Source organism: Carassius auratus, chromosome 19, assembly GCF_003368295.1.
Source record: "Carassius auratus strain Wakin chromosome 19, ASM336829v1, whole genome shotgun sequence".
Lineage (NCBI taxonomy): Eukaryota > Metazoa > Chordata > Actinopteri > Cypriniformes > Cyprinidae > Carassius > Carassius auratus.
In genome coordinates, this window is record NC_039261.1 from 16,310,836 (window position 1) to 16,455,014 (window position 144,179).

The following is a 144,179-nucleotide window of genomic DNA, read 5'->3' on the forward strand; positions in this document are numbered from 1 at the left end:
ACGGCGATGATTACGAATGCGGTGACTTTAGATTTTGAAAGAAAAACTTTGTGGTCCATTTACGCCACCTGCTGGTGATATATGTAATTAAAGACTAACATATTCTGATATTTGTACTGTACATTTGTCTGCACACCAATCATTTTTTTGTGCAGTGTGAATCATGACTGAGTGATCAGGGCGAAGCTATGACATGGGGGACTTATTATAATTTTTAAATCATAAATTGTATTTACGTTTTTGTAGGTTGTACACTGCATTGCAGCATAACGTGTACATTGTGCAGAGCACTGTGTCACACTTCTTAAATATTTCTGAATATTTCTCAGGGTGGTTTTAGTTTTTGAAAGTCTGTTTCTTCACGCACATACATAAAAAGTTAGAGATATTTTGAAGAATGTTGGTGGTCCCACAGTTGATGGTAGCCACTGACTTCCATATACTGTCAACTGTTTGATTATGAACATTTTACAAAATATCTTCTTTTGTGTTTAAAACTACAGATTTGGAACAAGTAGAGGGTCAGTAAATTATGTCTGAATTAAAATGTTTAGTTTCCAGTAGTGACTGAGTGGTATTTATGTTCGGTATTTCAGCAATGATTAGTATTATTTACAGTAGCCCACCAAATCCAGAAGTGACTTTGCATGAACAGTAGGAGTGATTCTTTTCGAAGAAATTACGACAGTACGTTTGGCAGAAGAGTAATACAGGTTTTATAAGCACGTGGGAGAAGATATTTGGTGTAATAATAATAATAATAATGATAATTACATTTAGTCGCTTAGCAGACGCCTATCCAAAGTGACTTACAAATGAAGACAATGGAAGCAATCAGAATCAACAAAAGAGCAATAAGCAACGGCTATGACAAGTCTCAGTTAGCCTAACGCAGTACACGTAGCAATGTTTTAACATAAAATAAGGTGTTTTCATCATATTAAAATGAGAACTGTTTTGCTAATGACCACAAGATGGCAGCTAAATCTCATCGAAAACAAATCCTGGTCAGTGGGCTGACTGAATCATTTCTGTTCTGCTGTAGCCTAGTGTTGTGTTTTTAGGCGACTGGGTGAGACTTGACTTCATCCATCAGGAATTGCTTGTATGGATGTTTCACAAGTAAAACAACCCAGATTAGTCTAAATTTACTAAAACAGTGGTTTAATAGGTATCTGCCTTATGCTGGTTTTCAACCATCCAATGGAACCATCCTCTTTGGAATGCCATGCACTGATGAATGTTTACAATAAGGTTTACACAGAAACAGATACAAGCTATAACCTAGAGATATTGCTTTCACACAGTCAGTAGTAATATATGACTGCTGGATGTACTGGTTACGCGAGGAAGAATCCAGCGTGGCGCATGTACTGTACAGTCATCAGAAGGAAATTAAATGTAACATACAGTGTAACTTCCTTAGCATGATGGTGGTGCTTGACTAAGAGAGAGTTACATCACGGAAGGTTTTGGTAAGGCTGCTGGGAAGTAGAATGAATCCAGAGAGGATGTTAGGACACAGTATGTAGCTATATCAGATTGATTATTCATTCTGCATTTGCTTCCACTTTTTAAAGGAACAATTTACTAAATAGCAAATGACCAGTGGAACGAAACTCACCCCTAATGATGCTAAAATATTCTTTTATATTTCTCACTGGTCCAAGTAACTCAGAATCAATATCACAAGGTGTATTGTATTGTTGTGCACTTTTCCTTTCCCCTCAATGGTTTGTTAATGGTGGACCCAAGTTTGAAAATAACAACAAAGTTTCATGCAAGTCAGCGTTTGGTGTTGTACCTGACACCTTTAAATACTCTCAGGGTCAGGATGGAAAATTCATGACGGAGGCAAAGAGCTGCTATGAATGTCAATGGCATGTCTGAATACGCAGAGTGAAAATAGACAGGAAGCTGTCAGTTGGACATTGAGTAATGCTCACACGGTGTGTGAAGAATCCTAATAGGGGTGTGGTGAAGCTGCTCCTAAAACAGAGAGAATGACTTACCATATGACCCCACATGATATACTGTATATGCAATTGTGACATACTATTGTTCTGGAAGGAGTCATTTTACATAATTCATCCTCACACTGAGCTTTCTGGCATCATCACTCATAATGAAAGGGGGGAAGCTATCTTTTTGTACTGCGTTATGTATATATAAATACATATTCGTTTATTAGTAATAAATGTTATTAGTTTAACCAGTCTATCACATTCACTTTGCTGCATAGAACTGATGTATAGCTTCAAGTAACAGATATTCAAGTTGCATTTCTTGATGCAGCAGCAGACTGTGGTAAATGATAGTGGTTTTCTGAATGAATGACTGAATAATAAATAAATATTTATGCAATTATGCATTTAAATATTAATTTATTTATATATTTCATCATTTATTTAATGATTTAGTTTTGAGTAATCTAGCCTACCTTTCTGATATTCAATATGCATTAGTTATTTAGTTGTGTTAATATATATATATATATATATATATATATATACACACATATATATATATATATATATATATATATATATATATATATATATATATACACACATATATATATACACACACATATATATATATATATATATATACAGACATATATATATATATATACAGACATATATATATATATATACAGACATATATATATATATATATATATATATATATATATATATATATATATATATATATATATATATATATATACATTTTCTTTTATTTATAGTATATATAGCCTGTTTCCCAGATTTGTTTTTTTGGGACCTGATGTGGTATTTTTTGATGTTGTATATATATATATATATATATATATATATATATATATATATATATATATATATATATTTAGGTCTTGATATCACATTTCAAGTGCAAGGCTTTTAATACTATACAAGTGGTGTAGGAGCACACCAGTGGGTTAAAAAAGTGAGCGCCTTAAAAAGCAACCTTTAAGTCTTATCCTAATAAGGGGAATAAACTGAGTATGGTATATTAAACTTTAGCTGAGTTTAAATAAAGGAGTTAACATGCTTTAAAATGATTATTTAGATCATTAGCAATACAAAAAAATAGGCTACAGTATAACTTTAGTTGAATTGCATGCATTATTTGGTGTCCTGCCATCATATAAATTGCTCAATCGCTTGTTCCGACCTACTCTCCAGTTTAATATGAAGTTTTTATCTTAACAAATACAGATGGGAGTGCAGTGCACCATTCCACATGGAAAAGGTCTCTAATCGTGACGTGTTCCTCACCAGTGGCCAGAGTTTATTACAGTTCATGTCCATTTCAGACTGTCTGAGGTCATGCTATTACGCAGATTAAACAGAACCAGCATGGCCCAACATTTTGTATTTCTGCCCCACAGCCACATAGACAGTTTTATTGGACTTTGAGACTATCAGCAGAGACTCTTTAACAGTATGTGTACGTGGACTGTTTTAGTGGGTGTGTTTTTTTTTTTAATAATGTTTGCTGTTGGCACAGTCAAGGAAAACAGTCTGGGAGGTGGATTGTATGTCTTATTAGATGCTTTACTTCCAGTCATTTTCCAATAAAGCTAATAAAAAAATTAATACACATAAGCACATATACACATACGTAAAATATAGACACAATTTATATTTGTCTACAAAACAAATTTCACCCAAAAATGTAAATATCCCCATGATTTACTGACCCTTAAGCCATTCTAGCTGTTTATGACTTTCAGTTACACTTTATTTTAAGGTGTCCTTGTTACATTGTACATTTATACTGAGTAATATTAATTAACTACATAAAAGTGAAACAGTTATAAAAGGCCTTCTAAAAGCTAATAAATGCATTTTCGTCATACACATGTTCATGAGAGAGTGGCATTCCAGAAGATGACATATAGAATGTACTGTAAACGATTATGGTGATGAACACAGAAGTGACGAATGTGGAAACATTCGAGAGAGCAAATCAAAACACTGGTCACCAAATAGATGTACAAAATGAGGATTTGTAGAGAAAACTGGCAGAGGACTGCACCTCACCAGAGCCATGTGAAGTATTTTTTATATTAGATTTATGCACTTTATTGGACTTTAAAAACTTAAACCCCATTTACTGCCATTATAAAGCTTAAAAGAGCCACAAAATTTTTTTCATATAACTCCAATTATATCTGAAATAAGAAAGGCATGTGCACCTTGGATGACTTGAGGGTCAGTAAATTTTCATTTTATGGGTGAACTGTCCCTTTAAGCATTTTCCTCCAGTCAATATCAAAATCCAATAAGTAAACACATACATACATAAATGCAGAATGTATATTTGTCTGCAAAACGTCTTTTGAAGTGGTTGTAAGTCTTCAGCTGTGTCCAGAAGTTTGACTGGTATATTACATCCTGTTTTAATTAAAAACACATTCATACACCGTGCACCAGATAAGCAGAACTGACAAGGGTACAGAACCTGTGCTTCAAACCTGTTGCTATAATGGTAACAGTTCTCACATACTGTACACACGCATACACAGATAAATCCCACCCGCTTGCTCGTGACTTTCCATAACACCTGTGGCTATGTATAGTGCAGAACAAACAACAGCGGTCAGGTTTTCAGCGCCATCATACACACGCGTCTTGTGTGTTTGACAACACACTCATGTGAGCTGATGAAAGCTTCATGAATGACCCCTCCCAACATAAAACCAGTGGAATTATGATCACAGCAAGCTCACTGCTCCTCCGGTTCCTTGAAACTTTGTCATGATTATAACAGTAGGCTACAAAAGGCCATTGTTGCTTGAGGCTGTAACGGAAAGTGAATGCAGAAGGACTGAGTCATGGTCAGAGACTCTGGTCACACCACCCTGAAGACATTGTGAAAGAAATATGAGGTACAGGAAAGCAGTAAAACTTCAAGGCTCCATATGTGAAATACCATTCAGTTTCATGTTGCCATTTGTTCCATGGTTGTGCAAACAAGAGCGAAATGATCTCTGGACAAACTGAAAATTTGTCATTGTGTACTAGACAGGTAAATAAGAATCAAGACTGTGTCTTTTAACCAGTGGCAAACAAAAACTCAACAGACATACAATGACAACTAAAGCCTCCCTCACATTTGAAGGAAATATTAACAAATCAACTCCAGATTTCTTAAGATTATGGATTCTAATTTTGTTGGAAAACATTATAACACTTTACAACTCCATGTGTTGACATTAGTTAAAGGTTGGGTTGGTTTTTTCTTTTTTCTTTTTTTTATGCTGGTTGAAAGTCATTTTAATACAGAGCCCCGCATGCAAGAAAAAAATAGTAGGCTAAAGCATGTGCACAATTTAGCATCAGAATTTCCCCCTCACATTAGCACTCTTATGTAATTGAGATCTAACGCTAATTTTCCCTGTTTAGTAAATCTGGCCCCAATGCATTTAGACCACTTAAATTAGTGATTGCTACCAGGATGTAAAGTAGGAGCCCCACACATGACATGCAGGAAAAAATAAATAAATTATGTGCACGATTTGCAAAAATGACAAGTACACACTAATAATAAGATAACTGGGAAAAATTCAGGTGAACAGAATGACAAATTCTGTTTTGACAACGAGAACAGGAACAAGACCATATAAGGGAAAAACAGGAACAGAAAAGTGCTGCGGGCAAAATAGGTGCATGATTCTGACAGTAATATTTAACTACTGTAACAAGCATTTGTTATTCTTAGTTAATGTTAATTGAAACATTTACTAATACATTATTAAAATATTTGTATCTTAAAAGTTGTATCTTTGATTAATTAAAAGGACTAGAGCAAACATTAAACATCAAACATGCATCTATACTGTATACAGGCTTTTTTCATTTTCTCATTTACAACTTGCACACATTTTTTGAAATGCTGAGTATGAATGTAAAATTACATTAATTATAAATAAATAAATGTTGTAACCAATAAATATACACACAAATTATATTTATATATACAAAACTCATTTTTAAGCAGTAGAATGCCTTTAGATCAAAAGCTCCAGCCCGATCTCACAGCAATCTGTACATATTTTATGAGGTGGCTAATTCGTACAACCTCAGTAATACAAATCCATACGATTTTTGCTAAAATGTATTTTACAAGTTGCACAATTCGTATGAATTTGTATGAATTATATACACCCCAAACCCCACACCTAAACCCACCTATCACTGGGGTCTAGACAAAATGAGATCATGCCTCAGACATCACGCCCACAGACCGTTGGCAAAAGGCTGATGCATATGGGACACAAAAGTGACAAAGTCGATCTGAACAGCAATGCATTGCCCTCTGCTCTCAAGATAAAATGCTAATTGAATGCTAAGTGACACTGAACGACTCAAGCCAACAGACTGTTATCTAATCTTCTGTTGACACACATTGATTAGTGCGTGAACCTGAACCCTGTAAACACTATGGTGTGTGTATATGGGCGTCCAGTTGTTTTGGTGGACGCCCCCCAATATGTGTGTGTGTAAACAGTACATTTACAGTTTACAGTACCCTGCATGACAATTCTTTCTCTGAGTGTATTGCAGAATGGAAAACCCACCCAAATTATGACTTTCTTTTGTCAGAAAAGAGAGCATAATTATATCATACATTAAACATAATGATTCAGAAATCTATTTGAGTTTCATTGCATTTCATTTCAAAGTGATTTTCATTAGAATCAGTGCATCTGGTCATGCGTCTGCGTGTTGACGTCATGTTTGTACCCGCCTCTTGACGTCGGGTGAAAATCATACGAGAGAGAATTAGAATGAAAGGGGCGGAGCAAGACTTGAATTACTACTACTGTCGGCTGATACAGAGACCGGCAGAAACACAGGTTGATTCCGAAGGAAACGGTTGCGGATACAGTGTTGTTGTTTAATCGAACCGGTTAATTGTTTTCCTTTTTATTTCATATAATTCAATTACTGGATTCATAGGAAACGTGTAAACGACTTTAAACGCAAATCTTCAAGAACGAGATGGCTAGAGGCGAGGGCGCCGAGCAGTACTCCAATACCAGTCTCCTTCAAAAACCCAGCCCAGATGGAATCAAACCGGCAGCAAAGGTAAGAAACTGAATATAATTGATGCTTTCATTCAGTGATGAGTTTATCAGCAGTGTAGGTGTTTCCCATTCGCATGATTTCCCTGTTGAACAGCCACGTAGGAGCGGCTGATGATCGACGTGTCATTTTGTCAAGTTAAATTAAGCGCGCACGCCCTTTCTGCGCTGCTCGCGACGCGTGGAGATTATATATGATATAAACGAATATTAGACCCATTGCACATGAATTCTGACGCCAGAGTTATAATTATATCACGTTTCATCGCTCATTTAGTTGAGCTCAAATATGGAAAGCTCTCTGTTCAATAAATGCATAAACTGCTTAAACGTGCCAGTGAATTATTAGAAAAATTCATATTTTCTCTCTCCACTTTACTACTTAAGAGTTTGCATTTAGATGTCATAATGTCATGGTCTGCTAACAATGAATCCTTACTTGAATTTTATTTCTGGAAATTATTCTACTAATGACCCAGCAATTTTAGATGCTTACAATGTGTGTGTGTAACACGAAGCACTAATTAATTGATCCCCCATTTGTCAAGTTTAGATTCTACATGCACACACATGGCACATCATCAGAATGGATAATCCAGTCATATTCCTTTGATTTATGAGGCTGATATTATGTGATATGGCTTTATTGCTGCAAAACGTGATGTGCACTTATTGCTGATGCAGAGTTGATTCTGCATACCAAAGGTTTCAGCTCTAGATGATAGATGGAAATGGCTAAAGCACCATTATTTAAACTGATGTACTGATGCTCATCAAAGAAGAACACTGCCTGTTTCCTCTGATTGTGTTCAGTGGGATTTCTTGCTTGAGGGCTCCCTGACCCAAATATCAGAAGCTACCCAGCTGTATGGGAAATGAGGTTATGTTTGGATTTGAACCAAACAGCAAATCAAGCAGAAATGCATTGTGTTAATATATTTAAATCCAGTACTTAAGCTAAATTACAAGTGTGTCTGGCCACAATGTGCTACAATTATGTGAATTTTTGAATCCCAACTGAGACACTGTGAACTCATTTGACCTTATATAGCCTCTGTACTGTATTCTTAATTATTTGGAGTGTCTTTATATGAACGTCTCAAACCGTGTACTGTTTCTCCCATAAAAATAGCGTGAATCAAGGGGCCAGTTGTCTGTATGCAACAAGTTGTGTTATGCCATTGGAGGAGCACCATATCAGATAACAGGATGTGCAATCGGCTTCTTCCTTCAGATCTACCTGCTGGACGTTGCATTGGTGAGTGAACTGTTTTTACCAATAACATCTTAATCATTTGGATCAGTCAACTGATTCATCGTAGTGGATGAATTTTGATGAATTCGTGGAAAGTGCCTGATAACAGAAGATCATAATGACTTGTAGAATGTAGAATCTGTTTGCGATCCTCGGGGCAAGCTGGTTTCTTTACTCCCATTCACATAGTCACAGTCAACAAGTACAGTCACAAAGGGGAATTGTACTGGAAAATGAATAGTTTTGCCAAGGTCTTTTATGCCATTAACTTTTGGGGGAGCTACTGTAGTCTTGGCAGGCTGATTGGCCAGATTAAAGGGATTGTTCTGATAGCCTTCAGTGTTTATCATGTAACCACTGACTACAGGAGACAGGTTCCCAGTGTGAGGTCTGCTAATGTGTTTAATCCCATAGTTAACAGTTACAATACACAATGCCAGCATGACGCACTCAGCACTCAGTTCTGCAGCAGTTTTACAAGTGTGTTGTACTGGAAGTACAACCGTTTCAACTGAATAACTCCATTTGCCTGTAATGTGGTTTATGATCTCATATATCTCAAGGTCTTTGGGCAGGCTTTATGTGCTCCTCTTTAAGAAGTTGTTGTAGTTTACATGCTGCCTAGCCCTCGAAACAGTTAAAATATTTGTAGATTTATCATGAAAATTCATATCTTCAACTGATATGCAATGGTAGATACCTGTTCTTTATCCCCAGTGTAAATATGTCATATTTAACAGAACTTTTTCATGTTGGTATTTCATCTTTTATTTTCAGTTATTTAGTCCATTCTGATGCTGAATAAAAGCTTTTGGAAAACTCTCAACCTGTAATGTGTTTCTTGACAGTTGGACCCATTTTATGCCTCCATCATCTTGTTTGTGGGTCGAGCATGGGATGCCATCACAGACCCTACGGTGGGCTTTCTAGTCAGCCGGAGTCCCTGGACCAGATTTGGACGAATGATGCCCTGGTAAGTCTTTCTTCAGCTCAGTTTCAATGGATGGGTTTACTGTCCAGGTCTTTGTGCATTCATACCTGTATGTCCAGAGCAATCTTTCACATTAAACAAGACTCAGAATTGTCTTGTTTAAGGAGCCTGTTGCCTGTAGTAACTGTCTGCCCTAGTTAATTCGATCTTCCACTAACTCAGAGGCCTCCTCTGTTGCATTTAAAATACGTCTCAAATGAATCTCTATGCTTCACCACTTGCTTTGTCTTCTGACCCATTTCTCTGTTGTTGTGAAATGTCAGGAGGTAGTCTTTAAGTGAGAGAGCCAAGTGTATCTGGTGATGTTTCTAAGTCAGAGGAAGCTTGTGGGACTAAATGAAGTCCCCTGAGCTCTCATGGGGGGTCGCTGGGTCGAGGGGTGTGATGGGCGGGGGTTTTGGATACACCACAGTAGCTTTGCCTTCGACCAATTTGCATTTTCAGCTGGCCAATATGAATTTATTCTCTGTCACATGCATGACTAAACCACTTTATAACAACAAGACATGCTTGCCACTGAGCAACAAAGTATAATCAAGTTAAATGGTTCCTTTTCTTAACTTGTATTGCAGAATATATGGAGGCAATTATGCTTAAGAAACCAACATTTGGTCCAAAACTAGCTACCAAATCACAGCATAATTTAGGTTAAAATGTAGCTTCTTACTCATTTTGGTGATGTTAAATATTACTTCTAGCAAAAACAAATTCACTGTATTTATTTAGACCATATGCCCTGAATGTTGGTAATTTGGTTGTGAGATGTGCAAACCTTGTGTAAAAAAATTTGAAAACAAAATTGCTAATACTACTTTTAATTTTACCCCACGAGATTGGCGACCAATATTTTTCAGCACATTTTTGGATAATGAATGGCTCTTTCCCACAACACAAAACTGAAATAATAGAAATTTTGCAACTAGTGACCATTAACCCTGCGCTTGCACAAGCCTTATCTGTAGTGACAGGGATGCCTAACAGGTTTTCTACACAATTAAGGCTTTTGGGTTTGGGTTACACTGTGAGAAATCTGGGTTTACAGCATAGTCTAACATCAAAAGCACTTTGCAAGATTCCACTTTCTCTGTCTTATTTTCCAAATGATGTTCGGTTTGAGGAGTGCTCAAGTCATCAGAAGTAGGAGGTCACTCATTGTATGAATAAGTAGAAAACCACTCCGAGGAAGTGATGGGAATGGGGGGCGGGGTGAGGAATGTGCGTCTGCTTTTTAACTGGACTCCGGGAATGTAAAGGAATCTGATAGGAAGCTGGTGAGAAAGGTCTTCCCTAATGAGCTCATTTCCGTGAAGCTGGATCGGATGAAGACGGTTGTATCCTCTCAGGGTGGTGTGATTACAAGATCCCTAGTGATGCTAGATTTGTGCTGTGATGTCACTTGGGAGTACATGAGACAGGCTTGTTGGTGTATTTATGGGTATATGTGGGTAAGAGGGGACTTTTTCCTCCCCTAACTATTCCCGTGGAGTGTCATATGGACCACAAGCCTGTATAATTTCATTTTCTCTGTTTCATCACATGCATTATTAATAGTCACAAGCATGTGAGTTAAGCTATCATAATCCTGAAAGGGAATTCATTGCAAAGGTTAGTTACACTTTTGCAATGATATATTGAATGACATGAGCTGGGGAACTGAAAAAAAAAAAAGAAAAGTCAATATTTGACCATGTGATAGCATCTCATAAAGCGCAAATGATTTTCAAGGCACCATAAACCTAAAAAAAAAAAAAAACGTTTAGAACGGTCTGAACGGCTAAGAGTGTCTCTGTCATATGTGACGCACGTTTTGTAGGTCGATTCATCTGAGGTGTAATTCTTCACATGGCGTGAATACCAAGACATTTGTATTGTGCTGTCAGGCTCAGAAGAAATGCTGCATGGGGGGGTTGGGAGCTGTATGCTAAATGTGCCTCTTGAATGGTCCAACCCACACCACACCACCTCTGTTAACCAATCAGAGAGCGAGAGAAGCCTAACAGCACGGCTTCAAATCTGAAGGCAACATACAAGGGTTACTTTAGTTCAAATAGCAGCCTGACTGGTTGGTTGAGATGGCTATTATCTTGAACTGTTAACTAGTTGCTTCTTTTTGCTACATGTGTGCACTTGAACATTTGTTTAGTTAAGGCTTTTACTTGCTTTCTGATTATATATTTTAATTAAAACTACAGATTTAAGAAACTTGAGAAATCGAATGTGTAATTTATTTTCATAACAAATGTTTTAATAGATACATTTCTTCCTACCAGTCCTACCTTTTATGTCCTATTAAGTTTGTGTAAACATATTACTTTGTTCAGTGCAATCTTAGTCCAATATCTAATCTAAATATTGTCAGGCTGAACTTTTTTTTTATTTTGCTGTTATAATATTCAGTTTGTTTATTGTAATTTATCATTGAACTATATTTTGTTATTTTATTTTTATAGAGAGCCTATCGTTTTGTTTTTGCACAAAAGATATAAGGATAATGGTATCCTAAAGCTCAGTGAAAACATCTAACCTAATTTGAAATGAATTTTTTTTTTGGCATTACATTCTCTTGAATAACATCACCCCTTTACCGTTTTAAACTAGAAATGTAACAGACCGGTTCATGTGAAAACCGCAAATGCTTTCTGGGCATGCTTTCTGAGTACTGCAGTCTTATTAGTAGCTGAAAACATCATGAAATCAGCCAAAATATTTAATAAGCAAACAGAAAGGGGGTGGAGAGGGGCGTTGGATGTACTGACTGAAGAAAAACATCCACATTCAGTGGAATTCTGTGGGATCCCATTCCGTTAATAGAAAAACCGCCTAATGTGGCTCCACTGTTTCCACAAACCCTTTTTTCTTTTTGGAAATGAAGCTGGGTTTTACTACTCGGCATGTTGTGAAACTTTACCAGGGAAACAAAATATGGTACCATTCAGTTCCATGATGTGTAATGCAGCTGAAATGTTATTTCCCTGCACAGATGTGACCGATTAAGAGCAGATCATGTTTTTCCACTTCAGCATCCTGTTGGCCACATGAGTCATAGTACAAAGACAGGAAGTTATCCAATCAGTTTTCATCTCTCATAGTCATGGGAGGGACAAAAATAACCAGGTGCTTGACAAGATTCAGTGACACCTAGTAAACTTCATCTACATGTACCTGATCCCAAACCTGTTCATCATCATGGAGTAGCTAGTTAAACGGTTTTTTTTTTTTACCTTTTGTGCATGTCTTCTAATCTTCTACATCTTTTCCTTGCAGGATTGTACTGTCTACCCCATTTGCCGTCCTGTGCTATTTCCTCATTTGGTACGTGCCGTCTGTTGACCAAGGCAAGGTTGTTTGGTACCTGATCTTCTACTGCTCCTTCCAGACATTACAGACAGTGAGTAACCATCTTTAAATTACCATAAATTGTAGCCTGCAAAGTTCCTCATCATTTCCTTCTTGACCTTTTGGCATTGTCTTTTTCCTCAAAAAACAGTGTTTCCACGTGCCATATTCCGCACTTACTATGTTCATCAGCACAGAGCAGAAGGAGAGGGATTCAGCCACCGCCTACCGTGAGTTTTAAAACATCTACAGCTGGATACATCCATCCATCGTTTTCTGATTCACAGCTAACCGCCACTCTCTTATCTCAGGGATGACCGTTGAGGTTTTGGGCACGCTCATTGGGACTGCTGTTCAAGGTCAGATTGTGGGAATGGCTAGCGCTCCTTGCATCAGCGCTGGCGAGGACCTGAACTCTACAGATCTGCAGGGGGCTCCCGAGGTCAACATCACTGAGCCTCATGTTTCACTGGAGCATCTGGTGAGGATTTTTTTCTTTTAAGGTTGACTTAATTTAAATTCTTGCTGTATTGGTATTAAATGCCTGATATCATGTGGTTCCCACAGAGAAATGCTTACATGATCGCATCTGGAGTCATCTGCTCGATTTATGTCGTCTGTGCCGTGGTCTTGTTCCTTGGTGTGAAAGAACAAAAAGGTAAGTGCTACAACTACTGCAAAAACACATAATTAAGAATGAAACTTTATGCAATTAAACATGCACTACTGTTAAAAAATATGGGGTCGGTGTAAGATTATGTTTTTAATGTTTTTAAAAGTCATCTGTTATCCTCTTGCTGCATTTATTTTGCCCAAAATAAAGTAAAAATTTAAAAAATAACTGTATTTGAATATATTTTACATTGTAATTTATCCTAATGATGCAAAGCTGAATTTTCAGCATCATTACTCCAGTCTTCAGCGTCACATGATCTTTCAGAAATCATTCTAACATGCTCATTTGGCGTAGTTGTGCTGCCTAATATTTTGTATATACAGTAGTACCTCTTTTCAACATTTTAAGAACAGTCTTTATTTGAAATAGAAATCTTTTGTAACATTGTAAATGTCTTTTCTTGACTTGATCAATTTAATGCATCCTGGCAGAATAAAAGTGTTGATACTGGCTCCAAACTTTTGAATGGCAGTATAGCTTCTTACTTTAAGACTTCATGATATCATAATTTAAGACTTAATTGTATGCTTTTAAGCTATGAGGTCTTGTAGAAATGTTTAAATGTGTATGTCTAAGGTTAATCTTCTAAAATGCTGGTATAAAGTATGAGCTCTGGAAATGTACCAAAACTTTGATGATTCATGCCGCACAGCAAAGATTTTTGTCCATTCCTCTCTAAAATGCCCCTACTGCTGAAACAGACTTGTAAACAGCAAATCATAGATTTTAACGGTGATATTAAAGCCAATTGGCTGTCTTAAAACAGAACAGAAATTATCTATCTAGTATGTCTCACCAATACTTTCTGTTTCAGTGAGAAATGTGTGTAAACAATCAATCCCATGAAGTTGCTTGCAGATGGACCCGGGTTTTTCCACACAGCTCGGGTTTCTTTAAATCAGTAAAGGCTGATCTGGCCCACGAGCAGAGCTCAGCTGCTTGCAGGGAAATGCCAGTGAATAAGCATAGCAGGGTGATTAACTTTCACAGCACAAATAGGGCTGTCTAAATGAGGCGCATGGTAAAGGAAGGTTACTATAGGTGTTCTCTAGAGTTATTTATTTTTAAGGTAAAATATCAAGTCTTAACATGCAGACCTCAGTAGACTTCTAAAGAAAATCAAGCACAGACTTGGCTCATCACCACACCTTATTTGAGGATTTCTCATGCTCAACATTTAGAAATGAAAGCATATGAGCAATTAAACAACATGTTTTGTGGTGGATTCCTTGTCATGTGATGCAATGACTCATGACTAAAATCCTAGTCTCTTCCTCACTGCCCTGTTATTTATTGGATTTATTGTTGCACCATTAATTGCCGTTTATTTTCATCATCTCATCTTGCCTCTCTTTTTTTTGACAGAAACCTGCAGGATTAGGACTGAGCCCATGCCGTTCTTCCAGGGCATTCGCATGGTGATGGGTCACGGTCCTTATGCCAAGCTGGTCATGGGCTTCCTCTTCACCTCTCTGGCTTTTATGGTGAGTCCTTGTGCAAATGATCCATTCATTTCAGGTTGAGCCGTGGTCACCACCAGCTGTTTGAGTTGTTTGAGCTGTGACTGCCATGGACGAGCACTGTTGCCTTTGGCGATCGCTGTATTTGTTAGGTTTTGCTAATGTGTCTTTACTGTGCAGCTTATTATTTCTATAAACATTTCTTGCAGTTTCTGGAGGGAAACTTTGCTCTGTTCTGTAGCTACACCCTTGGCTTCAGAAACGACTTCCAGAACGTCCTTCTCGTCATTATGGTGAGCAAATTAAATTTGTGGGCTTTTTGAATGCTAAAGACTCTGTATGGTCTGTAAAGATACGTGAGGTGTCATTATGGAGTGACTGACAGTGACATTTTGACAGACAAATGTACAAAAGGAGAGCACTTAATGGGTCCATTTGCATAATACACGTTAAATTCTTGATGGAATAGTCTGAATAGACTAGTGTTTCCAGTAATGTAATACGCCTTAACCAACCCTCTACTCAAGGCTTTACTCATAAAGAGCTCCATTATCACAGAAAAGTTGTCAGCATCTGGAGGATTGACAACTAGATTATTGTCCAAGGAAGAAAAAAGTTGTTCATCCAGTTTCAAAGAACAAGATTGTTTTGTTCATTTGTTTTTGTCCTTGAAATCAGCTTGTTCAAAACCCATATTCCTTTTAAGAATTCATGTTCAATAAGAGAATATCATTGTAGTCATGTAAAACCCAGTCTGCTGACTTTTTTCAGACTACAGTAACCCTCGTTCAGGCAGATGAATGCATGAATAGAACGTTTTCAGGCATTGTCCAACATGCGACACAAAACCTTCCAATATTGTTGTCAGACAGGTGTGTTCGGAAGCATTCTTACTGATGGGAACCTGTTTGAACACCTAGAGGGATAAACTCATTGCCATAAAACCTAATATTAGCTAATGCCCAGCCTTGCTTAGCCAGAACTTCAAGCTGATGGCCTGGAATTCATGTCAGCTTTCATTGGCCAAGGCCCGCCCATGAGGCCGTTTGACAGACATGTCCAACAACCAATCACAGTTCGTTTCATTCACTGTCAAGTTTCAGAGCGTGGAAATGTCACTACAATAACTGGCCGTTGTGTAAAACTCTCGTACGTATTTTAAAGATTCTGTGCCGTGAACTTTAAATATTTCACATACTTTTGAAAATCCAGTGTTTAGTTGATCCTGATAATCGCTTGTCGTCACAGTCGTAAACACTACTGTTTTCTTTTTTCGTGAAGGGGTTTAGTGCCAAAGTATCTTTGTTTCAAGGCAGAACGTTAAAGAACGTGAAATCCTCGCAGAAGTCCTGTATAATTCAACCAATCCGATAATTAATTTTGACATTCCTGAAGTTTCCACTTCTGTGTCCCCTATACATCAGACGTTTTGCCCCCGGTCCCTGGGCCTGACGTCTGAGGCTGAGACTAGCTAATGCCTTGCTCACGAAAACTTTCAGTGCATTGCTTTTACTGTATTACAAACTGATATCTTTGTCAGCATAGATGATCAAAATGTTTAATATTTGATCATGTGGTGTGACCAGCATATGCACAAAAACGCGATTTTTTTTTTTCATCCTGCACACTTTTACAGTAGTTGTCTTTGAGCTAATTGTATTTTAATTTACTCTCTTTCAGCTCTCCGCCACACTTGCCATCCCATTTTGGCAATGGTTCCTCACTAAATTTGGCAAGAAGACCGCTGTGTTTATTGGGACTACAGTAAGTACTGGCAGCAGCACATAAACATTCATTTAATTACACTGAGTGACCAGCAGCAGCTGCTCCTGGTCTGTCATTTACTGTAATTGATGCTTTTGTTTCCTGTCACTGATGGTTTATATTCTCTTTGCAGTCTGTGGTGCCTTTCCTGATCTCCGTCGTCTTAGTGCCCAGCAATCTTATTGTGACGTACATCGTGTCCTTCGCCGCTGGAGTCAGTGTTGCAGCAGCCTTCCTCCTGCCATGGTAAGTACCTGAGAATTGTAGAAATGTGTGTGCACTTACAGATTTGGTGCACTTTATTAATGGAGCATGCTTTGCTGTATTCTCAGGTCCATGCTTCCCGACGTGGTGGATGATTTTAAAGTGCAAAATCCTGATTCTCAGGGCCACGAAGCCATCTTCTACTCCTTCTATGTGTTCTTCACCAAGTTTGCATCTGGAGTTTCCTTGGGGGTCTCCACTCTTAGTCTTGAGTAAGTTTCACAGCCTTGCACACGAAATACTGGCTTTCAAAGTGGATAATAGTGTTCATGATCCACTAAGCCTGGATTTCTGTTTTACTGTGTGAGAATCAGTCTGGCCTCCTGACATTCAGATATAATGCGATTAGCGTCGGCTTTATGGGCCTTTTGAGTTTGGAGACATGACCATATAGGATCGTGTTTTACTGTGAGATTCAGTGATCAGTCATGAGGTTGGGTTTATCTTGATGAACATGAATAAGATCTTAATCTCTCATTTCTTCTCTTGTAAATAGTTTTGCCGGCTATGTGACGAGAGGTTGCACGCAACCCGCCGAAGTCGATTTAACATTGAAGATCCTGGTGTCTGCTGCGCCGATATTCTTCATCATCATCGGGCTGCTAATATTCATCTCATATCCAATCAATGAGGAAAAGCGACAAGGCAACAACAAAATACTTAAAGAACAACGGTAAAGCCACCTATTGATTTCAACAGTCTTCCAGTCACATGTTTTGCTTAAAGATGTTAATCCTGCTCAACATTCTCGAAATCTATGAGTTAACTTGCTACTTTTAAACCTCTGAAGCTGATTAAATGGCATTCTTTACATTATTTAGTCTAACCTTGTCCTGTGTATACTGTTTTGCTTTTTTTCAGAGAAAATGAGATGGACACAGACTCCACTGAGCTCAATGTGGTTTAATAGCACACTGGACTGAGCATCGTGCCAATTGCATCGGACCCACAAAGCCAAAACAAACTGAGGGGATGCTTTGAACCAACCATGCTGCCTTGTGGCTGAAAGCTTCCATCTATTTCACCCCTACACGACCCCAAAACATCTTGAAACGTAACCATTGCCAGCTCAAGTTCAAAGTGCCTTGCATGTCCAGTTGCAAGTGCTTATGGACGCTAGAAACGTTTCCCTGAGTTGCACAAGGCTTCTGTGTGTCGCCAGTATTTGAGCTGCTCGCTGGTATAGGATCTCAAAGCAGTGTCCAAAAAAAAAAAAAACCTGCTTTCGAGAAGCACACATCTAAACTGCACTAAAAAATGATCTGAGGTGGGACATGTCTACCATGACAACAAACTTGGAACATTAAAAAAAAAAAGGTTTTTAGTTGCTAAATATATATATATATATATGATCGAAAGGTACATTTTGGGAGGAATATCTGTGAAACTGTACACAACTAAGTAACATTTTAATGTTATTTAGAAATGCTTTTGTGCATCCAACTGGATAAGCAAACTTGACACATAAAGACCGGAGTAGGGTTTGATTACATTGAAATACAGTATTGTGCACAAAAGGTTATTGTTTATTTCTTGTATTACTTTCCTTCACATACCCCTTCTACTGTGTTGCTTTTCTTCTGTTTCTGTTCTCTTGGGGCAAACGGAGCTCTTTTAGAGTGATGCGCTGAGGGATAAACTTACAAATTTGGTCCCTCAACACCTTCAGATGATACGCTTCAGATCAGAGGATCTTATTCAGTTAAGTTCTGGATGGGTTCAATAAAGTGTGGATGAAAGTGCTGCTGACTATTGAGGATTTGATCCATGACTATGTGGGGAAAAAATGTACGATCCACTGCTTATTTTGTGAGGTGAACAAGGTTAAGTATTTATTACTTTTGTTTTAGAGTATATGTTGAGTTGTTTATGTCTGTTTCGCCCATCTTCCTTAATTTATCTTGTTTAAGAGCCTCAGTTGCATGAAATAAGGGCAATTAGAGTGGTCACTGCTGAATTATGTCTAAAATGCCATTAATTCTCATGCAAAAGCCAATCGGTGTGTTTACAGGTGACACGGCTGTTCGTTTAGGTGCTAAGTTAATCTGAATTCTGGTCTGTTTGTTTCCCTGTCAGTGTCTGTACAGTCAGTAGTTGTCTCAAGTGCTTTTATTATTGTATAGTTTTCTGCCTGTAACTTCTGTGTCAAAGATGCCAAGTGTTTCTTTAACATCTGTGAGTGCTGTGATATATGTACATAGACCATGTGAAAATTTTAAGTTGTATGTTTTGTTTTATATTTGGGGAAAATGGAATGCCTTGTAAATATTTTGTGTAAATGTATTATTTTATACATATGTACATACGATGTGCCATTGAAATCTGTGCATGTTTGGAGTCAATACAATTTTCTAATGTCAATTTTGTGTTAATGCATTTGAAAATGTTTGTTAATAAACGCCAATTAATATTCAAGGATCACAATTTGCTTCCCCCCCCCCCCTTCTACACACTTGGCCTCATATAATAAAACAAAAACATTTTAATATCTATCTATATCTAAATTCTGACAAAAATCTAAATTTCATTTCATTGTGTTTTTTCTTCAGTGTCATTATTTCGTTATGAACATTTATCAATATCGGTTTAAAACGCGGTTTTCGAAGTGTTAGTCCATATGACCCAATTACTCTAAATTACAGAGTTTTTTTTTTTTTTTAAGAAAAAGGTAAGGACAGAAAAATCTCATCAGTGAAGGAGCGCCTCCTGGAGGAGACGGACGCATCTTCACGCACTCGATTGCTCTTCCTGGTGTTGAACAGCTGGACAATCGATTGTTCAGAGCTGATGCAACACTATCATTACAAAGCAAAATAAATATATATAAAAATAGCTTAATAATTTAGTCATATACGTCTAAAATATTTCACCAATATATACAAATATTTCTGTAAACTCATAATTTATGTACATAAATTGATCAAACTAACTTTAATTAATACATATTATATATCCGAGGGACTTTTATTATGAAATACGTGATGAAATCTTTCAACCGGAAAAGCCTGTCACCGGCACCCACGTTTCTCAGAGACCACTGGTGAGATTTAATGTGAATTTTTATTAAATATCTGAGCTTTTGTCATCTATTATCACTGGCGTTTTATAAGGATAGTGTTACATTTTATACCGACCTATTTCCTGCTCTGTAGTGTTTCTATCAGTGTGTGAAATGGATAAATAAGACCGCCCATCCTCAGAGGTTCATTCATAGCAGACGTCGTTTTAACTCAGGGCTGAATAACTGATCGTAAAAATAAAAGTTTTGACATATTGCTTCTAGCAGAAGCACAAATTGAGTTTATCTTCGTTATTTGTCATATAAGCCTATGATTACCTCCTTCTCCCAGAAGCAGTAGACATCATGGGAGAGCAGCTGAGTCCTGATGAGAAGTTCAAGCTCATCACCAGAAACCTTCAGGTTAGAAACATATCAAGAGATTCCCACATTACTTGGTACAGCTCAAAAACATAGTGAACATTTTAAGCATGTCTGGTCGTGTTGTTTTGAACATATTCATTATTTAGTTTTTTTTTTTTTTTTTTTTTTTTTTTACATGCACTGTTAATGAGGTGTCTGTTCTGTCAATTTCAAAAGACTGGTTCTGCCCCGGTTATGTTCTCAGGAGGTTCTTGGTGAGGAGAGGTTGAAGGAGATCCTAAAAGAGAGGGAACTGAAGGTGTACTGGGGGACAGCAACCACAGGCAAACCCCATGTGGCCTACTTTGTGCCCATGTCAAAGATTGCTGACTTCCTGAAGGCGGGCTGTGAGGTTTGTCTCTGTGGTTTAATCTGAATGACTTGCATGGACAATTAGTCAGGGCTTTGATGTATATAACTATTAATGCTTCTGTTCTGTAGGTGACCATCCTCTTTGCTGATCTCCATGCCTATCTGGACAACATGAAGGCCCCCTGGGAGCTGCTGGAGCTCAGGGTGCAGTATTATGAGCAGGTCATTAAGGCCATGTTGGAGAGCATTGGAGTTCCCCTTGACAAACTCAAATTTGTTAAAGGCACAGACTATCAGCTCAGCAGGTAACCATTGCTTTTATTTAAATACCGTAGCTATAATTTCAAGCAATTAAATAGGATGATAATTGAGCAAATGGTTTTTAGATATGTTTTGTTGTGTTTTCAAACATGTTTTTCTTACCATAAAATTAAAGATGATGTTTGTGGATGTTATTTCTTTAAGAAGGCGGCAACTGTTTGTGTGGTTGATCTATTGTAGAGAGTACACTCTGGATGTTTACCGACTGTCGTCCATGGTCACTGAACACGACGCCAAGAAAGCAGGTGCTGAGGTGGTCAAACAGGTTGAGCATCCTCTTCTGAGTGGCCTTCTGTATCCTGGACTACAGGTATGCAGACCATCTTCTTCTGACATTATCCTCATCTTTGTGGTCCTCTACAGCAGAAGGGTCAGATTTGTTTTCAATAATAATGTGAACATGGAGTCAGTTTTCAAAACCTGCTTATTTTTTCATATTGGTGCAAATGCAAATATACAACCCATTAAAATTATGCTGCTTGTTTTGTATTTCTACACTACTGTTCACAAGTTTTATTTTTTTTATTTATTTTTTTTAGTAATAAATACTTTAATTCAGCAAGGGTCAGTTGAATTGATCAAACGTAACAGGAAAGATAATTATATCATTTGAAAAAAAAAAAAATATTTTTTGTTCTTTTAAATTTAATATTCTTCCACAAAATATGAAGCAGCACAACTTTTTTTGAAGAAATGTTCAATCGGCATATTCCCGAACAATCATTTTAAAATTGAAAAGTTATTTTAAATTGTAGTAAAAAAAAAAAAAAAAAAAAAAGGCCTACTGACTCGAGTAGTGTATGGTTACTGTATGCTTAGCAGTAATTCTAAGTAATTTATTCATTTATTTAAACATTAATTTCTGGATTGGATGATTTTCTGTTCTAGATTCTAATTTACTGCTTATTTCCAGACACTGTGACATTTTTTTTCATTTCTGACAGGCATTGGACGAGGAATACTTAAAAGTAGATGCTCAGTTCGGTGGTGTGGACCAAAGGAAGATCTTCACATTAGCAGAGAAGGTACATTTTTACGTATTTCTTATTCCATAATATGTTTTAGACTTAATGCTCACCTAAACAGTACTGTGTAAAAGTCTTCGGCAAAAGTTTTTGACTTTTTTCTCCCTTTGCATTTTTTACTTTAGCTTGCCAGTAAGAAATACTAAAAATGGAATCTGGATTACTGGATATATTTAGTTTTTTTTAGAGTGGTTGTTTTCTCTTGTTTGCAGTATCTGCCCTCTCTTGGGTACACCAAACGTATCCACATGATGAACCCAATGGTGCCTGGACTGACGGGGGGCAAGATGAGCTCCTCTGAGGAGGTACGTTACCATCTACACCTTCAAAGATTTCAAGAATGCTGTAAGATAAAGATTTACAATCTTTGATTCTGCAAGACGGGATAATGGCGTACGCTGTTGTATTCCAGGTGTTGGGTTGATAGGTTAAGATTCATCATTCTCAAACTTTCATATCTGCTACAGGAATCCAAGATTGACCTGCTGGATAAGAACCAAGAGGTGAAGAAGAAGTTGAAGAAAGCCTTCTGTGAGCCTGGAAATGTGGAGAATAATGGAGTTCTGTCCTTTGTCAAGCATGTTCTTTTCCCTCTGCACTCAGGTGAGTTCAGCCAAAAAAATAATCATTTCGGAAATGTAAAGATCTAGTGCTTAATGACGTGTCCTATTTTTTTTTTTTTAGAGTTTGCTATTAAAAGAGATCCTAAGTGGGGAGGTGACAAAGTCTACACAGACTATGAGGAAGTGGAGAAGGAGTTTGCTGCAGAGGTATCTAAACAATACTAATATTTATGTGACGGGATAGTTCACCCATTACTCAACCCCATGTCGTTTCAAACCCATAAGACCTTTGTTGCAAATGCAAATTCTTTCTGATTTTCTGAGCCTGCATAAGACAGCAGCACAACTGACAAGTTCAAGCTCGAGACCCAGAAATGTAGTAAAGAGATCGTTAAAATAATCCATGTGTCATCACTGGTTGAACCATAATATTATGCTCCATAAAATTAGGGTTGAACTACTAATGGCACATGGATTATTTTAAAGATGTCCTCACTACCTTTCTGGGTCTTGAATGTGGTAGTTCCCTTGCTGTCTATGCAGGGTCAGAAAGCTCTGGGATTTCATAAGAAAAATCTTAATTTGTGTTCTCAAGATGAGCGAAGGTTTTATGGCTTTGGAACGACGTGAGGGCGGGTAATTAATGACAGAATATTCGTTTTTGGGTGAACTATCCCTTTAATGTTCAAAAAACATATGTTTACATAAAGTTAAGCATTATATGTTGAGCTCCTGCATTGCTTACCCTGCAGCAAATCCATCCTGGTGACCTGAAGGCTTCAGTAGAGTTGGCTCTTAACAAACTGTTGGACCCAATCAGGAAGAAGTTTGAGACCCCAGAGTTGAAGAAACTGACAGCATCAGCTTACCCAGAGCCCTCCAAAAACAGTGAGTGTAAATACACGATATCTGAAAACATAAATCTCTGACACTTGTGGACTAGGGCTGGGATAAACTATTATTTTTTAAACGATTAATCTAGCGATTATTTTTTCGATGCATTGATTAATCTAACGATTAATTTTTTCAGACCGATTCGATTTCGATTAGCTCCCCATTAATTGACTATTAACAATTTATACATGTTGATTTACATATCTGAATGAAAAAAAAACATGAATTCCTTAACATTGCAATATATGTTTATTACTCTTAAAATTACAAAATAAAAGACTGACTAAGAATGCATTACTTTGCACTTGTATAGAGATAGCATTCAATAAAACCTTGAAGCCTTGAAAACACATAGCTTACTGAAACAAGCTTACCGAACACATAGGGCCTAGCTTACTGAAAAAAAGTTCTTCTTTCAGATGAAAGTAACAACAACTTGATGTCTAGCATTCAATAAAAAAGGTCACCCAAAAAACTTGTTTAGAGCAATTGAAAGAATACAGTAACCAATGTAAACTTGAAGGCTTTAAGCTAATACAGAGAGTGCTTTTCAAAAAAAAAAAAAAAATTAACAGTGGGAGCCAGCAGTCTGTCATGGAGGGAAAAAAAATGCTCCGCGCTCGTGTAGTTTGAAGACTGTGAGTGTGCGCGCGCAGCCGGGGCTCTCTCTCGTACGCGCCCTGTCAGGCATTACTCACCGATCAAATAAGGCTTTGACAGCCGCCAAAAAAAGATCAATGCAGAAAAACCCCTGGATTGGTTATATAACGTTGGACAGAATGTTGACCCGGCCATCGCGTATATTCAGCGCACATAAGGTAAACGTTTTGCAAAGTTTTTTTAGAGAAATATAAACAGGTCGACGAATCGATGCGCATATTTTGCGTTGACGTATTTTTTTCGTCGACGTCATCGATGACCTCGATGCGTTGTCCCAGCCCTATTGTGGACCCATTTAACAGTGCTTCTTCAAGTTTTAGGACAAGGAAGAATTTGCACATCCATTTACACATACGTTAAAATTGTCATTGTTTCACAGAAGGAGGAGCAAAGGGAAACCCAAAACAAACCGTAGATGAAGAGGAGGTCATCCCATCTAGATTGGACATCAGAGTTGGAAAAGTCATCAGTGTAGAAAAGGTAAAGAAAGCCAGCTATAATTTTGAGTAATTTTTTTTTCTAGTAAAATGATTTTTAAATAACCTTGTTTCTTGACCTGTTAGCATCCAGATGCAGATTCACTTTATTTAGAGAAGATTGATGTGGGCGAGGAACAGCCGCGGACAGTAGTGAGTGGACTGGTGGCCTACCTCTCTCAGGAGCAGCTTCAGGATCGTCTTGTTGTGTTGTTATGCAACCTGAAGCCCCAGAAGATGAGGGGGATTGAATCTCAAGCCATGCTGCTCTGCGCTTCAATGTTAGTAGGGCTGATGCACCCTAATTCAACCATTCCATTCAATCAGCTAAGTTCTTAAAGTAAAATACTTCTACTTTCTAAATGTGATGGTCTTCAGTGAGGGAGAGCCCAGGAGAGTGGAGCCTTTGGATCCACCAGAAGGGTCAGCACCAGGAGACCGTGTTTATGTAGAAGGCTATGAATCGGGCAAACCAGATGATGAATTGAAACCAAAGAAAAAGGTGTTTGAGAAGTTGCAGGTATGTGAGGTTTATATCTTTGGGCTTAAAGATTCATATTAAAGTATCACTGTGTCTTATTCTCGGTTGTATGTTTATTTGTCTGATCTCTTCAGGTGGATCTGAAGATCTCAGGCGAGTTTGTTGCACAATGGAAAGAGCAAAATCTGATGACCAAACTCGGACAGATCACCTGTAAAACACTGAAGGGGGGAAATATTAGCTAGTTGTCTTGACCATTTCTCTCAAAATCCTCAAAGCTAGAGTTTCCATGACAGCCCAGTATCCCTGTGACAGTACAGTGTCAGGTATTGCTCATCATAGACATCCAAAACTGTTAACTGACTCTAATGGAGAACCAGTTAACATTATTTTATTTCAACTGTCCCATTCAGCCATATCATCTTTTGAATTTTCTAATAGCACGATTACTGCAGCAAAATACATATGGGTATCATCTGTGCTTTACATTGCATGTATTGCCGTCCAGGAGGTTTTACACAAAGTACTGCAGTGAATGATATCATGCTCATTTGTTTGAATAACAAATGAAGACTCTTGCAGGAGTTCATCTGTTATCCTTAAACTCAGGTCATCATGTCTGGAACTAGATCATTACAATGATTAGTCTTCGGTTTGACAATGTTCACACTATTTAATCATCAGTGGAAACTTGAAACGGTTCGGACATAGACAGTCTATATACTCAATAAACTGTTGTGGATTCATATTTTAGCATTAGTTAGCTTACTTCACAAAGAAACATTGAATTTCATGTAATAAAACATTCAGAAGTCATTTGATGTTAACCACATTAATTGAAATAAACAACTATGATTCATAACTGATTAATTTGCAATATATGCCTTGATGGAATGATGATGGAAAAGACTTTTTAAAGGTACTTTAAGATTTTGATCTGCTGAAAAGAGATATTTAAATACATGAACCAGACAAATGTTTGGGAGCCTATTTTAAAACATCACCATATGAGCAATACAATTTAATGATTGATTAAAGATTATGGAAACTATAATTCGCTTATGTATTGTGTTGTACAATATATATATAAAAATAGTAGATTTTCCAGATAACATACTTCAAAAACAAAACATAGTGGTATGTGGGGCTTAGATATGATGTTACGAATGTATGGCTGTCGGCAATGTTCAAAAGCACATGGAAGTTAAAAACAGTCAAAACAAGGTAAATCTATAAATATCTTTAATGCATATTTATTTTTAAAACAGTGTAGCAATTCTGTTCACTCATCCCTTAAAGTAAATGGCTACTAAAGTATTTGTGTATGTATAATTTTACATCAATTTCAGAGGGACCAGCAGTAAATATTCTTACCTGTTTGCTGGTTTAAAAAGAAATGCAGCATTAAGCTAACAAAGTGCTTTAATCTAATGAAAAGTAAATACATAAGTGGGTATATGTTCAGCTAGTCGGCATACTGCAAAATTCATATAGGTAACAGATGGCTCTGTACATGTATAATTACACATTTGCTGAAAGCAAATTCTGAAAGTTGATTGCAGTAGCACTAAAACTTTTAAAACTGTTAGTAGAATTTCAGTAAAAGCTAGTAATCAATCTGTGTGCTTAGGCATATTTGTATGTCCAAAAAAAACAAAAAACAAATTCTTAACAGGTTTTGACTTTTTTTTGCGCCAAGCAGTGATTACTACCATTAGTGACCACTAGATGTCGGTTCAGTCTTGCAGTCATTAACTTTTTTTATGCAAACAATTAAAAGGACTTTTCCCAGAGCAGACAAACTCGTTTAGAAAAATACTTGAAAGCTATGATAAAGCTATTGTAGAAAACAAATTGGGGGAAAAGCTTTCTGCATACATTTGAAGGCCATTTCTCCAGGCTAAGGCTTTTAAGACAGTTATCCTCGAACAAGATCTATCTTGGGCTTTCACCACTTGCTTTGTCCTCTTGTTTCTCCCATACTGTGACTAGACAGTCCAATCAAAACTCAACTCGTGTGTCCTGACTCTTCAACATGCAGTCTCTGTACTTCCTGAAAAAGAAATATAATTATAATGATCATTTGCATGGTTCTGTCTGTATTTGATGAACGAACTAAAATAACCAGTGAATGCTTCCTTACTTTCTTGCTTCTGGTTTCCTAATGATTGTGCTCGCTGACCAGCAGGATGCACTTGATCACTTTGCCCGTTAACTTCAACCCTCGTTATTTGTTTATCTGTCAAGATCTCAGTCTTATCCGGCGTTGCATTCTCTGTCTTGTCGGGAGGATTTGTTCCATGCACTGGTTTCTTAGCAACAGGGGGCGGCACCTTAATTGGCTTCTTTGTCCCATTTGTAACCATCGTCTTGGCTTGGTCAGAAACCTGCATTATCTCAGCTGCAAGACTTTGTTTTAGGCTTGCTTGGATTTCAGGAGAAGTAGGCGTTTCAATGATAACTTTCTTTGTACATTTTGAGAAGATGAAGCTGGCTGTAGATGCAGGGGACTTGTGTAAGTCACAGCCATCTGGTGTTTTAGGGGATGGCACATTTGAGGAAAAGCGCAGATTGAGCATTGCAGGTGCTCCACTGGAGGACATTGCAGCAGTCTTCATACGTATGGCCTCTTGAAGACGCATGGATGGGACTGTGGCTTGAGCAGGAGATGATTTAGCAGGTGAGTTGGACTTCAAGGTCAAGGATCTGCGAATAGGCTTTTGTGGAGTTGTTTGACTAGTAATACCATGATCCTCATTTGTTGTGGCCTCAGAGCTTGGTTTGGTGTCATTGTTAACTTGATCTTCACCTACATTTACAGATCTTAGTCGAACCATCTGAAGCAAGGAAGGTGTGACGAGTGGAATGTTGGCATCCTCCTTTGGAATAGGTGTGCTTTTGTGACGACAAAGCAGGTCTTTGCTCCGGCTGTCTTTGTTTATGAGGTTCAGTTGCCTTCGGAAGTTAACAGTGGATTGGTCTTCCACTGGATGTGGAGATGCAAGTGGCACATTAGTGGAATCTGCTTGGGTATCAAGTGATTTTTGCCCTGATGAATCTTGTGCTGACAAAGTTGCCATTTCCTCCCCTTGTACAAGTTCATCTGTTAAAAGAGAGGACATTTCAGTAGGAGCTACAGTTTCCATACCACCTTTGTCCACAGAGAAGTGTGGGACATTGTTACAAGGCTTATCTTCTTGCCTGTCCTCCATATCATTTTGTACAGTTCTTGCTGGCAGAATGGTCTGTATTTTGGAGTCTTGGCTTGGTTTGCTAGCCATATCTGAGGAATTAGATGACCTCGATTCTATATTGTCCTGCTGTTCACAGGACTCTTTGTGGCAATTGACAGATAACTCCGAAAGGGGTTCATGGATGAACGAGGGAGGTGGTGGGGGGAAGTCAAGTTCCTCTTGTTCCTCAAACATCAAGTCAGTTGATTCTTCCATTGGTGGCGGTGGTGGAGGCCAAGAAGACTCTAAAAGAGTCACCTGTTCCTCTGTTTCTTGCTTCTGTTCCTCTTCATCAGATGGTGGTATAGACCCTGTGGAGGCTGACGTATTTTTACTAGGTGGGGGTGGAGGGTGGTGTTCTGGAGGTGGAGAAGGAGGAGGAGAAATGCCATTGACCTCAGGTATTTCTATGCCGAGAGTTTGCAATTGTTTATGATTGAGAATGTCCTTAACAATGCAGTTTCCTTTGTTTTCCTTACTGTTTTCATCATTCCTTGGGATGCATGTTGTGCTCACAATTTCAGGACTTGTTTTGACTTTACAGTTTGCTTGTGACAGCATAGTTTGGTCAATTTGGATAGTTGGTACCTTTGTTGAAGGGAGTATTTGGCTTTCTCTTTCCTTTTGATCCTCTACAGTTCTCTGATCTTGTTTATGAACATTCTGGTTGACCTCTGTGGGGATTTTTGTACTTTCTAGTCCATTTAGCACATTGTGTAATGTTGAGCTTTCATTATGCCTCAAATCTGGAGGTTCTGCCATCATTTGTTCATGCACTTGTGATGACAAAGAGTCATTTTGTTCTTTTACAGCTTCTTTGTTCTCTAGTTGGATACCTGACTTTATTTCTTCTGGCGACTGTATCTTTGGGGTCATTTGTTCAGTGATTTGTATAGAATTTGTGTTTTGATTTTTACCTATTAATGGCTCTTTTTGCTGTTTTTGAAGCTGATGTAACCTATGGGGGTTTGGACCTGGGCCACACAATAGTTCAACTGTGCGTTTATTGTGAATCCAGGTTTCAGGGGGTGGGGGAGATGGGGCTTTTACCTTGGGTTGAGGGGGAATGTTGAACAGTTCCCCATGGGGAATAGTTGGGTGTGTCAGTGTCACCTTGTTTTTCCCTTTTGTAACAGTTGGGGAGCACTTTAATGGCTCTGATGGAGTTGTGTTGGTTTGAATGTCATGATGTGCCTTGTCTGATGTGACTGAAGATAGAGATGTCAGTGATGAAGAGACCGAAACAACCGGCGAGGTCCGTACACTTGTTCTCTCAGGCTTTGAAGGCTTAACTCTTCTCTTTCCAGGTGAGGAGGGACCGACCTCTTTAGGGGAATGCGTAGGTGTCCCACTTTGGCTTGAGTATCCACTCGAAGGAGACAAAGTCCTATCAAATTTGTTTTCACCAGCTTCTTCTCCAGTTTTCTGTGGGGAAGAGTTACCTGATCTGACATGACATCTAGTAAAAGCTTGATCAGGATTAAGTGGGCTGCAATCTCTTGATGAGTTGAGCACTGAAGAATGGACAGAACTCTTTTCATTATTGGTGGACTGCTGGTCTTTTGGACCACTAAGATCTCTACCTGTTTGCCTTTCATCTGGGGCCATATTGTTTTGAATTTTTATGTCTGCCAGTTCCCTTGATCTCCACTTAAGTTTTTCATGGTGCAGGGAATAGGTTCTCTGAGGTGGTGCTGGTGGCAATTTTGTCTTCGTTACAGAAAGACTACGAGAGAATGAATGGCAGTTTCTGACATTTTCCCCTGCTTCACTCATCTCCCTGTGGTCTAATCTGTGATTTGTACCATTACTGTTAGAGCTTTTACAACTGCCTGAGCTTGTAACACTTGCATCCTTTGGGATCAAATCAGAAACTTCTTTGGTGTTGTCAGCAACAAATGTTGGTAGACACTTTGCTTTTGAAGAGATTGTGGAGGAGTTGGAGACGATCGTCCCAGATGATTGGGAATGGCTTCTGCTAGCGGTAGTTGGATCTTGATTTGTGCCACTTCCAGATCGTGAAGAAGCTGGACTAGCTGATGCTAAACTACTCTTGCTAACTGTACTTGTACTGCGCCGACTGTGATCATGATTGATTTCAATGATGTCTATTGCAGCAGGCAGAATTGCGTTTGGAATAATCTTAGATAAATAAGTTGCCTGTGGCGAAATAGACATAACAGGACCTTGAGGCTCATGCAGGAAAGAGGAAGTGGTCATCCCTGGTACAGCAAGAGACTTTGGCCTCTGTGTAGGGCATGCTCCAATCCCAAGCTTTCGGTTTAACTCATCTTGGTAGACAGAATGGATGTGGTTTATTAGAAACTCCTCATCTCTTGATGTCTGAAGAACCTCAATGTTCTGCAGGTGTACACGAGCCCCTTCATGATCTACTGAAGGAAGCTCTCCATTAATTGTTGGGATGACCACTCTGCCACAGAAATCATCTTCACGATCATGTTCTCCATTTGGACGCTGCTGGAGTGTAGTTCCTCTTGCCATATCTTTAATAGAAATAAAACAAAAGTAATGTATTTCTTCTGTTTTAGACATAACAGTGTGTGTAATCTCATATATCTGTCATTTCCATTTTTTCCTGAAAAACAAAAAAACCTGTTTTAATGTTTGAAAATAACATAGTTTTACATGCCCAGTTCTTTTTGGACTTGTTGCGGTATGCCCATTATAGTTGTTCTTCTACTTCTCCTCTTGGTCTTGTCCAGTCGTTTAACTGGGTTCAAGGGTTTAAATGTGGAACCTAAAAGGAGTGGTACAACACACAGAGATTGAATACAAAGGGGTCTTGAATGTGGTAGTTCCCTTGTTGTCTATGGAGGGTCAGAAAGCTTTTGGATTTCTTCAAAAATATCTCAGTTTGTGTTCCGAAGATGAACGAAGTTCTTACAATGAGATGAAGGTGATTGATTTAGAACAGTTAATTTTTTTTTTTTGGTGAACTAACAAACAAGTTTTTTTTTTTTTTTATCTTAATCTTTTTTTTAAGCAAATGTATGACTTTGTGTTTGCATTATAAGTGTGGCAAACGAGTGCACTGTTAAACCTGAAAATGCTTTAGAGGGAAAAAAACAAGAGGTAGTATGTGCCACTAAGCATCGTTGATTTCTAGACCTTGTTAGTGAGTCAGCATTGTATACCTTGACGTGTAAGCACTGGACGTAAGGAGACTGCTGAGACAGTTGACACTGAAATGAAGGAGTGTCCAGCAGTGCTATCAGTCTCAAGTGATTCATCTCTTTCTTTTGAGCTTGTATCTTCCTCTGGCTGTGGAGAAATGGAGGTCATCAGTAAGTTGTAAGTGATCCATTAAAAGGTTCAGTATATGCATATACATTTACATTTTAAAGAGTAAAGTGACTGAATGAATAGGATAAAAGATAGAGCCTGCATTAAGGTTTAAGACGTTAGTGGCAGCTCCCTTAAAATTACTTTTGGAAGTAATTAAAGTTTTATGACTCTGTTTTAATTATATTATTGATTAGATACAGTTGAAAGTTCAACGGGTCAAAACTGCCAAAATATTTTATTTTTTTAAACTGCTTTTCATGCTAATCTAATTTTATGTTGGAATAATCTATTGTCTCATATCGAAAAATGAGTGAGTTTTAATACTTTAAAAAAGCAGAATGGGATCCTAAAGTATAGTATATTTGTGGAATTTTCCATGAATATTGATATACAATCTTTGGAGGCTTACCACAGTCTGATCATCCTGAAAGTCCACACCATTTTTGTTCTCTGCATGGAAGAAAGTTGTACGTCAGAAGGCCAGACTGTGAGCAGTGCATTAAGGTTGTCATAGACCAGTGTTTTGTGTAACGTAAGGCTCACCCTCCTGTTGTAGTATCTTCAGTCCTTCCTGTGCCTCAGTATGCAGGTCTTCTAGGTACTGTGGCCTGCTTCCCTCTATGAACACATTCTCCTGGTAGTGCTGGGAGGCCGTGTAGTGTACTGTCAGCTTTCTTGGTTCATTCTGCTTTTGGCCTGCTAAAAATAGAGGGAAAGGGAAGGGCATTGTTATTCTCGTAAAAAATTGATATAATCATTCTCTCAAACATGAAGAATGTGATTATAAAATTGCAGCCGGTTTTCAACGAGAGTTTAAGAAAAGTAGAAAAATAGTGATGCATAAGCAAGACATTTGCTAGAGGCACAAAAAGAACAACATTTACAAATTACCGCTTTCAATTTTTCTTCATTTTGATAGTTTGAAATAAGACTGATTAAAGATTTCTGCAGTCGTTTTGTGAATGAGGTGCAGTTAAAGCTCAGAAATCTGGCTGTCAAGTGCTCTAACTATGCCCATTCTTTCACTATCCAACCTGCTAAAGCTGCCTGCTAATTCTAGTCTGAGAGGCATATGTTGACTGTAGATTTCCAACATGGTAATGGTCTTCACACTCATGCTGTGACAAGGTAATCTCTTCTGATCTTTAATTCCTTGAAATACCAGATTACCCTTTGCTTGCCTCAGTTTAACATATGGCAGCAAAAGAGCCTCTGCATTCACAGGAAGAACTTGTCTTTCTTTAAATATTGGACCGGTTTCATTCTGAAATCACCCGGTCAAGTATTTGTTTATAACCCAACAAGACCAAGCTTAGGAACTGATATAAATCCTCTAAACAAGGGCAATGCAGTCACGATACAGCACTTGTTCCTGTTAGCAGATTTTCTAGGAGAAATCTGATAAACTCGATTTAATTTACAAATATCTATTATTAACTATTTATTCGTAAAACACGCAAGAATCGCAAACATCAAAGCACTGTGAATTACCTTAATGGCCTTTGTGTCTGGCTTGCACTGAGACTCACTGTTAACTTTACAATAGACAGAAACGGGACACTTGAGGGTGGCCTATCGTTAGATTGGGGTACTTTCAAAGGAACAGTGAGAAGCCTGCTTGTACCCCTATCATCTTCCTTGCGTACCTCCTGAGAGCCTTAAACTACTGGCCATGAGATGAGATAACAACAGGTTTGATGCTTCTGAAAGAGTTAATGAGAGTGTTTTAGGACAGGGACTTTCCATTAACTGAGATCTTCTCCTCGGACTCTTAGCCATTTATGCAGATTTCTAGCTGTTCACTCAGTATCAACTTTTAAGCTTCTTGTATAGTACACCCCATAGGGGGTGTCAGGTGTCCTGGCACTGACTACAGGCATTGTGGTACAACAGAAAGTCAAAACACACTGTAGACCAGTGCACTGTATGAGTCCTTTTTACAAGTTATTTAAGTTAAAGTTCCATGTTAAATACAACTCGGTTTGTAAAATCATTAACGGTGTACCTTATACTACAATATACAGCTAATATTCCAATATTATCTTACTGCCAATTTGTACATATTTTTTGAGGTTGCTCATTTGTACAAATTCATAAGACCTCACTCGTACAATTTTTTTTTTTGATGGTTAATGTCCTTTAGGTGCGGTCCTTCATACGAATTCCTACAAATTTGCTACCAAGTAAAATACATACAACGTTTCACAAATTACAAATTAGCCACCTTGTCAAATATTTGCTGTGAGATCGGGTTGAATATTCACCAATTCAACAACAGACTTTAATTTTTAAGTGGATTTCAGTCAACACATTTGATGTTTGATTTTAAAATTGAGACAAGTTTTTATGAAGATTCACTTGTATTTAAGCTGAAACATTCCGTTACATTGGTTCATTTTAAGAGTACTAGATGGAAACTGACATTTACAAACGATGTACCCTGGTATAAAGTTAAACTGTTAAAATGAAATTAAGTGTGCATGCTAAGGATTGAACTGAACGCGGCTCCTGACCTTGTTACCCCCTCAGGTTTGAAAAGCCAAAGAAACAGCAATGGTTATGGACTTGAAACCTCATTTTCTTTTTTACTAAAAATAATTATATCTCTCTGTTTGGACACATTAGTATTGAGTCTGGAAATTCATTATGAGAGTTGCCAGCATTTTAAGCAAAGAGAAGCCACCTGTTACATTTACTTTGCAACTTGAGAGTAGCCAATAGCTTTACAACATCTGTTAACACCAGTACTCCAGTCTAGAACAATTTACTAGAATAATCAAGACTAACAATGGAGAGAAAATATAAAAATAAAACCCGTGAAAATTCTTGAGATCCAGCAGAAATATTTTTGTTTGAAGTTGAATAATCAATCACCTATAAATGCATGAATCTACTCACCCTTCTTCTTGAAGATTGATAACAGAGAAAGAAAGTTTTTACTAATAAAGACCACCATGTCTATCTTGAGATAACAGTCCAGGCAGAGAACATTGTGGTTTGAAAGTGTCTTTTATCTGAATGATACGAGAGAAACTCTCTCACCAAGCGGCATCATGACTAACTCTCCACTTCTTCGGCTGCAGACTAACTGATGTCAACTAGCTGTCTCCCGTGAAGGATAATCAGGTCGGACACAATGAGATCTACTGTGTGCCACCAATCCTCCAGCTGCCCTGATCTTTCCCACCTCTCTTCATCTCCCCGCCCCCCTTGCCTCAGCTTTTGTCAGCATCTTACTGAGTGGTGTCCCCTAATGTGTTGGCTGGTCTCCTCCATCGTGGACTGAATTTGGGATTGGCCTTGACAAGAGAGCCTGGCTAATCTGCCACCCTTAAAATCTGATTGGAAACATGCCACACTCAGATTAGAGCATTTGCTCCATGATGTGACCCATAGTAAACATCATAAATAGTAAAAAGAAATAGACTTCTTGATATACATACAGTATACTTAATTTAAAGTGTTGACAAGTACTTGTGTGTTACATGAGCTAATGAGCAAAGCTGAGATCTCCGTGATTCAAATTGCAATGGCCTTGTGTTTTAGCAGGTACAGTTGCGATCAAAATTATTCAACCCCCTTGACCTGCAAGACATTTTGCTGCGGTGAACAACATTTTATGAAATCAATTCAACAAATGCATCAGTAAAGTATTAAATTGTAAAAAATTCAAACTGGCTCTAAACATTCATGTTCAAAATTATTCAACCCCCTTTGTGCAGAATCTTTTAGTCTTTATAATCACCAATAAACGCTGTCTGTAAGTGATTAGAAGCTTCTGTCACCTCTCGACTACAGTCCTGACCCATTCCTCGCATGAAAAAGATTCCAGACCACTGATAATATTTGGTTTTCACATTGCCACTGCTCTCTTCAAATTCAACCAGATATTTGCAATGAGAATTAAGCCTGGAAACTGAACAGGTTACTCAAGTACATTCTATGACTGATCCTTGAACCAAGCAGAAGTAGATTTGGATGTGAACTTTGGTAAGTCCATTGATCATCAGCTTCAGTCTTTGCAACAAAGGCATCACAATTCTTGTCAAAATGGCCTGATACTTCAAAGAATCCATGATTTCCTTCATACAGTCATGATTTCCACTTCCTGCTACAGTAAAGAAACCCCATAACAGGACTGATTCACCTCCAAGTTTGAGGATGGAGATGGTGTTCTTCTGCTTATGAGCTTTGCCTTTTTTGCAGCAGACATACCGTTGATCCATGGGTCCAAAAAGTTCCAGTTTGGTCACATCACCCCATAAAACATTCCTCCAGAGCTCCACAGGTCTACACAATTAAATTTTAGCAAGTTCAAGTCTGCCTTTTGTTCTTCTTGATCTAGAGTGGTATTCTGCAAGATGTCTCAACAAGAAGGCCATACTTGTCTAGTGTTCTTCTTACACACTGCCTTGAAATCGTTTTCCTCCTTTCATCCGGTCATCTTGCAAGTCTTTGGCTGTACATTGCAGGTTTTTTCTCAGTTGCTCTGATTAAACATTTTATGATATTGTGCTTTTTCTTCAACACCCTCAAAGGTTTTCTGGTAAAACACACTTTAAGCTAAGGAATAAGGCTGAGAGCTGTGTTTCTAGGAACTGTCAATGTCTAGGAAATCTTCATATAGCCTTAATCTTTCTAAAGTAATACAATATTTATTCTCTTTAGCTTTTGTGAGATCTCTGTTGACATTTTTGCCACTCAACTTCAGCACATGCATGGGCTAACTGTATGTGTAACGGCTCAAGCTAATTCAGTTTTTAATAGAGTTTCTAAAAGTTTAATTGTGTTTTGAGACTGTTTTATTCCCCACCATGCAAATAAGTGATTAAAAAAAGCAATGTTGAATAGGGATTGAATAATTATGACATAGCAGTATTATTAAAAATTGTATAACTCAAAAATATTACATTATATATTGACAATATCACTTTTAATATGCCAGTGAACTGTTATAGATGCAATTTTTATTTTATCCTGGATCTTCAGAAAGGCTTGTATTTGTAAAGTACTGCAGTCTCTGAGGGGTTGAGTAATTTTGATCGCAACTGTATAATGATCGTTATTTGAACTATGTTTGCCCAAAACTGAAATTTCTGCTGTTCATTATCAAAATTCTCAGTTACTTCTAACATGTTCTAACCTGTAAAGCACAAAAGGAGATGTTATGAAAAAAGTTCATGCTGCTTTTCTCCATACAAATGAAAGTATGCATACAAAGCTCCAAAAAGATGGCGAAAAACATAAAAATATCATAGATATACATGAATTTTGAATCCATGTGATAGCATTCTGACATTTGAAACTTGAACTGTGTCCTCAGATTGTTTGTATATTTGTTCATTTATCATGGTGTTCTAACTACATATCTTGGAGATTGTTTATTAGTTTCTTAAAAATGCAATGCAATGAGAGGTTTAGTTACAGCTTTATGTATCAGAGAAGAGATGAGCAAGAACAGCAGATGTCAGAAACCATTTTAATTGATTATTTCAGGTTTAGAGTACCATAGCTACTGCTTGGTATGTTTCGTATACTGTACCTCTGCAGGGGTTGCAGCCTGGTTTTGGCACTGAATAGAGACTCAAGTGGAGTTGGCTTAGAATTATGGGCGTTGCTTCAAACCGAGACCGAAAGGTCGCTATTTCAGCTGGCAAACGTCCCATTCTTAGCTTTGAACAGAGATTCACCACATCTGCATGTATGAATCATATATCAACTCTTTGAGATGTTTGAGAGGTGAGCTATTATGTTTCTAAGCAGTTGATTATTTTTTTTCATCCTGGTCTTTTTTCAGTCTGTCATTCAGATTTCATTCTGCCTGTTGTTCAATTCCAGAAATCCCATTAATATTTATCAGGAGAGCCAAATGACACCATCTGGCACATGGTGTGAGATGAGGGTTGATGCATGCCTTTAAACCACCACCACCAGACCCTTGAGTTTCTTTACACTGAAGCTTTTGCATTCCTAGATACACAGGAAATAAATGATACATAGGCCATTTAATGGTAGATTACAGAAGCATAACCTAAACAATCAGCTGATTTTTTTTTTATTTCAGTTTTATTTTAGTTTTAGTAAAAAAAAAAAAAAAGTTTAATATTTTATTTGACAAAATTTATATTTCATATGATTTCATATTTATATTATAGTTGTATTGATTTTTTTTTCTTCAAATAAAATAAAAATAATGTTCCATAAAGTCCAGCAGGTGGTGGCACAGGATGCCTCTGTTGCAATGTCTGATTGCTCTGCTTCACTAATGAACATCTCTCCTAAAGATTCCAAACTTCATTTAAAGTTCCACTAAGTGAAGAATAGTAGATTATTATTATAGATTAGATTATTCAGACACCTTCAACGTTTCTCACATTTTCTCACAGTTCATTCGATATACTTTAGAAAATGGCACAATATGACAAGAACTGTGTCAAACAAATTCATCTTGATAATATCAGATCATTTTAATAGAAAGGTATGTAATGGATTGCAGTCAACCAAAAAAATATTCAGCTGTTAAATTTAAGTGCACAATTATATAATACCAGCTTAATTCAACCAATTACCGAACAATGCTTAATTTTATTCAGTCTGTGGTGTAAAAAGTTCACATTAGCAATTAAAGATAACACACTTAAGCAAAACATGATCAGGTCAAAGTGTCTGAATATTTTTTTTTTTATCCCAAATTTTAAAACGCCTGTTTTTTGCAGCTCATAATACAATTCCATAGACTGTCTGACTGCAGATGGATAGAGAAACATTTTTAGTTCAGAAGTTGTTGTTCTGAGTTTCCCAAAAAACATATCACCTTGTTCTCTTAACCCAGAACTATTCTCAGCACTCGTTTCCATGGCTGTTCTCGTATAAACTGAAAGTTTTTGTGTTTGTATGTGAGTTTGTGTTTATATAGGTGCACATGAATATTGTACTATAACCTGTAGTAGGTCTGAGAACAAAGAAAATTAGAAACTAGAATATACTTTAAATATTTCTATCCACCACCCACTGAGACTACATGTGCTCATGCAGTATAGTTACTTATGAACGTGGGATCATTTTGTCCTGGGGCTTTCGAAGGAGGGCGTACTCTTCACATCTGACTTAATCTGGGATAAACACCAATAGAAGGTTAATGTACCTTGCAGCTGTTTTAGCTTTTATTTTCCACATTTTCCACGACTGCTTTTGTGTTTGATCACAGGTAAGCTTCAACCGAACAATGCACGTTAGCCATGTGAAATCTTCCATAAAAGTTGTATAAATGTCTAGAAATTAGCATTCTTTGTTACTATTATACAACCAAAGAATTACAGTAGTTTGACTTTTGCAAACAAGTGCGTCAACTGTTGACATATTTATTTAATTATATGCTATAGTTGGTTAAGCGTGACTAACAGAGTCCTGCCCCAGATATCATACACCAAATCTCCCATTCTAACAATGGGTTGCTTTCATAAAACTGCCTTTGTGTTGTTTCCAAGGAATCTGCCCGAACGACTGGAGGAGATGTGCTAGGGCGTCTTCTCAGTGTCTCAGCAGATGATGGAGAATTTTTCCTCAGCTCTGCTCCCCTCGCCTCCTGATCATCTGGTTAATTTAGGACCTCAAGTCATTAGTGCCAGGAAGCCAAAGACAAGTTTATTTTATTGGCTGTGATGGAGTTTGCATCTATCAGTGTTTACAAGTCCCTTGAAGCATCTACAAATCTTCTGAACAAAAAAAACGCTGTGTGAAGTAATCCCTTTCCCCCGCCTGAAAGCTTCATCAATACTTACTAATAATAGCATTAGGGGTTGAGAAGAATTCAGGGTTTATTCTGCACGTGTTACGGTGTTTTAGGATGACTCTCATTCTTTCAGACATGCAAAATGTCAAATAAAAAATTAAAGCATGATTAAAACTTAGGAATATGTCATTGCAATAGCAAATCAAGTGGCTTTTGTTTTTAAAGAAATGCAGCAAAAAAAGTCCACCAAAGACTAATATATACACACTAGTGATGCATGGGTTATTTGAGTGTGTAGAGTAGTGGCAAATTAATATGTTAATATAATCTTAAGATATTTGATTTCAGGAAATCTGTTATATTATATCTGGGTATATCGCTCTCACATCAGTCTAAATTTCATAATGCAAATGTCTACAAAAGAAAATGGAGCCCCTCCTCCAGACTAAGGTCATACTGCATGTTGAATGTTATCACCAATAAAAGCATTACTGTGAAATATATAGTTATTTTATATGTTGCATTCCATCTGCTTTGTATTCTATTATCATCAAAACAGAGGTCATACCAGGTCACGTGGTGCTAACAAGCAGCTGCGTGCCACTAATATAGGAAAAATAGCAGCATTTCTGCAATGGTGATCCTGATGTTTTAAAAGTTGTAAGCTTCTAAAGCACTTTTTTGATGCAGGGCACAACCTAACACTTGACTTTCTCAGTTTGTTAATTCACATGAGGTTCAGAGTATCATTTTTTTTTATCCACAGCAATTTCACACTTGTCCAGAACTAATATGATGCTTTGTTTTATAATCACAATGTTTATGTTTTTCTTTATTTACCCACAAAAAACAGAAGTGAAATGTGACAACATGCCCTGTAGGTGGGGTGCATTGTAACCGCTGAGGGGCACATGACTATACGACAGCTTAAAATGTTATCTGTATATTGTTTTTATATGTTAAGTAGTAAATACCATACATTTTGTTATGCTAGCATGTGTGGAAATATTTAAACCACGTTTTACACATTATCCTGTGTTAGTTTGTGCCCCACACACCCCTATTTATTGCAGGAGGTCAGTGAAGAAACCATTTTCTTCCAATTTTAAATGCATTATTAATTAGGTTTTCAAATAGTTCCTTGCACAACACTATGTTAGAACTTTTAAGCTCAAAACACTTTTACCAAAACACATGATTTGTAAACTAACCTATTTTGACATTAGGTGTAGGGTAAGGATTAGCGATGGTGGTACTTTATTTTTAAACACAGTAGAGCTTTAACCTTTTACCGAGTAGCAATGTGACCATTTTGAACAAATGTCCCCACAGGCTGGGTTCATTAATAAACAAGAAGATGGATTCATTTACTTGACTTGTTATAAGAACCTCGTAACTATTGTTTTGAAACAGATATTTATTTCTGTGTATTTATTGGTATAATACCCAGTGGTGCTTAAATGTAGAGGTGACATTAGGCCATGCAAATAAAAGCATCTGTTGTTTCTCTTTAAGCAACTGTTTTTTATGTGAGTGTGTATTGTGCTCATGCTCTTTTTATTTATATCCATTGGATCTCAATCTAGCCAATGTTCTGTCCCTTTATGAGGTTGAGTTATAAAAAAAAACTAAACAAAAAAAATAATAATGTGTTTGGAGGGCTTTTTAAATTAAACACCTGATAAAAATACAATTATAGTTTTGTTGCATTGTCCATTCTGTAAGCTTTGAATCTATCTATATCCTAGTGCAATATGCCATATTGCCATAAAAATTGCCCATTTACATGTCCTTATTTCACCTTTTTATTTTATTTTTTACTTAGCATGGCTTTTTATGTGTTTGCTTGTTAAGACTGTTTTTTTCCAGAGTTGGGAGCCTATTTGTCAGTTTTTAGTGTTTATTAGCAGAGTGTGACCCTGAGCAAAGTCTTTCTCCCTCTTTATCACATCTGATAATTCATAATGACAACATCTCCAGGCAACAAGACATTTCGACCAAAACAATGTCAATTACACTGTCACGACAAATTCAGCGCGGGATTATACTCCACAGATCATTGTGTGGGTTTCACATAATGTATTTTTATTCATTCAGAACTTCAGAAAACATTCCCATAACATGATTTTTATGAAGTGCTTTCAATATCCCCGCCAGGGATTGAATCTAGGCTCTAGGAGTTGGGAATGCTGTGCAATGCAGCCTGTGGTCAAAACTTCCAAGCGTTTCTAAGAAAGGCAAAAAAAAAGAGACATAGAAAGTAACCAAAAACATGTCAGTATTAAAGTGAATATCCGTCCACTGTGGTTAAATCAAACTCATGCCGGATACAAGAATTCTGAAAGGGATTTGAGTTCAGTGGTATTTTTATTCTTTAACACCACAGAAGGCTGTTGTGGACAGCGAGGAGAGCCGACCAAGCCTCAGAGCTCAAGTTCTGGGAGCTACTCATATTCACATAAACTTTCTAACATAGTCTGTGTGCCCTCTGATTTTCGATGCATTTAAATGCTTTGATGCTTTTATTATGGCCCAAATGTATAAGTTGCAATGCTATTTTTGTCCAAAAATCTAACAGCTCATAATTAAACCCAGTTATGTGAAAGCATATCCTCATGCCTTCCATGCACGTTATATATTCGGAAAAGCCACATTCTCTACATTCAGAAAAACTGGATGCATGACCTGTGTATGGCAGTGTGGGTAAAACTGGCTGCTTTCCATGATGTAATAGTTACATTAATCAAACTGAGTTCAAAACAAGCTGCAGATCGAGTTTTACAAAGCAATGTTTCTTCCAAACCAGTCTAACTGTCAGGTTTTAGCCCATGGGGGAGTGTTTTGCAACAACCAAAAAACAGTTTGATAATAATAGGGGATTTTTTTCTTAATCTCAGAGTGAACTCAAGCAGACCCACCGCAGGCAGTACAGCTCAGTTAGGAGCTTTAGAGACACTGATGGTGCGTATTTACTGCTCTCGGTCCATTAAAGGGTCTGCGAGTGCAGGAACCAGTGTGCTTCAACCAGATGTGCAACAATAACCCAGTAAGCCCTTTGTCTACCTTCTGATATATGTGGTTTTATTAACAAAGTTCGGGAGAAGCACGATCAGATAATCATCCAATTTGGCACAGGTGCATCTCGTTTAGCTAATCATCTTAAATAGCACACAAGCGTATATATATCCAGTCTTCCTACCTCCTGTCCCACGACAGTTTTTTCCGGCATCCCTCCTCCACCCCAACTCCTCACTTCTAATCTATTTATCCCAAATTGGGGATAGGGGGAGTTATTTGGGTTCGGGCTGTGCTCCGGGCCCAGACCCCTCCCCCAGGACAGCACGCCAAAATATGCCTACTATTCGCCTTCAGATTAGATGTAAGGGTGAACTCGTGAACTGCTATTTGTCAAAGTTCCCAAGTTCCCATCCCCTAATCCAATAACTAAACTTAACAACTACCTTACTAACTATTAATAAGCAGCAAATTAGGAGTTTACTGAGGCAAACTCCATTCTAGACAGAAAAATATTTGTGCATTAAAACTGTCAGCAATTTGACAATATCCTTTTTTTTTAAGTTAGGAAAACTGAAAACTAATTGGAATTGGAAAACTACGTAGCTGCTTTTTAGGATTGTTCTGATGTGAGGTTGATATGGAGGATATTTGCTACATTAGTTCATTAAATACACAGGGAAAATGTTATCAGCATTCCATTTGTCAGTTATCATCCTTTCCTAAAACAAGGCAAACCCTGTTCAACACGACCACACAAAGACACTTTCACTCGGTTTTAAGATGTTGAAATGACTGCAAACAATAGCAGTGGTGGCTTGTAATCAACTGACACGGTCAATCCAGTGTTTCCTCAGTTGCTACCAACCTAAATTTGTCACAAGAAGAAGAGGCTGTAAATGTGAGTTGCTCATGTATTGAGCTGTCTATTATGTTATACAGGACGCCAGGCAACAATGCCACCTGGATTACTGCTGTGACACAAACACGGCTGACTTTGACAACAGAAGAAGAACGTCATCAGCATTTTAGTGAACTGAAGACTCTGTGAAGATCAGATCAGAAAATAAATCACATCAGAAGGGCCTTAGTTTATCATTTAGACATATTGGCTTCATTAGTGAAATTAGGAAATAAGTATAGAACATCTGGAGTCTGTCATAAAGTATATATGCTCTGAAGTAATAACATCAGTCCTGTGACTTTACATGAACTCTTGAGTCATTGTGCATAGCTGTCAGATTAATTTTTTATTGAGAACATTTTGATTAAAGAGCAGTTACAAATTAAAAACAGTTCCCTTATTGGTGTTTGTGTCTGTCTGTGTGTGTGTGTTACTTTAACAAGCTAATAACGCAAAGAGCAGTTCTGTCTATGCTAATAGACATGGTGTGATTCTGACACAGAACAGACAGAAGTTTTCTGAAAACAGACGTTACCTGCTGTTATACAAATCCGCCATACAACGAGTTTGGTATAGTTCCCCCAAAACTGAAAATTCTGTCACCATATTCTTCATGTTACTCTCCAAACCTGTGTGACATTCTCTCTTCAGCGGTATACAAAATAAAAAGGTTCTGCAAAGTTTCATACCAGGCCTGTTGTGATTGGCAGCATGATCATTCTTCAAAATATCTTCTTTTGTGTTCCACAGAGGAAAGAAAGTCATACAGATTTGAAACAACATGAGGATGACGAATCTTCATTTTTGGGTGAATTAACCATCAGAGGACTATAAGCTGAATTCAACCCTAACCCTATAGTTAGTTAATGTAATTACCATGAGTGGAGGAGACAGCCATCCAGAGAGGTATGACAGTGCAAAATACAGTTTTAACTGGTATGAGTGATGCTGCTTGGACAAGAGAGGCTTCTGATTTTATATGCTGCAGAAATCTCCCTTTATTGATTGTGCATTGGGATAAATGCATCACAAGTACTTTAGTCTCATAGTAATACACATGCTCTGCTCTGACACACATACTGTATACAGCAGCCACTGTGCTGCTATCACTGAAACACTATCCAGTCAATACAAACGGCTTTCTGTGGCCTTGAGAATTCATTGCAGACCTTTGCATCAGACAACTTTCAAGCCTGGTCTGTTCGCAGAAGAATATGTGAATATTTAATACAATTTAATTAATAGATGAGCACCAAGGCAGAAACACAGCTCTGACCTCAGTTTATTTAGATGAAGGGGTGGTGTGTGATAGCAATTATTTGTGTGCTTTCTTACAGTACACAGTGTGAATGCTAATTCTGAAGTCTTTACACTAACGTTCACAGGTAAGCAAGAAAACCACAGACTTCAGCACAGTGACCTACTTCATTACCAGAACTTGCATCAAAGCACTAGCAAAGCTGATGACGGTGTCTTAGCATCAAGTGAAAAGCAAATTACTGTTGTTCGACAAAGACAAGGCTATTACATAACATGAATGTGTGCATTTAACATTTGGATTTGCTGAGTAAAACTAATTTACTTCTAAGTATAGTTCACCCAAACAAAAAATATTATACCAAACCTGTATGAATTTCGGTATTCTTTGGAAGATAAAGGATATTTCCTTTTCCATAAAATGAAAGTCAGTGGGGGCCAGAGTTGTTTTGGACCCCAGTGACCTCCACTAAATGGGTAAAAACAGTTGAACCATTTAAGAAAAAATTAAGTCATACAGGAAAGATAAAAGGACATAGTAAACATGATGAAAGAATCTTCATTTGTTTTTAAATATACATCCCAGCTATCATATTTATCCTTGCTATTTAAAAATGTTTTATCCCAGCTACCATTTGTATGTATTTGTTGGTTGAAAAGTGTACAAGATGGCTTTGGTGTTGTTTCCTTGCCTTTACTATGCTAAATCAATTTGTCTGTGATGGAGGAAATGGCTGCAATAGGCCCTATTACATTCAGACACAATGGCTTTATATTAGGCCCTTTTCTATTCTGCCTATCACTACATCCTAGATGTGAGCAATAATACCAAAACATGTTTCTAAAGGACCTGAAACAACTATTTGAGTTTGGAAAACAGGTTGACATTGGCAGGGATTCTTTTGGTTGCAGCTCAAGATATAATAAAGGCAAATCTCTGGCCAGTCTGAGAACAAATCCAATCCCGAGGTCACTGGTGTAGGGGGATTAATTGGAGTTTGCTCTAGAATTCTATTCGAATAAACATTAAAACTGTTAGCAATTTCTATTTTGGGTATGTAAGAATTTCCCTCCGCTGACAGATTATCGTGCTGTTCTGTAACTCTCTTTGGCACGCTGCTTGATTGAAGCACTTGTAACTGAAACTTCAAAGGGGGAAGGATGTGCACAAAGGGATCAGTCGAATGCTGCTCGTGGGATAATGAAAAATGGAATATCTTGCCCACCGCAGCCTGTTGCTATGGAATTATTAATTACTACATCCAGCCTCTGAGATGAGTCCTAGAAGGCAGCTTCTCTGTGTTTTGTCTTAAACCGGTGGAAAGGTTGAACATCTAATAGTATAAATCTGCTGGGATTTATATGTTGAATGAAGTTCATGTCCAGGTCAACCTTGCTGAACATAAAAACGTTCTAAAGGTGTGAAACAGGATGACTTAGCCATTCACACAGACATAAATATGCAAGATGCACAGAAAATCAGGTCTTGAGACGCTTTTTTTATATATATATATATAAAAGCATATAAAATAAATGAATGCAAAAAAATGTATTCTGAACAGCTCCTTACACTGCATTCGAGTCTTGTCAGAATTATTGTGTTCACAAGATGCAGTGATAAAATATACAATATAATACACATACTGGTAAAAAGCTAAAAAGAGTCTTTTTTTAGTGCTTTTAAAAGAAGACTTACAGTACATCACCGAGGCTATTTAAAAGAACTGTTTTCAAATGGAATTATTTCATTTATTTTCAAATATAATTTATTACTGTGATGCAAAGCTGAATTTTCTAAATCATTACTCCAGTCTTCAGTGTCATATCATTCTAATATGCGCATTTGATGCTGAATAAACATTCCGAGTCATTGATCATTTTTCAGGATTCTTTGATGAATAGAAAGTCCAAAAGAACAGCATTTGAAACAGCCATTGACTTAGAATTGCAGCAAATGTTTGTTTACCAACATTCTTCAAAATACTTTATTTTGTGCTCAACAGAAGAAAGAAACTCAGGTTTAGAAATACAGAAATGCAGGTTTAGTACAACTTGATAGTGAGTAAATGATAACAGAACTTTCATTTTAGGGTTAACTATCCAATGCAATTCAGTAGAGGAATGTAGGTGAAGATATTTGAATGAATGGGCAGATTTGTTATGCTTGTGTATATAGTTTTTAATACTTTAAAATAGCAATTTTCAATATTTTTATTTATTTATATTTTGTCTTATCTAGTTCAAATGTAACTGAAGGCTAAAGGGCAAGCAACAAATGCATTATTTTGCTGTGTAATGCCTGTGAGAATTGTTGTACTTCCTAAGGCAAAGCAATCTTAACGTAAGCTGATACATCTACATGGGAACCATCAACTGTGGATCTTAATAACTCACTCAGAGTGATAATCAATTTTATGCCCCATTACCCAACATGCTTTGATGCCATCCCACAGTGCATGTGGCACTCTAGGATCACTCCTAAATGACATTTAGTGAGAATTTCTCACGGTACTGTCACAGTGTTTACAGACACTCAAATATTACACACTATAACCAAACTATACTATGACCAAATACTATAACCATATATCTATATTACGTATATTTGTGTTTTCATGCACTATAAGCTTTGATTTAATTGTTAGTGTCCATTTACTGCTATACATTCAAGGCAGGATGCTTGTAGTTTTCTGAATAAACAGTCACATTACATCTTATGTCTCGTCCTGCGTACTAAGTATCGCAAGTTATTTCAGGAGTATGACACAAACTCTTTTTTAACTTGTTTTGAGTGCTTAAAACAAGATTAAAAATGAGGTTGTATGGAAAATCCCATACTGGGTCCTGATGAGCATTTAGTTTGGACCACACACACAAAGTTTCACTGCCAGAGTAAGAGGATTTCTCTCAAAACAAAAGCTCACCCGCTCTTTCTTCTTCTTCAGCTGTAATTCTGTTAGGGACTGAGATGCTTTCTTTGCTCTCTAGAGGTTACTGAAGGTCACCATGTGGTTCGTCTTGTTCAGAATGTTCTTGTTTTCTGATGTGACAGGAACAGTGTGATATTTTGATCATAAACAAGGACACAAAGTCGCAAAAACAATGTTTCTCACCCTCTTCTGCATGAATAGTTCATAAAAGTCATGCATATTTAAAGTGATGTCTATTTAGTGTTCATTCAACAAATGGCCTATGGTGTGTTAAACAAAAAAAAAAAAGAAGAGTCATTTATTTAAAGTATATTTTGGTCTAATCAAAAATCATGGTTTTAAGTTTTAAACCAGTTTTGGTCAGTTTTTCTGGAAGCATATAACACTCCTCAAAAAAATGAAAAATAAAAATGATGAAAATATTTAAAATGTGTTCAAAGTTTATTTTTGCTTTATACTGACTACCTTTACTGACTGCAAAAATTACTGTTGTTTTATAATGAAGAAATATTATGGTTCTTTAAAAAATACATCACAATCATTTAAGGTCTACTGAAGTCTTTAATAAAACTAAATGAAACATTGATTAACAACATGTTTTTAGTTTTATCTTAAGATAAAAAAAAGGCCTACATCTAAGGACTTGTTTGCATGTTTTTGTTTTGGGGTGAAACATTTTTCAATTAATATCACATCAAAACTAAACCAAATCGAGGCAATTAAAGCAATTAAATTGTGGATTGAGACTGTATTGTTTCCAATTTTGTGTCAATAAAAAGTTATAAAAATGCTATGTCCAAAAGTTCTGGAACAGTCAAAACATCCATTAAGTAAGTTAGTAAGCAAGTAAGTAAATAAATAAATAAACGTTTTAAGAAATAGAACTGAAAAAAAAAGCTGTTTTCTTGGTTGTGAACATTTAATAAGTGTCCTTGTCTATTACATTTCTGCAACATTATGTCTTTTACGCTGAGTGAACCTTTGCAGAAAGTCCTGTGGAATTTCAGTATGATACATGCAAACTAGTTGAACATTCACTATAGATACATAATATTTGTTAAGTAAACAAATCAAGGAGTGTAATCTTCTCTAAGATGCCTGATGCACTAACAGGTGTATTATCACAAGAAAGGTCTATATTATTCATTTCCTGCATTCCGCAGCAGTCTGCTGACCCTACCCCAGTCCCACTTGAGCTGCAGCCTGTTTGACTGGGATGAGCGATCTGCCAGAGTTATGTCCAGTGTTGATCATCATTCACGTGATCAGGGAGAGAGATCTAACATATTGGATTGCTCACCATGAGTCCAGATTCCCCAGTGCCTGATTTGATGCAGCTCAGGCAGTGATGGGATGAGGAGAACTCATTCTCCATAAACCAACATCCATCTATCAATCTCTAACATCACTAATGGATCACAGACCTGGAAAGTCTTCGGTTGAATACTTTGCTGGACACAAGGTTTAGCTCAGCTGCAAGAACACTGATTTTCCTCTAAATATTTAAACTGTTATAGACCGTCGGACACACGTACACAGCACCGCCACCACAGGGGACGACCCCTCTGTTGTGTATTCTGCCCAGTCATGCGTGAGGAGAGAGACTGGTATGCTGGAATGCATTCAGATTCAGCTCTTCTGAATAAACGGCTCGATGAATGAGTAAAGCTTTGCATGAAGACAATCCAAGGTAGAGTGTATAACAGTCGCTAAATACAGCCTGGCATTCAAACAGTCAGTCCTCATTTTTACAGTTTTTGTCTTTTGACAAACATATATTTTGTTATGTATATCATTTTGTCTGGTCACATTCATTAATATCAATCAGTTTGACTTATAATAATTCTCATTTCAACTGACCGATTAACTATAATGGTATGATATATCGCTGCGAAGCTCAGAAGGTGGATGTAACGATAATCCCTTTGTAATCATCGGGAAGAAGGAGGCGGGAACCGGCGCACAATCAAAACTCATTTTAATATTCAAAAGTAAATACAAAATGGCGCACCAGCCCCTCACGGACGACTGGTGCGCATAAATAAAAAGCAAACATAAAATAATGTCCCAGGCCTGGTCCTCTCTCGTCCTTCACGGTCGTCACTCCAGTTTTATATCCTTCCATCTCCTACGTGGGACTCGATACTAGCGGTGGGGCTCAGGTGTAGCTCATCTCCAATCACTACACCTGGCCTCACTCCTCGTTCCCACGCCTCTCGGCCCCGCCCCACTCGCCACAGTGGAGTAACAATTTATGATTTGGGTTAGGGTTAGGGTTGATGTACAGTAACAAACATGGCACAGATGACTACTTTACTTGTTATTTGTCTTTAGGGTTGTGCCAATAGACGATAGTGTTGTGTATCAATGACAGTCAAAGATAACGCCTGTGGCTGATGCCTTTGACAATATCAAGATTATCATTAGAATCAGGCTAGTATTATTATCTAATTAATATTAGGGATTATATGTCAGATCATATGTCTATCTATGTGTTTTACACTATTGCACACTATAACCAGTCACACATGATTCTGTTCAGATGAGTCATCACTGAGTTTTGTTGTTCAGTGCATTTTTTTGTTATATAGTCGAATGGAATTAACAATACACCATGATTTTTTTAATGCACATGTCATAGTAACAAGAATCTATGTTTCTATCCGAGGGTTGAGGGCTGTAGGCCCAACCATCTATGTTTTTCATGCTGTTTGTGAATGTTCATTTGAAGTATAGTTTCAGGAAACGGCGAATCATTGCACTATTTTGGTAACAATGTTATTTGAGAGCGTAGTTGGCTAAGGATGCTTTTGGGAAATGCATTGCTGATTTAGCTCAATCTGAATGAATTTCGACTGGGCCGGAGAGGAGTTTGTATACAAGTCAAGTATTTACAGAATCCACTTTATTTTTAATAAAAAAACAGACTGCCATTTTCGACTTGAAAACCATTTTCTTCCAGTTGTTATACAAAATCTGTCCACTATGCTCCCAGTGGGCAGTTGATGTTGAAAAGACATAAAATTGGCATCTAAACTGACAACAGAAAAACAACTGACGTCAAAAACTTGACATTATGTTGATTTGATGTAAACTGAACATTAAACATATTGGCCTTCATATATATTAAACCAATTTCAGTGTGGGATTGACTTCTTATTTTCAACCAATTACCAACTGCCGCCCAAACTGAATAAAAAATGTTGTTACAGCATCTTGATCAAGTCTTAATTAAAATTAGAAAATTCAAAAACTTTCAAGAAAATTCTGAACTAAGAATTCAAAATGATATCAAGGTGAAAAGTTCATTTATTTCAGTAATTCAACTCAAATTGTGAAACTCATGAATTAAATTCAGTGCACACAAACTGAAGTAGTTTAAGTCTTTGGATCTTTTATCTGTGATGATTTTGGTTCACATTTAATAAAACCCCTCTCAAATTAGAATATGGTGACATGTCAATCAGCTAATCAACTCAAAACACCTGAAAAGGTTTCCTGAGCCTTCAAAATGGTCTCTCAGTTCGGTTCACTATAGGATACACAATCATGAGGAAGATCTGATCTGATCTGATCTGACAGTTGTCCAGAAGACAGTTACTGACACCCTTAACAAGGAGGGTAAGCCACAAACATTCATTGCCAAAGAAGATGGCTGTTCACAGAGTGCTGTATCCAAGCATGTTAACAGAAAGTTGAGTGGAAGGGAAAAGTGTGGAAGAAAAAGATGCACAACAAACCGAGAGAACTGCAGCCTAATGAGGATTGTCAAGCAAAATCGATTCAAGAATTTGAGTGAACTTCACAAGGAATGGACTGAGGCGGGGGTCAAGGCATCAAGAGTTACCACACAGATGTGTCAATGAATTTGCTGAACCACAGATGTCAGAGGCCTCTTACCTGGGCTAAGGAGAAGAAGAACTGGGCTGTTGCCATTTGTCCAGAGTCATCTTTTCAGATGAGAGCAAGTCTTGTATTTCATTTGGAAACCAAGGTCCTAGAGTCTGGAGGAAGGGTGGAGAAGCTCATAGCCCAAGTTGCTTGAAGTCAAGTGTTAAGTTTCCACAGTCTGTGATGATTTGGGGTGCAATGTCATCTGCTGGTGTTGGTCCATTGTGGTTTTTGAAAACTCAGCACTTCAATGCTTCCTTCTGCTGATCAGCTTTTTGAAGATTATTTAATTTTCCAGCAATATTTGGCACCTGCCCACACTACAAAAGTTGGTTAAATGACCATGGTGTTGGTGCGCTTGACTGGCCAGCAAACTCACCAGACCTGAACCCAGTAGAGAATCTATGGGCTACTGTCAAGAGGAAAATGAGAAACAAGAGACCAAAAAATGCAGATGAGCTGAAGGCCACTGTCAAAGGAACCTGGGCTTCCAGACCACCTTAGCAGAGCCACAAACTGATCACCTCCATGCCACACTGAATTGAGGCAGTAAAGCAAAAGGAGCCCCTACCAAGTATTGAGTACATGTACAGTAAATGAACATACTTTCCCGAAGGCCAACAATTCACAAAAAAAGAAGAAGAATTCTAATTTTTTTGAGAAGAACCAAAGACTTAAACTACTTCAGCCTGTGTGCATTAAATTAATTTAATACACAAGTTTCACAATTTGAGTTGAATTACTGAAATAAACTAACTTTTCCATGACATTCTAATTTATTGAGATGCACCTGTATAACAATCTAGGTTACTAGTACAATCATGAACAGACTGGTGCAGCACCAATATTTTAGCCATTTACTGCACTTTGTTATTTTTCTAGTAATTCACATATTTAACGGCTAATTAAAGGGGGGTGAAATGCTATTTCATGAATACTGAGTTTTTTACACTGTTAAAGAGTTGGATTCCCATGCTAAACATGGACAAAGTTTCAAAAATTAAGTTGTACGTTTGAAGGAGTATTTTTGTTCCAAAAAAACCTCTTCCGGTTTGTCACAAGTTTCGGAAAGTTTTTTTCGAGTATGGCTCTGTGTGACGTTAGATGGAGCGGAATTTCCTTATATGGGTCCTGAGGGCACGTCTGCCGGAAGAGCGCGCTCCCATATAGCAGAGCAGAGAGAGGCTGAGCACAGACATTCACTGATCAGAGCAAGAGCGTCGCGAAATGTCACAAAAGAAGTGTGTTTTTGGTTGCCAGGGCAAAAACACAAGAGAAACAGCATTAAGGGACCAGTGGATGGAGTTTATTTTTACAGAGCATCAACAGAGTTGTGCAAGTGTTTTTGTTTGTTCCCTGCATTTCGGATTGCACATCGTTTATTTCTTAAGGATAATGCAGTCTCAACGGAAAAGGGTCACAATCGTGTGTTGGAACCGCATGCGGTGAGTAAAACTGCTTCAAATATCTCTGTGTTGTTAACTTAGCTATCAGCCCGTAAGCACATCAAGTAAACAACATGCGATGTTGTAATCAAACTGCACTTTCCACATGTACAGCTTAAAAAAAAAAAAAAAAAAAGACGACATAAAGTGGAACTTAGTCATTTTCCAAAACCGCTAAGCAAATATATACAGTTTCAGTACATACCACATAGCATACCGCCTTTGCTGATGCTGCTCTTGTTAAATTTCAGCCTCTGGATCTGTGTCACAGCTTCCACATGCTCTCAACTCAAAAGCCTACTGGCGCTCGTCATTCTTTATCTCCGCCCACACGTCACGCCTCTAGGCACTCGTGTTTTTCCGGGAAAAATCGGTACAGACTATCTTTCTCTTATGAATATAATAAAAATAAAGACTTTTTGGAGTTATGAAGGATGCAGTACTACTCTATAGGTACTCAAGATTAACAGGATATTGAGTGAAAACGAGCATTTCACCCCCCCTTTAATGTTCAAAGAAGATAATGTTCATGTCACAAATGTTCAAAGAGCATAGGTTTCTTCCCTTTTGCAAAATAGGTGGAATATATTTTTATTAAAATCATCAGGTTTATTTCCATAATGCACAATATCTTTTTATCTTTCTTATTTTCATTATTATAATTGACATAACAAAAAAAAAGAAAAAAAATCTGTTAACAAAAAATGTAAAATCAAATTTTTTATGGCAAACAAAATAGTTATGAAGAATTTTCATGTTGAGAAAGGAGACGCCTTAGTATTTGGACATAATGCGCCCTGCACGCACTAATGACATTACTGCTAATAGGCTAATTTCCTCTTTCCATTTTCTCTACAGAGATATTTTGATGTAGGAGTCTTTGCGTCACATGAAAAGTGAGGTGCCTTACAAAGCAAGTCAGATTGGTGAAATGTTCCACTTGAAAACAGGCATCTTGTTCTTCGCAACTGAGACAAAGATGAAAGAGATTTGCAACTCTTTTTGACGTACACTTTTGATTTCATTTTCTGTCCAGGGACTTAGTGCTGACATTCCCCTGTGATTTATATGACAGAGAACTGACTGTCTTAAAGCCACTCAGACACCCAAAGCCTCAAGTCACAGAAATGTGATAATACTGATGAACATTAGTACCAAACCTTCAGTCAAAGACCTCCTGTGTTGTGTACTCTGGAAAATGAGAGGTTGCACAAAACAGAAAGTCTGAAAACTTAATAACAGAGCCGTGATTGCAGGGAATTTGAGGAAAACAAGACGTAAATGACAGACTTATGGTGGGTTTACAGCTTTTTCCATTTCAGTAACACTCCCAGACCTTCCCAGCCATTGAAACAACCCACTGGGACACAGGAAGAGACACCTGGATCTCTTTCCCTCCCATAATGACCAAAGCACAAAATCTCTTAGGATTCCCACACAACAGAAATCACCAAAAGTATGATGGTACTACCATGGTTTCTTGGACACATGTAGGCATGACAAATGACAGATTTGTTTTGTCCTTTATTTGTATAGTTCTTTAACAATATCATAATATCTATATCTACAAAATCAACACACACATATATATAAAAGGTTGTAATTATTATTATTCTTTTTTTTGTGATACAGGTTCTGCTAGTTTTTTTTTGTATGTGTGTAAGTAAAATGATACTTCCACGGTTTGCAGAACAGTGTTATTTTAGTGTCACTAATATAAATTATTATATCACATTTTTTCATTTCTATTATTATTTTACATTTTTAGTTAAAACGTTTAAGTTTTGAAGATTTAATTTTATTTTAGTTAATATATATTTTATTTCAAACAATTAATGTTTTGTTTTTATTATTTAATGTTTTGTTGTTGTTTTATTTCTAGTAATTTTAGTTAGTTTAGTTATAATAACTCTATTACCGTGATAGTATAAGATAATATTTTGAAGTACTTTATATCATATATATTGTAATCATTCAGTACTATGATATACATACAGACGTACCAAGCTATTACCATCTGATACCAAGGTACCATCACAGTACTTTTTTTGTCCTTATCATATAATCAATCAATATGTGTTTTTCAGTAACAGATCTTTGTTTTTGTTTTTTTTTGTGTTTTTTTAATGCCCCAATACTGTTTGTTATTCACATATACATACTGAAATACATTTTAGACAAAGTTTCTATACATTCCACATTAAATTGGCATACTTATCAAAGAAAATCTAAATAAATGAAACACTGCCACACAATTTATTATGAGTCAGATCTAAGCTGAGCAATAACAAACTCTTTATGAATTGCAAAATGCTGAATTTCCCATCTTTTCCTACCTGTTTTGAATTTATCCACAGGTCTAAAGTGCCAGATGGACTTTACTCTGCTAGTGTGGTGACTGCCGGGAAGATTAGCCTGGGTTTTCTTCTTGCTGTTGGAGTTCCCCATGGCATTGATATCAGACCCCACCAGCTCTAGACTCTTCAAACCCACCGGACTGCCACATATGGACCCTTGCTTCCCCGCTCTCTCTTCCTCCTCCTCCCAGTGCCTGTATATTCCTGTTCCCGCTCAGAGCTCCAGCTGCCGCAGCAGGGACAGAGATGTCCCGCTCTCTGCTGTGTGTGTGAGAGACCCTCCCTCCACGCCTCTGTTGTTCAGGCTACACCGCTCTAAGCGATGATCAGTCACAGCTCACTCCAGCCACTTAGAATGTGAGGAAGGAGGGATATGTGCTTGCTTCAGCCACTCATGCTTATATACTCACACAAACACACATTAAAGCACTCACACCACAGTAATGGAAGCAGTTTAACTATCAGGATTCTCATGTTTGAGTATATCCTGTATTGTCTCTCTTTTCTCTGTGTGTTTTATAGATCTCGTCTTAGGCAGTTCATTTCTCTTTTTGCACGGATGCCTGTTTTTGTTTCCTTTGCCTTTATCCACTAAATCCCGGTGACTCCATCCACAAAATGTTTCCTTAATTCTTAGGTGCGTGAATCTTATGAAAGCTGTTAAGTAAAACTGCCTTAGTAGCCTAAAGACAAAATGGTATTGTTACATTTTTGCAGTTAGTGTTTGTTTATTTATTTATATATTTATGGAGGCTTGTTTTTGCCATGGAATAAAACAAGAAAAAAGGTAATTGTGACATTTTATCCTACAACTTGTTTCTTGAAATTATTAGTTTATATCTCACAATTCTAACTTTTTTTTAGAGATATAAACTTTATTTTGGTTTTCCTACACAAAATTAATAATAAAAAAATAATTTCTTTTTTGAGATTATATCTTATTCAGAATTAATATCTTGGAAATCACAGAATTGTAAGCGGAAAAACAATGACAGCATCAGTGAGGCGTGGCATGAAAGCAATCAACTGATTGACTCATCTTTCTCTTGAAAATATCCCATAGATTTTATAGATTTTCATAGATGGGGTTCAGGACAGTCATGTTGGCTGGCCAGTCAAGCACAGTAATATCATGGCCTTCAAACCACTTGGAAGTGTTTTTGGCACTGTGGGCAGGTGCTAAAGTGCTGCTGCAAAATGAAATCAGCATCTCCATAAAGCCTGTCAGCAGATGGAAGCATAAAGTGCTCCAAAATCTTCTGGTAGATGGCTGCATTGACTTTGGACTTGACAAAACACAATGGAACAACACCAGCAGACGTCACGGCACCCAAATCATCACTGACTTCAGAAACTTCACACTGGACCATGGCCGTAGACTTTAATTAAAATTAGTGAGGTCCAGGGGGTTTCTATAATAACCACCTTATTATAGAATTGTATTATAATAATCATTATAAATACAACTACTTATACAAACAAACACTTGAAAACAGACAGAAATGTAGATTTTTTTGGAGGAATGCTGATTTTTAAATCTTACCCTATTTATTGCATCAAAGTTTGTTAATACTTTACTATATTTATGGGGTGGGTAATTTTATCAGTTGTTTATTATTCATGCTACAATACATATTGCTGTTATTGTTTTTATTCACAACCACCATTATATAGCTGATAAGTTGTCTAGTGCTCTTATGAATGTTTATAGCATGATTTGTGAAAGTTTAACTACTATACTGAATGACTTAACATAGACTTCTTAATGGCCAGTGTTTGCGTATTTCATTTCATTCTGTACCCTAAGTTAACTTACTTGTTCTACAGATCAAGTGTTAGTGTTAGCATTTTGATAGCATTGATAATGTTTCTGATAGGTAATATCATTAAAAAAACAAAAAATCATAATGCTTATAATAACAAGTCAGAACGCTTATTATATCTGGATCTGGCAACACAGAGGCTGCGTCTCACTCACAACATGCTGAAGACTTGTTCACTTTGGCAATGTCTCGCAATGATTATTTTCATACCACGGACACTAAATATTCTGATTATGCATGCAGACATTCATATGAAGAGTTTAGCAGCAAATTAGTCAATCAGAGAACACATTTTATTTTCGAACATGAACAATTTACTGAGGTCTGGACCTCTGCGAACTCATAGCTGGCTACAGGCCTGCACTGGACTTTGGATTCTGTTCCTCTACAGTCTTCCTCCAGACTCCAGACCTTGATTTCCAAATGAAATGCTAAATTTACTTTGAAAAGAGGACTTTGGTCCACTGAGCAACAGTCCAGTTCTTTTTCTCTGAAGCCCAGGTGAAATGCCTCTGGCATTGTTTCTGTTTTAGAAGTGGCTTGGTAGCCCTTTTCCAGAAGACGTCTGAGTGTGGTGACTCTTGATGCACTGACTCCAGCTTACTGTAAGTCCACTCCTTGTGAAGCTCTCCCAAGTGTTTGAATCTGCTTTCCTTGACAGTATTTTCAAATTTGCTGTCATCCCTATTGCTTGTGCACCTTTTCCTACCCAATTTCTTCCTTCCAGTCAACTTTGCATTTAATATGATTTGATACAGCACTCTGTGAACAGCCAGCCCTTCCAGTTATGACCTTCTGTGACGTACCCTTTTTGTGGAGGGTGTCAATTATTGTTTTCTGGACCATTGCCAAGTCAGCAGACTTCCCCATTATTGTGGTTTCAAAGAACAAGAAATATATGGAATTTATAATGTAGGAATTGTCATTTCATGAAACTTAAATGTAAATATTCTAATATTTTGAGATACTGTATTTTTGTCTTTCATCAGCTGTAAGATGCTCTTTTGATGCGCTAATCATCAAAATGAAAGCAATGTTTATTTACAATTATTTACATGTAATGAATCTAGAATCTATGAAAGTTTCACTTTTTGAAAAAAGTTACCTTTATATGAAGAGTTTGGTTCCAAAACACTTGTAAATCCTTTTTTGATTAATTTGAGTAAAATATTTCTTTACCAAGAAAGTGCCAAGATGAAAGAACAGGGATTTTTGTTAATGCTATAAATTAATAACCACAATAAAATACAATTCACATTATCAAGAATATGGAACAATATCACAATAGGCCACAGAAATTCCCAAATGACATTTCCCTTACATTCAACTTCCAAAAGTGCATTCATCTTTGCCATGTTACATTCATTTAGTTGACTAGTGCTATGTGCTGTTTTAACAAAAACATTAATGGCATTAATAAAAACACTTTGTCATATTAAGAGCACTGTGAAGAAGAAAGATTCATATATTATATTATCAATATTATATTACTTGTAGGCTTTTTTTTTTATTATTTAGATTTCAACTGAAATGTTGAAAAGGAATAGCTATCCACAGCTCACAGTGACCTTGCTCAACAGCGCTATGAATTTAATAATGCCAGAGTTATGTGTCAAAATTTAAACAATGAATCAAAATCACATTCATTTTTAACACAGTGAATTTGTCGTCTTGTGTATACTGTAAATCTCAGGGTGAAATAAGGTTAAAGGTTAAATAGTTTAAATATCCATCCCTATTCTTCTGCATATCACTGTTGTTAACCTTGGGACGTCACTGCTGAACTTTTTTGATGGCGATCAGCTGTAAAAAGGCTTGGTCCTGCTCGTTTTTCTTCAGCATTGAGTAAAACAATTGAGAGTTTTTCAAAAGATCCCCTGCGGTTAATGTGTCAGCGTGACAGAAGTTTGATGCTGTCGTGTGAGAACAAGCAAAAGTCTGCATTTTTCCTCTTCCAGAGTGCCTCATCTTCTTAATCTCCTCACATATGATTAGATTTCAATGGGTTACATTTCTTCTCCACTGCAGAAACCACCACAGGTTCATCAATGGCATCAAAATTATTAATTTTTTGTTTGGTTGTTGATCACAATGTACAAAGTAGTTGAGGAAAACTAGGATGCTGAGCGTATTCAAAGCACCGCCATTACTGTTTACAATGCGTTGAATGGTGTCGTGTGATTGGTTGAGCAGATATATCGCATTCTGCAGAGAAGGGAGAATGGCGTTTGTCATGGTTTGGAAAAAAAGGAAGAAATTAAAAATTGACTTTTAAATACCTGCCAGATACCATATTGATTTTGTCAGGAACTCAATAAAAATATTTATATCACAATATATGTATTTATTTTTTACATTTTGTTTTGATTTTTGGAGTCAAGACTGGACCTGGAAAGTCATGACATATATTCCACATATGTGGATGATATCTCCTAAAACATTCCTGCTGTAGGCATGCAACTGTAATCTACACCAGAGAAAAAAAAAATATTATTTAACTGCTAAGCCTCAAACTTCATCCAATCTCAACCACTGATATGCCAAAAACCCTGCATATTTTATCCATTATTCATTCTTCCACCAGCATCTCTTTCTTTGTCCTATTTATGGTACAGTCCTCATGTCTCACTTTTCTTGTGTTTCCAACTTTCTCTCCCTCAGCTTACTGTCTTTCACTCTGTCTTTTACCGTTTCTCTCTATCAGGTAACCTAATATTTCATTTGACTCTGATCTATTCCAAGAAGTGCATTAATGGTATGATATAGCAGTTTCAACTGTACATTAAAAATAAAAAAAGAGGTAATTATTATGGCAATGCATCAAAATTCAGTGTCATCTTCAGTTTGACAAAAAGAACACAGAACGTTTTACACACTACTGTATTTACATGTGGTGGGGAGCAGGTGTACATTTCTTTCATACAGTATCAACTAACATTTAGAAAAAAACTAACATTTTTATGAATTCAAAAGTTTATGTCAGAAAGGCTTTACGAATGATTTACACAAATTCATTCTGCTCGTGTTTCATAAATGACGCCAAGTGATTGTGAAATAACATTACTGGGAATTTATGAACATACAGTATAAAGTATAAAGTAAGGCTACAGTGGCTTTTAGACAGTGTTATGAAAATGTTTGTTTCAGTTAACAGTTACGTTTAAATGCAGAATATTTAGCATTTGTGTGTGACACAGCTGTAACTGAAACTAAAGCCTGCCAGGCTTTAGAAAAGTTAATTTATACATTACGTAATGAATGAAAAGGAATGTCCACTGGAGATTTTAGGAGGGGAACACAGTGCCCCAGGAATGTTTTTGACCTTTTCCAGGTACAAGTTGGGCCTCCCTTTTCCTTGTTTCCTTTCCTTCAACCTCCTCTCAATGTAATCAAGAGCCCAGGCTTTATAAATACCAAAAGCTTTGCAAATCACTGTAAATCTAAAACAGACAGAAGACACAGGAGGCCCCGGCATAAGCAGATGCTAACATAATGGAATCCTGGGAATTACGTTATCCTCTTGTAACTTGGCAGGGGAAACACTTTATGAATCATATAGCAGAAAAGGATTGTAAGAAAAACTATGACGACCATTTCAGTCAGCTGCCTCATACCTCATGCACTTCATTTCAAACTGATCGTCTTTTGAAACAGTCCTCTTTTGAAACATTATCCATATTACATCATTTGTTATTTAAGAACACAATCAAGCAAGACCATTAGTGCAAGTTATCATTCTCCACTAAAACCACAGTCAGAAGTACAAAACATGCAAATACTAACTGTCAGGATCTTGGCAAGGGAGGAACTCAGGTGCAGACAGGGATTCTCAAAAAAAGGGTTTATTACAAAAAGGGGAAAACAAAACCCACGAGGGGGAAAACACGGAGCAAGGTAAAGACTAAATAACTAAAACAGGACTGGACTGACAAGATAAACAAGGACTCTAAATACTAACTATAAACACTCACGGTAATACAAGGACTTCAGCGGGTACAGCACAATCTCACACACAATCACAATTGTAGGACACAGTTGAGGTACAATCACAATGACAGGTGAGGAACAATGAACCGACAAAAGACAGAGCACACTAGGGGATCTAAATAGGGGAACTAATCAAGAGACAACAGGTGGCACAGATAAGGCAATCACAACAAGACAAGGATAACAAGGGGGGCGGGGCAAGGGAACGAGACAACACAAGCACATGGCCCAAAGACAAGGCCATGTGCTTGAACACAAAACACGGGTCTGTCATGATCCTGCCTCAAGACTAGGAAAAATCAAGGACACGAGGGCAGAATCATGACAACTAACACAAAACCTTCAACATCACTCTCAGGTTTGGCCATAGACCAGCTCCAGGTTTCATGTCAGGTTTGACTAAGACAAGTATATCCTACATCAATTTATAGACACTTAGAAGTAGTCTGAATACCACAAGAAGCTTTCAGCGGGCATCATCACAGACTAATGGATAATAATGCCTTACAAATCAATGCCGCCCTTATTTGGCTCTGCATTACGCTCTTTGCACAGACTCACACCACTGTTCTTCCATGTGACTCAGCTCATCTGAATTCTGTTGATTCTTTCCTCTCCTGAACCTGTGAATGTGCTGTGGGACAGGCTATGCTAATTTAGAAGAGGTTTGTGATGTGAAGAAAGGAATTTCACCTGACAGGAATTCAATGCCCTGAAGGTGTAGTGATATTACTGGCTTCCTACCGGCTGCCTGCTTCATTCATCACTGCTGAAGTGACTAAAGTATGTCAGCTGTTTTTATGTCATACCTCAGTTTTTCGTAAGAAACTTTCTCACTGCTACAATTTTTTTATTGCTTTATTTATAGAGTTTTGTCAAAATGCCAAGAATGACTAAAATGACGCCGTATTAAAATGCATACTAGAACATGCATATTTTCATGTATAAACATCAATTTATATTGTCAGCGAACTAAGGTCAAACAACACGTAAAATATATTTAGGCCTAAATGTAGGATTTATGTATTTGAATTGCATATGAAATTTACATCTGTTTGGATTACACAGTTTTGAGATAAACTTTTTAGCTCATAAAAGTAATATAATGCATACTGTATGTCAGTTATGCATAAATGAAACCGACGGGTAAGGTACTTGAAAAAAAAAATAAAAAAAATCATGGCATAGATTATGATTGATTAACTATTTGCATATTTTTGATTTAATTTAAATCATAATATTTTCAGAATTCATTTATTCAAATTGCTTTGAATCACCATCACTCTGTTCAGTGTTAAAACAACTAAATATAATCAGTTCATGTTAAATTTAAACCTAAGTATGTTTGAGATGTTTTGAAATTATTTAGTGCTTTTCAAAAAATATATCATGCTTATCAATCAATACTTAATCATCATCATAATAATATTCAACATGCTATTTTTGACAGCCCTAAAAATATTGTTTTTACTTTTTAATCTTCTGAACCATATATTTCCCCCTTGTGGCGTGGGTTTAAAGCCCTGAACTACAGTGACTGAAACAAAATACTGGTCCAGTGTGTATCACTGCATTTAAATTTTTTTATTGTTTATTGTTACTATAAGGGAACCTTTAGCAGAAGAATGTTATATTTTCAGACCGTGGATAACAGGTTTATTCATAAATCTCTTAATGACCAATTAGAATCAAGTATCCGACATGCTTTTAGGCAGCATGGCTTCTAATAGCTAAATTCAACACATAACTTTGTTAATTAGCAGGTCATGGCTCCTGTTGTCAAGGTGAACTATTTTTTTTTTCTTGCCCCTCTAGCATTGTAACAGATTAAGACCCCCATCTGTGCATGAGTAAGCATATGTGTGAGAGCCATTTCATAGCTTGTGTGAAGACAGAAGTGTGTTCAGGTACCTCAAGACAGAATCTGAGTGCATTTAAAATATGTACCCTGTATTAAACACTGCAAAGCCTGATGTTACAGAATGTAGAGTATTACATCAATATGATGACCAGACATCCTGGTTCTGTTAGGCCTATAGTTATTAAGATGCATAAAATTGTATTGTTTTTGTTTAGCATCAAGAATGATGACATACAAAGTATGATAACATGATAACATTCTGTTCATCATAATATTTTGTCTGTTCCTTTAAATGCTTGAGCTCTTTAAAGGCAGGTGGATTCTGATTGGCTGTGAAGGTTTTTATATTAATCAGCTGGAAAAATCACTTTTCAAGATATTTCTTAGATCATTGGACAAAATATATCCAGAAGTGAAAGCCTCATTATTATACATGCAAATATTAATTGTGAAAATGTGTACTTTTAAAATTGCAAATTTGCTAACATTTAAAGATATGATTCAAATGATCTTGAAACAGCAGGTCTGAGTGTTTTGTTCCACACTGTCCTCTAGTGGCTGAAGATGAAGAGAGCTTGGCAAGCATTGCTGGCACATGCTTTATTAGATCAATGACAAGTAACTCAAACCTGCTGTTCTCACTGTTCTTAAGAACACAAAACAACGCCAAAAAGCAAAACCATACTGAGAACACTTTCTTTAAGTAAACAGTTTTCTTTTGCACAAATCTGCAATTGTTCTGGATCTGCTGGGATATTGCTATCCAGGAATGAGGTGTGTAATCCAAGCGGCATCAAGTCAAATTCCATCCACATGCATTCCTCCAGATCCAACACATGGCCAGTTTACTCAGTGCCAACCTACAAATCGAATTCACCTGCTACTAGAGGGATCTGCTTGTCCTTTTCTGGTTATTGTTTTAACATTGTTTCCTCCCTTTTAATTGTTCAAGACAATTTGTCTTCACAAGTTAAAAAGGAAGGAACAGCTAATCTTATGAGCAGCCCAGCCTGAACATTCATAGTGTATCTCTGTGTTCATTGTTCCCTGTCTTCATTCCTAGCGTGCCTGCTCACAGTGCCAGAGTTATGAAGGCAGAACAGAATCAAGGTCAAGGTGAGATGACGAGTCATGATCCATTATAAGAAATGAAAAGGTGGAAGGAGACAAAGCAAAACACAGGGTGTGAAAAAGCTGTCAGTGGAGAGCTAAAAGCAGTGTGCTTCACAGCAAAAGCAGACAGAATTCTTTCCTCATTCATGCCTATAGTGTGATGTTTGTCTCGGAGTGATCAGCCTATTTTATTACATCAACATGTAATCATAATTTATCCTGTTTGTTCTTGGTCTTATTATGCACAACTCTTCAGTGCACTTTTTCAAAATAAAAAAATGTGTGGTATCTAAATGGTAACAAAATAAGTTGTTCTACCTCTGAAATAACTTTGCTTTTTCATGCAGTTGTATAGCATTGCAGAGTTAAGGCCTGTCCACACCAATACAGATGTTCGGCATGAAAATTCACAATATATTCATAAAAATTCACAATATATTCATAAAAATCAACAGGTTGCAATGCAACTACCATGTTCCAGGCCCAGAAAGGTACCAAAAACATTGTTAAAATAGTCCATGAGATGTCAGTTGCTCAACCATAATTTAAAAGCTACAATAATCCTTTTGAGATCAAAAAATCAACAACAAACATATGTGTCAGAGTTCAATGCTCTTTATGAGAGCAGAACAAGGCATGCGTGTCGTGTTGCTGACGCAGAGGCCAGCGTTGTGAAAAAAAGCATTCTTGTAGCTTCATATCTTTTTGGATGAACACCTGATGTCACATGGACTATTTTAATGATTTCATTACCTTTCAACATGGTAGCTGTATTGAGGTCTATGCAGGGTCAGAAGTTTAATCAAAAATATCTTAATTTGTGTTCTGAAGATGAACAAAGCTGTTATGGATTTGGAATGACGTGAGGGTGTGTAATTCCTGACATAATTTTTAATTTTTGGGTGAGCTAACCCTTTAAAGTCGTAATGTTTTGTTACTATATTAAATTCACCCAAACCGATGATCATTTAATTATCTCATTAATTGAAGAAAGTAAGTCATTCAAGTTTAGATGACATAAGGGTGAAAAAATGTTGACAGAATTTTCCTTTCTGGCTAAATTATAACTTTATAGCCAAGGTTATAAATCTTAAACTCATAATTTGATAAAAATACATATATATGAAAGCCAACAAATAATATCAAGTTCCATCCACAAGACAAGAGGTAACACTTCTTTGTAGTGCTGTGCAAACATACTCTGCTAGACATAGTGACGGGATTATTCCATCTCTAATGGTATTAATAGATCTAAACAAAGAGATATGGAGGTCAAGAGGTCACGGGCTGTCTGCCATAATAACAGGAAATGTGCCCATACTGTTATCTGGTTTCACAGCAGTGAATTCGGGTGGATCAGCACCCCTTGCTGAGCTTGTGTGTGCTAGCCGGACAGTTGGGTGTAACCATCATGACCCAGACCGAGGTGAGAGAACTTGTTCGTGACCTTGGCAGCTTCTTTTAGACTCTCCTCATTGCTGTGCTTTCTCTCTGGAGCTCTAAACTACAATTTCATCCATTAATGCTGTCAGAGTGTCCTTGTTTCATTACAGCAACATCAGCCACAGCCAAAATGAAGCACTCCAGCTAAGAGGATCAGCACTTGGATAGTGTATTGAAGCTATGTAAAATCTTACTCTAAAGGAGTTAGCGACTAGGTGTGTTAGAAGTGTGCCTTAGTCTCCCTGACAGGTTTGTGGTAATAAGAAAAAGACTGAATGCTTTCTGATGTAAATGAAGACTAGAGAGAGGCTGTCAGTGAGTTGCCTGGCTGTTGTCATATATGCAGGCTGGAAGAGGGTGAGAGAGGGCAAGTATTTGTTGGAGTAAACGGTGAAACGAACATGTCAACAGGTGTATCCATTACTGTGAGTTACATAATGAAAGCCACAAACACTGAGACACATGAGATGCCTTGGCTGATTAGGTAAGGCATGCACAGAAAATGTAGAAGTTTCTATTTGACATAGTTAATATACAAAATGAAAAGTCAAAGAAAATACACTGGTTCTGTATACACTGTGGTTTGCAGTCAGAGAGATGCATACTTTTATTAAGCAAGGATGCATTGAATTGACCAAAAGTTATATAGTAAAGACATTTATGATGTTACAAAAGATTTCTATTTTGAATACAATTCTAAGAATCCTGGAGGGAGTGTATACAAAATTATTAAGCAGCACAACTGGCTTTGACATCAATTTTTTTAAATAAAATAAAAATTGTACTTTACAATATTAATGATTAATACTGTATGTAAAGAAATACATTATACTTTGTGAGCAAGATACTATCACAACCAAAAATCTTTGGTGATAATCCTGTGGAATTGGGGTTTTACTTTATTTTTTTGCAAAATGTGTTGAATGTAGATGATAATACCAGACTCTTTATGATAGAATAATTGACTCCTAATTCATTATTGATTATTAATGAGCACCCAAGTTAGTAATGCGGCCATGACATGAACCATAGAAGCTGTTACACTTCAGAATGCGTTAATATTTAATCATGTATTCAGTATACCAGTGACCTAAAAGGATTTTGTGAGTCACAATACTTCTTACAAACAGCACAAAGTGATGTTACTGGTTTGGAAATCAGACAAAGTAACATTTAAAAATGATTTACAACTGCAATGTAGTCTAACTGAATACTGGAATTATTTTATAATCCTTGGAATGTATGTCAGCCAGAATCAGGAATTTAGTTTGTGGCCATTACATAAAAACATTTGATTGAGAAATGTTGAGAATGACCAATCAGAATGAAGTACAGCAGAGAGCTGTTTAATATGCAAGGATATTTATTAAATGAAATGCTCCTATTCTGTGGAAATCAGCAGTTTTCTGTGGAATTCCCTGATTGTATATTTTGTAAAGGCCTAGTTATCTTCACAATCCTCTAAGCAACACTAAATGTACTTCTTGTGAAAACATGCTGCCATGTTCCTCTACTCTGCAAGACACAGTTTTAATCCTAATGTCTATCACAGTTTCCCATTCTGATCTCATGTGCTCTTTAACCATCCTCTGGGCAGAGAAGCGCTCAGCACATTCAATTACTGTCTTTTGTCACTCGGTTCCTTTGTGTTTCAGTGACGTGCGTTGGGATGTATATCAGTGTCTCCAAACGCCATTAAACATTCACATGTTCTTTATTTCAGAGCTATTACAGGAAGCTCGTGTTTCATTTAACCCTCCTCCGTTTGACCACAAGTCATCATTCTGGCATTCTAGATCATCATTAACAGATGTCTGGCCTTTAGTAACATCTGCCTTCTTCTTCACTTTTTATTTTATTATTATTATTTCCACTACACTTGTTATATAGAGTCCCTGCACATCAGAAACTTTTATGAATTGGTTGAAAAGTAAAAATGTTCTTTTTGAAGGTCACATTATTTTGAAAGTACATGATAAGTACGAAAGTAAAAAGATATCCTTATTAAATAATATAATTTTATGCTTTAAAAGAGACAAAGCTCTGTTTTCCCTGCTTTTGCTCATGTGATAAAGGATCAGTATTTACTGTGTCTATGATTCGCATTAGAGGGAAACCCATGCACAGTGATCTCACCCCTCAAAAAGCTTCCGGACCTGACCGAGCCCTCTGGCTGGAGGGACGGGGGCAGACAGAGGCTGAGCTCAGTCAATCAGGGGTGACGCAAGGAGTTAGTGCTGCACTGTTGAGCCCCTAAGCCCAGAAACGTCCTGAATCAGGATAGCTTAAATGATTTGTTTGGGCCTGCAAGAAGCAGCATGTCCCAAATCCTATTTCTGTATGTAGACTGGAATATCACAGAGTGTTGTGAGTCTTGTGCCTTAATGTAACTATATAGCAATGTCCTATAGCATCTACACAAAGTCCCTTAAAACCTGCCTAGCAATGTACTAAATGTGCTATTAACCAAGCGCAGACATGCACCAATCATTCACATCATCTTCTGTGAATTAGTAACTTCAGGTATTGCAATTCAATTCATAATTTTAAAATGATTTTATAATAATAATTCAAATAATAATGTAAAGTTATTGAACACTTAACTGTATCTGAATTGCAATTATATAAAAAATGTAATACAGTTTAAATTGATATAAAGATAAAATTAGCTGAACTTTAGTTTTTGACCCACTTATGTAGGAATTCAGTAGAACTTTATGTTTTACTCTGTTATGATTAAAGTTTACTTTTGAATGTACAATGAAGTTGGAAATTAGTACATTTAAAATATTAAGTTTAAAATGTAATATTAAATGACATTACAGTTAACATCACGTCAAAATACAGCGTACTTCTGTAAAGTATGACAAAATATCATTACAATAATTTTAAATATACTTTAAAGTTAACTTAAATGTTGTTTCATTAATACTATTTTATCTACAAGTACAGGTTTTTAAAATAAGTTTCAGATACACTACAAGTACACATGCATTAAAATTAAATGTACTTTTTGGGTTGGAGACTGTGAAACTAGATAAAAAAAGAGATTATGAAGAAAATAAGAAAATAAAGAAAAAGGATGTAATATTACAAAGCATTTCAGAAGAGTCAGTCATCTTTCAATAGCACAGCATGTGTCTCATCTCTCAGACCTTTCCACACGTTGGCTTTGTCTCCCTCTCATAAAGACCAGAAAATGCTATAAATTGTGGAGTTTAAGAAGAGAATATGAGACTAGAAGACTTTGAATGACATGTTATCCTCGGTGTATGTCCGGCTAAAATCCCAAGTGCCTCTTAACTCACAGACTCTGGCAACTCAAAGTCTACTTGCGTTTTCAGTGTAACAGAGGGAGTGTGTGAGACTTGTAGGGGCAAGAAGAGAAAAATCCAGAAACTGAGACTTTTTACATAGTCTTCTGATTGGAGCTCTACATAAAATTGGTCCAGCATTTCTAAAAGAGTCAGTGTCCAAGTGGACCTCAGGGGCCGGCTTTGCAAAACTTTCCCAAGACCACTTAGCAGAAAGGTTGGGGATATAATGCTGAATGTAGTGTCCAATATTGTTCTTACAATCTTAGGTTCCACACAGGGATTCGTGAGCAGATGTCACATGGCAGAGATCCTCAATCCTCTTGCTGAAGGTCTAGTTACAGCACGTCTCTCTCTAACTTTTAGTTTATTTCTAAGGCAGTTGATAGGGTGTAATAGGGGTTATTATAGTGGTTGTGGGAGGATTATTGTGTGTTTCTAGTTTGTTGCTATATTGTAGTGTTGTTAGGTGATTGCTAGAGCATTGATACAGTGTTCCCAGGAAGTTCTGAGATGATGACATCACTGAATTCAGTGATGAACTGCCTTTAACTGTCATTGTGCATTATTGACACACTGTTTTCCTAATGAATGTTGTTCAGTTGCTTTGACGCAATTTATTTAGTTTAAAACGCTATATAAATAAAGGTGACTTGACTTGACTTCTGAGTGGTTGCTAAAGTGTTTCTAAATGGTTTCCAGTTTTTTTCCTTGAGTGTAGGATCTTAGGATGTTGTTAGCTTTTTGTGGGTGGTTGTTTGTGTGTTGATAGGGTGTTGAAAGGGCATTGCTAAGATGCTATGGAATTGTTAGGGTGTTACTAGATGATAGCTAAGGTTTATTTTAGCTTGTTGTGGGTGGTTGTTTGGGCATTAATTGGGTGTTGCTTGGGAATTGTTAAATCGGTTTGGTTGGTTGCTGTGTTCTAGTGTTTTGTGGGTGGCTATTTAGGTATTGATAAGAGAATACCAGTTGATCAAACTGATACGGCTAAAACAGATCTACAGTATATAGCCTACCTCATCCATATTTGAGTAATTGAGTAATTGAGTAATGCATGTACTGCATCCAATCAGTCATCATGATGATACTAAACAAACACACACACTGCAGAAGCAGCTGATGCTGATGTGAGGTCGCCGTCACCAACTGCTCTTTTAGCCAGTCACTAGGGATCAGCAGACAGATGTGATGATTTATGAGTTGATGGGTTTTTAGTGTGATAAGGGATCAGATTTTAAATGTATAGCTGAATATTCAAGTGATCACAAAGCCAAATATAAATATAAGGTACATGGAAAAGAGTGGGAGACTTAAATCTCAAGACTTGAATGGAGGGAGATTACACAAAGGCTCTAATATCATTGTAACTGAAATTAGAGCACACTTGAACGAATGTGAAATACCTGCCAATTACATTAGTTAGTCCGATCACTTATATTGGGTACTGTTTGATTGTTGACATTGAAAATAATGCACTTTTTTTTTCAGAGGGAATCTTTAAATTTCTTGATTGCTGTTTTGACACACTGTCTGCCTGCATATTGTAGTCAAATTTGATAATTATCTTTTATTTATTTGTCCTGATTTGACTCAGTTTCCTGTGAAATGTATCTATTTATATAATATGTTGTCATCATTATTTTGTAAAAAAAAATTGTCCTTACATGGCATGGCAAGAACTATTTATCACATTATTTTGACTTATTTATTTATTTATTTTTTTTGTGTGGGCGGGTTTTGGTGAGCTTTTGGGATGGAAATCGTCCATCCAATCTGGCAACACATTCTTATTATGTCGCATTAAAACTGATACGCCAAGAAAACATTCAGCGGTGACAACACCACACAATGCCACTGATTTGCTTAGAGATTCATAATAGCATATCAACAGTGTTTTGTCTTTGCATTAGAAAAGTTGAACCCAAAAGCAAGCGTAAAGTAGGAAGTCATAAAGCAAAAAGAAACAACAAAAAAGCAGATAAGCCGTTCCAGAGAAGACATGTCCTTGTGATTGTAGCCTAATCCTGCTTGAATAAGTGATGCCCCAGCGATAACCGTTCAAATCATGCAAGAAAGAAATTCCATGTTCAAGGTTCGGACAGACTGGCACCAGAGAACGTAGCAAACACTAAACTCCATGGTATTTTGAAACCTCTCCGTCTATGGTATCAAAATCAGGCATGTTTGATTAGCATCAACTAATCCAAATCTTCAGAAACAAACTTGGTAATACGCAACTAGTTAGAAATACACTGCATCTGAAGCAATCGAGGAGTTTTTGCTTACCTTTAGAGTCACCACTGGCATGAATCTGTTTGGCTGTAGTGCTCTCTTCAGACCGTCCACATGGACCTCCTGACCTACTATGCCCATTACTGAGACTCCTCTTGCGTTTACTGCCCTTGAACCAGCTGAAAGCCCGGCCCAACGATGAACCCCGTTTCTTCTTACTGGCCTGCTGCAAGGCCAGGATCTCAGTAATGTCTTTGGGCACCAGATCCCCCGCAGAGCTGCTCCTGGACATCCTGAGACCACTGATGACCACTGATCTCTGACTGCTCTCCTATTCCACTCAAAACACCTGCCAAAACATCAAGAGAGAGAAGAAACATGAACATTTACATTTCTGAAAAAAAATGTCAAGTGGTGTATCCCTAAAGTAACACCAATTTGAAAACGTTGGAATTTACACATCCAAACTACAGTATATCTTTCAAACCCTTTTTTAAATATACAATATATATATTAATACAAAATATGAATATACTGATTATGAATTACTAATTCATAAATAACATTACGTTTTTGGGCAGTTGCACCACATGACATTTTACAGCCTGAACTTACCTTGTCATAGAGTTATGTCAGATAATTTGAAATGTTACAAGACTTTTTGACCTCAACACACTGTCCTGTTTTATGCGTTTTTTATGTTGGTTGCACCACAAAACTTTGACGTGGTGGATGAAAGTTTCCCCAAATATCAATAAGCATCAAAGCAGTTTTGTTAAAATATTTTTTCTAACAATAACAACTCTTATTATCTACCCATGAAATCAGACAGGTTTAGAATAATGTTCATGTCCAATCTCAAATATCTGTTGGGAATGGTTTTCCAAGAGCAAGAACCAGGACCAGGATGAGCACATTTGTTACAGGTATAGTATCTTTTGAGCAACCTGGGATTGAGGGCACAAATCGGGGACTGAACCAACAGCGTTTTCATTACCAGCCCAGATATTTAACCATTAACAGAAGAAATGCCCAGAAGTCAGCAGCCACTTCAGCTACTGTGTCTATATCAAGTCTCTCTTAGTACCCATAGAAACAGTGAAATCTGAGAAAAGTGACTATTACTCCCTCTCCAAAGATGCCTCACATGTGTTTTGTATCAGGTACTTGCAAGTCCCATTTCAGCATTCATGTGCAAATGTAGCGTCTACACCCTCATTCCCTGAAAACATATATTCGCGCTAAGCCTTCTAATCTCAGTCATGGTGCGAGAACTGGAGGTATGAGAGACAAAACAAAAGTAAAAGAGCAAGAGGAGTTCCTTTCCCTCTGAGAAAATAATCAGAAGGAAACTCCACTCTATCCAACTCACCTAAGATCTTCAGTTTGCTGCTATAGACCATGTATTCAGTATTTCTCTCTCAATTTCTCAATCTTACATCAATGCAGTAATTCGACAGCATCAAAATCTCTGGATGGAGTAACACACACTCACAAACCCAAACTCTCAACACAGTCACACTTACACAACTACAGCGTGCAACTCAAAACAGTCGTCACATTCCCAAACACACATTTTAGTGGCAACACACACACACAAAAGCGCACAAAAACACCAGAGGGTACCTTGCTTTCCTTTCTTGCGTCCTTTTGTCTGTGTTTCTCAGTGTGGGTCTTGTCTTTGCTGCAGTGCTGTGTTGTACTGTTTATTCAGCTCTTTTTGGGTGAGTGGAGCTCCATGCTGGTCAGTCCTCCCCCTCCTGTCCTGTCTCCTGGTCACCATTCAGCGCAGTGCAGAGAGGAACTGCAGTTCACACGTGTATTCCACCCAACTATTTCACAATGACAAGCTGGTTCCTTCCTCCCCGACTCTCTCCTCCTCTTATCGCTCTCTCTCTCACGCTCCCACCACAGAGTACACACCGTTTCACTCCTCTCTACCTCCACTTATCGCTCTTAGACATCTTCTGTCCACTCCTCTTGTTTCTCTTCCTCATGCACTCATTGTTTTTTGTTAACATATACTATCTCATCTTAAGCAGAGGTGATGGAGAGACACCATCCAGGCTGGCTTTGGTTTCGAAGCAGTGACATGAAGCCAAAAGGCTGATCATGGTGTTCAGCATATGAAGAAAGCACAGCACATGCCAGATGTTAATTATGAGCTACAGGTGATTTATGGACTCTGGAACCTGAGATGTAGCATGCCTTCGGACATGATTGACAGGCGTAGAGGCTTGTAGAATAAAAACAAAGGACTAAACCAAAACATGGAAAAATGTCCTCTTTTTGACTCCTAAAAGTATTTTGAGATTTCAGCCACGTGGTTTTTATTATATCAGAGAGCGGATTATTAGATTGATTATTATATAAAGTGCTATTTATTGTAAAGACAGATAGGACAAGCATAACAGACAAAATAAAGTATTTTTAAATTATATAACAATAGATATCCAGTTCAAAAAGAAGACAAGTGTCTGGGCACTTTGCAGTTGTGGAATGCTAGTGGATCATGTTCATAATTAATATGATGAACGATACCTGTGATTAGGGTTATTATCGTTAACTACAGCTAAAACTAAAACGGGAAACATTTTCCTTATTTGAAATAAAATAAATGTTAACTGAAATTATTTAATTCAACTAACTGCCAAAGCTTCACTTCTACTAAAGTACTAAAATAGCTAAAACTGACATAAAAATGTATAAGAACTATATAAAAAATGTAAAATAAAAATATATAAATTAAAAAAATTTAAAACCACAAAACAAAATAATTACAACTTAATCTAAAATTAAAAGTAAAATGGTAATTATTATAATTTTTTTATCTATTATAGTACATCACTGATACTAAACTAACACTGGGTTGCTCTGATAGGACACTTGTGTGGAATAGAAGGGAACTGACTTCATAAATCCATTTAAATCACCATCTCGTTAGGACCAGCTGGTTAAAAGAAAGGTCAGCTGTAAAAAACTAGTTTTTAAATTAGTTTTTTGCAGATGCTACTTTATATTTTGTATCTTATAGGATATTGTAATATATTTTTGTAGCTAATATAGTGACAGCCATAGATTTTAAAGAGTGGCTCAAGTGCTTAAATACTTTTGGGGCCACTGTCTGCCTTAATGAGGTCTGGAAACCAGTGGAAACGGTTGTGCAGGGACTTGTCTCCTTAATGTATCGAGTAGCTCTTTAACCTCTGATGGTGATTCAATCCTCTAGTGAATTTTCTCTTGAACTTTGAGAGCTTGGTTGCTGTGAATTCGCTATTTTCGTTCTTTAGCAGCACAGAGAAGCCACAGAAAGCAGGCTAAGAATAGCAGAGCTAATAGTGATGTCATGTCCCGTGGGAATCAGTGGCAAGGGATCTGTTACCTGGCTCAACTGGTTTCATTTTAAATCCTGTCTAACGGTGAGCTAACTCAAAGATGTTAATGTTGTCACTCTGACAATATCCTCTGAGATGATGTTTTCTGTCTGTTGCTAATGTTTTTCATGTTTATTGTACAGGCTAAGGGTAATATGGACAATGGCAGCCTATTTATTAACCTGTTATCTTAATTTTGAGGATATACATTAATCTGAAACAAATAGAAATGTGTATTCTGTTCAGATTTTTACATTTTTTTGTAAATTAAAGCTGCGGTAGGAAACTTTTGACGCTCTAGCGGTTAATAAACAGAACTGCTTGCGTCTTGTGGAAGAACATTGTAGCCGGATCTACTTCTCTCTGTTTATGTCTATGAGGAATCACAAAGGTACTGGGTTACTCCGCCGCGGTATCCCCGAAGCAATCTAAAATAGTCTGAATATAAACACTTATTATAGGTGCACCCTAGTGATTCAGGACAGGCTAAAAACACGGTTTGGAAAACGGATTCATGGTGTACTCTCTTTATATACTGTATTATATACATTTTTCTACATTTTGAACACAAACAAAGTTACGGACCACAGCTCTGATTGGTTGTTTCTTACCGGGAGCGGTGTATTTCTCCAAATGGCAAAAGGACCACTGGGAGGAGCCAGAGGAGCTTGATTTTTTCACAGATTATCTGTCTCATATTCTACTGTCAGGACATAATGACAGGTTTAACAAATATGTAAAAAATATAATTTTACAAAAGTTCCCTACTGCAGCTTTAAAAGATTCATATTTTTATTTAGAAATGATGTATTACAATGATCAAGTGACATTAAAGCCCTGCAAAAATAAATTTTATGCATTTATCCTATCCATACTGAATGAATGCCAAGTTTTGTCTTGAAACTCTAAATGGTACAGACAGATGGGACATTAACACAAATTGATGAAATTCACAGCACTAAACTACTAGGTACAAGCTGATTGGTTCATGTTGCATACACAGCCAATGAGATACTGCTTTATATTAAATGGCTGGTTAGCATCCACTAGAGCGTTTTGCAGTTAGCTTTAAGAGTTCCTCCACCTCCCCAGCTCCACCTGTATAGATCTGTTACAGGTTATTATATATGCTACTTATGCAGCAGCAGTGTAACAGATCTACTCTGCCAAGACCAAATGCATTTACAGTGTCAACTTTTTTCCAATTTTGTCATGATAAAAATGTGCTCTGCCACCTGATTCATTCATATAGTATGTTACTGTGAAACTGTGATTTTTCAGAGATGCGTCAAAGCGGTCGGTCAATGTTTGCACTACAGTCTCACAAAAAATCTGATTTCTGAGTTCCTTTTATCTGGATCCTAAAGAGAGACAAAAAACTATGAGTATCTCTAAAATGACAGTAGTATTTCAGCCTCTGCAAAGAAATAAAGCCTTGTTGTCTGGCGCAACCCTTCTGGAACTATGTTTAATGTGTTGTCGATGTATTTTCTACCATGGCCATTTACAGGAAAATTTAGCGACTGTAAACAGAGATAAGGGAGACATGTGTGTCAGGATATGTACCCAGGATGACTCAATATGCTCTGTAAACACAACCCTGCTTATTTTAAGAGCTTGTTTGACTTTCTTTCTGCTTTGAAATCACAGATGGAGAACCTCGCGCCCTGGCCTCCTTCCTCAAACTGGGCTGGACCAGATATGATCCAGTAAATCAGCACTATCTAGGGATCACAGTCTGGATCTGTTTTCTAGGGCCACAGAGTGAAGATGCATGCACACAATTTTCTTCAGCCAACCACAGTTTGCAATCAGACATGATCATTAACCATTGCAGGACAACAGAGTTCATGTGTTGCTCCATGAACAGTGAAAATATGTCATGGATGTTCTGTCAGAAACCTCTGTATTGTATAGAGAGAAAGAAAACTTGTGGGGGATTGGGTGAGGTTACTGTGAGTCAGACTTAAACTCAGTCCCTATGAACAGATTGAAATGTTTAAATGTTGCTGTAGCAACTATGAAGAAAACAGTCATTCTCTGCCTTCACAAAAGCCTCAGTGTTTTGTTGTGAAAGTATGGAGCTCAATCTGTGGGTATATTTTGAGTACTACTATACACAATCTTTTACCACTTGAAGAAACTCAACCTTGCCAAATCCTTTGATCACTGGATTGCATTGGGAAAATGTAACGTTTCCTCATTTCCAGCTAGATAAATCAAGCCTTTCTCAAGGTTACTAAAGAACTGCTTGGCAAAAAACATTTATTTTTAGTGATTTACAAATAAGGAAAGCACAAGCAATTTATCATGAAGAGAATGTTAGTAGGGATGAGTTAGTTTTGTTGTGTTGTTAGTCTTGCAGTGCAGCTAAATTAAAAAAAAAGACACTTTCAAAGATGGTTTCAAAACATGGACCAATCTGGGCCTGGAATAGGTATTTTAACAGATGAAAAAGTGTATTGAATATATGCATATTAGTGATGATGCACAATATGGGAGTTAGTTTAGTTCTGTTTCATGTCATAATCCAAGAAAGCTTGTATACCAAGAAGAGGGAACAGAGAGTGAAGGTCAAGCTATTCAAACTGATCTTTATGAGGTGGCAATTTTGTATTAATTTATACAATCTGCAACATGAAAAAGTAAGATTTTTAGAAAAAAAGTATGCAAGAAAGTCTACCTCTAAACATAACAAGCAGGAATTATAAGAGTTCATATAAATTAGCCAACAATTTTCCAAAAATATAAAACTGTAAATTGTAAAAAATGTCTAAATTACGAATAAGACTGTGTGAAGATATTAGCATTTTGGTATAATTGAGAATCAAACACTACCCTCGGGTTCCTGTTCTGGCTGCAGTAAGTTGTTGAACCATCTGTGATGAATATCCTAACAGGTATAGCACAGTTGGTCTATGCTATCTGCCAGCCAACCAGGATTTATGGTTGTGATGGATTTTCAAAGGCCTTTAGTTAAAGGTGCAATAGGAGATCTTGGAAAATGCTAACCTTAACCTGATAGCACTGAAAGCGAATGTCCCACTCTCCCTGCAATCGATGTCCAAAGCCACGCCCCCTGAACACATTTATGCTCATAGACCAGAACACCAGAGACACTACAATAGGCTACATCTGTGATTCCCAATTCCAGTCCATGAAGTCGGACCAAGCATTTGATTGGACGTACACTTCTTGGTTGTGCGCCTTCCACAGAATATATAAATACAGATTTAAATCACTTAACTTAATTATTGCTATCGGGTTTTGCTGCAGAATTCATGTAAATGTTTTAAAAAAAAATATGAGCTTCACATGTAACAGTAATTGTAATGTTATGTTATAAAGTAATGTTATAAAGCTTCAAGAATACTTTTTGTGTTCAAAGAAAACAAAAATAATGACTTTATTCAACAATTTGTCTCCTCCACATCGCTCTATAGCACCATTTTGGAGAGTATAACTCTGTTGGACAACTACTTGATTGTCTTTACGACATAAAGGCCTGGATGGCTCTGAACTTTTTACATTTTAATGATAAAAAAACAGAAGTGATGGTTTTTGAAGGCAACAATGGCACCCCGCTAGTATCACAAACCTAGGAGTTAAAGTGGACCCTGAGCTTAAATTTTACAGTCATATCAAAGCTGTTGTCAAATCAAGCTTCTTTCATTTGAGGCAGCTGGCCAAAATAAAGGCAATTCTGTCAAGACAACATTTTGAAACTGTAATCCACGCCTTTGTAACTACACGGCTGGACTACTGTAATTCACGATATGTGAGGGTTAGTGGGTCCTCCATCACCCGTCTCCGGATGATACAAAATCCAGCATCACGTCTTTTAACAGGCACACGTAAACATGAGCACATTTCCCCTATTTTAGCTTCATTACACTGGCTGCCTATTCAATTTAGGATCCATTTTAAAATTCTGTTATTTTCTTTTTAAATCACTAAATGGTCTTGTCCAGCCATACCTCTCTGAGCTTCTACACTCTTATAAACCCGTCCGCTCTCTCAGATCTGATGATCAGCTGCTCTTGACTGTGCCTGAAACTAAGCGTAAGCTCAGAGGGGACCGTGCCTTTGCTCTGTCTGCCCCTAAACTATGGAATGATCTGCCTTTGCATGTTAAGCAGGCCTCTTCTTTATCCGTTTTTAAAACCCTTCTTAAAACCCGTCTTTTCTCTTTGGCTTTTGACATCTAGTAAGATGCACTGTGGATATACTGTTAACATTGTTTACGCTTTTATCTGAATGTAAACAATGTATCTGTGTACATACGTTGCATATGTTGTTTATGTATGTGATTCAAAATGGTGCTATAGAGTGAAGTGGAAGAAATGAATGAGAAGGGTCTGGAGACTTGCACTTGCTCTCTCAGACATGCACTCTCAGACATTTGTGCTTCCGTTAGCGACGTCACTTGCAGTCTTTAATTATTTATTTTGTTAAATTTATTGATAACTTTTTGTTTGAATCTCAACATTTTACAACAGTAGCCAGGTGGTGAAGACAAGAAAAAAGAAACTAAATTACAATGTCAATTGCAATCGCTACTTGCACTCTCCGCTGTGACGTCACCTGTGACGGATACAATGGAGACAAGATGCTGTGGTGGTGATTAAACGATTAAAACTAAATTAGTAGGCCTACTACTATAATGTACAGGGTCCTGCAAGAAAAAGACAAGGCCGGCAAATCCGTGTCCACAGAACAGCATAATATGAATGCAATGCACATGTCTTTCGTTAAGCGTTTTCCTCCGGTAGAAAAATCAAACACTTAATATGGCATAATGTATTAAGATACATTAAGTTCAATTAAAAGACCAAATTCGATATATAGTTATTATTTAATATACTACAAGGCAAGCAGATGGCTATGAACACAATGCGCAAACTTTGTCCTCCCATACAACAAAACGCTTAATGTGGCCTCATGACAGACTAAGATGATAAAAACAATTCAGTAGGCCTAGCCTATATGTCTTGTTGTTTACTCAACGTATATACAGACCAGCAAATATGAACGTGCATTATGAAATGCATTAAGTGATTTTAAAAGGATCAACTCCGTACAGGCAAGCGGACGAGTACAGATCGCAGTGTGTTAAATTGTACATTAAACGTTTTCCTCCTATAGAAAATCATTATAAATAAAACACATAATGTAGCTTAATGGACAAAGACAGTGATATAAATGAGTTATAGACAGTTTATTCTATACGGAAAAATGTTTAACGCGAAACTTTGCGTGTTGTGTTTATTCTGGCCTCAACTGCTTGTCTGTACATATTAGTTATGTATTTTAATAATGTAGAGAAGCATTTTGAGTTTGGCCTTTATCATCTTAGTCCATTATGCCACATTTTGCGGTATGTGAGGGAAATACTATATACATATTCATTAAAATAATGAACTGTATATTTAATTTGATATTTTAAAAGCATCTTAATACATTAAGCCATGTTAAGTGTTTATGTTTTTCTATGGAAGGAAAACGCTTAGCCAGAGACTTTGCGCAATCATTCATATTCTGGTGTTCTGGCCACGGATTTGCCGGTCTTGTCTTTTTCTTGCAGGACCCTGCACGTTATAGTACTAAATTAGGTTTAATCGCTTAATCACCACCACAGCGTCTTGTCTCCATTGCTAACACGCACGAAGTGTCGCAGGTAGCAGAGAGTGCAAGTAATGATTGCAAGTGACATTGTAATTTAGTTTTCTTTTTTCTTGTCTTCGTCACCTGGCTACTGTTATAAAATGTTGGGAAATTCAAACAAAAAGTAATAAAAAATTCAACAAAATAAAAAATAAAGACTGCAAGTGATGTCACTAGCGGAAATGCAAGTGTCTGAGAGTACAAGTGCAAGTCTGCAGCCACACCCTCTCGGAGATAATTGTAGAATAAAGTCTTAATTTTTTCTACTTTGGGCACAGAAAGTATTCTCGAAGCTTTATAACATAATGGTTGAACCACTGATGTCACATGGATCATTTTAACAATCTCTTTGCTATATTTCTGGACCTTGATCCTGGTAGTACCCTTGCTGTCTATGGGAGGGTCAGAGAGCTCTTGGATTGCATCAAGAATATCTTAATTTGTGTTCTGAAAATGAACGAAAGCCTTACATGTTTGGAACGACATGAGGGTGAGTAATTAATGACAGAATTTTCATTTTTGGACGAACTGTCCCTTTAAATGCAACTGCTGGCTGGTTTAAGCTCATCAAAAAAGTTCTTAAAACCATAAAACTCCTATTTGGCACCCAGGTTCTATTGTAATTTCTCTGTAAATCCCTGTAGCGTATAAGCAATAACAAATCAATAACAAGCCCCCTTTACACAGGTGCTTTCCGTAAATCTCCCACCACTGTCATGGAGCTGAGGCAACAGCCAGGAAATCCCGCCTGTCCAGTGGGTTAAGCCTTCCTCTCCCAGCATTGCATTATCACTCTCTCCCTCTCTTTGTCCTCTGCAGACTGGATTTCCTTCTGTACCACTGAACTTCACAGCCAGTGACACAATCGCAAATACACACAATCGCACAAAACAATCACATATGATCAGAGGACACAAAATACAAACACACAATTCACACACAAGCTGTAAAATAATGTTTCAATCATTCATGAAAAATATTAAAAGTGTTATTTACTCACCTTTATATTGTTCCAAAACTTCCTTTTTTCTGTGGAACACAAAATGATACATTTTGAAGAATGTTCATGCTTCACTTTTCCAATAGTGATCAAAAGCTGTTATAGAGATTCTTCAACAACTTAAATTTTTTGTTGTTCCACTGAGAAAATAGAGCTGCAATGAAGAATTTTAATTATTGAGTGAATCCCTTGAAGATATAAAGTTCAGTAAAGGTACAGACAGTAAAATAGCCAGCCAAATAGTCCAGCCAAACCCCAGCAAGCACTAGACGGGTGCTCTAGTGCCACAGCTTTAGCCCTAATGAGACTCACATAGTTTCAGTGCACACTCATTACTCTGTCACAAGAATCATGGAAAAAGTACATCTTGGCAAGCATCCCCATTTTTTCTTTTATCTCCTTCATCAAGCCAAGGCTCCAGAATGAAACGCATGGAGAGTTTCAATTAGACATTCTGGCCTGTGATGAACACTTTGATTTAGAGGCTTCCGTGCCTTCATGCCTCTGTCTGTAATAAGGTACTGACGTGCCAAGCTCCCAGAGCATCACAGATTTAACACTTTAATATTAGCACTCAAATAATTCTCCAGTCTTCCAGTGGCTGGTCAAATTAGGTTCACAGTTTCCCAAACAGTCCATCTTGAATATTCCATCCTTATTAAAGCAGAAGTGTGTCGTTTTTTTGTAGATGTGAAATTACCTTTTGCAAGAATTAATATGTTTATCGTCTAGTAAAAACTATGGATCTGTAAATATGTACTGTGTGTACAATGACTTTTAGACTACACAAAAGTTACCACAGAATATAATGCAAGCTGTCAAGTAAAACATTTGTAGTTAGCCTGCAAGCTAACAAGATAGCTGACTAGTTTGCACACTGCTAGCCGATTAGCCTGCCAGCTTAGCATATAAGTAACTGATTAGCCTGTTATTTTAGCACAAATCCAAAACCTGGACATTTTAGGCAATTTAAGAAATCCCACCCAGAGCATTGTTGGGAAAAAGAGGATACTTTTTTTTTTTTATACTAGCTGCTAACATTTATGCATTTGGCAGATGCTTTTATCTAATATATATACATATATATATATATATATATATATATATATATATATATATATACATATATATATATATATATATATATATATATATATATATATATATATATATATATATATATATATACATATATATATATATATACATATATATATATATATACATATATATATATATATATATACATATATATATATATATATATACATATATATATATATATACATATATATATATATATATATATATACATATATATATATATATATATATATATATATATATATATATATATATATATATATATGATTTTTATTGCTAATAGATAATTGCATTTTGATTGCTGAGAATACATCATAATAATATAAATATGTTTTTGAAAAGACTATTTATTCTTGTTGTCCAAGGTGTTTAGTAGGCTCTTCTGTTGGTGGACAAAATCCTCTATAGTGGTTTTTAACATGCCCCTTTAAACACTGAATTGGGGAATTAACTTCAAATATTCCAACTTTTGTGATACTTACAAAATTCCCGAATAACTGATTCTTTTGTCAAAAGGCGTATAATTTCACTGCAAGCTATAGCAAAATAAATAAATTGGGCCAGAATTGTAATAGGATAATGATCTGCAAACCATACTGGGAAAAATTCCATGTTCACAAGAATGTGCAAGAATGTGCAAGCTAGATTTCAAGCCATCTGACCACTTCCAGGTTGGAGGAGCACATCTGGCTGGATGCTCCGAGTCTGAGGCGGTATATGCCTACAGAGCCAAACCAATGACTCACAGAAATGTGGCTCTGACAAGAAACCACTGCTTGAAGGCAGGACACAAAAGAGTTTCATAACCCCACCCTATTCATAACATCTGCCACAAACAGACAATCAGACAGATGCGGCTGAAATCACTGCTAACTAAAGAAAAAAAGCTGGAACTGCACACATTCAGCTATTACAGAGATATAATTGACAATAAGTATTTGTTTGTTTGTCTTTTTCTTTCTCGCCTGTCATTCTTTACTGAGTTTATAGTCTTTGAGAGAGGTCAGACAAGCTAATTCATTACCCTTTCGTCCTGTTTGCTCTGTTCACACACAGGCACAGACCCAGGCATGATGTTTGGTCTCTCTCTTTTTTCCTACTCTATTTAAGAGACACGCTGAGAGGCCAAATGTCCTGAAATTCCTGGACTTTGTTCCATTTGCACAACAAAAAAAGAACAAGAAAAGATAGCAATCACTGTTTTTTATGTGAGTTTTTCTTCTCACAGTCTGAATAAAATGTACAGAGATTTTAATTGTGGCCTGCACTAAAGAATCCTGAACACACAATAGGTTCTTTTAAACACTGGAGGTCTATGAGAACTCAGCTTGGAGCTGGCAGTTATGCAGAGGCACAAAACTTAAAAAGTGGACAGAATATTCCCAGGCTTTGGTTCTTGGGCTTTTCAGTGCTCCTCTGGGCATTATGTGGTTGAGCATCCCAGTAAACACATGGACACTTTTGTTTGTCACACTTTCCATTCTGTTATTCATTTATGCTTTGCTGGATCCATATTTACATGCTGCTTCTCTGAAATGATCCCATGATTTGGTTTATTTTGTGACTGCACACAATCTCCACTTATGTCATGAAATACTAATTTTAATTCACTGCAATTATTTCATCTTGTCTTTCAACAAGATGAATACCACAGATAATTTAAAAAAGCATATGTTTACATGACAATGATTTACACAACCAAGTTTTTCCTTTGCAAAAACAACTAAAACACTGTATTATTAAACGCTGCATGCCAGGCCAGTAGTTGGCGATGTTACTTTGTAAAGAAACACTACTGCATGTTCCTGCATGCACATAACGTCACCATTTTCACTAATTCGAGACGATTACAGTATTGTTTTCAAAAACTTGAACTTTGAAGGCTCCCAAAACAGAGTTGAAGTGAAAATGAATGGCCAAACAGATAAAAAGTTTAACATTTTTAGTTGAAGGTGTCATGTAAACAAACCCTTTATGGTCTTTTCTATGAATTAGTTAGTATTACATTAATGGTGTGTAAAGTATTTTAAATACATTTTACACAGTCATGAGTATACGGTTAAAAAAAGAACAACAACAGTGAGATTTGATCTTGAGGACACATTTGCAGTACAGTTACCCAATCTTTCAGTGTTATGCATATCCATTCTGAGGTCAGGAGTCTGAAAGGACAGTTTGCTTTGCAGTAGTTCGCAGTTTACTGCATTTGCTAATCCCATGTTTATACTATTACCTTAACAGCAGGTTACAACACAAAATGAAAGACCACTTTTGTAGTTTAAACCCTCTTGTTAGTGGACATCCTTCAGTGTGTATATATACTTGTCAGTGAATGAGGCAGCAGTCGCATTGTTAATATCTGAACCTTTGAAGGAGCAAGTATTTGAACATCAGCTGTAGCCACATAAGAAACTGAAATGGACTTGAGTCTATTGTTTTGGGGCATGAAAGAGGCTTTTTAGGAACTAGAATTGCATTTATTACATTTTCCATGCATTGCAAAAAAACCAAAGTCACCATAGGAGTCTAACCAGATACTGTTTTTTTTTTTTTTTTTTTTCAGTCAGTCTATTTTTTTATTGCCAACTCATTCAGAGGAGCTATTTGTTTGACCTTAGATGATGTGCATGTGTATTTCTCACAAATGGACTGCAGTGTGTATAATATTTCAAATTCTATAAACTTGCCCAGTTTACTCTCCCTACACACTGATAAGGAGTATAATTCACATTTACACATACAGCTGCCACAGTGTAAATGTGTTTTATATACTCCTGTTTGAGGATTTCAAAGTCAAAAACACACCGTTATCAACACAACATCTTTCATATCAAGTATGTGGAATGTTAAGTGTCTGCTCTTTTTAAAAATGCCATCAGCTCTAATCTCGCTTTTCATTTAAGTTTAAGTTTAAGTCTAAATGTATACTCCTTTTTCTGATTCAGGTGTCGGGGGCTGATCCGACTGAACCATTCTCTAGAATTCCCTCACAATAGCAAAAAAAAAAAAAACTGCCATGAGCCATTTTATCACGGCAATGAAAACAGCAGCAGTAAAAATCCCAGCAGATAGTTTTTGATCATAGCTGACCATCAGGAGAGTTGACCTCATCCACATCCACTGAAATAAATCGAGCAGACCCGCTGAAAGCAGAGACAGAGAACATAAATCTCTCCAGAACACATTGATCTGCTCATCTCCAGCATTCGTTGACTTCCAAAAACTCTATGTCCATTTATGGTTAACTTACCAGCTGAGATTTTTAGCCTGTGCCATGTGTTTCTATTACTAGGTCCCAGAGTATTTCATTTTAAATGATATGTCTGCATATGTCTTTCACTTAAAAATAAACCCAGTGCTCTTGCAGGTGCAGGTTTTGTAAGAAATTTGCGTGGATTTTTTTAGATCAAAAATGATATGTGAAACTTAAAAGGAACACCATGGAGTGCCATTAACTTGGATTTGCTTCAGTTGTATCCCACTCAAAACAATATCATGAGAGAGTTATCTGATGTTTGAGAATGTTGTCGTGGCAGTTGAGGCGGTTATTTTCAGACAGGGAAGGTTGTTTATCACGACCATCTTTCCTTTTCATGTGATACTAATGCTTCAACATTGTTTTGAAGAGACACAGTGACACATGTGCTTGTGAAAAGCATGTTTTTTATCACACAGTGTCAGTCATTCTTAAAATGTTCTTTGAGGTAAGCAGATATCTTCTTCAAGACTGTCTTTTTCTTAGAACACGTGTAGAGTTTCTATTAACAACACAATCTAAGAAAAATCTGACAGCCAGCAATAAAGATAAGATCACAATGCTCAGTTTTTAGACAGTTATTGCTCTCCAAGGACTTTTATGATAATATAACTCCGACCAAAAATGTAAATGGCACGCACAGAATGTTCAGGTTGCAATCCAAAATAAAAATAAGTCAGGAATATTAATTTAAGCTAATATTGCTTTGTTCACCAGGTAAGCACAAACATCTAAAATGTTTTAGTATGCTTTCCGCCATTTACTGGACTGGACTTTTGAGGCCTACAGTGAAGCTAACCTCTGATATTTTGTTGTAATGGGTTGTTGCTTAATGAAGGTGATGTCATGAAAATACTGAATAGTTGAGGGTTACATTACACTAGTGGTCCCAAGCATATTTACATAAAAATGTGTGTTGTACAAATACATGTAAATTGAATATCCTGAGCTGTAATGTGAACCGCAGAAATGCTAAATAAAAGTAGTAACTGAGCTTTAAAACATTATTTAAAGATCTTCTATAGATAAACAGATCAAAATTTAAATCATAATTCAAAACTTTGGGATTAAGTTTTCCAATCCATTTCTTCTCAACGTGAAGAAAGCCTTTAAAGGTGCTATATGTAGAATTGACACCGAGTGGTTGAACTAGATATTGCAGTCCAAAATCTAAATATTGTAGAGTTTTTTTTTTTTTTCGCCAGGCCCCTCCTCCTCAGACTTTGGTTGCCAGATTGACAAAAACAAAAGTAACGAGCGCACTTGACGAAAAATGAAATTAAATACGCTGTGTTTTCCGACAACTGGCAACCCAGGGTGCTGAAACACAGTTGGGTAAACTGGCAGTGGGCGGGATTCACAAACCAAAACAGAGACAGACACTCCAGCCCAGAACACACTTTTTTAAATGTGAATAACTGACTGTAGCATTGTTTTTCAGATAAACAAATATGTTAACTTATCATGTTTGTTAAATATCTGCAAACATATTATGGTATTTTTATGCTTTACATACAGCACCTTCGGATCTATTTTGTAAAACTGTGAAACTGAGATCTTGTTTATTCAGAGGTATGAAACAACACTTCTAAAAGTCCAAAATACATTATTTATTTCTAGGTCTCGAACCATTTGTCCAAACTAGAGACAGTGACCATGTGTACTTGTACTTTTGTTTGGTGTCAGACTTTTGAACCTCACTGTATGTACTTAGTTACACATGTTGATGCAGCAAAGCCCTGCAGAGCAGCAGTGAGCTTTTAGTCAAACACTGGATGTGAAGCGGCATACCAAAATATTGAACTTTCCAGAGCACCTCTAGACCAGAGGCTTACAGCCATCCTTTGCGGTTACATAAAAATAGAAAAAAGGAAATTACTGTGTGGTCCCTGACACAATCAAAATCATACGTATTGTTTAGGAAAACAAATGGTTAAGTTTTTTCATCTATCTATGTAAGTTAATATATACACTTGTTTACTGAGCAAACCTGTAATTCAAGACCACACAGGGAAAAACTTGGGATCATTTTTTATACTATTTGGAAATATTAACAGTGTTTGCTGAGACTAGCTTCATTATGATTCCTGATTGTATTGTTACAGTGATACACTGTATTATAAAGAGGAAAATGCATATTCCAAATAAGTGCTGTACTTTTTCTAACAAATAAACTTAAGCTTATATAATAAGAGTGAATGAAGCTGTTGGACACTGTTTTGAATGGTCATTACCAAGATCGGTCAGCTCGGGCTTCACTCAAGCCTTATTACAGCTCAAGAGCCTCTGCATTCCTCAGAGGGGGCTTATTATTGTTACTACCCTGTCTGTCCGTAAGAGAGAGAGCCTTGGATGTTGGGCATCAAAATAGTTAGAAAAATTCTGTAGTAAAAAGTAAAAAGTTTCTAGATGTAACGTTTAGAAATGTTATTTTTAGGTTCCAATCAGATGAGTAATTCTGCCTGGACAACATTCATTAAGGAACTGCAAATGCACCTATGTATGTACGTGTCGCCTTAGTAAAAGAGGTTGTATAGCGCCTACATGTGGCTCTAAGTGGAATGTAGGAGTTTAATTACAGGAAAGCCCCAGCTCCAATGGCTGCATCCCATCTAACTAAGTGAACCAGAAACCTTTTAAACCAATCCAAGAGTTTTCCTTTTTATGACTTGGGGGCTTTCACAATTTTCCTAACTCTGGGTTTTGAATCCCAATAATGATCCAAATAATTAGTAATCCCTTCTGAAAGATTTGGTAATACTTGAGTCATTACTAGTGGGTTACCATCACCATTACTTTTGAAGTAATTATCCTTTTTGCATCAATATTCACATAAGAACTTATTAGCTAATAGTGAACTATGACCTTCAACAGAGCACTTACTTACCAACTCATTAATCAGTTTCTGGCTAGTTATCAGTAGTTACTAGATGTTCAACAGTGCATTAGTCATTTGTTCCTGTGTAGTTATTAATGACGGAACATGATGATGCTACCTCATAACTTTATCGTTTTTAAAACCTCCACTAGATTAATTTCGAATGAACATGACAATTCTTGCTAAAGAAGGATTTAGAAATAGCTCACTGATTTCACATGTTTAGAAAAATAGCATACTTTCACCATGTGGTTACTATTTTTTATCAATAATTGTATTTTGGCATTTTATCTTGGTTGAAATATTTTGTTCGGCCTTATCACAGCACCACATTATAAGTTTGTTGAAACTAGCTGCCTCAAAATATCTATCTTGTACCAGCTTTACTGATCTGTGAAACATCTATTTAGATCTGTGATGTCTATTAAAAGCAGCTGAGAAAATGAGCAAGCATGGTGGGAATTTGGCGCTGTTGGCTCTTCTAAACAAGCGCTCACTCCTGATATCTCGCTGTCTATAATCACTCTATTGAGGCTTTCAGTTCCCACTTGATTTCTATCCTCCTGTCCATGCTTTATGAGAGCCTGGCTTTCAGATCATTCCTGAATGTAGGTCAGTGCCGTTTAGGAAACCAAAAAAAAAATATGACAACTTTTCACAAGCATCTCCCAGTGCCCCACTCTTGTGCGGCCACACCTCTTAGATTCTTTTGCTGTGTCATGTCCATGTGCGGACACTACACTTCCCACCCATTGGATACTGATTATAGTTATTTGCATAAAATTTGCTCTTTGCTATCCTATTGGTTCCAGTGAGGAGGTCGCCTCCCAGAGGACCTCTTGATTCCTGATTAGCTCAAGTTGGTGCCTATGCTGTACAAGCTCATATTTCTTCCCCCTTCTGTTTATTAATAAATGTATACAGATAAAACGTTGCCCGAGAGACCAGTGGCATATGTTTAAACTCGGTCAGAGAGAGGCCAGACTACTGCTGTCCAATTTTCATGTTCAGTTGACCACCAGCTTTACACTTTGGGTTCACTTCATGGTTATTGTCCTGGAAACCCGTTATCTGAGTTGAGGTGAGTTGATACATTTATATACAACAGTTTTTTTTTTCCTTAAAGGCTTTTGATTTTTGAATATTTATTTGACACAGTCTCCTATTGCTCTAGCCTCATCTTCAGACTTGTCATATCACTACTCATTCACTACACAGTGTTTTTGTGGTTTTTTACAGGAAGAGATATTTCTAAATACTTAGAAATATCTTTTGGGCAAAGTTTATGTACAAAATATTTACTGTTTCCCCGTTTTGGTGGGTAACAGCATTTTGATAAAGATCCAGAAGATGCATATGTAGAAATTGGTAGAAACATTACCGTTATATTCACATCATGTTTGCCAAAGCATGTATGTACTTGTACCAATGTGTACATATACAACTGACTAAAAGTCCACTCGCAGATGTTAATCATTGTGTTCATGATCAGTCAGCTGTTCGACAAGTTTATGCAGCTGTCCTTCAATGACGCATTCGCTTCAGATTTCTTCGCACCATCCTTTGATCACTCAGGAATCACAGTTCACACAGTTCAATTGTGGCTAACCACAAGATGTGTTGATATAGTGATCAATGCATTTGGTGTAAAGTAATATAATTCAGATTTAACCGGCATTCCAATAATATTCACCTCATAGGTCAACATACAAAATGGAGGATCAAGAAATGAACTTTGAGCAAGCTTATGGGTCTCTATTGGAGACGGACAAAACGTTCGAACCCTTATTCATTGAGGAAGATGAAGATTACTTTGAAGACTGCTTGGAAGAGATTGAAGCTGCTCTAACTCTTCCTGGAGAGTCCATGCCTTATTCAGTAAAATGCAGAGAAGCTTTGCAAGCTGAGTTTAATGGACTTATGCAACAGATGTTGGCACAGTTAGATGTTTTTGATGCAGCCCATCCAACTACTGTACCAATGGAGTTGTTTTCAGAAACAGCGAACACAATGGACAAAAATGGATTCACAAAAACAGTCGAGTTTGGAGAGACATGCATTTCTGAGAAAGAGCAAACTGTGCTGGAGGTTGAAGATAATGCCGTTGGCATTCCTGTCGAGGCAAAGCCTGAGTTGTCTACCACCATGGAAATACAAAACCTCAGCGAAGCATTTGAGAGCTGTATTGAGGAGGTGGGCCAGTTGGAGCGCAGAAGGGTTGAGCTGGTTCAGGAGCTTCTGGAGCTGGAGGAGCCCATGGCCCAAGAGCTGCAGACTGTGAGGGAGGCTCTTGGGGAAGAACAAGGCCTCCTGTCCAAAGTCAGACTGGAAAGACAGAGCCTGCAGGAGGAAACTCATAAGACCAAGAGATGCCTCTTCATAGCGGCCCGAGACTGTGTACAGAGACAAGTGCAGCTTGAATTACAACAGAAAGAGGTGGAGCAGCTCAACCAAGCTCAGGTAGTGTTAAGTGAACTAGTACACTGAAACGCTTAAAAGCTTGCTCAAGTTTTTAAATATTAAACTTAAGCAAGATTTTTATATTGATATACTGAGGATTTGCAAATGTTGTTTAGAACTATAGCAAAAGGACACCAGGAACTGTATGAGGTATTTTTTTCTGCTCTCCTGGTCAGGCCTGTAGTTCCCAATCTCAGTTGCCCCATAAAAATAATTAGGTTATTTTTAATGATCAGATTTTCTTTCTTGCAAAATGTGTTAACCAGATTATTTTAAGTAGCTGACAAGTTCCACCCAATAAAACTTGATGTTATTGAAAATCATATGGTTCAAGTCAAAGGTCCCCAGCCCTGGACCGTGAAACAGCTTCTGCTGCATGGGCCTCAAGTACGCAAAATGAGTCTAGGCTATATGCTATCCCACTGTATTATTTATTGTGTGTATCCCTTTTGATCGCTAATATCCAAATTACATAGGGTGCGATTTCAGAAAATACTTTAAGATAAAAAACAAAAAAGGTCAATGGTATAAAAAAGGTTGGAGACCTGTTGTTGTGATAAATGGGTGTTAAATTCACTCTAACTGTATTCAAAATCCTCTGACTCAGGAGGAGCTGAATGCCCTTGCTGTTAAGCTGACTGAGGAGATTGCCAAGATCCATTCAGATCACCAAAGCCACCTGCAGGAACTACAAAAACAGCTGAACACCACACAGGAATCCAGCAAGAAGAAAAATCCCTCTTATGTAACTCAAGGACGACGGGCCTCTTGTGACCTCCAGCAGTACCTGCATGATGGGATCAAAGCTCTGGAGGAGTTCTACGAGCCCCGGTTAGTGTCTCTGCTGAAGAGACGGGAGGCCACCATGGATGCCCTCAGTAAGGCTAAAGATCAGTGCCAGGAGCTGAGGGCCCAGTTAGGACCGCTGAGAGAAGAGGAGGAGATGCTGAGACTCCAGAGAACTTGTCTGGAGGAGAGGATCCAACTAATGGAGAGACAGAGGAGGGAAAATGTGGAACAATATCGGGTGAGTCAATTTCACAGATTTATATTAGTGTCATTTTATTTACTGAATGTTTAATGTTCTTCGTTTAGGACACAGTTGATGACTTAGAGGAGCACATCAGAGAACTGAAAACTGAGCTCAAGATTCAGATAAAGAAGACAGAAGAATTGGATATGCTGAAGAACAACACGGCCGAAGAGCTGTCCTTCTACAGGCAAGTGCAGACACTTTTTCAAAGGTTTGCAAAGTAATTTAAGGGGAAAATACTATTACACCATGCATATGTATTAAATGATAAAAAGACAGTTGCTAGACTTCTAGCTTTGTCACACTAAACTCCGCCAACAGTGATATGTCATTGGCCCAAAAGCTTACTCTATTAAATTATTATATATGGTTTGCCTGTCATCAGTTGTTCAATTATTTACTAAAGTGCCAAAACACAATTTTAAATAGAATAGCTGATTTAGTATTTTACATCAATGCCACTTAGTGATGTAAATATATAAAAATATATAAATATTAATAAGATATCAAAATTCATATATTTGACAGGAATACATTTACATATATACATATATTATTATAAACTGGATTTGCAAATCAGTTTATTTGCCTTAGCAATACATTGGCTGATGCATCATCATTCTGTACACGCTACACTTTTATAAACATGTTACAGTTTAAGGGGTGCATGTTTACATGTCACTGTGTTTAGCTAAAAGCTGAAAATTTTATATGGGTTTTGGCTAAACATTTACACGACAACAGTGTGTTGCATGCTTGAAAACACAAACTTTTGAAAAAAGGTTTGAAAGTGTACATTTTTGAGAACTCTACCATTATGATCTGTGTGTAAATTACGAAAGCACACATTTCTGAAAAAAGTGGCATCATGTGCATATGTGTTCAGTCTATAAGCATGCGTGAGTACTTGGCAACCAAAACCAACAATGCTGATATTCAAGGCTCTGTAGAAGAACACAAGTGCGTCGTTTTTTTTAACAAAGTGACAACGCCCACTACTGGCCTGTAATGTATAACACAGCATTTTCAAACATTTTTGCTGGTCCGTTTTAATGGGGATACTTTTGCCAATGTTGTCAAACCATTTTTTTTAGTACCTCGTTGTCATGTAAACTATAAAAGCACACTGTTCTCAGGAGGAACATCTTCCTCCATCTTACCCTACGTTCTGATTGGCTGTGATTATACTGGATTTCAACTTTCAGTGTGGACAGACAATTTACTTTTACTAATTGCTGTAAACTTGCTGCACTGCATCTGGTTAGGGCAGATGGCACATCTATATTTTACATCTTTATTGTTTTGCAGAGAGCATGTAGAGGGCACCTGCAAGCAAGAGAACAGTGTGGTGGTGGTGGAAAAAAGCTAATGAAATAAAAGTTGTGTTATTATCCAATTAGTTATGTGAACTGCGTTTGATATATTGTTTTATAGTTAAATCGAAACTGCCTGTCTTCTCTTATTAATAGTATCATTAATAGTCAATCACCAAAACAATAAGACCAGTTAACTGAAGACGCACAACAGTGTTTTCTGCAAAGGTCAAATTTGATTATTTAAAGCACTCTGAACAGTAAGCACCAATTGTGTCAGATAACCAGATCTTTATCTGACAAGTCACATGGTTCAGAATGTTTAAAACACTGTTTTGGTTGTGTGTATAAGAGGGAATAAAGCTCATATATAAGTGGTGCCTGTGAAAGTGCTTTCTCTTATAAGAGGGCAAAACAAGGACTTATTTGGGCACTGTAGAAGAGCTCTACAAACATGCCAATAGCATGATGATGAGAATGTTTAGCTGAATGACTGAGAGGAGATTAAGTGCTTGATTGATTTGATGTAGAATAAAATTAAATTAGCAAGAATTAGAAATGTTTATATGATTTGTACCTAGCTGTGAATGGACTACAAGAATATGAACTCTGTCAATGACAGGGCGCATGTCTTTTTTTTTTCTTTCTAAACCAAGTAAGTTGCTATTTCAAGACATTTTGGTGACTAAAATGCAGAAAGTTTGAATCTGAGCAATTACAAAAATAAAAGTTATTTGAGGAAAACTGGTGGCTAACACTTGTCTGATTGGTTAACAATGGTAATTTTCGGCTACCTGGTTCACGCACATTTTGGAACTTGGTAATTTTATGTAAGTGATAATGCACCCAACACAGAAAATATTACAAATGCTGTGTCACTAACAACATATATTTTATCAACAAAAAAGTTTATTCATATTGTTCTGTACAACAGTATGGACATACAGGAGAAAAACATTGAAAAGTCACAATATTAAAACGACATTAAACACCACCTGACTGATACATGAAGCTCAAAAAAAAAGGACACAAGAGCTTAAGTCCTCAATACATCTAGCCAGAAATTAAATGGATACTTAAATGGGAAAAAGCATTTGTAAGACAAGTTTAAAACCAAAATCTACTGAACAACATTGTACCACTGCACTCTGGTCACAATATACGACACATCTGTATACACTTTTTTTTTACATTAAGTAATACTTTAAGCATACTTAAACTGCAAGAAAATCTTCACGAGATGCTGGTGGGAAAGGAGGAGAAGGTTTATTTGTCTCATTCTGATTTGACCAATGATCAACTGACGTTTTTCTTAGAAAAATACTCTATAAACATAGTAGTAGAAAATGCTTGGTGGGGAAAGTCCTTTTCCATTACTTGGGGAGAGCACTTAAGTTCTTCACTTGTGTGTAGACAGACAGTTTTTAGAAGAGTTTTGTCTTATGCTGAGAGTGTGGTGGTATAAAGAGCTGTTTTATCCCTGAACCTCAGTGTCTGCTGCCCCCTCTGGGTCCTCATCATTGTAGATGTTCTCTGCCTAAAGAAATATGCATATAAAAAAGAGCTATAAGATAAAACTAGAAAAGTAATGCTAAAACTCTTGCACAAACAACTATATCCTCCAACATCCACATTTAGGGTTGGCATACACTTGAGCTGATGCTTATTTATTGCAGAAAATTCAAAGTTGTAACAAACAGGCTTAAAAGCTGGTAGTGTCCTTACCATCTGCCAGACTTGCATGATGTTGTCCTCAGATACAGAGCAAATCACCCACGGTTCATTTGGATTCCAGGAGAAGTCAGAAATCTTGGCTGTATGGCCTCCATGGATGAACTAAAAATTTTTTAAGAAAATAAAATGTGAACATGAACTCCGAGAAATGCACTTTATCTAAATATATACATGTACATACACTTAAACTAAAACTGAACAAGATTACTACTCACCAGTAGCTCTGGAGGTCCATCCTCTGCATCTTCTGGTGACTGTTCCTCACCAATTTTACTACAAGAAAAATAATGATTTCTCATTAACAATGTAAAAAGATGTTAATAATAATGTATTTTCCATTTTTGCTGTAGTAGTGAGGAAAATGAGACAACCCACCTGAGGTCCCAGACATTGAGTCGCCTGTCTGTTCCACTAGAGGCCAGGATGGTCTCATTATGGGGTGACCACTGAACCTGCGGACACATTTGAAGAGTTTATGTTATCGCAATGATTTAACTTTAATTTCATCCGCAATCATGGCAGGGAGGGATTCGGTACCTGGAAGATTTCATCTTTGTGCGATTCAAATGAGTGAAGTTTCAGCTTCAGGTTTCGCAGATCCCACAATGCAACGGTCTGTGAGAGACAAAAAGTACAGTTCACAGATCTAAATATAGAAGCACATTTAATAAGTGTTCACAGGTGTGACAGAACCAGTTGCTCAGTGTAGTTCTCACTTTGTCAGCAGAACCGGTGGCCAGAATGAACTCGCTGTAGGGGTTGAAGGACAAACAGTTGACCTCTGCAGTGTGGGCATCTACTGCATGACTGGGTTTGGATGTGTTATTGGAGCGTGTGTCCCAGCTAAAGGAAGGGGAAATATCAGATTAAAATACTGCTCACGTTACATGCTTTTTAAAGTGACCTGTTGTGCTGAAGACATTCAGATTACAGAAACACACAGGAAGACAAAGAACTTACATCATCAGCTTCTGGTCATCTGCAACAGACCCAAAGAGAGACTCATGCAGCAGGTGCCAAGACACGTCCTCCACTACAGCCGTGTGACCAGTGAAAATGGTCTTGGCGTCCACTATTTTTCCCTCCTTTGGCACTGTGCTGATGTCCCACAGACAAATGGTCTAGCGAAAAAGAAAAACAGGAGAACTTGAATATTTAGTGTTGGCTGAATTTAAAAACAAATGAAAGGTACAAAAAGCATGTTTGCAAATGTACAGCTGTGGTCACCATACAATTAAGTCAATGATAGAAATTGTACAAATGTCTTACGTGATCATCAGATGCACTCAGTAGACATCCACTCAGGTTGGGGTTCCAGGACAGACCATATCCTTCTTTCTGATGTCCCCTCAGTCGCAGGTCAGGAGTGCACTCTCCAGAGGGGTCTTCCAGGAGCACAGAGCACAAATTTAGAGGGAATACTTACTGACATATGATACCTATGCACAAACATTGAGTTGACAAGCAGCTTGGAAATAATATAAAATTAAAAAAGTTAAGTCTCCCATTATCATGTTTTCCCTACCAAATAAGTAATAGTCATAACCACACTGAACAACTAGTTGGTTTCTGTGGTTACAAATCTAGAATTTATTTTTTAGTGCAGTGCTTTTAACAGTGTGCTATGTATTAACATGTTAAAATGCTGTCTTCAGACTAAGTGCTTTTTAAGCAATGCTGCTAGATAAGTTGAGTGAAAAGTGACAACTTTTCCAGAAGTGCTCATACCAGGTTTGGAGGGGTGTTTGGTGTAGTCGAAGACCAGCACATCACTAGTGGGGGTCTTGGTGGCAATGATGCAGGGGTTCTGTGGCATGTAGCGAGCCCTGTTCACTTCTCCCTCATGATTAATCTTGATCTCAATCTCTATCTTGCCACTCACTGAGCCAAAACCACCAAACTCTGAGAACCAACAGAGACACAGAAGTGACGACATGAGGCAAGTACACAGGTCGACATGATGCAGTCACAATCTAGTTTATGATCTAAACATCATATATAAATCACTCACCTCCTTTTTCACTGTCATAATGTGAGGCATCAAACTGGGCGTCATCATTGGGAAGCTGGACACTGGCGATAACCAGGTGATTCTGCTCATCAGAGGTATGAGTGCCGAGAACCAGGCGGTGCACGCTAAAATCCTTCCCTTCAGGTCTGTGAAGCAGATGACAAGTCTGTTTATTTACACCAACTTTGTACAACTATGATGAAATAGAAACACCAGGCATACAATATTCATTACCACATTTCTAAAGCAGTAAACCTGAAAGATCACTATTATCGTAACATCACCAAAAAAAAAAAAAAAAAAAAAGTTTAGAAGAGTGGGTGAAAAAAAGCCTACTCAATCAATAAATTAAATATTTTAAAGAGGGGATCCGACAACTAACTGACAGTGATTTGTATATCGATTAATCACATTCGACACATTACTTTACAGCAGTGAATAAAACATTATAGGGACAAAACTAATCTGGAAAACAGTGAATGACAGTTAGCTGCTGCGGGAAACAGGAGGACCCAATTTGTCCTAAACAAAGTAATGCAACATATTAAGTGATTCAAACAAACGCATATAGTAGTTTTACACCGCTTGCCTTGTCATGTCTTTTGAAAGATTGCTGTGCTGTTTTTTGACCGTATCCTTACAGTATCTTTATCTGATGCAGCACCGGGCAGAATGAGGAACATCAATTTTGTTAATTTATTAATTCCAAAGTACATTTAATAATTTGGAATTTTTCTTAAAATTAATTGATTACCAAAATAATCATTAGTTTCATTCCGGTTTCAAAAGTGATGTGAATGTGTGTTACCTGGTGACATCTGGCAGCCACTGAGCAGTAAGACTGGGCCATTCCAGCGCGTGGGTCATCACCAGATCATAAAGAAACGGGGTGTTTTTCTTCCAGATTTTATATTCTTCATTTATCACCCTCTCCTCCACCGCGTCATCAAATGCAGCTGTAACACAAAGGGGCGGGAAAACAAGATGAGATCTGTCAAAACTACTTCCTTCAACACCGACACTTTTTTAAGAACAGCTTGAATATCTAAGATCAAAGCGGTTTTCCATCACAATTACTGTACGACAATAAATGACTTTCAGTTTAATCTATGTAACTATGTTAACTAAATCTACTGGGAGATGAAGATGCAACCAATATTGTGCAATATGTCATAAACTCTCTGAAAAACGACTTAAACATTAAGTACCATTGCCACAATATTTCACTTATCAGTTAGCAACACAAATAACGTTAAATAAATGCAAAACAATATTCAGCTTCCTGAAACTAAGCGACGCGTCCCACATTCACACTTCAACTTAAAAGCCACTCGACGCTAATTTATTTAAATAGATTAATAGTTTAGATACTTCCTAACACGTTTTCATAATAATAATAACGCATTTACGCCGAGAAACAGCTCCTGTGTGTTCATAACAGACTGTAATGTGTGAAGTGTACTGATGTAGCAGCACTGTGTGGTTATGGCGGGACTCGGCCTGCTCTGAACTAACACCTCCGTTGCCGGCATCATCTAACAACGGCCGCTGAAAGAGAGAGAACCCCGAGTGACACGGAACCATACCAACCTTCTTTATCAGCCATAACGCCTCGACAGACAGCTATCACTCGTAAACCTGACTGATAACCGGATACCGGTGTAGTTTCCTCGTGAGTGCAGGATGCTCTTTGTCTCGCGCCGGCGTGCACGTTCGCGCCAACTCGGACAGACCCAGCAGAGCACGCGCCGCCAATGAGCGGAGAGGAGGAGAGCGGCTTCTTCTTCGAGGAGCAGCATCACACACTACAGCCTCTACACTGCCCTCTGCTGACAACACGCCACCGAATGAAACCTTTGGTAGTGTATATAAATACATTTGACTTGAATTTAATATAAAGGGGCTATATGAAGCTTTTTTAAAGATCATTAGTTTGTGTATTTGGTCTAACATAATAAGTTGACATGCTTTAATGTTAAAAAAACGAATTAATTTTTAAATACTATAGGATTGTATTGTTGTGCCACCTTCCTCAAATATGATGATGGGAAAAACACCTACTATAGGGGTGAAAATAGAACTTTAATCAAATAAAAAAGTAAATGAATAAATTGTATTATTTACAAATTACAATTGTAGTTCTCGACATTTACCTATGACTATAATTATGACTAATTTATTTTATAATCTCAAGCATTCAGAAATCATTTTGTATTTGCCTACATTATGTATTTTAACAGTGTTATTATTAACCAATCATTATTGGCTCATTGTTTTTTTTGTTTTTTGTTTTTTTTACATAATGCAAGTCATTTTAGGTCTGTTTTTATAGCAACAACAACAACAACAAAAATTAAACCATATTTATACTTCTTTGTAAATTATTATTTGAAGTAACAAAACCATAGTTAATTTGCAGTTACCATGGCTACAAAAACTATGATTTGTGTTGTTATTGTTAAAACCATGGGTAAAATCATTTGTAAGGGAACCTGAAAAAAAAAAAAAAAAAACCTGAAAGTGATAAATGGGCCTTGTTTTTACCTAAAAGATTTAAAATTTATAAGGTGTGTATTGTAGCTGACACCATAAATAAACTCATTACAATTGTTTTATGATTGAAACTCTTTCTTCTCAAATGCTATTGAGCTTCAAATTTGCATTTGAGCCCATGTGAAAAAATAGCATAATTTGCATATGATTTACAGTTTAATAAATATCAAACATTCAATTCAATTGTGCATTATAGCTGACACCTAGATTAACAATTACAGTTGTTTTTATGACTGCAAGTCTTTCTCCTCAAATGCTATTGACCTTAGAAAAGTGTATACCAATATCGCATGGAACTTTAGAGACGGTCCCTAAATTTGTGACTCTCGAACGTCCAACGTCAAGCCAACTTTATGCCTTTTTTTTTTTTTACTTTATTTAGTGTTCTTTTCTCTGCGCCGGATTGCTGATGTCCTTTACCTGGGCAAAGATGTCTATCCATCAATTATGAACATTCAGCCGCAAACATGAGGTGTGAGCAGTTGCGAGTACGGATGGGAGAATGTTTTTTTTTTTTTTTGAGTAACTGGGATGGTGCCCCCTCTGGGAGTTGGTGACCTACGCAGATTGCACACTCTGCGTATAGGGAGCAGCGGTACTCTCTATATGTAATGGAGATTAATCAATGATGAAGAAGTGAACTGGTCTCGCTACAGGCTACGTTTCACAGTTTTATGTCTGGATTCAGAGATACCAAATGTTTGGATATTTTACCATAACCACTCCCTCTCATTGGTCTTTAAAGAGTTACTTTACCCAAAAAGGAAAATGATGTCATTAATGACTCAAATGACTCCCCCTTATGACACCTTTTTGGGTGAACTAACCCTTTAAAAATGGCAGACATTCATTTAGTGATAAAACTGTACATAAATTGTACATTTTGTACACAAAATATGAGTTTCTGGAATGAAAGAGGTCATAAATACCTGTCCAATGAAGAAGACACTGTGACTAAAAGCATGTTTATCACACATTTTGGGAGACACAACAAATGAATAGGAAAAATAAATTATATATCAATATTCTTATGAAATATTAGATATTATGAAAATCTGGCCAATTGTTACTCCCATTATTACACTTCTTTGTTCAAAATGCTGTCCCAACAACACTTTAATATGCAAATTAGATACAGTGTATAGATAAGATTGTGTTTAACGGGAAAACCAGTTTATGTAAGTGTTACACATATACAAACTCTATAATGGAATTCAAAATTCTTCTCTTCATGTCAATGTTTAAAACACATTAATCAATATCTGAGTGAGACAGTTTTGGCCTGGGCATAATTTTCAGAACTAAAAGAACCAAGCCACATTTAATCAATAGGCAGATGCCTTCCAAAGTGACTTAAAAATGAGAAGATAAAGATGAGTCAGACAAATTAAAAAGGCAAATTCTTGAAATAGAGTACATATAAAACACCTTTTATTCATAAAAAGATTCACAGCAGTCCCATACGACATATACACGTGTTTGTTCAAATGAAAATCAGTTGCAGGAAACGCAGTACCTGAACGGCATTAATATAAAATCCATGTTAAAGTGTTTGCTTTTAAAGGCTGTCTATATGTAGCTTCCTTCCCTCTTTATACAGAGATCAGAAGCTTTTCCCTGGATTGGGCCTCAGTGTACTGTATGTGACTCTGGACACAAATGTAATGACAAAGAGCCTAAAAGCACTAAAAAGCAGGTCACAGAGAGCTGACAGTGTAAACCCCAGAAAATCTACAGGATCCTCAAAATGATTAGTCGTCTTCCCCCTCTGACTCAGACTCTGTGGGAGAGAGAATTCAGAAATAATGTGCTCGAGATTTACATATTTGTTTGGCAGAGGGTATTTTTATCCGACAGAATTCCTCACCTTCCTCCGCATTGTGAAGCCACTCCACAAATTTCTTCATTTGCTCCAGAAACACACTTTTCCCTTTGGCAGCATGGGCGTCTTTGTACCATTTCAAAATAGCTTCCTCACTAAGGACATCAGCTGTGGAATGAGAAACACACATCATATCTTACCTCATCTATAATTTATCATTAAAACACTGATCAGGTGAGACATGGGTACCTTTGTAGAAGAGCACCACTATTTTGGAGAAGGATTTCATGAAGTGGATGTTGTCGTAGCAGTACTCCTGAATCTTGAGCAGTAAGACCAGCTCTGATTGGCCCTGAGTACTGAACACAGCCAGGAGAGGTGCATAGTGCTACAGGAGAGAGAAACAATCACCATTATCTCTCTCTTACACTGGAAGCACATGACTTGATGTGATGTGTTAGGCCGCAATGGCTTGAGGCTGCCTACATAATCATCTGAGACAACAATCAAGCTCTTTCGTGGACCAATCAGCTAGAGAAACCTGGAAATAAAATAAGTTCAAAACAAACTGATTTTTAAAATGACATACAGTAGTTGAAATTGTATTTTACATAATTAAAGAACAAAAGCCTTGAATCTTAAGTACTTGATTGCTGTATCATCAAAATATTTAAACGGATGTATCTCCAACTTTATATGTAAAGCTGTATGTAATATAAATTTTATCCATATGCTCACATAAAGTGATATTTAATAATCACTAATCTTCGGTCAAATCTCTTTTTTCTTTTGTTGCAAAATGTAGCTCTATTGTCACTGATATATATATATATATATATATATATATATATATATATATATATATATATATATATATATATATATATATATATATATATATATACACATGTACTTTATAGCATATTGCTTGAATTGTCATGAAATGTAAACTATATTATTGTCCCGCTCTAATCTGCTAAATACGACTATAAGGCTTGACGATCCTAAGGATTTGTAATATTGTAAACATTAACATAATTTTTTTGTAAAGCTGCTTTGAAACAATGTGTATGGGAAAAGCATTATATACATTTGACTTGACTCTAATGTACCTATTTTTGCAGAGGTCGTTTTAAAATATTACACTAATTTAACAAAAAATTAATTAGGAAAGAAAAACATAACCTGACTTTGATGTAACAGTCTGAAGTAAAATATATAAAAAATCAAATCTGTAGAAAAAATATACTCTCTCTCTCTCTCTCTCTCTCTCTCTCGATATATATATATATATATATATATATATATATATATATAAACACGCCAAAATTATTAGGCCACTAGTATTTTCACAAGCTAGAAAATTTGTTTTAAGTCAGTTATTTCTATATTTTGCTGTAGTGTGTCTGTAGGAAAATCGGTTTACATTTCCAAACATTAATTTTGCCGTTAATTATAATATTCCAGTGAGATTTTTGTGTGGCAGCAGCCAGTGCTCCACACAGAGATCTGATCTGATCATCATCAGTCTGTCTGGAACAACATGAAGAAACAGAGCAAACTGAGACAGCATCAATCCAGAAGAACTGTGGCAACATCTCCAACATCCTTTAGATATATGAATATAGACATGAGGATTGCAAATATCAGTGTGAGATTTTCAAGTCTAGGTGTTGATACTGTGCCTTCAGGTGTTTGAGGGCCTGCTCGGTGACCAGCTCCTCTTTCTTATTCCATTCAACAGCATTCATGAGGCAGCTCCACAGTAAGCCAATCACAGCCTGCTCCTGAAGATCATTCTTCTTCATCTCCTCTTTCACATACACCACCATCTGAGCACAGTTCACACCAGCACATACGGGACATTTTAAGGACTAATGTGACAATCCTTACAGACCAATATAAAATCTGGATCTTGAAGCGAGAGCTGCTGAGAAGCAGTGTTTAACACGAGTGCATGCTTCACCTCTCTGATGGGACACTGCTGCGACAGGCGCTCCTGCAGCTCTTTCTGAAGCTCCTTGCGTGTGCCCAGAGACTGCTGCGTGCGCAGGAAGTCTGACAGCTCCTTCAGTCCCGCCTCAGTGAAGTACTTTGAGAAGTGCTCCACATTCTGCTTATTGGCAGGGAAGAGTTCCTGAAGTCACGAAGGATGACACAATCAGATTAACTACAGGAAGAACTGGGACGAACCTTTAACCTGTCAGACTTAGAAGGTGAAGTGTGTCAATAGTCCCATGTTGAAATACTTTCTAATTTCTAAATACTTTTTCATCAGCCTTGGTGAGCATTTGATTCAAAACATGAAATCGTACCACTACAGGTCAGTCCGGTTCTTAATTGTGATTGTGTACAAACTGTTTTCAATTATTTATAACCTGTGACTGAATATCAAAACCTTTATTTTTGCTGTAGAATCTGCATGGATTTTGTTGTACTCTGTGCATAAAGGTCATGAGTGAGTTTAGGGGTGATGTACATCTCCATGCAAAATGGTTAATTATCTCCTCATATATTTTCAGAGGTTAATGAATTCAGTATCAGAACTGATCGTGTGTGTAAGCCAACACAGAGCAGATGAGCATCAACAGTTATACCAGGAGCTTCTTATCCAGGTTGGCTTTTCTAAGGGAAGATGTCACCGCATTGGCGTCCTTCTCTGCTATCCAAGCTTTGAACATCTTCACCGCAAAAGAGGCTGATATTCCTACAAGCAGACAGCACATACTCTAATACACATCTAAAATAGTCAAATGAAGAATTCACTGCCAATGCAAAAAACAAACAACCCCCCCCCCCAAAAAAAAAATCTCTCAAGCAAATAATTCATTCCATATATATTTTTTTTCTCGAATAAATATAAGAAGACCTTAAGCACAAACCTTCTTTGACCAGGTTATCGCTGAAGAGGCTGGTGAGGATAGGTGGCAGCAGAGTGCCGTTGGCCAACAGGATGCCTGTTAGCATGGCTAGTTTGGTCTGCTCAGACTCAGTGAAGGCCTTCAGGAAGAGAAGAAGCTATGTGGGGAGAAAACGTGTGGATCAAAACATACGGTATATGTGAAACATATGTGGAATTAACATTATCATTACTGATAATAGCAAGAACATGATATTATGCACATCAGTTACCTTTTTGATTTCCTCCTCAAAGGCCTTCTCCAGATATTTGTACCTTCTGATAAGTTTATTGAAAACCTGTATGTAGGCATAATCATATATGAGTTACACAATAAGGTGAAAAAAGTTTTTTTTTTTTTTTCAGGGGTCAAATACATTTTGCATAATAATAATAATAATAAAACCTAAAAACAAATATAAAATTCCAAAATATAATAATAGTAAATGTTATGTAATATTATATATTATAGAATTATAGATATTCATATTTAATATCTTTTTTTATATATATATTGAAATATCTAAACGTAACAAAATATTATATATGAATTAATGAATGATGACTTTATATAGCCCTTTATTGTGTATTGTTGTACACCCAAAGCACTTTCCACAACCACCAGTGGTTATTATACAACTATATAATAATAAACATTAAAATAAAATGTTATATATATATGTGATACTACTACTATTATTATTATATTTTTTACATTTTTTTTAGATGATGTTAATAATAATAACATAATAATATATAAAATAATACATATTACATAAAATTATATGATAATAATTATTATATTTATTATCTGTTCAATAGTATCTAATATTATATATGTGATATTGTACAACATATTATTTGTTAGATATTATTAATATTATTATTATACTTTTGTTTAGATGGTGGTAATAATAATAATAATAATAATAATAATAATAATAATAATATCTAAAACTAATATAAGAAAAATACCTAAATAAATATTTTTAGATTGAATAATAATAATAATAATAATAGCAACAATGTAATATAATATTATATACTATGTAATATTATTATATAATTACATTTTATTGTTTAATATTATTAATCATATATGAGATGTTATATATTATATTATTTGTTAGATATTATTACTATTATTATTATATTATTTTCTATGATATTAAAATCTAAAAAAAACAATAAGTTAAGAATACCTAAATGAATATTTTTTTATATGTAATAATAATAATGTGCTATTTTATATTATATTTGTATGCTATTATTATTATTATTATTATTTTATCAAATCAAATTTGATTCCTGGTGATATGACATGATATGATATGTTAAAATCCTGGACACAAGAACTCACTTTTAACCTCACAGGAGCTGGTGATGGAGATACAATGTAATCCAAGGGATTATTTCAAAACGACACAGTACGAGTGGCATACTGGTTCAACCCAGAGGATTTGGGGGCTAAGTACATCTAATGCAATTTTGAAACCGGATTCCCCTGCCTTCCTGCTATCTTTGTTTCGGCTGCTCATTTTTCAAATGCAACAATGGAAAAAAGCATCTCATTGAACGGGCTGAAGTGTGGTGTTCACCTGAGCATAGTTGCGAACAGCAGTGTGGTTTTCCTCCGTCCTGAACATGCAGTGCTCCGTCACCTTGGTCTTGTCCCCATCGTCAATGCGTGTTCCCCCGGGAGCTGAGAGAGGGAAAGTGAGGTTACAGGTTAATGCTGTAAATCCTTTGTGAGCACAGTGCTGTCATTGTTAACCCCTACTGAGAAAATGTCACTGTGTCTACTGACGTCACAGCAACAAGCTATGCAACAACACAACAGTTATACCAGAATACTAAATTCTCTGTGTCATATGCGGTGTTTGCAATGTTAACAGTTTTATTTATGTATAATACATAATGTGCAGTACAGCTTTATGTATAAGATAAGTGATGTAGTGTAGGTCAAGTTAAAAGAGCCTTAGCCTCTGTACTACAGAGTAGATGCATTTCCAAAGCATTTAATCAAATAAGGAAATAAACTGAATTACAGCATTGCTTCCACCCCAAAATAGGACATGGTTTCTCAATGTGCTCTGCACACATAACAATGCAATGCCTCATGGACTAATTCACAGGTGTCTGGGTTAATACCATACACACAGTTAACTTCAGATCCCTGGATTAGATTGTCGAGCCACTGATCCATTGATTGGTCAATGTAATACTTCACATCTTACCATTTCATAAAACACTAAACTGGCTTTTCTACAGAGCAGCTTAGAGTGCATGAAGATGGAAAAAATATACAATTGGAAGAAAAAATTGTTCCCCTGAGAAACTTTACATTGGCTTGCAAAACTTTTTCTTTCTCTCATGCATACAAACTTTCTCAGGGTGAAAGTTTTGCAAGTGAACACAAAAGAAACATATGTGTTCCTTTAGAGGCTTTGTATTATTTTGGCAAAAATATTCAAAATATTTGAATACATTTTTATTTATTCAAAAGTTTTCTCTACCAGGTCATCGTAAATCTTCTGTTATTCTTCTTTTTCATCAAATTACTTTGCAAAAACCTTTTCAAATATTTTAACATATTATACTTAATGTGACATATTTCTGAATTGACAGTATATTCAATGATTTAAAAAGTCTTAATAAATTACAGTAGATCAGGACTAATTTTATTAATGAACTGATTGAATCATGTAAATAAGTTCTCTTACTTTGAGTGGTTTCAAAAAAATGCAGATTTAAAGACACTAGCAAATTATTTTGGTGAAAACTATGAAGAAAAATTTATGTCTACAAATAAATAGCTTTTAGTTATTATAAGTACAAAAATGTGCATTAAGAAAGTAAACCGAGTTTATTCTGTCTCATGCTTTCATGTTAACTTGATTCTAGTGCTTTCATCACATTTGTGTAATAGATCCCAGTCTATTTTCACAGAGTTCAGAGAAACCAGTCTTTGTTAAGGACTAATAAGGGCAAAGGTCAGAAGATTTGGACTTAATCTCTATTTTACAGAGTTAACAGCAGACTTCTACTTATGAGGGCTCTATCTCCAAGCTGGAATAATCTGACTGCTGTTCTTCCTCTCTCATGTGCTGTCACAGCTATTAGGGCTTTATATAAAGCCAGAGTAAACTTTTTAGCTCTAATTGGGTTGACAGAGACTGTCCCATCCTGAAGACATCTCTACCAGTTTTTGAAACTGAACTCATTCCACACAGATTGAACAAAAAGTGTAGTTAGTGAGAAGAATGATATTAACCTACTAGCTAATCACCAGCAGGAGTAAAGAAAAACAAGAAATAGCAGGAGTAATGAGTATTGAGTATAGGTCATAGGTCATAGTCATAGACTGGGAAATATTATATCACCTATTTACAGCGGTTTTCTGTGTTCATATAGTAAAGGGTGATTATTTTAATAAGTACCGCGTTTTCTTTACTAGTCTTATTTTTGTATTTGCAATCAATAACTGCGACGGCCTGTGCGTATTAACACTTTATTTCTTTCTTTGTTCAAATCTATGAACAGTTACACGATTAAAACGGATCTTGAAAAACTGAGCGATCACATCGCATTAAACTCTGTAAAATGTTAAGTTGGTCACAGTGCAATGCACTTAATGCCTCATCTGTAGTCATTCTTCAATAAGGTTCATTAGTTAACATTAGTTAATTACATTAGTTAACATATATAAATAACATAAATAATAATGAACAATATTTCCACAGCATTTATTAATCTTAGTTCATGTTAATTTCAGCATTTACTAATGCATTGTTAAAATCACAAGTTGTGTTTGTAAACATTAATGTACTATGAACATTGAATAACTCGATTTTTATTAACATTAACAAAGATTAATAAATTGTGTCATAAATGTATTGTTCATTTTTCATTCATCTTCGTTAATACATTAATGTTTTAAAAATGGCATCTTATTGTAAAGTGTTAACATTAATATTTATTCATCATACTGTTGAACTTGACAGTATTTTCTCTCTTGTTATTTCATAAGAGCTTCAAAGACGACGGAGAAAGCCAGAGTCTTGTGCCCTGCATTTATCATGTTCGTTGGGTGAAAAAGAAAAACAAAGTAAAAAATAATTTGACTGATATCTTCCCCACCCCAAGGTTTCTATAGATATCACGATATATCACCATCGTGATTTCTTATGGCCACAATAACCGTGATATGAAAAATCTAATATCGTGACAGCCCTAGTGTAAACCATGATACATTATTTTGGAATTCTTGGATGAATATAATTTAGGGATGCACCGAAATTTCGGCCACCGAAAATTTTCGGCCGAAAATGGCCTTTTCGGTTTTCGGCCGATAGACTTTTATCACCGAAACAACACGGCCGAAATGTTGTGATGACGCAAACAGAAACCGCGACCTGCACGTGCACCTGCAAAGCGCACACCACGAGCTCCACGCGACATTCACTTAACACCAGTGAGAACATTCTCTCTCTTCGTATTCCTTTATTCGCAGCACTAAAACGTCTCCTAACAAAGAGATTAAGACGGACCACGAAGTAAAAACAAAGAAAAGTACAGTCTTATAGAGTCTGTTAGCACACGTCTCACTGAGATCTTTTCGGATCCTCTGCACTTCATCGCGAATATGCTTGATCCGCGTTATAAAGACCATTACTTGTATGCGGAAATAAGGCAGCGCGCACGAGAAATGATCCAGGCCGCGCTGGATGCGGAGAACCCGCGTGGAGACGGAGAAGCGCCAAGCGCAGGAGACAGATCAGAGCGCAGAAAAGACTCGTCTCTGCACCAGATGAGTGGCATGCACCATCGTTGTCTGATATGTTCAGTGGAATTCTGCAAGAAAGTGCCTCAAATAATAATAATACGTTGGCTATTTTGTTCTTAGGCTACTACACACACACACACACACACACACAAACATATATACATAAATAATATCAGATTGTAGCCATATTTATGCTAGATTTTCTGCTAGATTTCTGCTTTAATTTGATAAAAATGTTTATTTATGCCCTGGCCCTATTTAAATACACTCTCTCAAATATTTCTCAAATGTCAGGCAGATGACAAGCTCAACTGCTCAACAGCTAGATGGTTATCTGTCTGATGTCTCCATCCCCAGAAGTGATAACAGTCTTGCCAACTGGAGAAGTAATGCACTTTCTAGTCCTACATAGAAAAATTTCAAATGCACTTCACCTAAATGCACTTTGTTTTTATGAGAGAACTGTTCATTTTAAAACCTTTCTGCAGGCCAGTAGGCTTGTACATTATTATTAAATATACACATGAGTGGGATACATTTTTTGTTTGAATTTTATTTTATACTGTACATTGTTGCAATGTGCTTAATAAATATTTGCATCATTTGTAATTAAGTTTTTTTTAATGTTTTTTTTTTAAATAAGTTATGTAATTGTTATTATCTTTGAAACTTTAATATTAATTTATGCAATTGCAATGTCTTAATTTTAGTAAAGTTAGTACACTGTCATAGCAATAAATGCAATGGTACTAATAATTGGCATAATTTCTTTCGGTGTTTCAGTTTCGGTTTTCGGCCTTGGTTTTCTCTTTTTCGGTTTTCGGTTTCGGCCAAGAATTTTCATTTCGGTGCATCCCATTATTTAAGTGAACAGCAATTATTTGAAACATTTTGAAAGAAACCATGTACAATTTTTAACAAATGTTTACATTTAATGCATTGTACCAGATTTAGCCAGATGCTCATTTTCATCTGCATAATTGTCTTAATTTTTTTTAACGCATACTTTTTTGAACAATATTAATGTCACATTTATATAGATTATTGGTTTAAATGCACTATAATATGTAACGTTATGTGAGCAACATGGCTCAATACACTAATACAGCATATGTGCTTCACAACCCTTTAAATGCATACAATTTTAAACTCACAAAATGCATATTCAACAACAAAAACCCTTTTAATATATCATTCTCTACTCTGGCTTCCCATATCTGCGCTAACCAACTTCAACACTCTGCTCCTGTCCCACAGTGAAGCCGCCCACTCACTCTCTCAGCCTGCTTATGTGCAAAAGATCTGAAGATTTCCAACCGGCTGTGACAGCTCCTAGGAGACAACTAAGACAGGCTAAAATCATGTTGTGTATTCCCTGCTGTCCTCATTCAAGATTCAAGATTTTTTATTCGTCACATAAACAATTATATAGAGAATATATAACCAGCAGTGAAATGTGAGTCAGGTCCGCTCCATGGACAGTGAAATTATTAAAGAATACAACAGAGGAAAATATACATGAATATAGATTTGAAAGAATGAAATAAAAGTAAACAATGAAAATATAAGAATAAAATGTGCATGAAAGTATACTGTAGTCTTAAATATTAAGATACACAGGAATGTACAAGAGGCGAATCTGCAAACATGTTGTGACACTGTCAGTATGTCAATATGAGGTAGAGAATGATAAATATCTTACTGATTAAGTGATTATAAAGTGGAGACATGTAGATTTTAAGACGCTGGTTTTGAGTATATGAGCCCGATGGCCTGGGGGAAGAAACTCCTTCTAAGTCTGTCAATTTTTGCCATCAGGCTACGGAAGCGCTTACCAGATGGCAGCAAAGTGAAAAGACAGTTACCAGGGTGGTTGGAGTCCTTGATGATTTTAATGGCTCTTTTTTTTTTGCAGCGTTTGAGGTAGATGTCCTGCAGTGACGGAAGAGCAGACCCTGAGATACACAGAGTCAATACACTTTCTATAGACCCTGAGTAAAAAGTTTTCAGGATTGCCTGTAAGACCTCAAATTTCCTCAGCTGTCACAGATGGTACAGTCTTTGCTTGGCTTTATTAACCTGTGCTTGAATGTGGGTAGTCCAAATCAGGTCCTCGGAGATGCTTACATCAATTTATTTGAAGCTACTCACCCTCTTCACAAGAGAAATCCCATCAAGTCCGGCTGCTTTCTTGACGTTCACTTGCTTTAGGGGCCTCCGAACCTTGTCCTCCGACACAGTGATCACATTATTATCTCTGCTCTAACTGCTGCTTCCTGATGCGCTGATTGGCAGACTCGCGCTGCTAAGATTGTTTTCAAAGCAGACGTAGAAAGATTTTAACTCGTCAACCAGCAATGGATCTGTTCTCACCTCTGCAGAGGATTTATTTCCAAAGACACAGATGCTCTTTAGTCCCTGCCACATGCGTTGGGAGTCATTGAGCTGGAAATGTTCGTTTTAATGTATCAGAGTTTGGCAGCTCTTACTGTGCATCAGAGTGCATAGCATGATGCTTTGTATTCGTTCATGTTACCCAACAAAAGAAAGCCGTCGTATTCGGCAGTGCATTTGTTAACCATAGCACAGATTGTTCTGTCCAACCACGGTTTCTGATTAGAGAAGGTCCTTATAGTTTTTGTTTCAGTTGCTTGCTCGGCTAGTATGCTTACAAAGCTTAAAGGGGTCATGTGATGCTGCTAAAAAGAACATTATTTTGTGTATTTGGTGTAATGAAATGTGTTTATGCAGTTTAAGAAAAAAAATAAAAAATTCCACATACTGTACATTATTGTTTCTTCTCTATGCCCCGCCTTCTGAAACGTGTTGTTTTTTTACAAGGCTCATCGTCTGAAAAGCAAGGTGTGCTGTGATTGGCCAGCTATCCAGTGCCTTGTGATTGGCTGAAAACCTCAAGCGTGTGATGGAAATGTTACGCCTCTTAACATATTGTGATGCCTTGTCCAGCCAGACTGACAAGACATGAACATAAAACCCATTATAAACATGATTTCTAGTCATGACTTCTCTTGGAAGGCAAAAACAAAGAACAACGAAACAGCTTCACACACCACGGCCTTGAGTGAGCAGAGGCTGGAGGACAAAGGCCAAACAAAGTAGTTAGCTTTCACAAACAAACACACAGCGTCTATACGACATGGCGGAGGTGGCAACAACAATACTACAATGAGAATTAAAGGTACGCCTTCTTTCTTTGCATGAACATCTGGGCAGCATTATGCAAATCTTCCCACATACTGACGAAGATATGTGGGGGCATGTTAGAATGAGGGGGGTGTGGATGAGTGTTAACTTTTATAAAGAATATCTCTTTGGATTTGAGACTTTAATCTTTGCAACTTTACAGATCTTCTTCATGCACAAAGAGATTGTAACACTTCTAAGAGAAGGGGCAATTTGTAATCGCATCATATGACCTCTATAATGCTACATCTGTGAACTCACTGACATCACATAAACTTGCCCGAAACATGTTCCAGTCTACATCATCAAGAGCCGCCTGTAGCATGACAGAGTGGGAGGACCAGCGCGTCACTACTATCTACACCGGGGGTTCTTGAACAAGCCTTTGTTTATATTCCAGTGTGAGAAAAAATGGCTACATGGTCCGATTTGCTAAAAGCCGGTAGTGAGCGGGCTTTGTTGGCATTCTTAAACTGAGAGTAACAATGTTCCAGTGTATCGAGTCCTCTGGTTGGACAGGATACATGTTGATAAAAGTTTGGCATGACCTGCCTGAGGTTGGCTTTGTTACAAGTCCCCAACAATGATAAGAGAAGCGTCAGGATGTTTGTTTATGTAGCCGCTGACCGCACTGTGAAGCTTAGACAAAGCCAAGTCTGTGGTGGGATGTAAACAGCAGTAACAATGATCGATGAAAACTCCCAGGGTAGACAGAATCGGTGGCAAATAATGGATAGATGTTCCAGATGAGTCGTGCAGGATCATGAAAGAATGGAAATATTTCTGGGGTCACACCATTTCTTGTTAATCATTAAACGCACATCTCCACCTTTGGATTTACCAGCCACGGCTGTTCAGTCCATCCGTAAAACAGAGTTATCTGTTATCAGATGGCATTACAGCAGTGTCGGGACCGAGGTCATGAGCCATGTTTCAGACAAACAAAGGATGTTACAGTCCTTTATGTCCTGCTGGAAACTTATCCTGGCTCTAAGAATGTCCATCTTATACTCCAGAGATTGGACATCGGCAAGCACAATGCTCGGTAGAGGAGGACTGTAGTCTTTTTTCCTCAGGCTCTTGCGAATCCCAGTGCGTTTCCCATGATGTTTCTTGATCCCTCGCCTCGGGTGGTTATACAAGTGGCTATTGTTCATCTCTGCGTTCCGGAAAATCTCAGATGGCCATGATGTGTTGGAGGATAAAGTGTCCTGAAACAGGTTAGTGAAGCGGTGTCCAATGTCCAGAAGTGTCAAGGGGCGAGACTGGGACTCAGTTGCAGGTGCTCAAAAGGTCAGTTTATTAGATGGCTTAATTCCAAAGGACAGAGGAAAAATATTAAAATGAGAATTAACAAAAAAAAATCCAGGAACAGGGCAGTCTGGAGCAGATCCAAAAGAGCCTCCTGGACGAATTCCACTTGGAAATCCTCTGATGCAATGCCCGGACAAACTGACAGGGAGGCGGGGGCGCTGTTGAGGCGGGGAACTGGTGGCGCGCTGTGGCGCGGCGAAGAAGAGGAGTGACAGCGATCGGTGAGCTCTAACACGGGAGGCTGGAGAGTAGCGCTGCCTGAAAGCAGGAGGAAGTGGGAAAAAACAAACAAACTAGAGGATGAAAACAAAACGGGCACGATATCTGTGTAGGCTAAACAAGAGATGTGGATAAAGTTGAGACATGGACGAGAACAACTCGACGATCTGACAACAGACAGCACACATGAGGAGACTAAATAGAGAAGGAGTGATTATCATAATGCAGAGCAGGTGATGGTGACCAATAACAAGATAATAATGAAACAAGAGGGCGGAGACGGGCACCACGGTGACACAGAAGCACATGGTAAGTGTAAACAACACACACTATGGGGAAAAACAGACAGATCAGCCCGGGGGCGTGACATTACCCCCCTCCCCAGGAGCGCCCCCTGGCGCTCCAGGGAAGGTACCACCACGCTGCCGGTTGAAGTCCTCGATCAGCGACCGATCCAGAATATCCCGAGCCGGGACCCAACTCCTCTCATCCGGACCATATCCCTCCCAGTCCACCAGATACTGAAATCCCCGACCACGACGTCTGACATCCAGCAACCTCCTGACAGTGAAGGCTGGGGAACCATCCACTAGACGGGGAGGGGGAGGGGGAGGGTTAGTAGCAGATGGGTTAAGGCGAGAATGAAACACAGGCTTGACCCGAGAAACATGAAAGACTGGGTGTACCCGACCAAGTATGGGAGGTAACTTGAGCTTTACCGCCACCGGACTCAATACCTTGGTGATCTGATATGGCCCCATGAACCTGGGGGCTAACTTGCGAGAAGCCACCCGGAGAGGAAGGTCCTTGGTAGACAGCCATACTTTCTGACCACATACGTAGCGGGGAGCAGGAATACGGTGACGGTCAGCCGCTGCTTTGGTTCGTCTGGAAACCCGAGCCAAGGTTTCCTCAGCCCTCCTCCAGGTGCGGCGACACCTGCGGACGAAGGCTAAGGCAGACGGAACAGCAGCATCGGGTTCCTGTGAGGGGAACATAGGAGGTTGAAAACCAATGGAGCACTGGAATGGAGACATACCTGTGGCTGCCACTGGCAAGGAGTTATGGGCATATTCAATCCAGGATAACTGTTGGCTCCAAGAACTCGGATTATGGGACGTCAGGCAGCGGAGAGCTTGTTCCAGAACCTGGTTTGCCCGCTCGGACTGCCCATTGGTCTGAGGGTGAAAACCTGACGACAGACTCGTAGAGGCCCCGATCTGTCGACAGAACTCCTTCCAGAATCGGGAGACAAACTGTGGCCCCCTATCAGAAACCACGTCCACCGGAAGGCCATGAATCCGGAAGATGTGGTCAACCACCACTCGAGCGGTCTCCTTAGCTGAAGGCAGTTTGGGAAGGGGGATGAAATGGGCCGCTTTAGAGAAGCGATCAACCACCGTCAATACTACGGTGTTACCCCTCGATGGTGGAAGACCAGTGACAAAGTCAAGGGCTATGTGTGACCAGGGGCGGGAGGGGATGGGTAAGGGCTGTAGCAGACCAACAGGAGGCTGATTAGAACTCTTGTTCTGGGCGCAAATTGGGCAGGCAAACACAAACTGCCTGACGTCCTGGGCCATGGATGGCCACCAAAATCGCTGGCGGATGGCAGCCAGAGATCTCCGAACCCCAGGATGACAGACTAACTTGGATGAATGCCCCCACTGGAGGACTTCAGGGCGCAGCCCATCCGGCACGAAAAGTCTACCCTCTGGGCACTCCCTCGGCACCTCTCTCTCTCGTATGGCTTCCAGCACTCTCCTGTCCACGTCCCAGGAGAGGGACCCTACCACAATCTCTTTAGGGATAATTGTTTCAGTAGATACACTGGTTCTTTTTGTATCTCTGTAAAGACGGGAGAGGGCATCAGGTTTTATATTTTTGGAGCCTGGGCGATACGAGAGAGAGAAGTTGAACCGGCCAAAGAAGAGTGCCCATCGGGCCTGGCGTGAACTCACCCTCTTGGCCGAACGGACATATTCCAAGTTCTTATGGTCCGTCCAAACCAAGAAGGGCTGTGCTGACCCCTCCAACCAGTGACGCCACTCACCCAAGGCTAGCCTGACCGCCAACAGTTCCTGGTTCCCTACGTCATAATTCCGTTCTGCTGGGCTCAGGCGGTGAGAGTAGTAGGCACAGGGATGTACCTTCCCATCTCTGGGGGATCTCTGAGAAAGGACCGCACCTACTCCAATCTCAGAAGCATCCACCTCCACAATAAACTGACGTTCAGGGTCTGGAAATGAAAGAACAGGAGCAGAAATGAATCGGGACTTTAGGTCATTAAAGGCCTCCTGAGCCTTCAAATTCCACCTAAACGGTACCTTAGTGGAAGTAAGAGCTGTCAAGGGTGCAGCAACCTGACTAAAGTTTCTGATGAAGCGCCTGTAGAAGTTGGCAAATCCCAGAAACCGCTGCAGTGCCTTTCGTGAGTCTGGAGGTGGCCACTCGGCTACGGCCCTTAACTTAGCGGGATCAGCTTTGATTCCCTCCGCCGAAATGATATAGCCCAGGAAGGGAACTGACTTGGAGTGGAAAACGCACTTCTCCGCTTTAACATATAGCTGGTTCTCCAGCAGCCGTTGTAGCACCTGGCGCACGTGTTGGGTGTGTACCTGAAGTGAAGGAGAGAAAATAAGAATGTCGTCAAGGTACACAAAGACAAACTTGTTAACCATGTCTCGCAACACGTCATTAACCAGGGCCTGGAAGACAGCTGGGGCATTTGTCAGGCCAAAGGGTAGCACCCGGTACTCATAATGTCCCGAAGGAGTGATGAATGCTGTCTTCCACTCATCCCCCTCTCGAATCCGAACCAGGTGATAAGCATTACGGAGGTCCAACTTACTGAAGACCTTGGCTCCCTGCAAAAGTTCAAAGGCAGATGACATTAAGGGCAGGGGGTACCTATTCTTAATGGTAATGTCATTCAAACCTCTGTAATCAATACAAGGGCGCAAGGAGCCGTCCTTCTTCTTAACAAAGAAAAACCCTGCGCCAGCAGGAGACGAGGAGGGACGGATGAGACCGGCATCAAGGGACTCACGAATATATTTGTCCATAGCCTCTCTTTCAGGACCAGACAGGGAATATAACCGACCCCTGGGCGGAGAAGTGCCTGGGAGGAGGTTGATGGCACAATCATAAGGCCGGTGAGGAGGCAGGGACACAGCCCGGGACTTGCTGAAGACCTGCCGCAGATCGCAGTACTCCTCCGGCACCCCGGACAGATCAGCATCATCCACCTGCACAACAGGAAACACAAAACCAGGAAAAGAGGCAGAACCCAAACAAGACTCAAGACAAGACTGTTTCCAAGACAAGACTGAGTTTCTGGCCCAATCCACATGAGGGCCATGCTGCACCAACCACGGGTGTCCCAGAACCACGGGGGCACTCGGGGAATCAAGAAGGTACAGCTCGGTTATCTCATGGTGATTGCCAGAAACGATAAGACTTACAGGAGGGGTGAGGTGAGTGATGGTAGTGATAGGGGAATCATCCAGAGACCGAACAGAGATAGGAGTAGAGAGGGGAATGGCGGGAATTCCCCACTGCTTGGCCAGTGCCGTGTCCAGGAAACTACCACCAGCCCCAGAATCCACCAGGGCCGAACAGGAGTGACGAGAACCTCCGAACTGGACACCCACGGGAAGTAGTGTGTGGGAGGAGTGGGGGAAATTAAGCGGAGATGTGCCCACCAGAATCCCCCTGGCTACTGATGGGCCTTGGCTTTTAGCGGGCATTTTCCAACGAAGTGTCCGGCCCTCCCACAGTAGAGACATAAGCCCCGGGTGAGTCTCTCTTGCTTCTGCTGGGAAGTAAGACGCAGTCGTCCCACCTGCATGGGTTCAGGGTCAGCAGGAGATGGCAGAGGCAGGACCGGGGTGGATTCGCTGGTCATTTCACCCACCCTCCAAGAAGTGCGAGCAGTCAGTTGTTGGTGACGAAGGCGAAGGCGGTTCTCAACACGGAGGGCCAGGTCGACCAGATCATCGAAACTGCGTGGAAGCTCTTGGGTGGCGATCTTGTCTTGGATCTCCGAGTCTAGTCCAGCACGAAACACAGCTCTGCAAGCCCCCTCATTCCAGTCACAGGCCGCTGCTAAGGTCTTGAATTCAATGGCATACTCGGTCACTGAGCGGCCTCCTTGCTGTAGCCGTGCCAGCTGGGCCGCTGCTTCATCACCCCGAGCAGAACGGTCGAATAATTTGACCATCTCCTGTCGAAAAGCCCCAAACGAGGCACAAAAGGGAGCCCGGGCCTCCCACACTGAAGTTCCCCAGTCACGGGCTCTGCCTGTGAGGAGGGTTAGAACATAAGCCACCTTAGTCTCTTCCTGGGCATACCGGCGGGGCTGAAGGGCGAAGACTAGGGAGCACTGAGACAGGAAGGCTCTGCAGGAGTTAGGGTTCCCATCATAGGGAGGTGGGTTGTTGGCGTGAGGCTCAGGATCATGACGGGTAGAGGAAAGGCTAGTGGGGTCCTCCGATCTTGCAGATGTCTGTCTCCGAAGTTCCTGGAGCTGGGCAGTCAGCTCCGACAACTTGGCATTAAGGAACTCAACCTCCCGCGATGTGGATGTTAGCTGGGAGGCATGTTGGCCCAGGAGAATGCCCTGCTGGGTGACGGCTGATCTGAGGGGATCTGCACCTGCTGAGTCCATGGTGGTCAGATCGTTCTGTCAAGGGGCGAGACTGGGACTCAGTTGCAGGTGCTCAAAAGGTCAGTTTATTAGATGGCTTAATTCCAAAGGACAGAGGAAAAATATTAAAATGAGAATTAACAAAAAAAAATCCAGGAACAGGGCAGTCTGGAGCAGATCCAAAAGAGCCTCCTGGACGAATTCCACTTGGAAATCCTCTGATGCAATGCCCGGACAAACTGATAGGGAGGCGGGGGCGCTGTTGAGGCGGGGAACTGGTGGCGCGCTGTGGCGCGGCGAAGAAGAGGAGTGACAGCGATCGGTGAGCTCTAACACGGGAGGCTGGAGAGTAGCGCTGCCTGAAAGCAGGAGGAAGTGGGAAAAAACAAACAAACTAGAGGATGAAAACAAAACGGGCACGATATCTGTGTAGGCTAAACAAGAGATGTGGATAAAGTTGAGACATGGACGAGAACAACTCGACGATCTGACAACAGACAGCACACATGAGGAGACTAAATAGAGAAGGAGTGATTATCATAATGCAGAGCAGGTGATGGTGACCAATAACAAGATAATAATGAAACAAGAGGGCGGAGACGGGCACCACGGTGACACAGAAGCACATGGTAAGTGTAAACAACACACACTATGGGGAAAAACAGACAGATCAGCCCGGGGGCGTGACACAGAAGTGTTACTTTGTCATAAATTATCAGACTTTATGTGTGTTAAAAGAGAAAGCAAAAGTAAGTCAAAAACTAAATAAAAGAACAAAATCTAAGCGGAGCAACCTGGACAGCATCCGAACTCGGCGGTACCATCTTGGAAGAAATCTATAACCATCAATGGGATTTGTAAGTTGATAGCCTAGAGGTACTGCACTAAACACTTTGATCCAGAGATGTGCTTCAAGTTTTGGAGCAACAGCCAGCTGTCACAGGGGAGTGAGCTTATGACCCCTCATTCTGTTTACTAGCAGTCCTTTACGAATGTTGCTTGTCAGATTGTAAAGTATAGCCCCAGTGACATCTTGGCTGAAAGGCAGCAACAATTGTTTTTTTTGTTTGTTTAATGTCAAACTGTAAGATATACATCTGCAAGACTGTGACCAGTGGTGTAGTGTGGGCCATGTATATGTTGTATGCTTACTTTTTGCCTGGGGTTGTTTGTGTATTAAAACTTCTAAGGATCGATAATTGCGTATTCCCTTGGTACACCCACTTGCTTTGCAAGTCCATAATCTACTTTCATATTAGCATCCGCTTTAATTGGTGTCTCATGCTGTGGTTGAAAACTTGCGATTCTTCATTATAATTTTGGCATTGTCACTTTTATTACCTTTTCCAGTCCTTCACCGACTGACTGTAAGTGTCCACTGTAAGTGAGCCATTGTGTGTTGAATGTAAATTACTCGCGTATTAGCAGTTGGAATTTGCATTTTATTGATGCTATTTATTGTCGTTGTGCTTAAATGTTTTGTGTGAGAGCGGGAGGGAATGTGCTGTCCACAGATTTTGTTTTGTTAACTATTTGATGCCAAGGACCCTCAAGTTTAACAATCCCTTCAGGCCCAGTTTTACAGGGAAACAGGAATGCAAGGGCTAAGCACCCTGTTATAACATATCAAAAAAACTGATTTGGCAATCTATCCAGTGTTTACACTCTGGGGAGTATAAAATGTTTCTATTTACAACGTGTTTTTATAGCTGATTTATTTTATTGCCAATTTAAAATATCTTGTTTTAACCTAATCACAACAAAGTTTAAGAGATTATTAACTGCATATTTCTGAAATTAGAAAACAAAATAGTATCTTTAAGATCATAAGAAAGCCATGTAACGAGGTGTCATCAATGATGAAATTTAATCTCCTACAAAGCAATAATTAAAGTAGTATTAAGACAATATCCCAAATTATGCACAAGGTTTTGGACCTTCTCACCAAGCATGCTCCCAGCCATGAGGATGTCAAACAGGGTGTCGGCATAGCGGCGGTAGTCTAGTCTCGACCCAGTGACATCCAGAAACTTGGCTACAGCATCAAGATCACCACCTGCTTCGTTGAGGCCTTGAACAATAGTGTCTCGGAAAACCGTAGGCTCAAACTTCTCCTTTTCATCTGTGAGAGAGGAAATACAAGAAAGACTCTCAGTCAAGGTTACCGCAGCAGAGATTCAGGATTCACATTAGCCAATTATGATGTAGAATATAATGCTTTAAATGATTTAGATTTGATTCTTGATTTGAATCCATCTGTGTAGAATGCTTGACAACAAAGCAGGTGGTCGAACACCGATAAATGCAAACCGCACTTATACCTACTATTATGTAAATGAGTTCCCTCACCTCGCTGCTGGCTTGGATTTCTGATTATAGCACACGCTAAAGAGCATGTTGAGTGTCTTCCTGTGAGATCTCACATTTGAAGAGCCAGTCACACCTATCACACAAGCCATTGAAGCATAACTCTAATGCCCTGTTGAAAACGCCCCCACATTTGTCACAGTCAAAAGCTATTAAGTAACGTTCCAAAGCTGTCTGTAAAGTCTAACGGTGTTCACCTTTCACCCGTATCATATACACCTACATGGAGGATTCAAATTAGAACTGTAAAACAGTCTTGTATGACTTCTTTATATGTAAAATAATAAATTGTTTGCAAAAAGATTGACCTATATATTGTTTAAACATACACTATCAGTCAAACGATTGGCTTTTACTCAGCATGGATGCATTAAGTTGATCAAAAGTGAACGTAAAGATGGTTCTACTTTACTTACTCCACTTTAGCCATTTTACTTACTATTAGTAACTTTGAAACTACATGACAGCTAACTCTCATTAGAGTATTAGTAGACTGTTTAGGATTAGGGTCAGTAGAATATCTAAAGTGGACTACAAAAGTAATGTGCTACTCTAAAGACATAGTGTTGAAAAGATTAGGAAAAAAGAAGAATCTTTTTCAACTTTATTTTAAGAAAAAAATTACATTTGACATAATTTAACAACACAACTGTTTTCAACATTGATAATAATAAGATTTCTTTTTTTTCTGAGCAAGTCAGAATATAAGAATGATTTCTGAAGGATCATGCAGAAAGTTTTACTTCGCCATCGTAGCAATAAATAACTTTTATATAAAGTATAAAATATAAACGTTTATATAAATAGAACAGACTTAAGTTTAATCCTTTTTTAAACTTATTTTAATAATATTACACAGTATTACTGTTTATACTGTACTTATAATTATGTAAAAAACAATTATCAGCACACCACAACAATAAAAACAATATGTAATAATCATAGTCATCATAATTTCTAGAATTTTGTGACTGGAGATGCATAAATGAAACAATTTATATATTAAAACATATAATAAACAAAAAATATACAGGGCCATTCACACAAAATTGTGTTTTTGCTTTGACTCAAGAAGTAGAATATGGAAAATACTGTATATAACTTTTTTTTTTGTTTGTTTTTAACTTCTTTTAACACTTACATAAAGAAACAATGGAAAAGTAGCACCGTTGAACAGAAAAATGCTTTCTGTGTGAACACCCACTTCCCCAAACTTTCTTAAACTAATGCTTCAGCTATTGCAGTAGGCTATTTGTAAACTTCTGTGGCTCTGAGACTGCAGGACTAATAAGATAAAAGATCAGAATGGCAGAGGGTCTGCACTGGCACCAGTATTGTGTGGGACATCAAGTACACAGTAGCACACAAACAAGCTATTAATGGAACATGAATTAAGACCCTTGCCACTGCATTGCTGAGTGAGTGTCTGCAACATGTGTGCACATCTAAGGTGTGTGTGTGTGTTTCTGGATGTGAACAAATATTACGAACAATCACTTTACATTTGCCATTTAATGGTCAACACAAGTTATAAAAGTTAAATCATTTGTAAAGCCTACAATTAGTTTCTATTAGAGGTAGAATAGGAAATATTGAGATAAAAAATGACTCACCCCTTTTCCTGGTCTTAAACCGCTGGCCTGTAAGCACTGGCTTCTGTGGCTTACCGGTATTCATAAAAGTCCTTCACATTCACATGCAAAGAAACAGACATAAAATATATTCAAATCAGCAACAAAAACATAGATGACCCATTTTTGTTCTATGACAGATCCATTATTGAATAAGCCAGATGCCCCACAAAACAAAACAATGAAACAACTCCTGACCCTGTAATCTGTGCTTTCCCCAACACTACACCCCCACTCTCACACACCTCGTTTATAATAGCGCACTGTACTAGGAGGAAAAAAGCTTGCGATCTAAAAGCTCATCGGCTGAGCGGTCGTCTCCTGCACGCAGTGAGTGCTCCAGTAGAAGCCAGTGCTCCTGCAAGCCTTTCGCTGCCCTGGGCTAAATATAGAGGGGCTCATCCCTGACAGTGTAAACTTCAGTCACCCAGGTCTGGGACATGTGTCGTATTACAGCAAGGACATGTCTGATCACGGCTTACAGCCCTCTGCATGTGTGTGTGTGTATACAAGCAAACTCACAAAGTATACACACATGCAAACATATACACAAACAAAATCAACATTTTCCATCAGCTGCCTCAATTTTATTGATGCGCAGAGTGACAGAGTGCAGGTCAACATTGTGTGTAAACTTATGACAAGAATCTACAAAACATATGGGGTAAATAAAGGCAGCAAAACCCCAAAATTTCTGTGATGTCCTTTATTCCTACAGTATATGTTGCAGTAAATTTTGCATTTGAATGTTTCACCATACCAAAGTGAAGTTGAGGTCAGAGGTGTGAGAATGATTTGTGATTTGTAATATTTAATATAGGTTTAATATAATATATGTAATATAATAATTATTGAACGGATTTAAATAAATCAAATTTTAAAAATTTAAACTGACTACAATAAAACTTCAATGAGGGCAGGTTTATTTTTGAGAGTCAGCTTTAAAATATATTTTTTATATCCACTATTCAAAAGTTTGGGGTCTGTATAATTCTGTATAACTGGGGTCTTTAATTCAGCAAGGATGCATTAAATTTCACAAAGGAAAGGTAACAATAGAAAACCCCCACAATATTGCAAAACATTTTAAATTATTTCAGATAAATGCTGTGCTTTAATAATTTTCTATTCATCATAGAATCTTTGGGGTGGGGGGAATCAGTCATGTTCAAGCAGATCAAAGGAGTTCAACGTTAATACAAATATGAATGTTTTTTATTTAGCACCAAATCAGTATATGAAAAGAAATCTTAGTGAGAGTCTTAGTGAGCAAAAGACCCGAAGACACTTCTTTCAAAAAATAAATAAATAAAAATAACAGATAACATATTTCATACCACACAAAGAATACACTTGATTTGCCATCAAAGCTGCATGAACTCGTGACTCACAGTAATAATTAACTGAAATCAGAACAATTGTTTTTAAACAGCATTCTACATCATGGATCAGTACTTTCATGCAGTTTTGAACAATATGTAATCGTTCAAGTCCTGCGTGATTTATAAATATCAACCCACAAAGGGGATGATTTAGCTGACTGTCACCAAACCATAATCCATTACAACAATGCAGTAACCGGCCCTTAGATCAGCTCAAGTGGAGGATGTCCAGAGCACAACGCCTCACAGGACTGGTCAGATCTCCAGAAACTCTGGAGAATAAAAAGTCAGGTCAGGGTCAGGTCTTAAAGGGGTCCTATTAGGCCTATGCTTTTTCACTTTTTAAATTACAAAGTTACAAATTTCAAAGTCTACTCCAAAGAGGGATATTTCGTAAAAAAAAAAAAAAAAAAAATCCCTTTTCAAGAACTACAATGAATAGCTCGTTTGGACTACAGCACTGTTTTCCAGGGTTTATGATGTCACAAAGTATCCCATTAGAACATCATTAAAATAATTCCCACCTATGAAAATTCCAATGGTTTAAGGGTGGGCAGGGGTGAGGTCATGGTTAGAATGCTTGGTTGAGTGCATCAGACAAGACCACAAGGACGAAGAAGAAGAGCTGCTGTACTGTCAGTTTTTCTCCAAGTCTGTTCATATCTGTGCATGCAAAGGTTCAGCGTGATCCTCTTGCTCAATATTCTCAGGGGCTGAATCAGACTCAGATTGATATGGCAATACAGACGAACCACCAAGCATGAGAGCATGTTCTAGTACACCCCAAAACAAAATGTATATGTTGTAAGAGAGCATAATAGGACCCCTTTACTTAGATTACAACAGTCCCCGAAAAATAAGTGGGGCTTAAAAACCATCAAAATCACTCCCAATCACTCTCCAGTTAATGTACCACATTGCTTATTCAACATGGCTCTTTGATTTCACCACTTTCTCACAATGTATAAGTGACATTCCTTGTCATAAAACCAATTAAACAAGGACAAACATCAAACTGCACTTGACAACCACAAGAATATGTTTTTTGGAGGCTTGTGTGTGCTGCTGTTGTATAGCTGTAGGTTTATATTCTAGCTATTTTCACCGGTCCCAGTTTATAAGTGCTTCAGTGCCAAGAATAAGACTCCGGCTATGCCTGGCATTGCTGGAAGAGAATGCAACCTGGTTTCAAAGTAGGAATGAGGTTCTGGAACACAACACAGGACAGAAGCTTTGATAGGATATAAATATTATACAAAGAAGCCTATAAATAACAATATTACACTACAGTTAATGCATTAGTTTGTTGACATTCATATTTTAAAAGATATTTTGTATTACAAAATATGACTATTGATTGTTTAATGCTGAATGTAAAAGATATATATATATATATATATATATATATATATATATATATATATATATATATATATATATATATATATATATATATATATTATATAATGCATACTTTTTATTTGGTCCACTGAAATAATAGAAGAACGTTGTTGTGCGCTCGTGTAAAACAAAAAAAATAATTGTGTCCAGCTGACGACCTGTGGTTCACAAGTGTTTAACATCAACAACACGGTTTCATAAATAAGTAATTCTGCTAACAAATTTATCATTTTTGGACATATTTAGCTTGTTAAATTAATTATACAGTTTCAAGACCAGCAGGTTACGCTTCAAAACTCGTACAAGCTCAGAAGGTGCTCAGAAGCACGAGAGAATCAGACACGAATCAGGCTAATAATAATAACACTGCGCATCATGACATGTCATAATGTGATTGTATATAACGTTTACCTGTCTGTGATTCTGTCTGTGATGATCTCGAGCACCGCTCCGCGCACAGTATCTCACGAGACACTGTTTGAGCAGGCAAGTAATGTACAGCTGGACTGAACTACTCTCGAGAGGGGTAGCCTGTTTGGCACGACATGAATTACTACTGCTATTAATAATTAAATCCTCTTGAATAAAAAAATAATAATAACACATATTTATAAAATATACTTTTTAATAAAGTACATGTTGACATCCTTAAATATTCATTACGGCTTCTTCACATCGTGAAACTCTTAGATCCACCTTCCCCTCCTATCAATTTCAAAAGTGGTATGAACCAATGATGTTCTCTTTGGAGTTTGGATTTATAAAGTCGGTATTCTGAGGAAGAATTTTGACATCGATATACTATTTATCCTTAACGATAATAGCAATTGATGGTGTCAATATGACGAGCATGACCCCTGCAAGGAAATTTGATCTGACATCTGAAGAGAGAGTGATGCTACAGGTAGCTGCTTCAGGTACTGGATTTTTTTTTTCTTAAAAACAAACTGTCTGCTTATATATTATTTATATAAATTATCCTATCGAATTGGTTGCAGGTTTATTAATTTGTTCCCTTTTGTGACTTGGTTACATTACCTTTCTGACACCATGAGTTTCTTTGTTCACAAAGTTTCTTTCTTTCTTTCTTTTTTTTCTTTTTTTTTTTTTTTGGAAAGAAATTAATACGTTTATTCAGCAAAAAACATTACATTGATAACACAGTGAATACATTTAGAACAAAATATTTCTACTTTAACGAATGCTGTTTTTAACAACTTTATTAAAGAATCCTGAAAGAAAAGTTTCCACTAAAATATTATGCAGCATAAATGCTTTCAACCATGATAATAATTGTGAAATGTTTCTTGAGCAGCAAATCAGCATATAAAAATTATTTCTGAAAGATCACGTGACACTGAACACTGGGGTATGATGCTGAAAATTTAGCTTTGCATCACATTTTACAGTATATTCAAATAGAAAAAAAGATATTTACAATTTTAATATTTCATAATATTACTGTTTTACTGTATTTTTGATCAAATAAATGTAGCCCTGCAGAGTGTGAGACCTCTTTCAAAACATTAAAAATAATCCCCAACTTTTGAACAGCAGTGGATAAACAGTGCCTGTTTCATGCTATACAGACTTTGATATTAAATGAAAGATTTGTTCACATAATATTCTTAAACTATAATCTATGTCCTAATCACATAATCTATCTATAAACTAACCAGTTTAATGAAACTTTCTGTTTATCTTAGAACAGTATTTTAATGAATCCTTGCATAATTTCAAAAAGGTAGATAATATAAATATCTTAAAATTAAGTGTATTTATACAAAGTACAGTTTGTTATGTATGTACACCATCCAGGGAAAAATAAGATGGTGACTAATCATGAGTTGTCCATGTTCCTAGTGTTTAGTAAACTCTGTGTTTTCTCAAAGGTGATGTGCAAGAGGCCACCCAGCTCCTCAGCAATCAAAGCTTGCGTGTTAACTTTCTGGATGAGGTAAGAACATAAAGATGATGAATATGGGTAGTAATTTACAGGCCATTTAAGCACAAGTTATGGCTCATTTGGGTGCACCAAGCTGGAACACAACAAAACATAAAATCAGACACAGGGCGGCTGGCCAAACACAACCCATACTTATTGCTACTTTTATTAATGCTTATGCTATTTTTCTGCAGCCTAACTATTGTACATAGACACAGGACTTACATTGTAAATAGTGGTATTATTTAGTTGTTTTCTGACAATCAGCCCTTATGTAAACGAGTGCAGTGGCTGGTGGGTTGGTGAGGTGACAGCATATGTTCAGGCATATGGCAGAGACTCTTGAGTGGCGGAGGTGGTCATTAAAGAGGTGTGATAATAGAGACATGCCACTAGATGTAACCTACAGACTACTTGAGGTCTTTTGGGGCTTGAATGATTAGAAACAGCAGTTGATAAGTGTATCCCACCTGTCAAAATCAGATGTGCAGCTTGTTCGCTGTGCCACCAACGCAGTCTTTTGACATCATTCAGCTCATGTCACTCTCAACAAGTGCCAGTGTTTTGTCAGAATCTCCATCCTGCAGACACATTTCCTGGATTTTCAAAACTGAACAAGACTAAATGTAATTTGCTTTTGAGTCATGCAGATGAAAAGTGAAGTATTTTCCTTCATTTCATTTTAGTATGGCGTGACCCCTCTCATGCATGCGGCTTATAAGGGCAAAGCAGACTTGTGCAGACTTGTGCATTTTTATCAGCTGCTCATAAAATAACAATACAATCGTCCAGTTTTAAAGCAATAAAGCAGAAGTTTTTAGCAGTCTCCTAAGCTCACCAAGATTGCATTTATAATAAAAAATATTAGATTATTTCCAATAATCAGTGTAAGGAATTAATCACAGTAATATGTTTACATATATGTTAATTGCGATTGCAATCTGTATATACCACATATTTTACTATGATTATGTTTAATGATTATGAGCTTAATCACATCAATTTGATTGAAGTACTGTGTTTACATGAGAAAAGAGTTATTGCAATAATGCCTTTTTCTTTGCTGAATAGAAAGTTCAAAACAACCGCATTTATATGAAAAGAGAAATGTCTTCACTTTTGATCAATTTAATGCATTTTTGCTAAATAAATAATTTCTTTAAAAAATAAAACTACTGACCCCAAACTTTTGAACAGTGTTGGTGTTTAATAATCTGAAAATGGCATCTAAAGTTTTCCCAGCTCATCTAATCTGAATAATCCCGCAGGTAATGCAGAAATAACAGAAATGATTTTAGATGCTGGAGCAGAGACGGATCTGGTCAACTCTGTGGGACGGACTGCTGCTCAGATGGCTGCCTTTGTGGATGAGTGATTCATTTGCATACACACATTTACTACTTTCTAATTAATAAATAATCTTAATCTTTCTGCCCTGTGCGGGTCAGCATGACTGTGTGACAGTAATCAACAATTTATTTTCTCGTGTGAGGCTGGATTACTACACCAAATCCAGGGCTCAGAGATTGAAACTAAACTACCCCCCAAACTAGCAGGACCCCTACACAAAATCATCATGACTACTAACCTCAATCCTGTCAAGGTAAGAACTGCCAAGTGTGTTTATATAACTCAGATTTCAAGCAGCAGTAAGGCACCATGCTCACACAAACCAAACAATGTGAGTGAAACACATGGACCTATGCTTTTATAACACCGGCCCATAAGAATACCATACAAGGTCACATGACTGGAGGAAGCATCAGTTTGCACTAACTGTCACCCCTCCTGCTTTTATTCCATCTAAATATATCCTTGTGATATTACAGAGAAACAACACGGCCTGCATTTCAACATAGGCTTGGACTTCTTTTATAAATCTGTTATAACTACAGCTCTGATAAACAGCCTTCATTGCATAGCATATGAGAATGACATTTGCATGTGACATTGCAATGAACTACATAAATAACAGTGCCTTGCATAATATTTGCTGACTGAAATCCTTTACTTGTTTCTTACTAATGTTGAGGTGTTGATTTCACAAATAGTGCAAAAATAGTCAGACTTTCTCACAAAATAAGACTTCGACAACCATTTGTAAGGAGAAGAAGTTGTATTATCCCTTAAACAACAGTTCTTTCTGGTCCTCGAATCTGATTGGATGAGAGCAGTGCAATATTCTAGTGATTACATAACTTCAACCTCTTCACCATTTGTATCACTCTGCTTACGGTATTTCTCACAGCAAGCGTCATGGCGGGTGCCCAAATACACTAGTATTTTATAAATAATATTGTTTTTGTGTCGCAGAATGTAGTTTTAAGAGTTTTTCATTGCGAGGATATACTTGAAATGCGCGGTTTGTTAATTAAGAAAAATTGCTTCCTGTTTGGATGTAGTAAAATCCACACAGCAACAGAAGCAAATTGTTCAAATTAGTTTTTTTTATATATTTACATTTATAATCTTGTGTTTATGTTAAGTTATTTGACAATAGAGTATGTGTTTGGCATTTGACTGCTTTTGTTATTCTGATAAATACATTAAAGCTGATACATATTGTGTATATAATTTGAAAAATCTACATTCTCATTTTGTGAAAACAAAAATTTTTCAACTCCGCATCATCAAAATAGGTAATATTAGTTTTTTTTGACGAATCAGCAGAAACGTTTTTTCCAAATGTGGGCCTGTGAGTGTCAAATCAGGTGTGTGTTAGTAATTGAATACACAGTTGCTCTAGCATGGACTTGCGTGTGTGCTTTGTGGCGGATCTCGGATGGCATCTGTGTGTGCTATCTCAGCTGTCTCACGTCCAGTGATTTCTGATGAGTAAGGTGTCTCAGCGGGGATCAGTTAACAGAATCATGTAGCGTGAGAATTTGTCTCCTCCATGAAACTTGCATTGTAAGACAGGCTAGTGTTTCCCTTCTATATACACTTCTCATATTCTGGGGCACTTTTTTCCATCATGCGTTTTCAGATGGTGATGCTGGTGAAGGAGGACCCCTTATTGATGGATGTGATTGCACTGGAGAAGGGCTACCGTGTGATGGATCTGCTCTGTGAGCAGTGTGTGAAACTGCAGGATATGAATGAGGTACTGGCCATGAAGTTGCACTACATCAGCTGCGTGCTACAGAAGTGTCTGGCCTTCCTGCAGGAACGTGATGAAAACCTGGATGCCCTGTTGAAGAGGTGACATCATCATTATGGTCCTTCCTTCTCAGACAGTCTTACAAATGGAGTCACGGAAACATATTTTTCTTCTGCCCAAGCCTTCTGAAAGGAAGAGACAGTGATGGCTTCCCTCAGTACCTGGAGAAATTCATTCATGATTGTATCCGGAAGTTTCCCTATTGCGAAGCAACACTGCTGCAACAGCTGGTCCGAAGTATAGCGCCTGTGGTAATTGTCAGTACACTTTGAAACATATAAAACGGACACCTTATCATTTTAAACAAAGTTGCAAGGGTCATATAATATGGAATTTATTTTAAATAATACTTACTTTATTAAGTTACATCTTGCCTTTCTATTAATCAAAGAAACGTTTCAAAGTTTCTTCAGAAATATTATGTTGCACGACTGTTTTCAACATTTTTAAGAATATGAAATGTTTCCTGCAGCAGATGAGCATCTTAGAGTGATTTCTGAAGTAATGATGCTCAAAATCCAGCTTTGCATCAACAAATTCGATTTGACTAAATATTCAAATTAAGAAATTTATTTTAAACTGTAATAATATTTCACAACATTTTTTATTTTACTAATTTACTAGACAATCTTTTGAATGCTAATGTAGATGTTCATGACTTGCTGGCTGATGTCAGATTTTTAAACTGTGTGGACATTTTTTTTTTTCACAAGCTCTCTTCTTGTTTCCAGGGGAACGACCCCACAGTCTTCTCGGTTCTGACCCAGGCACCGACAGCCCAGATGGTGCTTATGGACACTGAGTACTGTGATGCATGTGGAGAGAAGTGCTCCTTCTGTAAAATGGTATAATGTGTTTCCTTTTTTCCTTAAGTAATCATAGCTTGCCATCAACATTCATTCCCTTAATACTGACATTTCTGATCATTTTGTTGCCAAACTTACAAATGTTGCGAATGTGATTTATTTTAACGTTAATCACACGTAATGACTGCAAAGTACACTGACTTCAACTTGCTGTTTAGCAACTGCTTTCCCATTTTAATTAAGAACCCCAAATGTTGTCAGAAATGGAAGAACATTCAAATGAAAAGATATCTAACTTCAAAACTGAATTTAAAGTTCACTGTTGAGTTGCATTATACAAAGATTATTGTTTCGTATTCTAAAGTAAGCTCTATTTTGTCATTATGTTTGAGTTCCACATATTGCTGATAAACTGTTTTCCCATAATGCTCTGATCTCTTTGCAGGTGGTTTACTGTGGGCCGACGTGTCAGAGGCTGTACTGGTTCACTCATAAGAGGCAGCGCAAAACTCCTGTGTCACAGAGAGGCAGCCGCCAACCCAAACTGAGAGAACTCTCTAGCCATGGTACTGTTAAGTGTTAGCACTTTAGTGTTCGATCTTTCTGATCCTCAGCTGGATCGGTGCTCTGCATTTTTTAGGAAACAGTAAACAATAATACTGAAGTGCTGGATTGTAGACTTATTCTAAGCTGTGTAAGTACAGGACATGTAGAGTACATGACAAACTGCTAACCAAAGGACTTACTATTTTGACTGTGGGTAACTGTTTGATACTCGAGAGATAGGAAGAAAAGGCTTTTCTCTATCACTTTAAGGGAATCATCTGAATTAGAAGAGAAATATGAACAGATCAAGCATCGTTTACAAGTGAAAACAGTCCAAAAAAGTACTAAACAAGTATGTTGGTTGATTGATTTTGGATGGACATATTCACTGGAGGATTATAGACTCAGAAGTGACAGTTATACTTAAAAAAAAAAAAAAAAAAAAACATGTAAACATGCAGATTTTCACTTCACAATATGTTAACTGATGGACTGGGGTCATGTGACTTACTTGTAGATTTTGTGATGTTTTTATCAGCTGTTTGTCATGCTGACGGCACCCATTCACTCTAGAGGATCCACTAATGAGCAAATGATGTGAAGCTAAATTTCTCCAAATGTGTTCCAATGAAGAAACAAACTCATCTACATCTTGGATGGCCTGAGGCCAGCAAATTTTCATCTTTGGGTGAACTATTCCTTTATGTGCTTTTGTTTAAGTTCTATTTTTGCTTGTTTCATAACATAGTTTTTTTTTATCTGCATTTTGCTTCTTACATAATTTGCTTTTAAAGTAAAACCTCTAAAATAATTCATATTGAAGGCTTAATTCTATCTAAACTTTTTTCTTGATCAAATAAAGAATTTGATGTAACGCATACATTTTAATGCAGAAGTTTTCCGCTAGAGGGCAGCGTCTATCCTCTGAAGATCAAGTGGGATCTTAAATGTGGCATCAGCAGGCTGTGTACTGTTTACTTTCTTAGAATGAATAGCATACATACTTGAATTGATCAGAATCACAGTTTTTATTACAAACATAAATCTCTTTCAGGTAAAATGTTGATCTCAGTACTGATCACCCAATGAAATAGGCATCTGATGATGTTTTTTTATTTATTTAAAAAAGATTAAAAAAAATAATTAATATGCATCGTTATCATAATCATCAATCAATATATACCAACATATTAAAAAATATATGTATATTTGGGAAGTGTCCAGTTTAAGCTGGATTATACAGTGAGTTTTGAGAGAGCAGGGATCTCCTCCGTGGACTTTCCCACACTTGGTCCTGTTGCACACATCCTAAGGCACTCGCTCCAAATTCTATAGACGGCTGTGTCTGTTCCTTAGTGCTTTGTTCCAAGTCTCCACATCCCCTCATCCCAAGGGACTATCTCACCCTGTGGGCCAAACGAGGGTCTATTTAGCACATGGTTGACACGTCGCATGTCAATATTCCCATAACTCAGTGCCGTAACCTCTCTGTTTCCCCAGAGATTCATCCCTCTCCTGTCTCCATCTATGAGCATGTCACGGTCATTACAGGTGCATGAAAGGACTATCTCAAATATCCGGTTTTTGAGATGCAGAAATTAGCGAATGCCGCATCGTATCGCATGACTTTGATATTCCTCTTTCAAGCCCTGAGGTTGCATATTCAGTGATCCCCAATAAACCCCCCTTTACCAATATGACTAACAGTGCTTTTTAGGTAATAAGAGATCATTTTGACAGCAGTGGCTTTTGAAATACATTTTTTAAGGGGAAAAATCAGCACAATATTAAAGTGTTTTTTTCGTGTACCAGGGGGCAAGCATAGTGAATTAATCATAAATGCCTGAGGAGTGAGTGAAACTAGAAACTTTTTGGGGGAGCCACACATTTTCGGTGGAAGAAAGCAAGCATTGGGCTTTTGTGTTTCCTCCATGTCGTTTGTGTTATGCACATTCATTTGGTGAGCTCATCGGAGGCACCTGTTTGGATAATTTTGGGGGTAAAATAATCCAGGCCTATCCCGTTTCATAGGTTTTGTCATGCATGCCTGTACCTAGAGTTCAATGTATCAGGTTCACATGTAGAGGATCTAAATATGCTTGAAAAGTCATTCACACCTGAGAGCGCAACATCCTCAGCACAGTGTCTCTCTGAGTGTTGCAATGCACTGCTTGATCACATGTATCAACTGAGCTACACAATAGGTGTTCCCTATACTTAAGATAAGCAATACAATAATAGTGATATAAGTTACATAAGATATAATAATACAGTTCTTTGCATTAGTAAAAAATAAAATAATAATAATAATAATAATAATAATAATAATAATACTTCCTATAACATTATTATATCAGAATAAAAGTAACATTTAAAAGTTAGGCAGATAAATAGGGTCAGAGTAAAATGAAAAACTAATTTTTTTCACAGCAAGTGCGTTTCTCTAATAATGTAGCAGTTTTACACCAAAAAAAATGTATACGTATTTTTGTTGGTTTTAATAATCATACATATAAATAGCCTATTACAGATAATAAATTTTGTCAGATTTCATGTCATGTTTTTGGGACGATTAGCTAAAAAAAAAAGTATAGCTTTCCAACTTCCAGTCAATTTTCCACAGTCCAAAATACTGTAGCTGTAGGTGGGCGTGTACTACATCGCGTGGACACGCCCATTTCCAGGACACTTCATTATTCCACTCACTGCTGCTGTTCTGGAATGGGCGGGTATATAAACATAGATGAGAAACAGGTAGGTATAATAATTCTCCGAGTTTTCAAAGAGACACAGAACCGAACTCTTTTGCAATGCCCCTCAGCACATGCGAATACCAGCTGCTGTTTCTGCTCTGCTTTCTGATAAAAAGCTGTCATGCTTTCAAAAATGTTGCCACTGAAGAGTTCAATGGGCACATGGTCGCATCATCTCACCAGCCTCCAAATAATGCCTCCTTAAATCGAGTGCGCAACGGAGGAAGACGAACGGAGAGCCGAGACCAAACCGGTACGTATTTACTCTTGCGTTCATCATACTTTTGAAGGGTTCATATCAATAATATTACAAAATTCCACTCATCCGAATCTATGTGGTTGCTCGCAGATATTTTTAAAAACATGAGCTGCTGTATAATTTCAATAGTGATATTTAAAACTGATTTAGAGTTCAGGCTATTGTATTAGCCTACTGTAGAAGTAACTTAAAGTGCAATGCATCATATTATTCCTTCTCCATTCACTGATTTTTTAAAGCATGAACTTTCCATTTGCAGAACAGCACCAGGTTGGTTGCAGGGAGCTGAGATCAACTAAATATATATCTGACGGCCAGTGCACCAGCCTGAATCCCGTCAAGGAGTTAGTGTGTGCTGGAGAATGTCTACCCACCCACCTGTTGCCCAACTGGATCGGTGGAGGTCACTACTGGAGCAGACGGGACGCCCAAGAGTGGCGCTGCGTCACCGAGCGCACACGCATCCAGCGCATTAAACTCCAGTGCCAGGACGGCAGCACGCGCACCTACAAGATCACCGCCGTCACATCCTGCACCTGCAAGAGATACACGCGCCAAAACAACGAGTCCTCTCATGCCCCTCAGAGTCCCTCACGGGATCATCCACTGCAGAGCCCCAAGAAGAAAAAAAGCAAAAATAAAAACTCAAAGCCTAATTCTAAAAATGAATAAATACATGAGCCTCTGGTTTGTTGAGGATGAGCCATTCTGCTGCAGATTTGACCAACTCAGATTTGACCTGCCCATGGAAGGAAAGTGACTTTGAAATGCAATGACTCTTGACTTGGACTGCATCAAGATGACAGCTGTTTTTCTTCATATTTTCAGATCTGGATTCTTTTTAGGACTGTGTATATGTGAGAGTATTTGCACTTTCTGAGTGTAATGTTTTATATATATATATATATATATATATATATATATATATATATATATATATATATATATATATAAATATATATATATAATATATATATATATATATATATATATATATATATATATATATATATATATATATATATATATAAATAGCCTAATTACATAAAGCAATTATGCATACTATTTCAAATGACAGACAAAATAAAAATAATGTCATAATTTACTTGCCCTCAGTTTGATCCAAACCTGAGGAAGAATGTTGGTAACCAAACAGCTGCCGGTAGTCATTGACTTCCATAGTATGAGAGAAAAAAAAAACTACTACTTGCTACTGGCAACTGTTTGGTTACCAACATTCTTCACAATATCTTATTTTGTGTTCAACAGAAGAAAACATTTGTAACAACTTAAGGGTGAGTAAATAATAACACAATTTTCATTTTGGGTGAATTATTCCTTTAAAAATGGACTCATTACTACAGTTATGTAAATATTTGCATTTCATATATAGTAGTTTTTAATAGAATTACATCCATATATTTTTATAGAATTTTATGAAAAATTCAAGTTGACATTCACAGTTGAATACCCGTTAATACAATAAATTAAGTAGTTTAATTATGCTGGTTTGTATCATTTTGTTCCGCTGACTCGCTAAAGGCAAGGTTGTAGAATTACATGGACTGACAGAAACTATGTAACAAATGAGGAATAAGTTGAAGAAGCGAGTTCTTTCTCACTGTGTTCGTAACTCTACGCTGCACTGTTGTGAATGGCTGCCCTCACCTGCAGGCACAGCAGCTACTTTTTGGCTGCAACATGTTAAAGCTGCTTCATTGTATCCCGTATCTTTTCACTCTGCCATTCTGAAAGTTGTGTTGCTGTGCCTGAGGTTATATTCCCAAGTTATGAATCAGATTCCTTGTGTTGTGAATCCAGGAATCCCAAGGAAGGTGACACTGCACAGGTTACACTGCAAGTCACTGGGACATGAGATACTTTGTGGATCCTGTAGAAACTGCACTAAAAGAAACTTTGGGTACACTGTAACAAATTTCTCTAGTTTTCACAGCATTATTGCTGTAAAATGAACAGATCCATACTGTAGAATGTTTACAGTATTTTGCTGTACATTTGCAAAGCATGATGGGTAAAATTTCAATAGCGGGACATTTTACAGTAAAAGTATTTTCCTGTGAATCATAGTCATTTTGAGTGGGATTTTTTTCTAAAATGGATTACTTAACCTCAGAAAGGTAAAGTTTTTCATTATTTTTTATCATATATTGTTACATTTGCAGTTTCCACTGGTAAAGTTAATGTCTTTCACTTTCAGAGTGAATGCACGCGTGAGAGAGAAGTAGGAAATAAATTTGTTTATATCTTCATTCCTGGCAACATTTTATTGATGACATCATTAGTTTGGTAAAATATTAACACTGCTGGATAAAAATTATTCTGGAATTGAGTCCGTGTATGTTTGTAGATTAGCCATTTAAAGCCGCATATTCATTTTTCTCTTGTTAGAGGATACTGCTTTAAAACTGAAAGAAAACGCAGCAACAGGTAATATTTTAAAACTGCACAACATTTTTTTCTGAGGATTAAGTTATGTTTTTATTCATCGCAAGGGGCACGGTTAAGGACATCCCCAGAGCTCATCTGTATTCAGATATCAGTTAAAATGGCATCACGCCACAAATTAAACAACACCATTTCTCAACAAAATCACGTCAGAACTAATCAGGCAAAACGGCCTCAGACTAAAAGTCATCAGATCTCGTAATTCGTTTTCATTTTCTCTCATGTTTAATGTTTGTTATTAAGGCTATGGTTACACTTAACATTGCAACTGTTAATGCGTTAATTCATTTCCACGTTAGAATAGCATGTCCTTTTTTGTTGTGATATAACGTAGTGTCTATGTATTTGTATTTTTATGTATATTGACATTTTAAAGTCAATAAATGTTGTTTTTTGTGTCAAAAAAAATATCATCTTTTACACTTCACTCAATTAACAATATTAAAATAATCTTTGCTGTTAAAACCAGTATCTATTAGTCTGATTTCACTTAAGGTAATGTGATTTTTACTGTAAAAAAGAAAGAAAAAAAAAAAGAAAGAAACATTAGCTTCATTCAGCTTAGATCACTGTGATGAATAACTTTTTACATTATATTCACATGGAAACCTGGTGTTAAATTGTAATACTATTTCACAATATTACTGTTTTTACTTCATTCTAATCAAATAAGTTCAGCCTTGGTGAGCAGAAGATACTTTTTCAAAGAAGTAAATAATCTTACTGATCCCAAACTTTTAAACTATAGTGTAAATTACAGTTATGATGATCCACTCATTTAAATGATACTTTGGCTCGTGTAGTCCATTCTTAATAATGATGACAACTAATACATTTACAAATAATAAATAATACATTTAAGGGTTAACATGTAACACTTAATCAAAATAATATCAGTTTTGAGAGCATTAGTGTCAGTGTGCTGATTTTTGCACAAACAGGGGCAGCTATGGTGCTTGGCCTTTAATGAGGTCACAAAATTCTGGACTATTGACAATACCAAGGATTTATCAAAGTTTTGATTTATCAAAGTTTTTTGCTCTTTTACTTTGAAATGACCTTCCAGATAATGTTTGGGACTCAAACACAGTCTTTTAGTTTTAAATTACATTAAAATACATATTTTTTGCCAAGTATTCACACAACAAATCTGATAACTTTACACTCCAATTATATGTGATGAAATAAATCATATTTTGTCTGAAATAATATGAACAGCAGCTATGCTAAACTTTTTCCTTTTTATATCTTGTTTCTATCTCACTCAACTAAAAATATTAAAATAATATTTGCTGTTAAAAAACAGCATTCTATTACTCTAATTTCACTTACGGTAATGTGATTTTTGCTGTAAAAAATGACAGCATTTACAGTAAATTACTGTGATTAAACTTATACAGTCAGCATACTGTGGAATATATTACAGCAACTTACTTGCCAATTGCTTCCAGCAAGTTCCTGTAAATTTCAAAGTAATCTTTTTACAGTGTAGTCAAGAAAATGCTTTCCAGTTTTCTATGCAAGATGCATCAGAAGGTCAGCAAATGGACTATAGGCGGTCCTGGGTGTGCTGTCTGAGATGAAATGAGGTTGAGAAACTAAGGCAGGTAACATCATGAGTCTAACGGAAGACGTCTGTCTGATGTCTCTGGTGTGTTGACAGGTGCAGGCAGAAACGGGTGCTTTTGTCTGTACTGATTCTCCATCTCTATAATTATTCCTGACAACAGATTCACCTCCAGAGAGTTTGAGGTACGGGGACCACCTGCTGTTATTTATAAGCTCTATTACCAAATACATTCCCTAAAGAGAGGGTTGCTCTGATGCACAAAACTCTGCATACTCCCACATACTGTGGTATTCAAACACACGCTATCCCTTGGTAATGTGTGCTATTTGTTTACTCAAGATTCTGAGCTCAGAACACACTCCATTGGCTTTGCCAAAGTTTGCAAGGTTAGTTGTGTAAAGGGTGGGGACTTGGTTCTGCGCAACGTTTGATAGGAAATATACGGCATACATCACTAGAGACAAGTCTGTCGTTTCACCAGAAGATCCAGTGGTGACACTTTAATTAAACATAACTCAAAACATTAAACAAAGAAAAAGAAACACGATCATGGATGAGTTGCTCACAATAAGATCTATAAACTGTGTTTGGAAAACAGATGGGGTGAAATTTCATGGCTTTTGTTTCAGGAAATTGAGATATAGTTTAAGTAAACTACATTCACAAGTAGAACTGTATGTTACAGAATTATTGTGAAATGATCAAAATTAATGTATTACTTGGGCATAAATATGGATTACAAAATCTACAATAATTTTTCTGTACAAGCAGTTGCTGTTACTGTTTTTAATACATTTTCTGTGGCTAAACCACAGATTTCCAAATATTTTTGTCAGTCAAACTCATTTGACCTAAAACACATTTTCTTGTTCACGTAAGCCATTTTGAGAAACCCTGTTCTTGCTATTTCAAATAACCTTACTCTATTTAACATTCAGATTTATGCTGTGAATAGTGGACCAAGAAAATCCCATACATTTACATGATGACACACTGGCATAAATCATTTTTATACCCTTGTCTCGAAAGAACAAATCTCACTGTTTCTTTTAATTCAACAGTTAATTTTTTACTAGTTATAGAAAAAACATCTAAATCCTCTCTGAGTAATTTACACACCATTTAATTTGTTGCTTCTCACACGGTTTCATCACTCAATATAGTTTTATGTTGCTGTGCATCATTTCACAACACTTGTCAGTTCTCAACAAACTGTCTTTGTTTAAAATTACACATTTATAATCATATACCATAAAGCAGTGGAGTGCTGGACTTCAGCTAATTCCTGCAAGTGATGTATAACTCACTCTGTCAACACTGTGCAATGTGCCAAAATAGCCGTAACTCCACCTCACCTAAGGTTTGGAGTTGGACCATTACTATAAACAACACAGCAACCTCCCAGTCACACATCTTTACTGCAAAAAAAGCTCAAACAAAATTCACCTGTCAGTGCTGCCTTAAATATTTGTTTTGTGTCAACTTGAAATAGAAGTTGTTTAAACATAGAGTTAGACCAAAAACTAAATTGTGTCTTTTGCATCATGTATTGTATAATCATGAATTGAATGTCGTCCGTCTATACCAATGCACAATAATGTTCTATTTATTGTGAGCATGCATTGCAGTAATGTTATCTGCTGCTTTAAACGCTCAAGCTCATTAAAAGAATCGTCCACCCAGAAATGAACATTTGCTAAACATGTACTCACCCACAGACCTTCCAAAATGTAGATGAGTTTGTTTCTTCATCAGAACAGATTTGGAGCAATACATGTAGCATTACATAAGTTACTCAATAATGAATCCTCTACAGCGAATGGGTGCCGTCAGAGTGAGAGTCCAAACATCTGATAAAAACATCACAGTAATCCACACCACTCCAGACCCTCAACAAACCCACCTATCTTTCTCACATTTTTGGGGGGTGAACTATTCCTTTAATGTCATGTCAATACTGACTGACTTTATCATTCACCATCAGGAAATTAAAAAAAAGTGATTTTAACGATATCAGTGCTTTATGCTGTTTTCACTAACTGTGATGTAACTGTGATATTCTCATAAAATTAGCATGATTAAAACTTCATGGTTATAGTTATTGTTCTTGGTGAGAACAGGCCTTAATCCACATGAATTCATGCTAGAGTACATTGTGGGAAATATTGTACATGGACCTGAGGACTTGAGTATGTGATCTGTAGTATATGATATGATTCAAAATGAGTCAAAATCATGGATTATCCGTGATACATTTTAAGTTATTGCAACAAATAGACACAGAATACATGTTTAGGTGCACTAGACTTCATAATGTCGCTTTGCTAAATCAAAATAATGTGTGATATTAAAATCTCTCAAAGTTGATATTTTGGTGATTTAACCCAGCAGGGGACACCTGTGGAATGGCTAATGAGGATATATTTGACTCTTCCTCTCAGCTCTGGCTCTCTGCATGTGGTAACGATTCTCACAGTAATGATGCACAATTAATCATGTTAAACTCTAGTTATAACCAGGAAGAGGGCCAGGCAGGATCACAGAGAGGAAAGTTCGCCTACAATACTAATCCTTCCTTTAACTAGCCCGCTAACATCCAGACAAGAGGTCTAATAAAGTGTCGGTTTGCACTGTGTGAATGTAAGAAAATCTACTGTAGAACTGGACTAAATAAGGCAACCACATTTGCTTCATTAAAAATATCAAAACACAAAGCTACAGCATAGCCCACGGCTATGAGATGCAATCACAGGTCTTTACCTAAGTTGGAGATGTTGATGGTTTTACCTCATGTCTTTTAGAGCACAAAGCAAAACAAAGTTTTCTGAGATGTCTCAAGGCCACTGTCGGGACTTTTTCTGTTCAGTGTTTACTATGGATGCATCCCACTTTCTTGTAACCATAGCGGCCTTGTAACATCACATTTAAACCACTATCTGCAAAGCTTTTCATGTAGAGGTCAACGAATGTCACTTACATTGTATGATATTGAAGAGCAGCCCAACTCACAGACATGAGAGAAAAAGCGTCCAGACGCCGTCACACCTGTTTCTCATTCAACCAAGATGCTCTTGAGAGATGCATTCATCCTCCAGCTAGCCCATCTTCTGTAAAACAAAGACCCTCAGTGTTTCTGGGGCCCCTTGTTGCTATGTTAATACATCTAATTATGAAACTGTTACTGTTTGGGCTTCGTAGGAGCAGAAACGGAATGCAGTAAAAATGACAGATGGAATGTTAAGCACCGATACACAATCTGAGTAAACAATGAATTGGAAACTGGACTGGTCTTAGAAACACTGTGTGCAGTTTGGTAACTAATAATGAATTGCTAAGATGGCAATACAGGTAGCTTGTTAAGGAAAGAACAACATGAACTAAAGATTTAGATAAGTGTATGATGATTTTATTTAATTTGGCAAGCAGTGATGCCACATTCCACTGTGATTTTCCTGCCCTTTTCATTATGTTATTGACATTGATCTGTTTTTATTTCCACAGGCATGTCTCAGCCGAGAGCAGTATGAGGATATGAACAAACCTGCTGAACGCTAATGTCTGAGCTGTGTAAGTAAACAGTTCATCTTTATGGATGTGTTTAATACGTATAGCGATGATTTACATATATATATATGTCATATATAAGCCACAAAAAAGAAGCCGCTTCAAACAACAAAACAAAAATCTATTTTGCCCCTGATTTATTTATTCATTTATAGGACTATAATTCAATGAAACATTTTAATCACATTAATTACATGACATACTGATTAATCATAATTAGGTTAGATTAACTAAATGGCTTATTACACGGTGCTGTGGAATGCTTGATCCTGATTGGTCGTAAACACATTTAGCGGTCTGATATTTCCTAATATTTGCCCTCGAGCTTGGCAACGCTGTATCACGCTGTATCCAGATGAAAGAAACCGGCGCTACTTTAAAGTTTCTCATGTCACATTGTGGATTTGCTTTATTCTGTTGTTTTATATACACACAACTGTGTCTCACTTATCAGTTATAGTGGAATTCGCTTAGAGCTGTTAATGGCTAATATTCCTTAAATATATTGTAGTCCGTCATTTGCTCGGCCGGATGCTGTAGTGGACTATTTTTCTGCGGAAGCTTTAATATTATACACAGGTAATTTTTAAATCATTTCAACCACGTATTTGATTGGTGAGCTCTTTGATTATTTTAGACTGCAACATTTACCTTAATCATCAACAAGCAAGATGAAGAAACTGATGGCAATATATTATCTTAGCCTGCTATTCAGGGAGTCAAATCCTCAAATGTATTTATTTGTAAACTTTTTTTAAATTATTATTGCATAAGGAATAATAACTACTAATAATATAATAAAACACATAGCTTGTGTAGCTAAAATTTAGCCCTTTCGTCAAGACCCCTCAGATGTAGGCCTATTTCTTCTTTACCTGTGACACATGCACTAAGAGAAATCTCTCTGTACCTGGCTACTAAGGTTCTTAGCTTAAGGCTTTAGGCCTAATATTAGTACTACCTGGGACTATAATCACTGTACTCTCTGCCCAACTGCTATTTCTATTTCATTCATCATCTTCATGACAGTAGAGACTGTGCACACACTTAATCCTTGTTGTTAATGCAGAGTTGATGATCAGTTCCTTCGATGCCTAGATTTGGGGTCTTCTGGCAAAATGGCGTATTTTTCTGTCATTAAAAGACGTGTTGGTTCCGTCACTTAAGTTGAGAAATACGACTTGGAGTTTGGTATGGCAGCTGGCAGTAGTATTGAGGGATATACAGAATACAGTGTTGTATGGTAGTTGGCAGTAATTTTGAGGGAAGAGAAAATGACACACAAATATATTGCTTTCCTCTGAGACTATTTTGAGGTGGTGCTGTGTATTTCTTTCAACTGGCAGTGAAAACGCCGTCGCTGGAACATTTGTGAAGATCCAAGCAAGGCACCAGAGAAGGATTTATAAGCCGCTCATAGCTGTAACAAATGAATATCAGACTCTGCTGTGGCTGCAAGACTTATTGGGCAAAATAACCCTGCATCATAGATCAGATTATTTATTATTAGTATTAGTATCTATTTATTTACTTATACCCCCAAAATCATTGCAGCAATAAACAAAGCTAAATCTCCCAGTAATGAAAACGTTATTATATTTGTGGCGTATTTGTTTGCATATCTCTGATGCTGTGTAATCATTCCTGTGGTAATTCCCACCAGAGAGTGAAATTTAAATGTTATATTTTGGAAATTACAAATTTGGGACATAATGGCAAAGCAGGTTATCCAAATGTTGTTGTTTTTTAAATACAACGGCATATTGCAAACATTTTAGTTGAGGCAGAGAAAATGAACAAATAAACTGGTAAACCTGACCACCCATGTAAATATTGAAAACAGCCAGGAGAAGATTATTTTGCTAAGAACACAATCAGGAAAGTTTCAGCATGTCTCCTTGACCCCTAAGCAGTCAACTCCTCATAGTGAAGCATTTAGTACATTTGCTAAGCTACTCCTGCGTATACCTTTTGCCATGCATTTGACTTTAAATGCCATGGGTGTAATGTTAATGAAATGCAAAAGAAAAATTTGCATAATTATGCACACTGCTTCAGATCCTAATATTGGTCTGTTCATTGGATATTTAAGACCTTCATCTAAAAATTTAAGGCTTGTTTAAATTAAAAATTCATGGATCTTCTAGTTTTGCCCCTTCAGCTTAACTAGTTGGTTTTGAGTGTGTGCATGTGTGTTTGTTTAGGCAACGTATGCC

At 37.4% G+C, this 144,179-nt stretch overlaps 8 protein-coding genes and 1 long non-coding RNA gene across 16 annotated transcripts; 6 read left to right on the forward strand and 3 right to left on the reverse strand.

Annotated features, from left to right (window-relative positions):
* Positions 1-6,811: 6,811 nt before the first annotated feature.
* mfsd2ab (MFSD2 lysolipid transporter A, lysophospholipid b) lies at positions 6,812-19,257 on the forward strand. The gene is made up of 14 exons (XM_026289152.1): positions 6,812-7,100; positions 8,229-8,354; positions 9,200-9,324; positions 12,607-12,730; positions 12,830-12,908; positions 12,990-13,159; positions 13,246-13,336; positions 14,720-14,838; positions 15,024-15,107; positions 16,495-16,578; positions 16,712-16,824; positions 16,911-17,054; positions 17,339-17,515; positions 17,704-19,257. Exons 1-14 carry the CDS (start codon positions 7,014-7,016, stop codon positions 17,747-17,749), a joined length of 1,569 nt encoding a protein of 522 aa, XP_026144937.1. The 5' UTR covers positions 6,812-7,013; the 3' UTR covers positions 17,750-19,257.
* A 510-nt stretch (positions 19,258-19,767) lies between these two features.
* Positions 19,768-25,861, forward strand: yars1 (tyrosyl-tRNA synthetase 1). Of its 2 annotated transcripts, none has more exons than XM_026289160.1 (14): positions 19,768-19,882; positions 20,193-20,263; positions 20,469-20,615; positions 20,705-20,880; positions 21,077-21,206; positions 21,841-21,921; positions 22,134-22,226; positions 22,389-22,524; positions 22,606-22,691; positions 23,237-23,372; positions 24,418-24,518; positions 24,602-24,795; positions 24,893-25,034; positions 25,130-25,861. In XM_026289160.1, the coding sequence occupies exons 2-14, from the start codon at positions 20,207-20,209 to the stop codon at positions 25,238-25,240; spliced, it is 1,590 nt and encodes a 529-aa protein (XP_026144945.1). In that variant the 5' UTR covers positions 19,768-19,882; positions 20,193-20,206; the 3' UTR covers positions 25,241-25,861. The 2 variants fall into 2 exon arrangements, with proteins under 2 accessions (XP_026144945.1, XP_026144946.1); XM_026289161.1 differs by having other exon boundaries at positions 19,843-19,882; positions 20,196-20,263.
* A 359-nt stretch (positions 25,862-26,220) lies between these two features.
* LOC113119575 (uncharacterized protein KIAA1522 homolog) lies at positions 26,221-72,692 on the reverse strand. Of its 6 annotated transcripts, none has more exons than XM_026289154.1 (8): positions 72,473-72,692; positions 70,896-71,190; positions 32,078-32,233; positions 31,944-31,984; positions 31,384-31,510; positions 30,879-30,986; positions 27,139-30,732; positions 26,221-27,048 (listed from the first exon to the last, which is right to left on the reverse strand). In XM_026289154.1, the coding sequence occupies exons 2-8, from the start codon at positions 71,131-71,133 to the stop codon at positions 27,026-27,028; spliced, it is 4,287 nt and encodes a 1,428-aa protein (XP_026144939.1). In that variant the 5' UTR covers positions 71,134-71,190; positions 72,473-72,692; the 3' UTR covers positions 26,221-27,025. The 6 variants fall into 6 exon arrangements, with proteins under 6 accessions (XP_026144939.1, XP_026144941.1, XP_026144938.1 ...); XM_026289156.1 differs by having other exon boundaries at positions 32,078-32,230; positions 72,468-72,692; XM_026289153.1 differs by having other exon boundaries at positions 72,468-72,692.
* A 16,308-nt stretch (positions 72,693-89,000) lies between these two features.
* Positions 89,001-93,298, forward strand: LOC113119578 (syncoilin-like). The gene is made up of 5 exons (XM_026289162.1): positions 89,001-89,198; positions 89,818-90,577; positions 91,185-91,604; positions 91,673-91,797; positions 92,919-93,298. The coding sequence occupies exons 2-5, from the start codon at positions 89,831-89,833 to the stop codon at positions 92,977-92,979; spliced, it is 1,353 nt and encodes a 450-aa protein (XP_026144947.1). The 5' UTR covers positions 89,001-89,198; positions 89,818-89,830; the 3' UTR covers positions 92,980-93,298.
* Positions 93,299-94,235: 937 nt separating this feature from the next.
* Positions 94,236-98,425, reverse strand: rbbp4 (retinoblastoma binding protein 4). The gene is made up of 12 exons (XM_026289163.1): positions 98,259-98,425; positions 97,477-97,624; positions 96,669-96,814; positions 96,386-96,559; positions 95,927-96,042; positions 95,618-95,778; positions 95,374-95,500; positions 95,195-95,272; positions 95,033-95,109; positions 94,873-94,930; positions 94,649-94,759; positions 94,236-94,460 (listed from the first exon to the last, which is right to left on the reverse strand). Exons 1-12 carry the CDS (start codon positions 98,272-98,274, stop codon positions 94,398-94,400), a joined length of 1,275 nt encoding a protein of 424 aa, XP_026144948.1. The 5' UTR covers positions 98,275-98,425; the 3' UTR covers positions 94,236-94,397.
* A 2,205-nt stretch (positions 98,426-100,630) lies between these two features.
* bzw2 (basic leucine zipper and W2 domains 2) lies at positions 100,631-125,403 on the reverse strand. 2 transcript variants are annotated; one of them, XM_026289166.1, is made up of 12 exons: positions 125,306-125,403; positions 122,094-122,164; positions 120,059-120,235; positions 105,541-105,644; positions 104,176-104,241; positions 103,926-104,061; positions 103,641-103,750; positions 103,010-103,180; positions 102,729-102,875; positions 101,293-101,431; positions 101,089-101,211; positions 100,631-101,001 (listed from the first exon to the last, which is right to left on the reverse strand). In XM_026289166.1, exons 2-12 carry the CDS (start codon positions 122,155-122,157, stop codon positions 100,973-100,975), a joined length of 1,266 nt encoding a protein of 421 aa, XP_026144951.1. In that variant the 5' UTR covers positions 122,158-122,164; positions 125,306-125,403; the 3' UTR covers positions 100,631-100,972. The 2 variants fall into 2 exon arrangements, with proteins under 2 accessions (XP_026144951.1, XP_026144950.1); XM_026289165.1 differs by lacking the exon at positions 125,306-125,403 and adding an exon at positions 122,357-122,508.
* On the forward strand, positions 118,111-118,585 carry LOC113119581 (uncharacterized). The gene is made up of 2 exons (XR_003294473.1): positions 118,111-118,193; positions 118,270-118,585. It is a non-coding gene; the product is annotated as an uncharacterized LOC113119581 (long non-coding RNA).
* A 259-nt stretch (positions 125,404-125,662) lies between the features above and the next one.
* LOC113119582 (ankyrin repeat and MYND domain-containing protein 2-like) lies at positions 125,663-141,943 on the forward strand. The gene is made up of 8 exons (XM_026289167.1): positions 125,663-125,811; positions 126,787-126,851; positions 128,108-128,442; positions 129,826-130,040; positions 130,121-130,250; positions 130,731-130,844; positions 131,251-131,371; positions 141,901-141,943. Exons 3-8 carry the CDS (start codon positions 128,416-128,418, stop codon positions 141,924-141,926), a joined length of 633 nt encoding a protein of 210 aa, XP_026144952.1. The 5' UTR covers positions 125,663-125,811; positions 126,787-126,851; positions 128,108-128,415; the 3' UTR covers positions 141,927-141,943.
* Positions 133,978-135,246, forward strand: sostdc1b (sclerostin domain containing 1b). The gene is made up of 2 exons (XM_026289168.1): positions 133,978-134,357; positions 134,623-135,246. Exons 1-2 carry the CDS (start codon positions 134,162-134,164, stop codon positions 135,033-135,035), a joined length of 609 nt encoding a protein of 202 aa, XP_026144953.1. The 5' UTR covers positions 133,978-134,161; the 3' UTR covers positions 135,036-135,246.
* Positions 141,944-144,179: the final 2,236 nt, after the last annotated feature.

Excerpts from the sequence above, each read along its gene's own strand:
- mfsd2ab (XM_026289152.1), top strand. The coding sequence starts at position 7,014 with ATGGCTAGAGGCGAGGGCGCCGAGCAGTACTCCAATACCAGTCTCCTT. Across the intron at positions 7,101-8,228 it reads GAATCAAACCGGCAGCAAAG|CGTGAATCAAGGGGCCAGTT; the intron begins GTAAGAAACTGA and ends CCATAAAAATAG. Across the intron at positions 17,055-17,338 it reads GTCTCCACTCTTAGTCTTGA|TTTTGCCGGCTATGTGACGA; the intron begins GTAAGTTTCACA and ends TCTTGTAAATAG.
- yars1 (XM_026289160.1), top strand. The coding sequence starts at position 20,207 with ATGGGAGAGCAGCTGAGTCCTGATGAGAAGTTCAAGCTCATCACCAGA. Across the intron at positions 22,525-22,605 it reads TCTTTTCCCTCTGCACTCAG|AGTTTGCTATTAAAAGAGAT; the intron begins GTGAGTTCAGCC and ends TTTTTTTTTTAG. Across the intron at positions 24,796-24,892 it reads ATGCTGCTCTGCGCTTCAAT|TGAGGGAGAGCCCAGGAGAG; the intron begins GTTAGTAGGGCT and ends GATGGTCTTCAG.
- rbbp4 (XM_026289163.1), bottom strand. Across the intron at positions 96,815-97,476 it reads TGGCTGCCAGATGTCACCAG|ACCTGAAGGGAAGGATTTTA; the intron begins GTAACACACATT and ends TCTGCTTCACAG. Across the intron at positions 96,043-96,385 it reads CAAACACCCCTCCAAACCTG|ACCCCTCTGGAGAGTGCACT; the intron begins GTATGAGCACTT and ends TGCTCCTGGAAG.
- LOC113119582 (XM_026289167.1), top strand. The coding sequence starts at position 128,416 with ATGACTACTAACCTCAATCCTGTCAAG. Across the intron at positions 130,251-130,730 it reads TCCGAAGTATAGCGCCTGTG|GGGAACGACCCCACAGTCTT; the intron begins GTAATTGTCAGT and ends TCTTGTTTCCAG. Across the intron at positions 131,372-141,900 it reads GAGAGAACTCTCTAGCCATG|GCATGTCTCAGCCGAGAGCA; the intron begins GTACTGTTAAGT and ends TTATTTCCACAG.
- LOC113119575 (XM_026289154.1), bottom strand. The coding sequence starts at position 71,133 with ATGTCCAGGAGCAGCTCTGCGGGGGATCTGGTGCCCAAAGACATTACT. Across the intron at positions 30,733-30,878 it reads ACAAGTCCAAAAAGAACTGG|ATATGGCAAGAGGAACTACA; the intron begins GCATGTAAAACT and ends TTTCTATTAAAG. Across the intron at positions 27,049-27,138 it reads AGGAAACCAGAAGCAAGAAA|GAAGTACAGAGACTGCATGT; the intron begins GTAAGGAAGCAT and ends TTTCTTTTTCAG.
- sostdc1b (XM_026289168.1), top strand. The coding sequence starts at position 134,162 with ATGCCCCTCAGCACATGCGAATACCAGCTGCTGTTTCTGCTCTGCTTT. Across the intron at positions 134,358-134,622 it reads GGAGAGCCGAGACCAAACCG|AACAGCACCAGGTTGGTTGC; the intron begins GTACGTATTTAC and ends TTCCATTTGCAG.
- LOC113119578 (XM_026289162.1), top strand. The coding sequence starts at position 89,831 with ATGGAGGATCAAGAAATGAACTTTGAGCAAGCTTATGGGTCTCTATTG. Across the intron at positions 90,578-91,184 it reads AGCAGCTCAACCAAGCTCAG|GAGGAGCTGAATGCCCTTGC; the intron begins GTAGTGTTAAGT and ends CCTCTGACTCAG. Across the intron at positions 91,605-91,672 it reads AAAATGTGGAACAATATCGG|GACACAGTTGATGACTTAGA; the intron begins GTGAGTCAATTT and ends TTCTTCGTTTAG.
- bzw2 (XM_026289166.1), bottom strand. The coding sequence starts at position 122,157 with ATGAATACCGGTAAGCCACAGAAGCCAGTGCTTACAGGCCAGCGGTTT. Across the intron at positions 120,236-122,093 it reads GTTTAAGACCAGGAAAAGGG|ATGAAAAGGAGAAGTTTGAG; the intron begins GTGAGTCATTTT and ends CCTCTCTCACAG. Across the intron at positions 105,645-120,058 it reads CATGGCTGGGAGCATGCTTG|CTCCCGGGGGAACACGCATT; the intron begins GTGAGAAGGTCC and ends TCCCTCTCTCAG.